This window comes from Semicossyphus pulcher, unplaced genomic scaffold (assembly GCF_022749685.1).
Source record: "Semicossyphus pulcher isolate SPU_LCO1_2020_fin unplaced genomic scaffold, fSemPul1.0.p SCAF_14, whole genome shotgun sequence".
NCBI lineage: Eukaryota > Metazoa > Chordata > Actinopteri > Labriformes > Labridae > Semicossyphus > Semicossyphus pulcher.
The window spans coordinates 19,919,577-20,063,755 of NW_027211648.1; the positions used below are offsets into that span (position 1 = coordinate 19,919,577).

The 144,179-nt window shown below is 42.3% G+C and overlaps 5 protein-coding genes across 5 annotated transcripts; 3 read left to right on the plus strand and 2 right to left on the minus strand.

The window, feature by feature from the left end:
* Nucleotides 1-2,154: 2,154 nt before the first annotated feature.
* On the minus strand, nucleotides 2,155-34,030 carry LOC138591046 (connector enhancer of kinase suppressor of ras 3-like). The gene is made up of 13 exons (XM_069661544.1): nucleotides 33,835-34,030; nucleotides 18,305-18,468; nucleotides 14,089-14,291; nucleotides 12,127-12,214; nucleotides 8,478-8,519; nucleotides 7,441-7,560; nucleotides 7,199-7,258; nucleotides 6,245-6,313; nucleotides 6,010-6,156; nucleotides 4,531-4,655; nucleotides 3,846-4,033; nucleotides 3,673-3,759; nucleotides 2,155-3,431 (listed from the first exon to the last, which is right to left on the minus strand). Exons 1-13 carry the CDS (start codon nucleotides 33,884-33,886, stop codon nucleotides 3,142-3,144), a joined length of 1,635 nt encoding a protein of 544 aa, XP_069517645.1. The 5' UTR covers nucleotides 33,887-34,030; the 3' UTR covers nucleotides 2,155-3,141.
* Nucleotides 34,031-36,404: 2,374 nt separating this feature from the next.
* qpct (glutaminyl-peptide cyclotransferase) lies at nucleotides 36,405-44,661 on the minus strand. Its single transcript, XM_069662500.1, has 7 exons — nucleotides 44,530-44,661; nucleotides 42,198-42,344; nucleotides 41,294-41,575; nucleotides 39,391-39,558; nucleotides 38,757-38,856; nucleotides 37,664-37,780; nucleotides 36,405-37,570 (listed from the first exon to the last, which is right to left on the minus strand). The coding sequence occupies exons 1-7, from the start codon at nucleotides 44,659-44,661 to the stop codon at nucleotides 37,389-37,391; spliced, it is 1,128 nt and encodes a 375-aa protein (XP_069518601.1). The 3' UTR covers nucleotides 36,405-37,388.
* A 779-nt stretch (nucleotides 44,662-45,440) lies between these two features.
* mocs3 (molybdenum cofactor synthesis 3) lies at nucleotides 45,441-51,739 on the plus strand. The gene is made up of 13 exons (XM_069662008.1): nucleotides 45,441-45,633; nucleotides 46,459-46,591; nucleotides 46,698-46,790; nucleotides 47,368-47,488; nucleotides 48,206-48,280; nucleotides 48,481-48,598; nucleotides 48,702-48,810; nucleotides 48,911-48,973; nucleotides 49,496-49,659; nucleotides 49,734-49,781; nucleotides 50,355-50,451; nucleotides 50,552-50,659; nucleotides 51,223-51,739. The coding sequence occupies exons 1-13, from the start codon at nucleotides 45,541-45,543 to the stop codon at nucleotides 51,378-51,380; spliced, it is 1,380 nt and encodes a 459-aa protein (XP_069518109.1). The 5' UTR covers nucleotides 45,441-45,540; the 3' UTR covers nucleotides 51,381-51,739.
* An 823-nt stretch (nucleotides 51,740-52,562) lies between these two features.
* On the plus strand, nucleotides 52,563-96,234 carry prkd3 (protein kinase D3). The gene is made up of 19 exons (XM_069661438.1): nucleotides 52,563-52,830; nucleotides 53,678-54,314; nucleotides 76,086-76,224; nucleotides 81,447-81,578; nucleotides 82,087-82,244; nucleotides 83,141-83,333; nucleotides 83,430-83,507; nucleotides 83,580-83,766; nucleotides 84,373-84,496; nucleotides 84,723-84,800; nucleotides 89,847-90,123; nucleotides 91,294-91,346; nucleotides 91,759-91,831; nucleotides 91,959-92,065; nucleotides 92,160-92,321; nucleotides 93,164-93,262; nucleotides 93,353-93,620; nucleotides 93,925-94,010; nucleotides 94,644-96,234. The coding sequence occupies exons 2-19, from the start codon at nucleotides 54,045-54,047 to the stop codon at nucleotides 94,815-94,817; spliced, it is 2,658 nt and encodes an 885-aa protein (XP_069517539.1). The 5' UTR covers nucleotides 52,563-52,830; nucleotides 53,678-54,044; the 3' UTR covers nucleotides 94,818-96,234.
* A 10,580-nt stretch (nucleotides 96,235-106,814) lies between these two features.
* On the plus strand, nucleotides 106,815-108,770 carry foxa2 (forkhead box A2). The gene is made up of 2 exons (XM_069662242.1): nucleotides 106,815-106,903; nucleotides 107,598-108,770. Exons 1-2 carry the CDS (start codon nucleotides 106,832-106,834, stop codon nucleotides 108,768-108,770), a joined length of 1,245 nt encoding a protein of 414 aa, XP_069518343.1. The 5' UTR covers nucleotides 106,815-106,831.
* The last annotated feature ends 35,409 nt before the right edge of the window (nucleotides 108,771-144,179 follow it).

Consider the following 144,179-nt stretch of genomic DNA (forward strand, 5'->3'; position numbering starts at 1 on the left):
CAACGGATGGACACATTGTGGTGTGGGACATGTTGGCAGCTCTTGGATGGTGGAGGTCCTGGCAGACAACAGTGTCTCGAAATATAGAAACTTATTTGCCATTTTAATAATATTCTCTGAATAGATCTGGCACTTATAGGAGGGAATAGGTTTGTACGGCTTCAACTAAAATGACGATATATAATTTGAAGGGAGAAGTGAGATTTTCGGTTTTAAATCTTCAAGCCGGGCATACAAGCCAATAATCAATAAAGTTTTAAGAATATTTAAACTCTGCCCCAGACAGACATAATAAAGGATTCTTTGTTGTAATTAGATAGGAAAATATTTATATACTGTATATATGAAAATACTATATAATCTTTTATTGTCAGACCAAAGCAGAGCTGTGATACGTTTGCATAATCTGTGTAGGAGGAGATCACTTCTTTTTCTTCGTGATAGCCACACACAGATCAAATAATATTACTTCCTACGCTACTATCAAACGATTAATACACAATCATGCTTGGAAAGTAAATAGATTTTTTATGCCTCAGCTGTCACCATGTGTTTGTCTGCCTCTCTCCGTATCTCAACCTGGATATCTATGGCATATTTTCCCTGATCATAAAAACAGCCCACCCACTAACCCACTGTTTTTAAAAGATTCCACAGCCGGCTCACTGTCACTCCCTTTAGGAAAACTAGACCCACCCTGGTCTTATGTTTCTCAGCTGACCTTTAGACTATTTTATACTTTGTTTGTGTCCATAAATGTGTATATACTGGTATGTGTGTGTGTGAGAGAGAGAGAGAGAGAGAGAGAGAGAGAGAGAGGAAAAGGCACTCACCGGTTGAGGAAGTCACTGCTAGAGTGCCAGTCAGGTCCCTGTGATACATAAAGATTCATGTGTTAACACATGTTGGAGATGGAGTCCACTATTCTGATATAGTCGCTCTGAAAGCTGGACAGTTGTATTGAGATATGCTAACATACCTTCAATGCTGCTGTTGACTGGTGTTTGTTAAGGATCTTTTTTTTGCTTATAGTAAACACCAATTGTATGACTTTACGTGGTAAATGTAAAATGTAAAACTGCAGCATCTTCTCTTACAGAAAACTAAATAGTAGACACGTCCTGTGGCCTTGAGTCATTGTACTAAAACCGTGTTATGGCTAACTGGATCTCTTCTCCAGAGTAAGAAAAAAAGAAATAGAGACCAAAACATTTATCACATTCATTTGTTTCTTTCTGTGATTTCTGCAATCTGTTAAAAATTATTCCACATGCGTAGTTTACCAATAATTCAGCTTATTGTTCCCACATAACCTTTTGTGAATATCAGGCATAACAAGTTAGTGGTAAACAAACCTTACAGTGGGTTAAACAGAGAGCAGGTAGTATTTAGGCAGACCACAAGTTTTCAGAAAGTGCAAATTAGTGAAGACCGCAGGCGACTACAGTTTGGCAAGCTGGGGCAGAGCAAGACACAGAAAAGAAGTGGAGGAAAGATAAGAAAAGAGGTCCATCTCCATGATTAAATGCATGCATAAAGAAGCACAGGTTAAGAGGAAAGGGGTGACAGTAGAGGGTTGTTCTTGTTAGATCTTCAGTCCCGTGATGAAAGGTGCTGATCCTCCCAGGCAAACACTTCTTAAAATCAATAAAACTGGCAAAAGCTGTCAGGCAAAGTAATCCTAGCCTGGCGTTTAAATGTTTAAAAGGCAACATATGTGCAGGAATAAGAGCCCCTGATGGAAAACCTGCTCCGACCATATGGTCTCCCAGCTGGAATTTAAAAATCATCAAAGAGGGAAGTAGTTACATAAGCATCGCCATCTGAGACGTAGAGAAAAGGTAAGTTGACATTAGCTATCCTGTTTCACCACATGCTTAAAAAATAGAAGCAGTGTTCACCTCAAAGGTCAAAGCAGGTTAGAAAGCCAGCCGGCTCAACAGTGGAAGTAAATAAGGACTAAAGCTGCCCTTCACAGACAGATTGTTATCATAAATATGTCATTTTTTAAGGGTGTAAACTGATCCTAGAACAACATAGTTCAGCAATGAGGTTTTCAGAAAAACAACATCCCACATGCTTCATTATAGCTACACATTAAACAGTAATTCAACATCTTATAGTAAAATGAAGACAATACAAAAGATCACTGAAATAAACTGCAATTTTTAATAAAACACTATTCAAAACTTACAAAAGGCAGGTAAAGCAACAGTAGACACGTCTTCCCTGTATTTTATAAATAATACTGTCATTCTGTCTCCTGTGATCTGTGGTCTCGCCACAGCATCAGCTAACAGAAGGCCGTTTGACCTGTGTGCTCTATAAGATTCAAATGGTTCAAAACACTGGCTTCAAAAGACATTTTTAACTGTCAGCCAGCGGTATGTTTAGGCCCTTAAGGTGGGTAATTGCAGAGTAAACTGAAACACAGGTTATAAGTTTACTGAATTGAGTGCATAGCTTTAAAACCAGCACAAATATTTGCTAGTGATAAGATATAAACATCCTTTTGCAAACCAATGCAGCATTGACAACTTAAGTGACTATAAAAATCTTTTTGCAGTGTATGCATAGCTTACAAGAGGCAACCTTTGGCAGAGGGAAATGTAACTAGCTGATTACAGAAAGGAACATGAATAGTAAAAGCACAATTCACTGATAAAAGTCTGCTCTTTGTTTCACTTAGTTGTATTTTTATAACTTATAAATGCAAATAAAATCAAAATAAGCAAATAGCTGAAGTTAAAAGAGGCAAGTTTTCTTAAGTTTAAATAATGGTACCAGAGAGCATTTCAACTGACACATGACATAACTTATTATGTACAGAGGAGTCCATAGACAGCACACAAGGCCAGAGTGCTTCCTCCTGAGGCAGAGATGGTTCTTGTAGTCAGAGATGAGCAGGGTTGTGGGCAGTGTTAAAGGGGTGATGACGTAATGTAGTGAGTACTACAAAAGCAAGTTTGGTTGAGGAGTAGTAGTTGGTAGTAGTAGTAACACCAGGGAAATATGGAGGTTGGGGAGAAAGTAGTGTAAGAAAGCCCAAAGCTGCTAAAAAAGCAGCTGGACGTTAAAAATCAAAGGCACTGAGGAAGGACACAAGACAGGAACAGGAAGCCCCGGACAGGAAGCGCATCATCAGTGAGTCAATAGCTTAAGCCGCGTGATCCAACTGACCAGTAGTGAGCGTTCTGCCGTTGTGCGCTTGGAGACGGGGGCCACGGGGGCCTTTCTCGTGTCCTCCTGGTAGGGGATGGTGGCGCTGTTGTGGAGGTCTGAGTTGGAGTAGTAGCGGCTGCCCCTGATGTGGTCCACTCTGACCAGTTGGCGTTCCCCCGCTGGCCGGTAGGGCGGAGACACTGAGGGGACCTCTTCTGCAATGGTGGGGATCCTCTCATTGCTGAGGTATCTGTACAGGAGGTCTTCACCTGAGGCAGAGAGACAATGATAAGACATCTTAACAGCATTACGGGAGAGGCACTGGGTGTTTAAGTTATCTCTCACTATCCTGTTGTTTTACTGTATGGTATACAGTCTCTTGACCACTGAAAATGTCCTACCAATGGCGCTTGAGCACATTGAAGTGCTTCTCTGTTTTGTAGCTTTAAACAAAACTAGACTTGCACTAACAGGGCTTCCACCCGAAAGTGAACGCATGCTTGTACATACCTTTCCTTCCCTGTGCCCAGGGCTTTGCGTATGGATCTACGATTCCAACGCAGGTGTCCACAGGCATGGAGAGTGGCCGTGGCTTTCCTACATGAAAAGTGAACATTTATCAATTGTTCAATTTCCTTTCTGGTAAAATGTTTTTTAAGATTCCCTGAATGAGAAATACTAACCACGTGATGACTTGTGCTCCCTCATTCTGGGCTGAATCACGTTGGCCTCGATAGGACAGCCAACGCTCAGCTTGTCATATTCTGCGATGGTGCAGCGCCTTCTGCTCTCCTGGTCCAGGAAGGAGTTGGGTGACTCAGAGCCCTTTGGTCTTTTACTAATGCTGGAGAAGGAGTCTGTTCTCCCCTCTCTGCGTGGAGAAACAAATGCTCATTACTCATTAAAACACAACATGCCACTCCACAGTTTACAGAATGAAGCAGTATAACAAGCAAGTCATGAATTTGACACTTCATTTCCAGTAAATAGGACACAGCTACAAACTCTATATAAAAAAATCAGTCACTAGCTTTCTAAGTAAATTTGAACATGTTCTTTCATTTCCTGGAGGTGGAAGACGAAACAGCTGTTGCATAAGGTCTATGGTGGGACTAGTGGGAGCTCAGTGGGCTGGAGAAAAGCAGAACAGAATGTGCAGTAGAAGGGGATGAAGGTCAGGTGACCACGGTTGCAGGACTCGCTCATTATGGATGAGGAACTGTGGCAAAGGAGTTACAGTCTCTTTCTCTCTCTCTGTCTTCCTAACTCTTCTTTGATTTGTTTCATGGCTTGTGTTTTATGATCAACCTGTTAGAACGCACAAAGCTCATAATATAACAGTATGGCGGATAAAATGGGACAGCTCACCGTGGGGTGTATGGCATTGGAGGAGGAGGGGGGATGTACAAGTCCAGGATGGCAGGCTTCTCCTTTTTAGTTGATCCGTTTGCTGATCCGCAGGGAGACTGGGTTCTGATCAAGGAGGAATTGTTCTGAAAAATACATTCATAAATCATTTAATTAATACTTCTGTTGACTCATTATGCTTCCCATGCATATATGCATACATTATAACAGTTTACTGTAACAAACAAGTTAAGTCATTGCCTGCTGTTCCAGTTTTTCTCCCAAAATAAGACTCAACATGACTTGCTGGCAACTGGGAGGAGTGTACCACATGTGGTGAGACAGTTAAGTTCTTGTGTGTCTCCCCGAGTACAAACCTTCTTGTTTGAGGTACGGAAAGATTGTAAGTGAAGTCCAAAATAGCCTGAGACATGTACTTAAAACTGTACTCATTTACCACAGTTATGTTTCCCGACACTCAACAACATGTTGCCCTTGACTAACTGTATGCCGCCACGATATGTCTGATGATACAGTGTAGGACATGTGATATATTAATGACAAACTACATCCGATTTGGGGTCTCATGAATCATCCCCTTCCTTCCCTTCTCTAAATGACTCCCATGTGCACAAATTATACAGTATTACAAAGCCAGTGTCAATCATTCCTGCATAAGGGTGTGTGATTTGTCTCTGTTTTGCCTTCTGGAGCCTTATTATCACAGATAAACTGAGATGTCTAACTCTGATACCCCTGACTACTTGTTAAGACAAGATGCTGGTGGACATGTTGACGTTGGCCACCTTTGTGTTGAGAGCTGCTTTGTTGTTTTAAAAAACCCACTCTTATCTGATATGGTCTCATCTTGCCTTCTCAGGCTATAAAACAGGCTACGCATGATGAGACGATGCCAGAGCCTGAAATTTGGTAGTCTTAGCTTACACAGGGCTTATTGTCTCGCTGTCTGTTAAAGGGGACTCAGGTGGGGAGATGTGCTTAAAAGCTAAGTTCAGCCTAATGTGTTCACATAAGGGAGAGTACCTAATTGGATTACAGTCACATAACCTTATTAGGACAAGATTATCAGCTACCCCTGACCTCTCTTTGAATAATAGACATTTAGGGTGTTTTCTCTTGAAAAAAAACGAATGCAATTAATCATTTTAAGTCCTATTGTCTTCTTTCGAGTGCAACATCTGAGCACTTTGCTTCTAATATACCTGATACAATCTAACCAGACTCCAACAATATAGGCTGGCAGCTCTATGTCCCAGACTGTTTGACATCATGAGACTTTGATGTCAGAAGAATATATTGTATTCAGTTCAGCCAGCAGCACTTTCAGGGTGGCTTTTGACACTTGTCTCAACTTGCCGTTTTGGAACCAACTCCCTAAAAAGCTGATAATTGGTTGACAATGACAAGACACACAGGCTTTTGTTGATCTTTCATAATGAAGGAGGATGTGTGGGAGCTTGTGTGCATGTTTTTATGTACCTGTGGTACTGGGGGCTTCCAGCGCATGTTCTTGAGTGGGGCGGGGGTGAAACCTGTTGTGCCTGTGGGCCTCTTCTTGAGGAGTAGAACCACACCTTTAGGGTCCTCCCTCAATTTGACAACCAGGTTTTTCAGCTGCCAGCCCACCTGGTTCAAAGGTTCACAAAAAACCTATTAATATTCCAGGAATATGTAGACTGGTACTTATATTGGCATCAAATGTGTTTATTCTTACCACTGTCTGCTGGTTAACCTGGATCACCTCATCACCAGCATGGATCTTCCTGGTCAGGTCTGCGGGTGACTAAAGAACAAACAAAGAAAAAGCACAAAGCCTGATTAACCACTTTTATGCAAGTGCTCCACTACAGCCTGATTCCTGCCTTTGAATTTCAGATGAACAAACAGTCCAAGTTCAATTTGTGAGAAAACACAAACACTCTCAGCGTCTATGAATATCAGTTGAATTGTTTTTTATGTCACACGGATGTCGAACAGGATTAACTCGTCATTACAGGCAATGATTCACAGTTACGGGCCGGAGGCGTAAGGACACGAACGTAGCAGTGATGCTGGTGTATTAGTCACCAGCTGATTATCTCAGTGTCGGGAAAGGTAGGACTTCTTCTTGTGGAGGCTGTTTGTGATATTTACTGGTTACAGAAGTTCAGAAACTAAATGATTCCCTTTACAAATGAGTAATTCTGAACTCCTTCAGATTGCTTGTTGTGCCCCCGGCAGAGGAGGAGGAGATGAAGAGGTAGATGAGGAGGAGGATAAAAGTAAGTTGTTTTACAAACTAATATCATATGCTTGTTCTTAGGAGTAAGGTGCAAAACTGCTAGCAATGCAAATGACCAACTACTTCAATCTGCTTCAAACCTTTTTACACTGCGGTTCCGGAACAGCGCCGTAACAAAGCTCCGCCGTCATGCTGCCTTTGCCATTTTACATTGAACCAAGCAACACCAGCGTAAAGCCGCCCCAGTGTGTGTTTTCACACAGCATTCCGGCGTCACCTCTACTACGCCTCTGTTACTACCTCCAAAGCCTGCCTCCGTGCATTTTACATAGAAGACGAAACGTAACAGAGGTGTAATAATCCCGCCTTGAACTGGCAGTGTAAAAGGGGCTTCTCTCCCGTATCCAGCATGGTGTATTCTTGTGGTCAGTATATTGTCACACTTACATGTTCTGTGGTTCCTGTGATGACATGTAACCCATCGTAGGTAGACTTGATGTACATCCCCTTGGGAGGAAAAAAAGCGTAATTTATGGTCACAGAACATACAATATTCCCAGAGGGAGAGGGATGTACAACAGAGATGAAAGGATCACAATTTGACACACATTGCATGAATTCCTGGCCCTGGAAAACCATAAGGCAGGCATCAGGTTTATGACAAAAATATTCATCCCAGCATTCCTTACCAGACCCTCTCCTGGTTTGATATTGGTCAGCTGGACTTCATCCAAGCAGGCCGACTGGCTCATCAGGGGGTCGGAGGTGGTTCTCACGGTCTGATCACAGATGCTGTTCAAAATCTTAGACTGTAGAGGAAAAGGATACAGATTCAGAATACAACAATAATTAATAAAGGAAGCACAACAAACTTCTCACAGTGTAAGGGTTGTGTTAAATCCTCTAATAACCATTTGCGCTATTGTGTGTTTTATAGTTTAGAAAAGGTCAGATTACACTGCTACTCGTGAACCACTAAATCAGTTTGCTGTCTGCTCCCTGTGTGCCTCTCAGTGTCTATGTATGTGTTTACTGTAAAGCTTAACGGGCTACAAGGGACCATTAGTGTGTCATTAAGCAGACATACCAGCGGACAAACAACACTGAAATCAGTCTTGTACACACTACTCTTCTTTCTGCTTCCTTACATTGCTAGTTTCAGGATAAAAGAATGCATGTTCTAGGACATGCATTTAGTTAAACACATTATTAGTTTACGCTTCATGTAGAGTCAAGCTTATGTTGACAGATGACATACAGAAGCGAGGGTGATAAAAACAGACAGTGGAGGACAATGAAATGTAGAAAGGAGGTGACAATGCTGGGAATAAAAAAATTAAATAAAGACAAGAGGAGGACAATGCACAATAGTATAAATAAAAACATGGACAAAGAGAATTCAGCTCTAATGTGGACTCTACTTAATAATGTCTGCAAGAGAGACAGAGTGCAAGAGGAAGCGCTGTGTTAGCCCACAGGGTCTGGAGAGTGTCAGCAACAGGAAACACTGATTGATGGTGGGGGCGTATTAGAGCCGCCTCTTCTGCTGGCAATCCTATAGACCCAACTGACCTATTCACTCTGAGAACTGACCTCGCTGCCGAGAGCATGTCACACAATCGCATTCACCTAAACGATCAACCAGACCTTTCTCCCATAAAGGAACCTTAGGGGCTCATTGAGTTTACATTATGGCTAACAGAGAGAAGAGATGCAGAATACTTACAACTTCCAGGATCTTCTCTTCCATCTCATAAACACTGCAGTCCTGTTAGAGAGAAGAGTGATGACAGATTAGGCTCGAGAGCAGTAAACAACAGGGAAGAGGAAGAGGCAGAAAAAGTATAGGGGTTGGGTAAATTCAATATAATCAGCATTCCAGATATAGGACTGAGAAAAATGGAGAACAGCCACAAATATACAGCTTTAAGATTCAAATTGCCTCCCTGCCTAAATTCTGGGGAAGCTGTAATTGCATAATGTTCTGCTGTGTGGTTCAGTAAACTGTACTGGGACGTACATACCATATGAACGCTCATATAGTAACAATGTGCAGATGACATGGTGCGGACCAATTGGGAAAAAGATGCAATGATGTTCAGAAAGCTCTCATCCAAATAATGCATCGCTGCATCACTGCTTCCCACAGCTGAAGGTGGGTGGGCTCGCGGGAAGACACAGTAGCTGTGACCTTGGTTGTTTTAGGGAAGGAACCAACGATAGAATCTGCAAAGTCAGCTCGGAGGCTGACCACCGTCCCCTTCCAAGTGTCCCAACACAGCATTCATAGACTGCAGCTGGACTGGACACAGCTGAGGCAACAGCCTCCCTGACAACTGTGTTGTTGGTGGTGAAAGGGCCCCTGGTTAAGCGGGGGATGAGGGGTGGGGGTTCACTGTGCATGTAAGGGGGCCCTGCTTGTTTATAGGATTGGCTCTATGCTGGTAATGCCCTAAGGGAAGCCATTCATCAAAACACAGGTGAAACTCTTCTGTCAAAACTAAAGAGCACAGAAAATCAACATGTCTCTTATTTCCTGAGAGATCTCACTAGCCACCAACCTTTGTCTGCACTAAATAAAGGGGAAATAGTGTTTGGGTCCTCACAGTATTAGAGACAAGCAGAGGCATGTGCCGTGTACAAAGCCTGCTCTGTTACTCTTTGTAAATCCATTGTGCAGACAGCCAATGGGGGTCGAGCAAGTTTTTCCATATTTCCATAGCTTGCACATTCCGCTGGGCTAAAGGGGAATGTCTGTTTTCAAATACACTTGGCCTGACATACTGTTGGTTTGTTTGCACCGACGAGATTTGCATGACTGTCTATAGCTGTGAGCGATGGCTGCACATCAAAGCAGAATACATCCTATGCTCCCTAAATATTATTTTTCATCCATGCGTTAGTGCCTGTCTGACTGAGCTTGCTTGCTAGAGTAAGACAAATGTGACTTTGCCACGTTTCCCTTTCTTGGGGGAAAAATGAAAAGCCAATAAAAACATTAAGTAGGGAAAAAAATAAGTCTCATTTGACATTTATTGGTCCCAAATCCATGTTTCCCTACAATATACTTTCTAAACTCAGCTGAGAATATACGGAGGTTACAGAAAGAATGTGGCTATGCTTGCATAAACATGCAACTGCATATTTCTTTTAGAGACTGGCCCGTGTTTGGATGACTTCACTGTTGACTGAGCCAAGAAGGATGAGCTAAAAATACATACTTCAATGTTTAGAGGTCGTGGAACAAAACAGTATCATTATGTTCTGCAGACATGGCTTGGCACATCTCACATCAAGCTTCAAAATTTATGGAACGTTTCTCTTGCTTCACTGTGCCATCAAGTCATGTGCATACCACAGAAAGTCCCACAGAAAGATCTGTACGTGCTATCTAAATAAATCCTATATCTTTGTCACAGCTTAAGTCCTTCTAGTAGGCAGGAGCCAGATGATAAAAGCTGAGGGAGGCTGAGGGACAGTTCCCTGGGTGTACTGATCCCTCACGTTATGGACTTGATCCCACAGCCGGTGTGGATCAGATGACTCTCTGTGTGCTGCTCTCTGGGCCTTTGATCTGCCACCAGAGCGGATTTGCATGGACGAGCAGTGAAGTGGCCAAAAGAGAGAAGTGCCTGCACGGTGCAGAAACCTGGAAGGTAGCTGCCTTTACACTGGAGTGAAATAAAGTCTGTGGAACGCAAAGTTTTAGTCCTTTTCTCCTTACATGCTGTAATGCATAAGGCATTAACATGTGATGTATACTGTTGTTAAGTTCAGTGGTTGCCTAACATAATAGAATCTGGGTTTTTTTGTTGCTAAAATGAATAGAAATAAAGTTCATATCTCTTCCAACAATGCAGGAGCGTGAAGCAGGGAGAAAAGACACGGGGGATCAGTAAAAAAATGCGTTCTTTGAAAAAGAATGACCTCCAAACGGACAGGTCAGCCAGGATGGGTGATGCGTTCACAGTTTTATGGCCGTGTCCCATTGTGTGTGTACACACAGGCTTCATTCAGGCAGAACACATAAATTGTGTGATCTGAAAAGCCCTAATTCTTGGCTGAAGTTCATGAACGAGCTGGGCAAACCTCCGGCCATCCTCCCCCATCATAAACCTAATCACTATGGCAGACTGCTGTGCAGCCTATTTTATTAACCAGCGGCTCATACTCTGGCCTGCATGTTATGCAAAAAAAAGACACAAGAAAGAAAGACAGGAGTCTTGCAAAATCGTGTGCAAGTTTAGATACTTAAATGATGGAATGAGTTGGGAATAAGCAGTTGGATCCATTGCTATCAGTGGTTCCAAAACAGTTCTCTGCTCAAGCCATTAGAGCAAACTAATCGCTCCCGTCTTAAAAGACTCTTTCAGCACCTTTCAGGAGTTTATACTACACCATAACGTCCCCACTTCACATGGCAGTGTGGGAAATGTATGCCCCCCCTTCTCCTAGATGACCATGACCGAGACACCCACAGTAAATCACCAGAGGCGCTGAAATCCCAGACTCTGGTGAGGAAATAGGCACTCTGGGAAAGGAATTTATTTTGATGCAATAACCCTCAAAAATGACACCTAGCAGTCTGAGTGGCCACTTTCACTGGCAGGGTAAAATGAGTTGCTTACTGGGCTCTGTTTAAGTCAAACCCTTTAGGGAGATTATAATGTACATAGAAGCTAATGGCTTTGATTCTGAAGGCAACTCACCAGCTGCCTTTGTTTAAAGCTATTACTAACCAATACTGGTTGTATGGAAATGGCAGATGCAGACACTCCATTGTATCATGATGCAATGCCAGAGCAATCCTCTGCAAAAGGTAGTGAAATATAGTGGATGGATGCTGAAGCTCTGTTATAACTGTTAGCAACCTATCTGGCAGTCTCATGGACCTCCTCCTCATCTCTGCGTTAAATTTTAGTGCTTTCACACAGTTTGGCCTCCTGCTGCGAGCATCTTGGAGAAGCAAAAACAGGAACCACATGGCTGAGGGAGAGCGGCGGCATGCGGAATGTTGGCAGCCACCTTTAAAAGAGTGCCGGTGGGTTTTATGAAACTGGAAACACAAAAGCAGTGTTTACTATTAAACGTCCCCCTGCACTAAAGGGGGTCTCCTCATTAGGCGGCAGGAGGGGGAAAAAAAGACCCCAAGAAAAACATCAGTATTTGCAATAATGTGCCCAGACTGTTGGCTTCAGGGTTATGTCATGGCTGCCAGACCACATTTCCCATAACTCTCTTCTCCTGCGCTTTATTCTGAATGTCTGTGCCCCTGGGCTGGTATGCACTCAGTGGAAAAAGCTATAGTGTGTGTGTGCGTAGGTTTTTCTAGGGGCTAGCTACACGTGTGCTGTTGAGCTAACTAGCGTGCAGACCTGCTGAACTGTGGTGGTGAGCTCCAGGCACAGCTGAATGATCTTGTTCTTGGTGGCTGTGAAGTCACTGATCCCTGTAAGCGGCGTCCTGCAAGCAGACAAAGAAGGAAAGGGAGAAGATTAGGAACGAGCAAGGGGCTACAGAGCTGCAGAGTCACCCTAACTGCATGACTGCATAACTTCTGAATTAAAGCATATGATAACACTTTATGGTACTCAAACATTTAATATCCACTCCTCCGCTTTATTAAGTACACCAGTTTAAGTGGTAATCTCGAAGATCTCAGTTGCGTTCTCTTTGGCGACACCTATGGCGATAAAAGGTTGTAACAGGTGTTGAATTTGTGTTCTTTGGATTTGGCTTTTTCTGTGAAAACTCGCACCAGACACCCAGTCCATAATACCCCTTTCCTACCAGAATTTGCACGTTGACTCAGGTTTTTCAGACCCGGGAAGACCCGCTAATAAATGCTGATTGTCTCTTCTCCCATTGCCAGTGGAGTATACTCCTGTCTCTTTTCTGCTCTGACGTCACAAACGCGGTGGAAACAGGGTTAGTAAACAATAGTACGCACAAAGGACTTACATTAGACTCTTTGGTAAGCAGCATGGAGGCCAGTGAAGATGTTACGGTGGTTAGGTCTTTATTGTATCTATTACTCATTCAGTGTATTTATCAAACTCTGCACTGACGAATTTGGAACGATGTTTGAGTGCTGCTTGGACGGAGACGGGCAGAATTTGTAGCTGACATGACAAGGAGTCGCGTCAATGCGCGTCATAGCATCACGGCAGAAAGGAAACGGAGACCCAGGTTTTGTGTTCCCATCGGAGCCAAGGCGATGATTAGCCAGGTCAACTACAGATTCATTTGACCCGGGTCTTAATGCTGATTGTAACCTTTTCCAGAAAGCAAAAAAGCTGCGTGTTAGCGGGTGTTTTGATCAGTGGGAAAGCGGCTTAATACTGCACATGCGATGCACTTTTACAACAATAACTCTGTTTACAGTCAAGTATAAATTTAACGATATGTTTATTATTGAGGATGTAGTTTGCAGAGGTGTTGAATTAATAACTTTAATAACTTTATTTATACAGCACTTTCCTAAACAAGTTACAAAGTGCTGATTGGTATGGAATTTATTGAAAGGTCTTTCTAATTTTAAGAAACATGAGGGAGGAAGAATATTAGAAACACATTTGCATAACGCAGTCCTGTACACTACCACCACTAACTATGACTTCAGTAATAAGCATGCAGTTGAATTAACACCTTGTGTAGAGCTATAAAAACCTTCCATTATATGCTTCATAAAGAATAAATATTTGGCAGAGCTGTTGTACTGGATGGCATATATTGAGCATAGACAGAGAGAACCTTGCTCTGTGTTTGTACTTGGTTGACATTCAAGAATGTCACCGCTCTGGTGCCATTTCATCTTCTTTTCTGTCTCTTTTTCTCCCTGACTCAATCTAAAACACATGTTTATGAAGGAAAAAGCAGCTAACCAGAGATGAGCCCCCAACCCTCCAGGCAGTCCTTCAAAAATGTCAATGTGTCAAAGTATGTCTCAGGTTATAAAACTAAGCACAGCACTTGTTTTATTGCTCTCATCTTAACATCACAACTACAATTTATACCATGATGTCATATTACCCACTTATGCCAAGCCTACTAAAAAACTGGAGCTTAATTTCGGCCAGATAACACTCAATCCTGGCAACCTGCTTAACATGCTCTGCTTTTATGGTGTGATGAGTTTTGGAGCAGGTCACCGGGAGAGCAGAGGGGACTCTGCCAGCTCCCATTTAAAGGCTTGCAGGGGCCTGCATTTCTGCGTTATATTGTGAATAGATCTTTCTCGGCCAAGGGATTCAAAATGTACAAACAAGTAAAATAACATTTCCATTCTGTCCATGATCTGATTCAGAGTGTACAGTTAAATGGTCAAATCTTATTACCTGTCCAGCCAAGCCAGGAGGCTCTTTGCAGCACCGATCAGCTCCACCACAGAGGTAAGGAAGTCGTTGGGTGGCTTGCGTGAAGTGCTGCCATCGTAAGCCGGGCTTTTCCTACGGTCAGATGTGGCCATGTGCAGACTGTTGGTGGCAGCTCTCATCCTCACAACCAGATTCTTCAAGTTGTCTGTCTCTACCCCATAGTTCTGAAACGACAAATTAATACACCACTTAAAATAGGTCAAACAGTCATGATTGAATTAGAAATTTCAAAGCAAACAACCCTTCTGCACAGTCTAGACATCGGAGGTACTTTTGACACAACAGTGGTGTTTTATTCCTTGGAAAACATGTTGATTCCTGCACAATAAGAGGCTGCATTCATTTCTTTGTCAAGTATAATTGAAGTGCACCTGTCTGTGAGGACAGCTTGGGTGTGAAATTTCCCCTACATTCTCCAGGATTGTCCAAGTGCATGCAGGGAGGGTGTGCACGTGCCTTCACCTGATTCCGCTCAAGCGGAGCAAAGTCTGCATTCTTCAGCCTGGGTAGTTTCCTGCTTTTGCATTCCTCTGATTTATAGGTTATTGACATGCACAAAGCAGTCAAGTATTGTATCTTCAAAGGTCATTGAGTACAGTTCAGACGAGCTATGATCTTAACTACTGCAGGGTACTGTGCAGCAACACCATGTGCAGTTTTTTTTTTCTTTGGATGGAAAGTGCCTGTCTGAGACCGAGCATGACCACTTGACCAAGGGCTGCTTTTAAAGTCTGTGCAATGTTTTGATTGAATAATGTGTTGGTTAAAGGTAAACAGAAAGAGTAGCCTGGCTCCTGTTCTGGTAAATATCAGCTTACACGGTGTTGCATCGCTGCCAGCAATGTTGCTGCATGTGTCACTTGCCAGTAGCTAAATATGCTTTGCAAGGAGTAAGACAGCACGTGTTTGGGACACAACGAAGAAGATCTGCAAGTGGTTAGTGTCTGCTTTTATTCCACTGCCTCTCCAACATGAGTATAATCAACACACACTTTTTCCTCTTGTCAGTCCCAAAGGAATCACTGAAAGATTTTAACTAGTCAAACAGTAGCCTCACTCATGGTACACTTGACATTAAATGGATTGTTCAAATATCATAAAAGATAAGCAAACACTCAGGAAAGGTTTATCGAAAAGGGGAAATAAACCATTTAATGGTTGTGACACAGTGAAAGTGGAACTTGAAGGCAGTCTGAGCACTTTCAAGATCAAAAGTCTCTCCTGGCTTTTTCATTAGCAGGCTAATCACACAGTCACAGCAGTTCTCACTGGCTCACAGATGTCCAGAGAGGCTCGGTCCCACACTGCCAGCTGAGCTGAAAAACCACGTCTGAGGCCAAAACCTGTGGTTCCAGTCAAATGCAATTTTTCATTCTCATAACAGCCTTTCAAGCCAAGTTTACTTTCTTTTAGAGCCTTTTTATAGACATTCAGTTAATCTAGAATCAAGATGTGTAGGATGGAGTTGGGGCGCTTTGAGGGGACTATATTCTGGTATAAATGTCCTGGGGAGAAATGGAGAACGGCTATCACAACAGAGCGCTTCCTGTTCTCGCCACAGGCATTACATGGATCTGACTTGACTATAAAAGATACAAATGCCTGTAGGGTAGACAGGGTGGGTGTGTGCGTGTGCGTGTGTGTGTGTCGCTTTAATGTGCCATCCGAGGTTAAGTGTAACATTATATCTTGGGACAATTTCACCCCTGGGCAATGGTAAAATACATTTACAGCAGCTCTGCAACTCATGAAGACCTGATGATCTGTCATATACTCTATGTTCTATGGCAGCTGCATGCAGCTTGTGTGCATGAATAATGTGGCGCTGGTCTTTGAGTGGGTCACTGGGGTCTGAGAACAACTAGAGAAGTGTTGGGTTTCAACGTAGACTCTGCAGAAGAAATCAAGGTTCAGAGAAGTCCAGTAAAATTAATTGAAATGTTCCCTTTCGTCCCTAGACAGCAATTTAATCTTGACAGCTTTTGGGTGGAAGAGAGAATGAGTATGTTTCCTGCAGGGCTGTGGGGCTGTATGTTAGGATATCATTCATTATGATTTAGCTTTGAAACTGCAAATTCAGCTTAGATCTCTAATGTATAAAAGGTATGATTATAAGGCAAAATTCTTCAGTGTGTAAAAGTTCAAGAGCACCGTCTAGTAGCAAAGTGTCACAAAGATGAATGTGAGTGCATGAACAGGAAGTGTCTGACCTAACAATAAACAAAAAGAGAGAAAGCGGGGGGAGAGTGTGAGAGCGTGTGGGGGTTTTGGGTGCTGGTGGCCTGTGTTCCTGTCGGTAGCAGTGACCTTGCCACATTTAAAGCTAATTGAATTGGGGGCCACACTTCCTCCCATGGGGACTGCGGAAGGCCACAGTCTCATTCTTAATTAGGGAGCCCCTAACGAACAAAAAACATTTAGCTGGACTGCCTCAGTCAGAGAGGAACTGTTGCTGAGAGTCCAGCGCTCCTGTCCTAAAGTTACAAGGAACAGAGAGGGAGGGTAAAAGTACAATGTGCAAAATACTTCTTCACTAAATGCTTGCAAAGGCACAGTATTTTTAAACTGCAGCCCATTTCGAAAAGGAGAACAAAGTTCTCATGCAGGGAAAAGGGTTCACTTAAAATAACAGAACCATGCTGAGGAAGCACTTTGGAGGCCAAATTTATAAAGCTGCTCAACAGGAAAACGACTTGAGATTTCACTGCCTTGATGTCAGGGGTTCTAGGGGTGAACGGAAATCTGGGGCTGATTACTGTGATGGTAAAAGAGGTTATGGAGCACAGCATGTCCCATATGGTACATATTCTGTGATGAGTAAATCTATCAAAACAAAAAATGCTCCCAGGTGTCAACGTCCATTGGTTACAGGTAGAGGAGATGCTGTTAGAAGGTACAGGACAGGTTGCTTTAGCTTAATCACATTCCCTATCAGTGGTTGGATAATCAAACACTTTAGGAGGGGAGAGGAAGAAGAATCAAATACTAATGTCAATGTCCCAGTTAAACCTTGCAAAGATATCCAAGCATAAGTTTCAATGTTGCAGCTCCACCTGCTATTTAGACATTGCATCATACTTGTTAATAAAAGTGAACCACAACACACAAAATGACACGTCTGCTTCACAGAGGATGCTAGAAAACCAACATCTCTTCAGTGTGCTGAGGTGGCAGATCACTGACAAAGAAATCACTTATTTCTTATTTGAGCCATATAAAGTGTTTATTCAAACCGATTTGACCTCAATGCAAGATGCAACCTCATGTAGAAGAGGATTGAACTTCTAAGTTACTTAAGGGTAAAAATAGCTGTGCCCCGGACGATTAATGTAAAGCATTTTAAGAGAGCATAAACAGAGAAATGCTGACACTGATCAAAATGCAGGGACCACAATCTGGGCCTTTTAAGGCACAGGAAGTGATAAAACTCTAAATTGATCCCATCTGCTGGAAAACCTGGTTCTCTTTCAGTCGCAGTGTGGAAGGTTTTCATCTCTCTACTCATGCTTACTAGTTGAAGTTCTGCTGAGAGATGTGATGACGGACAGAGGATCAGCTGCTCCCAGAGTGACTAACAAGAGCCAAACAGGGAATCTATGATTGAACCCAGACGAGATGGCTCAGGTGAGCAGACAGATTCAGCATTAAGAATGACCTGACATTTATAGTTTGTTTTTAATGAATAGGGACCCAAAAGACAAATATAGCTTGAGTTTTATGTGTTTTGTATTTGAAGAAAACCTTGCATGTAAGAGCTCTCATCTTATCTATCAAATAGATCAACTGCCCTTCGTTGCTACGTGATAACCATCAACTGCCCCTCGTAATCTCAAACAGCTTTAAACTGTCAAATTGAGCCTAAAGGCCCTCTGACTTGATCTCTTCTCATCCCTGAGTTACACCGCTGCTGCCTAATGTCCTCGGGCCTGCTTGCGTGTTGTGGTGCCTCCACACCCCGCTGAGCTTTGTGGGAAATGATGAGCCTTTCTGCATCGCTCGGTCCTTTAGCTGCCGAACCAGAAACTACAGGCTGAAGTTTTTATGAATGTGTACAACGAGAGGGAGGGAGAATGCCCAAAAGGTAACCCCAGCTTTGTTGTAAATCCTTTCTGAAGATAGTCTGTTTATGTATACCCATCACATTAGCCACACACACTCCCAGCAGAAATCTACTGACCAGAGCACAAAGAAGATCGACAGCCTCTAGCACCAGTTCCTGATGTCCAATCCTGGCGACACCGAGCTCCTCCAGGTCTTGGTGTGTGATCTTTAGTAGCTGCTCCCCACTGATCTTCTCCCTCTCGAAGTTGGTCACATACTGCTGCAGGCTGTCGTCCAAACCTGGATCACAAGACAAAAAAAAAGGCAAAATGAGGGATTTTTTAGAAAAATATTAGAAATCTACAACTTCTTTTTTATTTGGTAGAGCTTATTGCCTGAATGCAAACCCAGAAATATTGCCAAATTCAGAACTTCTTTATCATATTTGTTATATTTATTAGAATTTATCCTGTGTGTGTGTGTGTGTGTGTGTGTGCACATAAGATAAGGAACAGGTGTGACTGCTATCTTTGCTAGACAAACACAGCATAAACAGAGAAACGGTTGAGACCTCTAAGTCTGTTAGGCTGGTTAAACAATGGATGGCTATATTTGTGAGTGTGTGCATGTGTGTGTAGGTGGGTGTGGGTGTTTCAATAAACGTGCCAGTGACAGAGGCCTCCCTTTGCTATTATTTGGAACACCAAAAACAAATGATATGACCGTTACACTACCAACTGCTCTGGTCAACAAGCACACGAAAAACGTAACTTATGAGCACACAGCGCACACAGGCTCTTCTGTTACTGTAGAATGACTTAAATACAGCATCTCTTCCCTCCTTATACACGCAATGTGTCCCTCAGTGGTGCTTCGAGTAGTGTTGATATACAACATAGCATAGAACAAGCCTTTGTATGAGTTTGTGTGTGTGTATGTCTCGCTGTGAGAGTAGAAGTAAACGCCATCTTTCTCCCCATCAAAGAGCGCACAGAGAGGGGGCAGCTGCAGATACATGGCCCTGTGCCCTGTCAGCTGAAAGACACACTCGCTCACTCAAGCTGTATCAGTACCACACACACACACACAAATAAGATTCTTCAGTTTTAATGATCCGTTAACAATCAAAGAGAGCTTCCCCCTTTTTTATAGGTACAAGTAACCTAAGAGCAGATAACTGCATCCATTTAAAATGTTGGGCATGTAGTTATGAGTGTGTGCTGTGGTCACTGAGCCCTTTTTGTGAATGGCACCTCGTATCTTAATGGCTCTGTGACACTCAGTCTGTGCATGTGTTGCAGAGTATGCAGGACAGAAGTTGATACTGTGTGAGAGAGCGTGTATTATGGTAGTGAACTCCTGACTCAACACCATTAGATACTGAGTATCAGAGCATCAGACTACACAAAGAGTACACATTTTGCTGTTCATCAAATTCAACTAATATTTTTCAGCTAACATGTAATCTCTATTAACATATTCTACATAGAAATGTAAAACCTGTAGGCAGGGACGTGGATTTTAGGGATGGCAAGTGTTCTGATTTCTGTTTGTACTACGCTTGTAGTCCGAGTAATATTGACCAATCAGCTGGCTGCGGACGTATGCAGAAAAAACAATCTGTATTTATAAACCACATGCATGACATTCCGGCTCCCATCAGCGGTCATCTGACAACAATTTAGCTTCTTATTAATCTCTATCTGCAGCCAGTTCAGCTAACAATCTGTTCTAGATCTAAAATTAACTTTGAGATAAATTTCCTTGACACTGTGTCACGAAAGCCCTCCAGCATTCAGATTTCCCGACTTCCTTAAATGCATCAGAAATGATCTAGTCGACCTCCGTTCTCCGTTTTCTTCTCCTCTTGAGGACAGACCTGACAAAGCTTGCAATTTTACTTTTTACAAATCTGCATCATGATGTTGAAATTTCGGCAATGGTAAGACCTATTCATTAAAGTGAATCAAAAGAAAAACTGGTTCTGTAAACAATGCAGCATGCGGAAAAGGAAGTCTTGAAGTTGTTTATCACTAACAGCCCGCTACATGCCCTAGCATGTTCACCATTGTCCCCAGAAGCTACATCATCGTCAGACTAAAGCCGATTGGATCCAAGATTGGCTAACTTGTAATTCCAAGTCGTCATTTGATTAGCTAGTGTTCAGTGTAAGTACATTTTGTTGGTGGATCAAATATGGCACTGTACAGATTTCAATGTAATGCTAACAAAGCTAAACTGTTTACTCTACACATCAAAATATGCAGTATGTGTTGCTCCTTGGCTCATGCTACCTTCAGAGTACTTCCTTAAAAAGGCCATTAAAATTCCATAATGCCAGCACAAGTTCACTTTTTAATCCATGAGAAAATATCTGTGAGAGCTCAGGTCATCTCCGCTGAATGAAAGGGAAATTCCATCAGAACTTGTTAACCATTAGCCTTCACACAAGTCACGTCCAGTTAGGCTCATTAGATTTTTCTCATTCCTCAGCATGCTAATTCCCAGACGAGGCTTCGGAGAATGTTCAGCTTAACCCCTGACTGGCTGGCAGTCTGCAAGAGAACCCACTTCGCATTGTAAGACTTAAGGCGACTGGCCTGTATCCACAACAGCACAAACACAAACATTGTGCCAGTCAGTAAATACAATCAGATGAAAACAAAGATCTAGAGGGGGCAAAGTTTCCCCTTCCTGCTGCGTTAAAAAGGCATTTCCTGTGGAACGGTGCCACTCTCCTCACCAGCCAGAAGAAGAAAGGGCACAAGGGAAACTTGTGGTTCCGTTTACAACTTACTGAGGCTTACATTACATTTTTTTTTAACTTGGTTGTTCTTAAATCACACATCATCATCCATCCAAGAAATGCTAGGAGGAATGAATCTGTATCCGCTAACTGATGAATGAAGGTCCTTTCCTCTCCTATAGGCTTTCCCTTTCATCCATTCATTGGCAAGTGTTTTCTCCCCACACTTCCTAACCCAGATCCGAGAAGTCACACTCACTATGATCTGCATTCCCTTTGAACTGGAACAATTGTAACTGTGTTTTCATGCATCAGAGAAAGAGATCTACTGCTTTAATGGTCCCAGTGATGGCGAACCAGGGTAAGTGTGCGCAACTTAGACGATATATTACTCCCCCATTGAATTCAGAGGCCCTAAGAGGAAGGTTGGTACTACAGCAATCTCTCCCTCTGGCCTCAACACTTGTCACCTTCTGCATTGAAGAGGGCTGTCCTTACAGTGGGGCTTATAAAACATTTATTAGGCCTCAATCAATTGCTGCTGGGGTGTGAGGGACTATCAATTTTCATTAAAGCTAGAGTAACCAGTAAAGGAGATGGAGTGTCACGTTACTGTGAATTGAGCGAAGGGGGAGGCACTAGGGAGGACTGTGTGAATGCTTTTCAAAAGCCGTGCAGGATGAAACGCTTTGGAGTTTTATGGCCTCTGTGAACCACTTGGCAAATGTCCTCAAACCAAAGCAAGTGGGTGTTACTGTGTAGCAGAGGCACAGACACCAGGACCAATGTCACGTGCAAACGCAAGGCCGAAAACCTTCTAATTGCATTGTGACTACAAGTTGACTGAATTGATGTGGTCATTTATCAAGCAGAAATATCAACTTTTATCTTATTGAAGCTCCTCCAATGGGACGATTTGATATTTATTCTTTAGTTTTAATCATTGTAAATTGAACATCTTTGAATTAGGACCTGTTAGTTTAACACTTAAGTACAAATGAAGACATCACCTAGGGATCAGGAAAATATTTGTACTATGCTCTGAAATTTCATGGCCCTACTTTCTATCTAACTTCATCCAAGTAATCCAATCAAATTGATACATTACTGATTATTTCATATTGTTTAAAGGGGACCCTAACTGCAATAGGAAGCAGAGGGTCACTAAATGCAATCTGTCAAAGTATCTGACTAATAAACAAACAGAAAACTAGGCACATAGCAAATGCAAGTCTGTGTGTCCCAGTATGTCACCTGCTGTTCACTGTGGGGTCCTGCCTACCACCCACCATCTCCCATTAAGTACACACTGATTATGTGTAGAACAGGTTATCAACACAATGGCGTCTGTGTATAGATGCATACTCGTACACACACACAGGCATATTTTTGGACAGCTGGGAAAGCAAGAACCCCTGATACTCCAGTCTGGATGCAACACGTGGAACCAGACCCTGTTGGAGGCCTGAGAGCTCTGCAGCCTACTTAAAGGCTGTGTAAGCACACATTTTTGGCAACGTAAACAACAGAACCCTTCCGCTTGCAAATGGCTGAGCTATTCTTGTCATAATCTCAGCCCATCCCCACAGTAGCACAAAAAACAGCAGATTGTGTTGGATGTCGCCAAGCACATGAGAGCTCAGCACCCATGTTGAGTTTGTGTGACGAAAAGGTCATCTGAACAGTGAACAGGGTTTTACATGACATCTTATAAAAGTTCAGTGCTGTCAGAAAACTGATGATCAATTGTAATCAACGATACTTTGAATGCAGCTTCTGGCTGCCAACTTTTTGTTCTCAGGGGTTTGATTACAGCAGAAAATGGTGAACAGTCTTTCACCTCCTACAGAAAGAACGAAACAAGCTCCCTCCTTTTCACCTCCCCCATCTTTCAACCCCTCCCTGTGCTCCCAGTGGGAGCTTAGCCACCCTGTAACACACACACACACACACACACACACACACACACTCACATAAACAAGGACACACACAAACATGCAGACACCACACAAACCAATATCCCCACTGGGGTGGCCACTGGGAAAGCTACCGGGTGTAGAATAGCAAAGCCACTGTAACTCTGCTGTCTTTATTTGTCAGGCCGGCCTCTGAACCTGCGGGGAACGGTCAGGAATTTGACTCATTGTTCTCCGCTGAGCAGCTCCATTGTGGGAATGCACAGCACTTGGGCACAATGGTCTCTGCCTGGACCAGGCCGTGCTGTAATTAGAAAGAAAGAAAAAGCTCCTCTCCGCGACTGCTAAGCTATCTTCTAATGCATGACTTCACAGGACATCAACAAAGCCTGTACACACACACACACACACACACACACACACACACACACACACACACACACACACACACTGGGCTGGCCCTTCCAATGGGGACTGGGGATTGGAGTTACACAATGGTTCTCTACATCTCTTCATCTAGCATGTTGTGTCCTCATCTGAGAACAGCATACAATGTTACAGCTTTGTATGACACTCTGTCTCAAGAGTTTGTCTCAACTGGCACGATATTCCTACATCTGAAAGTGGACATTTTTGTATAGTATATCCCTAGAAAAGCATTTATTTTAGATCCATCGCTTTCTGACATCTGAACTGGCTCTGACCCTGGACGATCCATGTTTTAATCTTATCACCACTTCCTCCAGCTAACAAAGAGTGCTTTGCTTCATGTACCCTAATCTTAAACACAGACGACTACAAAATAGCACTGACATCTCCCAAGTGGGCTTCCTAAGTGAGAAAAAGCAGCTGAGGCTAGTCTGTCCACACAGAGACAAAAGCAGCTCTGTCTCTAACGGGGTGATGGACGATGACTGATGATGGAAGAGGGGTCAAAGTTCGTGGGGCTGTCGTTGGTTGAAGCACATCGGCAACTATGAGTGCCAGCCCCTGGGCTCAGTTAATCCTCACCTCATGAGCATTCAGTACAGGTCACCTCGTCAGATTTCAGAGTTTGAGCTTGGGCTGGTAGGCTCAGTTAATATTGACCGGAGAAAGGTGAGAGGTTGCTTCTGGAGGCGTTGCAGGTCAAAGCACAGGAGGTTAAGAGAGGTATTTTGGCTGCTGCATGGCCTGATGCATGATGACTTCTGGCTACATGCAGATCAGAGGATAGAAGAAAAACAAGATGGAGCGAGAGAGACACAGATAGAGCAGACTGCTGCAGGCACATTAGTAAGTGACTTTGCAAACCTGCAGAAACCAAAGCAGTTCCTTAAGCTGAGGGCGTGGAGAGAGAAACACTGAAAAACTGGTTGTCTGGGTCATTGAGTTTGCATCTGAAACATCATTTAGTTTTCTCTTGTCAGAATTCCTTGACATTAAACTGCTTAAAACTTTACATGTGGCCAATGCTCTGTTAAGCCACAGTCCTCCCACAGGGCCGTGCACTTCTACATAGCCTTAACATTGAGGCTTTTCAGGTAGCTTGAGTATGCTGCACATTTATGCATAAATGCCCAAGAGCATATATTCTGTTAGCTCAATACTAATCCATGTAGATGCAGGTTTAAACATGTTCACCTGTAAGATATATTAACATTTTCAGTGCTTAAAATAAGACATTTTCATGGCAAAAATGATTAATCATATTATCCATAATGTCAAAGTGGCTTTGCTCCATTTGAGTGATTTATTCTTCTGCATTATGTGACTCAACAGTGCTTTAAGCGGTAGTAATGGCTATTCTAAGCCTTTCCTCCAATGTATTCATACCTTGTGGCAAACACAGATGCATGTTAACAGCCTCTCACTCCTGCATAAGACCTGAGCTAGTGTCAACCTGTGTATGCACAGGTGAGTACAGTTGGTGTGTGTGTGTTTGTCAGTGACAGGAGCAGGGGTTGGAGCAATATCCTCTCAGGCCAACATAAACACCTATCACTCTCAGGCCAGTGGGACGCACGGCCACGCTGCAGCCCGTTACCACTAGGATAAACACCCACTAAAGAAACCAACAAGGACCTCAAAAATGTCTACCCCCCCTCCTCTTTCTCTCCTTAGCTCTGTTCCTGCTTCTCCACCCACCGCAATCTTTCGTCTTTCCTGGCCCCTCCAATGTCATATTGTTGTGGTTCCGTCTGTTGACAAGTATCCCAAGATAGTCACAGTCTCCGTGTGGTGAAAGTGCACAATGGAGAATGTCACCTCTGGAATTTGGGAATGTCCTGGGGTTCCAGTTTGAAGCACAATACGTGTAAGAGAGCAATAAGGAAACTAAAGCCGCTTTCCCACTGGTCAAAACAACCACTAACACCCGGCTTTTTTGCTTAGTGGGAAAGGTTACAAACGGCATTCAGACCTGCCTCGACTCTGTTCAGCATTGATGGGAAACACAAAACCCGTGTCGACACACTAATCTCCTATCTCTTTCCGGCGCGATTCTATGCTCTGTCTGTAACTTCTGCGACTTACCCCGTTTCGGGCGCATTTGTGACATCAGACGAGGACGCAGCAGAGAAGAGACTGGAGTATTCTCCACTGGCAATGGGAAAAGAGACAATCGGCATCTATAAGTGGGTCTTCCAGGGTCTGAAAAACCCCCGTCAACGCGCTAATTTTGGTGGGAAAGGGGTATGACTCTGTGTGGCCACTTGTGAAGATGGGATGTTGCGTAACTGACTGCACTGTTTTGTGTGTCAGCAGGACTTCTAAAACACTCACTTTGCTACAGCGTATACATCATTTCCCCAGGAGAAGCATAATTAAAGACTGCCCTTCTTTGCAAAAGCACAGAGATGGAGGGAAAGAGGCAACAAGTGGAGGAACAAAAGGCCGTGACAGAAAAAGACAAGGACAGACAAAACAGAAAAAGACCACTTTTAAGAAGTGAAGCCCCCCCTCAGACCTAACCCTGGGTTCAAAGTCAGAGCCACTGGTCATAGAAGGCACAGGGAACTCTGTTTACTGAGCTTATCCCATTATTTGTGCGCTGTATGAACAGGGTGGCCCTGCGTACTGATTACAGAGCAATTTACCAGCAGCGTAATAGCTGCCTATGGAAACCACAATAAAGATGAACAAGGTCTGGGGGAGGAAACGTTCCCCATTGGCGTGGGAAAAGTGTGCTAGCATTCAGATAACGCTGCATGTGGGGCAACCTTCTTGCAGAGACAAACATATATTTGCATCCGTTGTGCTGTTATGTAGTATGATGCTGCTGTTGCCGCCACAGAGGCTCTTTTGGTTTAGTCCATTCCTAATCCCCAAGAGCATCTCTGGATAAGAACCTGCTAATTGATTTAAATCTCCAAGAGGGCAACCCCTCCCTTTACATCAAGAAAAGATTTCACTGCCCAGCCCAGCAGAGGATTTACTCGATCAAAACCGACAGCGGGTCCATCTCTGATCCTGGCACAGAGTACACCGTTCCTCAGCCTGGTGTCCACACGCAAATCTGAGCTCATTTCCTGCTTTGTACCCAGGCGAAACCCAGCAAGAGCACTTTGCTGTGGCAGCGCAAAGTGCTCCTGGTGGTTTCCCACTCTGTCACAATGGAGAGCTAAAGCACTGGCTGACTCTGTAAATAAAAGGGAGGTTACTATAGTGACAGGGGAAGCGGGGAGAAGTTGGGGGGAAGGGAGGTTTAAGGAAGTTGGAGGAGGGTGAAGTCGGTAGAAGAAGAGGAAGAGGAGAGTGTGACGCGATCCAGTGATTTACAGCTAGCTTGTGTCCAGGTCAGGAGAGGAGGAGAGAGGGGTCAAAAAGATTGAGAACATCATTTGTCAATCCATCTTCTTTGTAGAGGACCAATAAATCACAAACATAAACCCCTCACAATAAACACACTCCATTCAAAACACATCATTAGCTTTTCCCGAAAATCTCAATGACTCATTTCTGTTAATATGACAGTAAATATGAAAAACAAATTAATCATGTAGTGTAAGACATCACTATGCAGCCTACAGGCTGTGGGCAGCTGATCCAATTCTTCCTGCGGCTATGGGTGCGGGAGGAGAAGGTGAGTCATCTTCAATGAAAGGTAGCAGTTAGTGACAGTGTGTCACCTGCAGGCCGTGACACGGCACCTATGACGCAGTCATTTAGACATATATTTACACGCTGCACATTGTGGTATGCTTTCTCTGTCTTTGGGGTTTTAAAAGATGCCTCCCCTCATTTTGTCTTCATGCTCTAAACTGATGATGGATTCCTATTGAACACGCGCAATCCTGACACACGACACAAACTCACTCCACCCATCAGCAGGTGGGGTTTGTTTGTACTCTTGCTGCCACCTGTCTCTCCCTCAGCCGTGACAGATAAATAAAGAGACAGTCATGTTCCTATAAATGATATATGCGCTGTTGACTGGAGAGAGAGCCACATACACACAGAGATGAAGGCTTTTCCCAGGTGGCTGCACCAATGAGAACAAAAGGATGGATCAACAAAATCTCCCATGATTGTTTCTCTAGGTCCGGAATATCCTCAAAGAGCAGTCACCACTCCCTGCTTGAACGAATTCAAAACCCATATTTTGCTCTAATATCCTTTGTGGAAAGTTTCTGAATTGAGATAAAGGGAACAAAATTGTTTAGGCCGCTTTCCCACTGGTCAAAAAGCCCACTAACACCCGGTAACCACTGTTTACTAACCCTGTTTCTGTTTCCGCAGCAGAAAAGAGACCAACAGGAGTAGACTCAACTGGCAATGGGAAAAGAGAAAATCGGCATCTATAAGCAGGCCTTCCCGGGTCTGAAAAACCCGTGTCAACGCTAATTTCGGTGGGAAAGGGGTATTATAGTCTGCCTTCAGCTCTGTGTCAAAACTCAAAATTTGCTGAGAAATGATGCGAGATCGAGCTTTTGGCACAAAGTTTAACAATTTTTAGTTCAGTAGGTTTTGTTTTCACAACAGATTCCAAAATGACAAAGCCTGTCAGGCTGGATCTTTCATGCTTGACCTGTATTCTGAAATGTTACCTGAATGTTTTCACCGTTGGGAGAAACAGGAAATGTAAGCAGGGACCTGTGACGGGGAACTTCAAAAAGGCACAATATGAATGACTTCACTGCTCAGAACATGTGGAATTTTCTGTAGACTCCCGGTCTGGTGACGTTTAATCGTAACCAAATAAAAAAAGATGCTTGGCACAATGGTGCTTTATGACCTCTCCACAACAGCAATATGCACCTTTGTGTGCTGTAGAGCTGCATGGAAAATCACAGATAAAAATAACCACAGAGAAAGGATGGGGCTTCCCTTTAGCCATCCAGGTGTTTTTCAGTTTCCTGGTTAAAACAAACACTTTCACCCATCAATCTATTCAGGGTACATGGAGCCCTGCTGAAAGTGGATCTCAGGGCTTATCAATGCACCATCAATGCTGTGAAAACACAGACCAACCCTATACAGCTGCCTTATCTATCAGCACTCTTTAATGTCACAAGACAACAAGAGAGTTGACAGACTTCGAGACGTGTCGCAGCAAGTCAAAACAAGATCAGACCTACAAACAATAACATGACATACTGATGTGTCACCTTCACAGTGCTAACGTGTAAATCTAAATGGAATGGACAGAAAAAAAAAGAAGTCAGGATATTCTCTTGAAGTTTAACTTGAGACCACATTTCCTACAGGGACAGCAATATTAAAGTGTGTGAATAGCTCGACAGGAATTCAGTTAGTCTGTGCAGAGGACTGGGAAAATCTGGACTAGTCTGAACATGTTCTAAACAAGCTCTGATCTGGCAACCGCCCAAGTGCCTGGCTAAACGCAAAAGTGGGTAACAGTTTGTAAAACTCCAGATCACTTCATAATCATTCTGACATTACAGTACATTACAGTGTAAGCTGGTGGCAGGATAAAAGAGCTTTGTGTGTTTATGGTCAAAGAGCAGGACCATCAACTCGACTGAGTTCAGCGTTTTAGATCCGTTAAAAGAGACTGGTGGCCCCAAATTCAACAAAGGACATGTGTGACCTGTTTTGACTGCCCGTCCGCAGAGCTGCTGGTTTGGTTAGTTAGGGAAAAAAACAGCAGTTCACTGCATTCCTGTCATGTTCTGTGTTTATCTGAGCATAAATGCATTAGCAGTGCTTAGATAGCAATGCCAACACAGGCATTGACTTCCCTTTCCTTCTCTGCACGAGTTTGAATCATCCTACAGGCACAGATGTGGTATGGTGATGATATGAGACTTTAATATATTGGAAAAACTTCAATCGCATGACTGTTAGAGCGAGCCTTCAGGCCAAAAAAGCAATGAGAGTAGCCAGGGACACGCACTTGACATCCCTGCATGAGAGGTCAGTCAGCATGTGATCCATGTTTGCCACTGCATCCGCTGTGCTACCTCAGGTTGGAGCTTTTATTCCCATGGCTTAAGCATGGCACCTCACAAGCCAAGGCTCTTAGGGAACAGGGCCAAATAGCTTTCTGGTCCTACTAAGCTGAGATCATCTGGGAGATTTGCAATGCACATTTTAGATTTGAATGAAAAGCAAACTGGTCTAGCGCAGGTCAGCAAGTATACGAGGTGACACTGGGTCTGCTCTCCTGGCACTGAGAAAAAAAACATTGGATATCATGCAAATGCAAACTGCTTTTGGATTAAAGATAAAAATCCTCTCCCCTGTAAAGCACTGAACACATAACAGACCATTAATGTGAACTATCCAAACACGATATCAAGCTGGATGCAGTGTCTTCAAGCTCAAGTGAGTGGCAACTTTCAAACACAATGTGAAGACCTTTAAATTGATTAAAACACAGACTCTTGTTTTTGTCTTTCGCTCTTCATCACTGTATTAGAACGATGACATTAACTATTGATGATTCCTCAAGAAGCCCCCATATGGTAGAGCTCCTGAGGCAATGAGGCTGAGACACCAGGCCGTGTGAGAAACAGGCCATGGAGAGGCCGACAGGAACCGAGCCACGCCAATTTCTTTCAGTCCTCTCTCCCCGGGGGGAATCCTCTTACAGCACTTCCCCTGAACTCTAAAGGCCAGTTTCTATGAAAAGGTAACAACGTTATCTGCTTAATCAATTGAACACAAAAGGCTGATTTGAAAGCTAAATCACTGGGAAGTGGTAAATGACAGGAGTTTTAACAAAGAAGAATGACTTTCAACTGAATAAATGTTTCCACTTTTTTCATTCCCTGTATACATCAGGCCACGATCTCATACAGATTCCTGCTGTTGCTTAATTTAAGACCTGTCCTCTCTGATGCATATGCACAGCCTACAGTGTGAGGGCTGCTAAAATGGATTAATGAGGCCCGTGGTGTCTATCCAAACATAGAACTCCACTTGTTCCAATAAAGTCGACACTACAGCAGAGACAGTGGATGCCTTAATAAGGGTGAGGTGTCTGCACAACGTCTGTTCCCACTACAGTTTAGGAAGTCTCTGTTTTAGCCTGATAAGGATCATGGGCCGTCATTGCCCACACCTCACTATCAGCTCTAAAGATAAGGCAGCTGAAGGTGCCCATCAGTGGAGTCATTCAGCATGTGCCGACTCAGGCACAAGGCTGTTATTTTTCCAAGCACACACTTGGTCAGAGACAAAAGTGCATTCAGCACATGCGTGCCACCTCTCTGGCAAGCTAATTGCCTTCTTGACACTTTGATGCTATTTGAGAACCAGGATAAAGCCACACACACACCTTTGGTGAAACTCCACATGACATCAAAAAACCTTGCTGTAGGAACAAGTGTTTAACCTACAACTGGCCGTTGATACCAGACATGTGGGAATGGGAAATGTTCACACACAAGACACACGTGCAACTGTACCAGCATGCCATCACTGATAAGCTAACAGAGCAAGTCCACGAATAGATGTGTGCTTTTTGGTCGGAAAGGGGTGTGAGATTGATGCAGGCCACAGTAGATCAGCATGACTCTTGCTCAGAATAAACCAATCATCAAAATACACATGCCAAATCTATGTCCAGATTCAGGGCTTTGAAATATGATGATCCAGTACTGAAGTACAGCAAAAGCTGGAGGAAAGCCAGTGTGTGCTGCTCACCAGAGGCTGGACTTGTTTAAGAACTGGATAAAAGCCACTCAGTCAGACAGTAGCAGTGCAGGTCTGCATGCCGTGTTCAAACCTGGCAGTCTTCCTACCAATAACTTCAAGGTGGACAAAAGAAAAAATAAAGTATGTTTGGTAAATGAGAAACTAATCTGCTGAGTTAGAGAGCAAAACATTCTTGAACAGTGCCAGCCCTTCTCAGTGAAGCATTGCCCGTGTGGATTCAGGACTATATTTGGCAAATGACTTGCAGCATATGACTTAAACTTTTGACTTTACTAACAGGGGTATGTGAGTCACTGTATTTTTGTCGGTATATATAGTGACATTAATACAGAAACTGGAGGCGCGTTCACATTAATACAAATTTAACCATAACAGACCCAAAAGCTGATTACAAACTGATTTTAAACATTGTACTGTGATGTCCGTAGAAATGTGGAGCCTATATTTCCCCCAGGGTGAGTTGTCCCACACATGACATATGGAAAGCCAATCACATGAAACCACAGGTCCAGCTGGAAGATCAGAGCTTGTTGTGAAGGAAATGTGCTTCGGGGCATCTCTCGTCTCCAAACAAAAAACAACAGTGTTTAAATTGAAAGAACCAAATGCCCTTTCACTGGCAATAAACAACCACCAACCACCGCTTGATCTCCTTGAACAATGGCGGTCATTAACAACTGCCTCAATACACAAAACAGTCCCTGTCCTTCTAAGGACAACAACCTGAGGCAAAGGAGAGCAAAGGCCTGCTTAAAGTGCTTTCTGGGACTTTAATTCAACTTTTGCCTCACATGCTCAACAACTTTGGAAACACCCGTGTTTGCCACTGGTGTGAACAGGTCAACATGATGCCATGACCTAGCTCTTGTCATGGGTTGTACTTTGCTTTGATGTTGCTTGTCTTTGGTATTAAGAATGACACATCATCTGTGTGTTTGTTTACGTCAAATTCAACAACCCAATGTATTTGCTGTCAACACTGTTGACAACTAGGCTACATGCCCTTTGTTAGCCAATCACTGGTACTTTGCTGACCTTGTATGCTAAGATGTTAAAGATGTAAAGATTGTGGAGCACATGTTGAAATAAAAAACAACAACTCTATTTTAAGGACAAAAAAAAAGATATTAGACTTAAATACGTTCATCAAGGCTTGACTGACCGTAGTTAGAAGTCAGACCAATCAGGGATCTTTGGAGTGGTTTGCAATGACAACAAACAGTGCTGTATTTTGCATTTCATAGTTAAGAGCACTATTTGCTTTGTGGCTCTGACTGCTTAAAGGCAGATCACATTTCTTGCAAAGTAATGATAGTCTACACTCACTGAGAACGCCTCTGACCAAAGCAAACAGCTTTTAGCCTTGCGAAACCACAATGAGGAAAGTTACATTTTGGGGATGACTTTCAAAGCTGCATCATCTGATTTCGGAGTCTCCACTGTAAAGACCACTTTTGTTTAAAATAAACACATTACAACAATGTTGAACAATGAGAAGATGACTCTGCCGTTTCCTTTTCATGCCCCATGCCTGTATGTGAAAGGGATAAATAAAATATACCATGTTGTCATTTCAGTAAGTTAGGTCACTTCTACTATGTTCGTAGGGAGCTCTGCAAATCCACTGGTTAAGACCTACAGAGACAACCGCTGAGTCAGATTTGCACGAGACTGACAGCAAAGGGGGCCAGTGTAGACAACTAATCCTCCATCCATGCGTGCCCTGGCTGGGCCCTTTTCACTGGACACACTGAAACTAACCCCACCACAATCCCCTTTAGCTCCCAACTATGAATGAGCATGGGCAGGCATGCCAAAATCAGCAGTTACTGCGCTACAACACTGTTAAAGACCCAAGACATTTCTAAAACAGCTTGTCCTGCAGGTACTAATTGTAGGATTAAAAAAGGAAGTCACTTTGCTTTGGAAAGTTACCAAATATAAACAACTTCGCCCCATCGCTGACCATATAAACAGCCCATAAGTCTTTTTGCTGTACAGTTTACACACTTTTTTTTAAGTGTTTGGAATGATAGCACTCTAAATACTTCCGTCCATACTTCACATACCATTTGGTGTCCCTCACTAGGAATACCAATGCTGTGACTGGTTCTAAGCCAATGATGGCATTACCATAGCGAGCGTTCCTCTGTGTCTGAAACAGGTATGTTTTTTATGGGAGTCAAATACTACAAAGCACAAAAACATCTGATGATGTTTTGATTGATGGGATTCTGACAGTACTGACTTCCTCAGCAATGCAACTAGGCAGTGATTTGAAAACTGCGGTCAACATCAGAATGAGTACTACTGGTATCTCATCAGTATTACTTAATCAAAAACAAGTCAGTACAATGTGTCAGTGTACAGATAGAGAAGTGTTCAATTCCTCACTTGTTCAGTTACACAACAAAACTGGTCTGAGTTAAAAACCCTGGGGAAAGACTATAGGAAAGTCTAACTTCATGATTTCTGACATATAAACGCTTGGAAACCAATGTTTTGGTGACAGAAAAAAACATTTATCTACCTATATTTCAGTGTTTAAGTCTGCTAATGACTGACATCAAGAGAAAAAAAGTGTGACAAATCAAACGTTGCTCTTAGCTGCAGTAAAGCAGGCGTATCAAAGGGCGGATTATAACACTAGCGTTAGTTAAATAGCTTAACTTGCTGACATCTGTTAAGTGAGAGTAAAAGAAAATGCGGTCCCATTGTTGAGCGCTTCGGTGCTGGTATGTTGACACACACAAGCAGTTTCTACGAAACTACCTAGAGGTACTTGAGGAGCGCCTCAGAGTTCAGACACAGACTTTTAAATAGTAGTAATGTTCTTAATAACCTATTGTTTCTGTCAAAAAAAAGTAAATACACTTAGCAGACAAAGTGCTCCAGACTTACCTTTCATCCAGTCAAAAACTTGCTTTGGCGTCCACTTCGTTATCGGCTCCATGGCTTCTTAAACAAAAATAAGGACACAAAAATGTGCCAAAGTTTGGCGACGAGGTTTTACAAATTAAACTTCAACGAATTGCTGTCACATTCTTCGCAACAGGTCGGTGCTGTTCGTCTATTTGTGTTCACCCACTACACGACTCTGTACACGCGTGACTGGAGGCTGGACTGAAATCCCCCACAGGTCCTCACCGCCCGGTCTGGGATCAATGCTGCATTCAAGTGCTACCGGTATTGCTGGGGAAAATTAAGATTCGGAAAACAACAAAAACAAAACAACTATCTAGAAAGCCCCTAAACAACTTGCTATTCTCAAACACAGATTTTTTTGGTCTATTTTGCCATACATTGATATATTCCATAATTTAGGTTAAGTAATTAAAATGTCTTCAGATTTTATTTGAATAGTAATGTCTCGACATTTTGAAAATTGTAAATACTTGTCGAATCGAATTAATGATGCGCATTTCCATATCCTTCTAATTCCTGTTGATATGTAAGCGAAATTTTACATTTATTTATGAAAGAAATAACCCCAACCCTAAACTGTCTAGGCAACTTCGGGGCAGTATAATGGTATTTTACGGATGGTCCGTGAATGTATCGTATAATGTTGGTAGTTTCTGTGTTTTAACCGCCCACTTTTGAAACTGGAGGCGTGTTTAAATACTACAACAGTGTGCTTCCCACAGTTTGAATTAAAAAAAGATATGCAAGTTGTTTTAATGGTGATTACAGGAAAGTATCATGGTATTCATAGGGCAACTTTTGTACAATGTGTACAAAACATGTTATTTGCCCATTTCAATTGGTCGTAGCACACTTATAAAACCTTACTGACATAAATTAAATAAATAGTGTGATAAGGTAAATGTACTCAATCATAATTGCACTCACCAAGATATAATATTTACCAAAAACATCACAAGCAGCAGGTACCTTTCCTTCTTTTGAACTGAATGTGACTCACCACTGCTCTCTGTTGGTAGCTTGCCTATTTACAATTAATGGAGTAGGCCAAGCAGTCTGCCCTACAAACACATCTACACTGGTACAGCTAGGCTCACAACAATGCATCACATTGTATCAGTATAATTTAGAAAACATTGCCAATCTAATAACACAGGGAAATTAAATTGTAAGCTACAAGGGAGTCAGACGACTGCCCCAGCCACAGAGGATAATCAGTTCACATCCATGTGAGAGACCCAGTTCAAAACATACAGTATACCTAGGTCTGCAAAGTAAGTTGACACTGTAAATATTTGTAAATAGTTGGTGTTTTAACATCAAAGAAAGCCATTTAAAACCTTGTGGGTAGTGATTTCCAACTAACAATGACAATATGAGATGAATGGCCATAAATAAATCATACATTTGAACAAAACTCATGTCATGTCTCTGCTCCTGGCCGTTGAAATTATATGTTACATGTTGGATCAGTGAGAACTGCACAGTTTTATTGTGTGACAACAGCTGGTTACTACACAATACACAAGTTTCAATCTGTATGCCTTCAAGTGTTTAAGTAGTTTCATGGTCTCTGACATTACATGGCCTCCCTTATCTTATTGGTTTATTACAATCTGAAACACACCTTACGAGGGAGAGTCCCTGCCTAACTCATTACTCCATTACTCCATTACTGTACAGCTGGAAGCTATTGTGCCCTACACTGTAATCAGCTGCAGATTAAAGCTTGGCTGTTATTAAACCTGGGCACGCATCAATTTTCTGTCAGGCAAAAACATACTGGAAGCCCCCAATAGAGCTTACAACAATTTGTTCTGCTTCTCTTCTTTACCTTGTCCCAACATGCTTGTTTTTCTGCTGGTTGGATTGAACCAAGATGTAGTCTTTTTCCGATTAAAGCCAATTACAGATATTTTCTTTACCCTATCTCATTCGAGTAATTTTGGTGATGATGACAGGTAAAACACCTGAGGTAAGCTTTATAGAAAATCCAGAATAGTTTACAGAAACAAGTACAAAAGAAGTGAGAATCAGCCTGATTAGCAAAAAACAAGACAAAAAAATGTATACACTGCAGTCTCAGGTTACTTAAGGCCCTCTTGCTCATATACTTTTAATCTCCTTCAAGATCAGAGACACGGTATGTTGGTCAACATTGTTGCCAGGCGTCACAAACAACTCTGATTTCAGCAAACAGGAGAGTCAGAGCCACGCTCAGTTCTCATGGGAGCGGGCTGGATTGAAAGGGATTTTGGGTGGTGAGGAATTCAGGGGAGGTCCTCCCTGATAGGATTAAATGAATCATGGGATTGTTGTCGAGGTGAAGCGCAGGGATGAAAGGGGTGTTCGGTCTGCTGAGGAAGAGAGGGCCCGAGCTTTTAGGGTGAGAGAGGGAGCAGCACATTCAAAAGTGTGAAAACGGTGTTAGCTATTCTTAGGTTACAGTTACAACATTTCCTCATACAAAAGGTCAGCTTAAATGATAACAAAGGCAAAGCATTAGAGCGAGACCAACCTCTATATCCACAATAAAACAAAGAGTGGTAAAGATCAACAAACTCTGCATGATTGTTTATTTCAGCCTCAAAATACAGGAAGTCCAGTTTTGGCAGTGTGTATTATTCTGGGATCTACATGAAATATCAGGCTTATAATGTCATATAAACAAAGGCAGGTACGTGAAACAGCAGCACAGGAAGTTATCCACTTCACAATCTAAGATGACAGGATATGAAGGGCTAAAGATGGAGTTAGTATTCAAATAAACTCACTTCCTGCCTGCCAAGTTTGCTCTATAAACACTGAACAGATTTACTGCAGGAGGGGAGATATCACACAGCCTGTGGCCAGGACACACAGCGTGACATCGTCTCAGGTGAGTCACAGTATGTGTTGCCTAATGTGCTTCCGTAGCATCGTTTGGATGTCTATATTGTTTATATATATCACACAGCATAACAGATCATGGATTCTGGATGCTACTATATGACTATAAGCAAGTGTTTTAAGGCTACAGCTCTCCCTCAGTGTTGCCTGGAATATTTGTAAAATAAAGATTTCTTAAATGCTCACAGACAGTTTTCCCCATGCACTGCTTTCTGTCCCTTCTCTGTGAGGTTTTAATCCCAGACATTTGCATTGACACTGAGATGCCTCCTCACAGTGTAAACGAGGGGTTCAGGCTGATATAAAGAGAGCAGTGTTGTAAAAAGAAACACAGAAGATCCTCTGTGCTGATGCTGTTGCTGGGGACTTTGGACTTAAAGGGATAACGGAGCTTCCAAGTATACAAGTCGAATTTTACATACAATTATGCTAGTAATATGTCTCAATAAAGCATCAACCATGTGTAAACATATTCCCTGTTTTCTACCGTTGGTACCTTGTAACCTCACATCTCAATAATAAGGTAAATGCCTACTCATTATATGTGTACACGAAGGATCAAATATCCTGTATTCTCTCAGTCTATAAAATAACAACTGAAGATGTTTACAGCAACACATGAAAAGTCAAACAGTTTCTTTTTATGGGGCATTCTGTGGGCTTGAAGTGACGTTGGGCCTGGCATTGAGGTACTCCAGAACAAAAACCTGCACAATCTTGTTGAGGTTCTGAATGGTGGCGCGATCCAGGTTCTGCTCGTTGTCTTCAAACGTGTGCCACACGGACGGGAACGGGGACGGGATGAGGTGGAGGACGCGTACACCTAACAGAAAAGCACATAATGAGGATCACTAAACAGCAGCACAATATATATAAATATCATATGTGTTGTAGTTGTGTTTCCTGGTGTGCAAACCTTTGTTCAGGAATGGTACATGATCATCTTGTATGTGACCGATCGTTTGATCAGGCCAGAAATATTCCACGCTGTCTGGATGATCTACAAGCTGGTTCATGGAGTGTAAACGTGTTTCTGAGGGTATAAGAGGAAGGACAAAGATTAAAAAAGTACATTCGTTAACTCATATATAAAAGCTGCTGTGAAGAGCTTTCGGTTTGTGTTGATTTTGGCGCCCCCTGTGGACAAAGCCATAGCTCTTATCACTGATTTTGTCCTGTAAATGCTTAAGTGGCGGTTGTTAACAAAAAAATATTATCCTGCTTTCTAGAACAGTCATGTATCACTCACTTTAAATTTTTGCTCTGTAAAATGTAAACAAAGGCAGCGTGCAGTTAATCGTTTCATCTGACACCTCCCCCCCTGCCAGCGGTTTCAGGCATTAAAAATAACTATATAGAAATAATCAATCTTGTCGCTGACGGTCTGGTTTGCTTTTGTAGGTCACATAGAGACATCAGAATTAATTTCAGTCTGTTTCATAACCAGCGAAAAACTCCTCACAAGAGCTTTAAGTATTATTTATTAATAGTTTAATAAACCCAGAATACGCTGATTTTCCTCATCAGAAGTATGTGTAGTGTGATCAGTTGTAATTGACTGCATGCTTATGTTGAGTGCTGGAAACTTAAGCAAACAAACCTACAACTGTCATCACATGTTGATTCAAATTATGGTGAATCCTGATTGGTGCACAGAAGCTTTTTCAGCCCCACCCAATTCAAAATGTGAGAAAGGCAATGATTAAAACACAGTTTAAAGGCTAAATCTGTCATTCTAAATAACCAGAACTGTTCATAGACAGGAAATAAAATGTTATGGTAGCACATTATCATAAACACAATGTTCAATACAATCCTGTTTAAGGTTTAAAAATATAACATTCACAGTTCATTCACAGTAGGCACATTGGCCTCCACAAGATGATACACGTATGACGACTAATAAAATGACTAGTTATCAAACTAACTTGTGTTGCTCATGCCAAACTTTCCTTAAAGTAAACAGATCAAAGTGCTTACAATGATAGTAAAAAAAATTGATTATTTACCAATGTTCCGCAGTCTGGTGAGCCAGTGCACGGTGCTGGGGAACTGGTTCCCGAAGCGCGGGCTCGGAGCCCCGATCAGGTCCAACAATACAAACAGATCCTAGAGGAGGTGAAACAGAGACGGGAAGGAGAGTGATGCTGTACTCAGAGATACTCAGAACCCCTCATTTGAGGTGTGATGGTGCAACACACTGACTCTATCTCTGCAAGACACACAAAACTCATTTGTCTGTCTACATGAAGGCACACACACTAGTCTTTTTAAGATAGAGACTGCCTTATCTTTGAATGTCCACACAGGAATGCCTTAAAAAAGTTGATAAACAGTTGCACTATCTCTCCAAAGCTAGGATTCACAAACATGCACCAATTACCCTGACATCTTATCAGAGAATGTTTTATAAATGATGTTTGATATCGAGACACCTAAGCCTCCCAGATGATAAAATGCTTAGTTAGACTTCTACCTCCCTGCTGTGGTTTCTGTGTGGTCTGTGTGTGTAAGAGAGATCAGGGCTGAAGAGAGTGTACTGAAGATGATGTGGGCTAACAATGGGATGATCTTGACTGTGATTATGAGATAATGTTAATCTCAGTGGTTTGGGCAGATATGAGTGAGTAAACTGTGATGTACTATGCCGTGTAGTTGGTTGGTGTCTGTGGCTCCGGCGGGATGAGGGGTGCTCTCCATCTTCTGAGCCAGGTGGCGGGAGCCGTACAGAGAGTCTGTGGAGGTCCACTGGAACAGAGCCTCCTCTCCATCGAAGAAGAGCAACTGCAGGGTCAGGTCTGGACTGGAGCTCTACATGGGAGGTATAAGAAGTCATCCATGTGCTACATAATATTTAATTTGTTGAGTTTTGCTGCCCCCTAGTGGTTTTGAGATTATATTGACATAAAATCTGCTTCTTGACTCGGGTCTTCTTATAAGAAATATATATTAGATGATTTAGTTTTGTAACCCTTTCCTAAAAATATGCCTCCTTAATGGTAAATGTACGATTTCTTCAATGTCATTTATCAACTAGGATATTGGTAATGTGTCAGCCTCCAATGCAGCTAATGTATTTGTATTCAGAGGGATTCCTACTTCCACGGTGACCTCTGTGACAGACAGCTGAGTCTGATGAACATGTCCCTCAGCTGATCTCTCTCTCTGTCGCAGGCCCGATCGCTGTCTACCCGACGGACAGCAGTCTGAGATCAACCGTGACGCAGGAAAAGGCCAGAGGAGCAAGCTACATGAATACTAAGAGATTTCCTTATGGATCAATTGTTTGTGATGCACTTACACATTTTTTGTGAAATATTTGTGTTAATCCCTACAAAACTGTAGTAGCCTGTATACTTAGGTTTTTAATTTAGAGATCTGTGCCTAAAAATTGATGTACACATTTGTCTCCTTTGAAGCAAAACTATTAACTGAAGTCTTTAATGCAGAGCTGAAGTCGGATTATGAATATTAATTTGTGCCATCCCCCAACCCTCTCCTTCCCACATGTCCTGTCTATCTCCAACTATCCTATCCATCCATCCATTTTCTATACCACTTATCCTGTTCAGGGTCACAGGGGGGCTGGAGCCTATCCCAGCTGTCATTGGGCGAGAGGTGGGGTACACACTAGACAGGTCGCACAACCTTTCACACTCCCACCCACACCTACGGGCAATTTTAGAGTCACCAATGAACCAAACGAGAATGTCTTTAGACAGTGGGAGGAAGCCGGAGTACCCACGCATGCACAGGGAGAGCATGCAAACTCCACACAGAAAGGCCCACTTTGTTCTAAACAGGGTTCAAACTAGGAACCTTCTAGCTGTGGGGCAACAGCGCTTACCCTTCACCACTGTGAAACCCTCAATATAAATCTATTCAGAGCAAATGAAACAATCTGATGGCTTACCTGTCTGTTCCTTCCTCTCTGTACACGCTCTGTCCATCAATTCATGGAGCATCAATCCTCAAGCAAAAGCTGGCAGCTAGTTGCAAGTAGTAAGGAGGCAGTGCACGAACTAGGAACCTTCTAGCTGTGAGGTGACAGCGCTAATTACTGCATCACCGTGCAGCCCAATCTTATCGAATAAAGGCAAAAAGCCAAAGAAATAATCGTAAAAAAAACAAATAACCATTTAAATCCTTCACTACTTTAACATGGGCACAGTTTATTAATCCCACAAGTTTGTGTTTTAATCCACAGCTGAAAATAGTCCCTAACAATACACCCCTTAATGTGGTTTGATTAACAATTGCATAAAATGTTAATATATTTTTGTCTTTAGAGTACCAAAGACAGGTAAAACAAGATGGAAGGTCCGAAGAGACAGACTAGTGTTTGTTCTTGTTTGTCCTAGAGCTTACTACCATTGATGTTGTTGCTGTATGACTTGTCTGTGACTCCTGGCCACAACTTGTCAGGACTAGCCACAACCACAAACAGTAATTCATAGTTGCAAAAGGCTGGAGTATCATTGAAAAGCCAACTAAAACCAGTAATAGCCTGTATGTTGTAGATATAAGTCACATGTTAGGTCACCACCTTCTGAGCTTTCAGTTCTTCATCCAGGGCTCGTGCCAGCTCCAGCATCATGGCACAGGGTACAGCAGAGTCAGTGGCGCCTTGGAACTCCATCCCGTGCCACTGAGGTCGGTAGTACTTAGAGTCGTAGTGACAGGCCAGGACCAGGCGGCGCTTCGCTGATGGGTTGAGGGTGGCAATAAGGTTAGTGAAAGGCAGGGGGCCGTACGGTGTTTGTGACATAAACCTATCCTCTGTCACTTCCCAGCCTGCTCTGAGGGAACCCAGGGTCGTTTTGATATGCTGTGAACACAAACACACAAAGATTACCTGTTAAAAAAGAGTCCGTACCTCACCATAACCTTCCCTAACTTATAAGTTAAGCTAGGTCAGAGGCATTTAAAACCAATGAATTAAACCTGTTGCTTGACAATTTCTCAGGAATCAAACAACTTCCTGAATTTGTTGTATTACTCAACATATGGTGGCACTAGTGTAGTCTGCCTTTGGTTGCAATTTTGTTGCCTACATAGTACTGACGTTTTCCATTTTCAGGTAGCAGTAACAGAATATTGACATTTTCTTGTCATTATATGTCAAATAGTTTTGTTGTGTGTGGTAGTAGGGAAGTTACAAGTTTGCATGTATAAGTGTGTATGTCTTTGAAAGTTGTCCAGCCATTAAATAATGTATCTGTCCAAATCTAGCTAGTGACTTGCCCTGCTCACCCTCCCTGTCAAAAATGCCATTTTTCTTTTATTATGTTGTATATAATAAGAAGCACTGCACTGAGAACCTCTGTCTATGATCCACAACATATATTGTTTGTTATTGGATACTGTGGATGTTACTTTTTGCTGTTGTTTGGTCAAAAAAAAGTCTTAAAAAGTCTAGTTGTGACATGTAACCCTGCAAATAAACTCACCTCCTGCACCGCCTGACTGCCTGGAGAGCCTGGATACCTGGTGACAAGCAGCGGCCTCAGGTCCCTCTCCCACATCTGATCCAGGTCAGTGTGAGACAGGGCGGTTTGGACCTCATCTTGTGTTAGAGTGAGCGCTCTGTGATGGAGCTGAACAGAACAAGAGGAAGCAAACCTTGGTTATACAAACTGGATGGAATACAGCATTGGGTTTAGTTCATATTAAGGTAGGAATTAAGTGTACTTAGAAAGACTGTTGCAAGGTTAATGTATCACTAGCATGTGTATGTAATGTATCAGTTCCTGACAAATAAACATAAGTAAACAAAGGCACTGGGATCAGATCAATGTGGTCTAATGTTAATCACTGCAGTGTTGCAAACAAAGAATAGAACATAGATTATCATGTAACATTTGCTCCTATTTTTCAGTCACTGTCTACTGTGACAGAGTTTCAGATCAACATCTTAAGTATTAGAGCAGTGTAAGTCTTCCTATGATACATTTTAATTGAGCAACAAAGTAGATGACACACCGCTGACTGGAAACCTACTAGATCGGACAACAATGTTGCTGGGGACTTCCAAGGAGAGAATCCATCATATCACCTACCTATTAATGTGTAAAAACCTGATTCAGTATGCCAACATAAAAAGTAACATTTGTTTGCCTGGTAAGGTTGTATCAAACCTTGTGTTTTAGATGAGCTGTTCACTCTAACACCTCCTCAGAGAGATACAAGAGCCAATTAGATGGGTATGAATAGACACTGATTGAACGGTGTCAAACACACATAAGAGCTACTTTAGAAAAGCAGGGATCTACTGAAAAGATAAGTGTGCTTGTTAACACGCATTTACTCACATTCCTTCATGGAAACAAATGCTGTAAAATAGCAGCTCAACCAGTTGCAATCTAAGACACAGTATACAGATTTGGATTCAGGTTTTAAGCTACAAGGGGTGATTCAGTGCTTGCTAGATTACAGTCAGGGGTTAAAAAAACATATTGATCCCCCGGTCCCATGGCTCTTTTTCATTTGGTCTCAAAGTTCACCTGCAGAGAACCATAGTTGTCCTGGTTACAAACTGAACTGAGAGGAAGGACAGAGATCAGGAGGGAAAGAGCTGGTAGTGAATATCAGAGCATTGTCCATGTTTGACAATGCTCAGGCCTCTCCAATCACAGGCCCTCAATTTGAAGGAAAGTACAAGCATACTGGATTTATCAAATTAATGGGGACTATGACCTTAATTCAGATTAATTTTTTTTTTTAAATATCAATGAATCGTTTGGTCTTTAAAAGGTTAGAAAGTATTAGTAAAACACAAAGCGACATTGTGACATAGCTAGTTCTGTTTGACAAACGGTCTGAAACTCAAGGATCTTTAATCAACTGTGACAAAACACAGCAAATCATCTCATTAGAGACGCTGGATCCAACACATTTATGTATGCTTTAATTGATATATAAGTTGAATTTTTCACAGCGCACATGTAATTGTTCTTCTGACTTGGGTACACTTTCAAATTCCTTAAAACTCTTCATTGCAATCCAAGTTAAAGATAAACTTGCAAAACCTGCTCATGGTATGAGTTGGGACCTCATACTGACTAACCGGTATCAGCCCTGTGATTACAGAGGGGCAGTCTACAGCGCTAAAGGTATAATTATGTGGCAACACAGACTGAGTATAGTCATCCAAAGAGCCGGGGGGCACGAGGCTCACAGAGGGTTAAAAGGGGGTCCATATAAGATCTATAAATACCAAGACCTGCAATTGGAGGATCAATGACGATGACTGTGCTGCCATAGCAACTAGGCAAAGAGGAGAGGGGAAGAAGAACCTAGATGAGGGACATGAACGGCCAGGCATACTCAGGTGCATCTCAGGAGAATTACACAATGGTGCCAGGGAACAGTGCAGAGGCTAGCTGGAATATCATTAATGAATCAAAACTGAATATGACAAGTTTTCCAATTATGAATAATCTAAGGTCTAGAAATCTACATTAAAAGGAAACAGAGGCACAACATAAACAGAATTCAATTTGATTATTTTTCCTACAGTTGGAATTATTTTATAATAAAACAATTTAGATACTGAAGGCAGATTATTAAAAAATGCACAAGATATCTGGAGTTATTCAGTAAATGCAAGCATTCATTTTAGCCTCATGTATGCTACATTAGAACGCAATTACAAACAAACTGCCTGTGGCAAGTTTTTTAAATGGTTTCACTTCTAGTGACGGTCTCCTGGAATTTACAAGCAAGCTGTGAAGCAATATGTTTATAAAATAAAATCTGGGGAGATTCTCTTAGTTGACTTACCTTTTCTTGTGTCCAGGGAATTCCACTGGTGCAGTGGACGAAAGTCAACCAGATAGCCACAGTATAAAATAAACGCATTCTGGAGAGACCGGGGCTTCGCTCAGCAATCGTTGTTGACGCTTCTCTCCACATTCCTGTCTCTCCTCTGTGAAAGCTCACAGATCATGTGAAAAGCAAGAGGGAGGAACCGCGGCTGTCTAACCACAGCGCGTCACACTGCTGGTGGTGTTTGTGTGTGCGTGTGTATGTATGTGTGCCTCTCCCAATCTCATTAGCCATGAGTGTTTGTTAACAATAGGGTAATGAGTGACCCCTTATCTTCCTTTGATAATTGCTCAATAACAACAGCAGGCCAACATATTTGCTGCACACCAATTGGATGGAAGTCACAACTATATAGCTATATAGCCTAGTCATTATGTCAGGGAATTATCGATCAACAAGGGCTTTTTACTTTACTTAATACAAATAATTAAAATTATTAAAAACATTTACGAATATCTGTTTGGATATTATTCTTTTAGGCACTGGTTCTGCTCGATTGAATTTAGCTTTTTTAGTAGTAAAGCTGTATTTATTACGGAAACGTATTGCTGCCACACGTGAAATGTTTATTGTAAAAAATATATTCTAACCTTAACGTGAAACGCATAACCCTATGGTTATAACGGTATACTGATCCTTTAGATACTATTATTCAATACGCTTCCGAAATGTATTAACCTTCCTTTTTGGTTTCTAAGACTAATTACTAATATATATATATATATACATATATATATTTATGTATGTCAGCTTGTTTATTTTCTTTATTTTTATGAAACAAACACCAGAGGTTTAAAGGCGACGTCACGTACCATGTGGTCGCATTATCACGTGTTCAACCCGGAAGTTGTAGCTGTGCGCTCATGGATAAGTAAACACGTTACATCGTAGCTAAACCAGAGTGGCAAAATGTTTTAAATATATATATGTTAAGTCAGTTAACGTGCTCTCTTCCTGGCAGCAGCGATGGATCAAGAGGTTTGCAGCTTGAAGGCTCAGCTAAAGGAGAAAGAGATAGAGATTTCTGCTATGAAGAATAAACTGGCACAACTGGAAAAGGTAAGAAACTTCACTGAATCCTAACCTCAAGTTTAGTAGAATAGAAATTCTAAAACGTGTATTGTGCATGCTGTGTTCATAGAAATGTGTTTTTATTATCCTCCTGCCTCATTTTCTATCTAGCAGTTAGGCTTTGTGGAACAGATAGCTATAATCTTACAATAGCACGTTTACTATCCAAATAGAAGGATTATAACGTTAGCTAACATAGTCTACCATACACAGTATAGCAGCACTTTTGACGCCAGTTACAGTTACTCCTATCTTAAGATTAATATGGGCACAAGATAGACAGTTTATAGGTTATCCAGCTAGTGAAGACAGCAGACACACTACACTTAAATAAGTCATATAGAGACATACATTACATACAAACATTATTGTAGCTGCTTAGGTCAGTTATCAGAGTAGGCACAAATTAATCAGCACGTAAAGAGTACATGGTTAATTGATAATATACATCTGAGGACAATTTGCTAAATTGTTCAGTTACTGTGAATTATAATTCCAAAGTGAATATCACATCAATATTGCATTTAAAGAACAGCATCAAATGTATATGCTTATAATGTGTACATTTAATCTGAGAGGAAAGTGCTATAGTCTATTCATAGGTTCATATGCTAATAAAAACTAAGATTTGCAACATGCCCTCTTATCTCAAAATGGTTAAGCAAAGTTGCAATAATTCTTAAATACTAACCTAGATAGAAAGACGCCCACTACAACCACTTAAAAAGGATGTGATGCCACATGGTTCATAGCTCTTGTCTAAACTTGATCCGTACACCTTCCTGCAATATTTTTTCTCTGGTGTGATTTCAGAACCATACCTCAGTATTGAAGCTGCATGACAAAGTGACCCCCCTGACCCCCCTGACCGCCAAAGCAGCCCTCAGCAATGAGGACATCATGCGGTACAGCAGACAGCTCCTGCTGCCTGAGCTGGGTGTACAAGGTTTAGACAGTGTTATTGAAAAATACAATGCATATTGTATAGTGTAGTGTATAGTGAGATTCATGACATGAATGAACACAACATTGTGAATCTTGATTGTTCACAGGACAGCTAAACTTATCCAAGACTTCAGTGCTGATTGTAGGCTGTGGAGGACTGGGCTGCCCACTGGCACAGTATCTTGCGGCAGCAGGCATCGGTAGGTAATCTAGGGATTAATGCTCACTCTGATTTTGTGTCAGACAAATGTAATCAATAACCCTTTTATTGTCTTTGAAATTAATTTGTTGCATTGGTGTGTTTTTATTGAGCTGTCAATGGTTTGTATATTTCCTTAAGATGGGTCTAAAATCAGAAATCTGGCCCCATTCCCTGTGGCATGTAAAATGAATAAATACACATACAAACCATAATTATTCATTCACTTTTCCAGAAGAAATACATGCGATATTTACTGCTGTATAATGAATAAAGTTTGGGAACACCTTTGGAAAAAAAAAAGAGACAAAAGTATATTCACAGCATCTGATTTTCGATCTTATTTTGATAATATCTTTCCGTAAAGCAGTCAAAATGGGCCTTAGGCTAAGTTCACTTTGGCTGTGTAACTGAAGGAAAGGTGAATGGAAGTTTGTGTATTTGTAAGCAGAAACAAATACATAATAAACGTGTACCCTGGTAATCGTGCTTAATCCTTAAGTTTCAGCATCATTATCAGATTTTTTCATTCATTAAAAGTCTTCAGACTGACCTATGTTGTTGTTTTGTCCCCGCAGGACGACTGGGCCTACTGGACTATGACGAGGTGGAGCTCAGTAACCTGCACAGACAGGTGCTTCATGGGGAGGAGAACCAGGGCCAGGCAAAGGCTCTGTCTGCTGCCAATGCAGTTAAAAGGTACTGAATGGCTGACGGACATATTGGCTAAAACATTCTCCAGTACAGTGCATCAATATCAAAAGCACTTTTGTACCAATATCATCCAGTGGAACTAAAGTGCTTGAGAGCATTTAAAAAATGTATGTCGGCATAAACAGACCTGGAACATATTAGTATTTTGATAATATTACCTAATGTTCTGTAACTATGATAATTGGTGTATTTCTGTTTTTTTTTTACCCTACGGCTGCTATGTAATGCATACTGGCGCTTTCCAGTCTCACCACAGGTTATATTTGGTTGTGTATTTCTCCCCAGTCTGCAAATATTGTGTAAACATGTTATTTTAGAGACGGCTGTTTTTGGTGCCTTTCCCCTCACAGTGGGCCTACTGTGGTTAACATACATTAACAGCCATGACCACATGAGGGCGGCATTTCTCTGACTGGCAAATAATTCCTACAGCGTCTTGATGCTGTGTCACTCATACACAACCCGCTGTTACATTAATTAATGGTTTATTAATGATATTATGCAAGTTATGTTTTTGCACCTTTTTTGATAGTTGGTAGAGTAGATGTTGTATTATTGGAGTTTGTTCACTGCGCAACTGAACCACCACAAACTTGACGAGGTTTTTTTTTTTTTTGAAACAGTTATTCGTTTGTGTTAATTGTGTTTTTATGGGTGACCAAACCAAACTTCTAAGGAATATTAATATTTTTTTGTCCCCAGGTTGAACTCAACAGTTGAGTGTATTCCCTACCATCTACAGCTCTCACCGGAGAACGCCTTGCAACTCATTCAACAGTATCCTGCAGCAAATCCCTCAGTCTACATCTGTTCCACAGACCTGACACTGATTCATTCTTTGTTATTAATCTATCTCACAGCTGCAGTCTGCCATATCTCATTCATGCTCATAGTGCATAAAGAAGAAACAATTAGGAAATGTGTCATGAACAATACAAATTCAGTTTGTGATGACACCTTGACTTTGCCAACCCCATATATGACATTGTTGCTGATTGTTCAGACAATGTCCCCACTCGTTATCTGGTGAACGATGCCTGTGTGCTCAGTGGCAAGCCTCTGGTGTCGGCAAGCGCCCTGAGAATGGAGGGGCAGGTAAGTTTGTAAGGTCTCTTTGTTTCATCAATATGGCAACAGTCCATCAGTTCTCTACATGTTGTATTACTATTTTATCTTGTTGCTCTGTGTGTGTGTGTAGCTGACAGTATATAACTACTGTGGAGGCCCCTGCTACAGATGTCTCTATCCAGTACCACCACCGCCAGAGACGGTGACCAACTGTTCTGATGGAGGGGTGTTAGGAGTGGGTGAGTCTTGTCCTAATACCTGCCTCAAAACCATTAACTTAGTACAGAGTAGAGTCTGTGCCAATAATAGTTGTTTGAAAAAATGTGCAATTTTCTTAAGTTCCAGGGATAATGGGCTGCTTCCAAGCTTTGGAGGTCCTCAAGATAGCCTCTGGACAAGGCTGTATCCTTTGGTTTTTCATCTTTAACTCCCTAAGTACATAGAGTACCTCCTTTTGGCTATATTGTTGCTTTCTATTAGACTCTTCTGCCACGTAATCGGAATGAATCAGCAGACAACTCCTGAAAGGATTTTTTTAGTAGCAAACTCAACGATGGTACGGAGACCGTCTGATAAAATAAAGCAAATACAGACACATTTTTCTGTGCTTTCTCTGGACTCTGCTGACTCTGCATTTTCCTTTCCTATGATAATTATTTTGAAGTCTAGATTAAAGCGTCCTCATGCTAACATTTAGACTCACGTCTGGCCCTATCCTGCCATCTGTCTTACATTGTAATACCCATGCTAACACCTGGCTCTTGTGCGTCAGCCAGGGAAGTGCTGCATTGTTTTCCTACCAAAAAGCCTGAATGTTGCTGTGATGTTTATGCACAAAAGGGAGATGTGCCAGCCAATTCTCTGAATCAAGTGACATGGTGATACTTTTCACAAAGCAGCCTTTTCCTTGACCTGGTGTACCAGCATCCTGTGGCCAGCAGCTGATGATGTTTGACGCTCAAGATGCCAGATTCAGGTCCATCAGGTTGCGGCCCAAGCAGGCCGGCTGTGCAGTTTGTGGAGAGAACCCCAGTGTAACCCAGCTGATGGACTATGAGGCTTTTTGTGGGTCCGCTGCCACAGATAAGGTTGGTAAAAACACTGATGGTACCTCATTTCCAAAGTAATAATCTCTTATTACCTGATTTTCCGTGTGTTTCAGTGCCGCAGACTAAACCTCCTCTCCCGAGATCAGCGGATCACTGTACAGGTAGGGAGCATAAACTCCAACATTTGGCCATTGCGTGACTCCCTGTATTTAGTACTGTTTATTGTATGATTATTCACAATTTTCTCCATTTTCATGTGCATTCATAAACTGATTACATCTCAGCGCTGACCCAGCCCCAAATGGGAAATGAGTTAAAATGCGCCTGTAGATTTTCTATGGGAAAGAATAATATGTTCTATTTGGCACTCAAAGCAGAGGCAGTGGATTGCATCTGTTTATGTTTCTGCAGAATTGGCGCTTTCAAACCCGCTGAGTCATTAAGCGCAGAGATGGGGATCATGATTGATTGGGCTGTTATGGAGATTGTGCAAGGGGCTCCAGTTAGAAACAGTTTTGCTTCCTGTGATTTAAGGAAAAGCAGTTAAAATCTTCATATTACTCCCCAAATACAAATCCAAGAAACATTTCAACATTTGCTGAGAGTAACTTTTGTTTCCCTGTTTAACTAAAGATTAAAATCAATGTTTTTTCTTCCAAAAGATACAGCAACACCTATCTAATTATTAACTTCTCAGTATTTGTAAATTAAAGACTGTTATAATTTAATTCCAGGATTATAAAACGATATTGGACAAAGCTGAGCCTCATCTCTTGTTGGATGTGCGCCCTCCTGTGGAGGTGGATATATGCCACTTACCTCTCTCTCTCAGTATCCTTTTAGTGATGAATATCATTTTGTTCAATACTGTTTGTTTATGTTCATCCTGTATCCCAGTTATTTGTGATTATTCTCCTTAAATTGTCACCAGACATTCCCCTCTCAAGTCTAGAAGAGAGGAAGAGTGACCATATCCGATTACTGCAGGAGAGAATCAGCCAATTGAAACAGCAGATGGCAGGTGACTGCCGGCCTCCAGGTAACATGTCAAAACACCATTTAGGGTCCGTTTGAAATGAACAGGCACATAGAGCCACTATTGCATATTCACAGTCCGCCGTGTACACTCATACTGCTGGACTGGAGGCTTGTTTTGGACAGCTAGGAGCAGGTTGTAATGGGGTTGCTTAGTGACTCCTTTTCCAAAACAAGTCTGGTCAACCTGAGCAGCTCGCCAGGTTTAGAAAAATTAATATTCAAAACGTTATTTTGGTGATGTCCTGGATATTCACTGTGTTGTGCTGTCTTTGTCAATGAACTAAATTTAGCCTCATGGAGCTTTAGCTTAGCATTTCACAAAGTCTTGGTTATTTATTATTGTTTCTATGGTCTGTTTTAGAAGAACAAACTGTAAGGTTTCAAACATTTTCACTTATTGTAATATCCTTGGCATGAATTGTTCTCTTCTTATGTAATGTTGTCAGTGTTAAGTGTCTTTAAGTTATTTTGTCATTTTAATTTGATGCCTGTAAAGTCTTTAAGATCCATTGGTGTCACCGTACTTATCTCTCAGTGTTCTCTCTTTGCTGTTTTTCCCTACAGTGTATGTGATCTGTAAGCTGGGTAACGACTCTCAGACGGCGGTGCAGGTTATGGGGAAGATGATTGGATTTGAAGAGGAGACTGTCACGGTGAAAGACATCAGTGGAGGCCTCATGGCCTGGGCAAAGAAAATAGACCCAACGTTTCCACAGTATTAATGCATTTTAATTATTTTTTATTAATAAACTTTTTTGTCATTCTCACTGATTTGTTCATACTGAAATGTGTTCTCAAGATTCTTCTTTGGGATTAATGGTGTTATGAATGGGTTTCAAAATCTCACTTACCAAGTGTAACAATGGATCAGTTCCTAAAATGTATTGTGTAATATATTGTGTATCAGTTCATGAAGAACATGAGCTGGCAGTTGTAACACCCAAGCGCCCTGGCAAAATCAAGTCCCTCTTCCTGTTTTTCTTCCTGTCAATCCTAGAAGCTCAGTAAATATTGCAGTTAGCTTCCCCATCTTTAATAAATTAATTCACATTTACAATGTCATGCTTTTTTAACAGCTGCAATGCAATTAAATCTTACAATCTCTGGCTTTCTATGGTTCAGACTGTGAGAGCTGTGATCAGAAAACTATTTACTTTGTGTCTTTTAAACCTCTTGTGAGGAACTTTCGGTTTGTGCTGATTTTGGTGCCCCCTGTGGACAAAGCCGTACCTCTTATCTCTTTGCTGATTTGTCCTGTACACATTTAATTGGTGTTTTTTTAACAAAAATTCTCATCCTGCTTTCTTTAACAGTCAGATATATCACTCACTTTAAATGTTTTCCCTGGAAAATGTAAACAAAGGAAGTGTGCAATTAATAGTTTCATCTGACACCTACCCCCTGCCAGCGGTTTCGGGCATTAAAAATAACTATATAGAAATAATTAATCTTGTCGCTGATGGTCTGGTTTGCTTTTGTAGGTCATCTAGAGTAATCAGATTTAATTTCAGTCTGTTTCATAACAAGTGCAAAAACTCCACACAGGAGCTTTAAAGTAAAGTAGAATAAATCAATTCTTCATTTTGTTGAGGACATATTAGAACCCCTTCAAGAGCCCCTCGGGGCTACGGGAGCCCACGTTGGAAACCAGTGTAGTTCAAATCAATCCGGGTCGTGTAGAATAAAGTTTTTTTTTCTTGGCATGGCAAAGTTGAAATAACGGAAAAGAAAGGCACATGCGCATTAGTTTGAGCTCCATCGGAGGCGCCATTGTTTTACAGGGACTGTAGTTCAACTTTTGCTCTCCACACATGGAAACTCAGTTATGCGGAGATAATAAAAAGACTCCAAGCCCCAGCGACGGTCTCTGCTCTTTTTCTCGTCGAGCAGGGGGAGTAGTCACAGCTGGAAGGATAATAAGATGCGCATGAATTTACAATCTGGAATATAAGATAAGAGAAAATAAATGGACGGTTCGGTAAGTCTCAGCGTGCCTGTATGTAAAAGTTAAGTTATTGTTAGATAAGGGCTACGACACGACGCTTTAGTGTGTGACTGCCAGAAAGTGCAGAATAATAAACTTCAGAGTCCGCTTTCTTCAGTTGATGGAGTTACAAAGTTTCTTCAGACTGCTCACAATGGAAAGAAAAGCACCCTTCGCTCACTGTGAAGGTAAAGTATCCTATCAGACGAATTTATTGCGACGTTTGGTTTTAAACAGGCATAATGTGAAGGTACAGTCGAACTGCAACAAAGTGTCCACTGAATGTGTAAATTCGGGTCTTGTATAACTTGTTTTGCTGGCATTAATCTCGACTCGGTTTGTGTTCTGCCAGCGAGCCAATCCAAAGTGGGAGGGGTGCAGATGTTCAGAAGCCTTCGGTCCAGATGTTTGTGGAGGTTGAATTCTTGTAAACACAGAAATGATACGCTTGACTAACTTTTACGTGGCGTTTAGGCTATTATTTATTGTCTTCCGCACGACCGTACAGGCCTGGAGTGGTAATAATTGTTGTTAAAGTTAAAGAAAAATCAAAAATGTCCATAGTGAAGTTAGAAAAAGGCTAATGACACAAAGGTTTAAGTTGTGGCTTCAGTAGCACGCCCATCTGTATTGCTATATGAGTTAGCTTAAAGCTAGCCCTGGGAAGCACTTAGATGCACAACAACCCAAGGCAACAGCAAACCACAACAATAATCTAAATTTCATGTTTTAGGAAACAATTTTTGAAACTTTATATATAGATAAATATACAATATATATTGTGGTCTTAACTTGAAAAATGATGCAGTGTTGATATAATTGGTTGATGAAATCCATTTTCTGGGTGCATTAATTAAAAAAGCCAATTGGGTGAAACTTGTTTTTGTAAATGTAACTTTAAAAGTGTTCACAATGGGAAGAAAAAAGTAGTTGTTTCACTCATACAGCTGTGCTACTTTCTGCTTTATTTACATAGGTGAATACTTTTCACAGCTCTATGTGTATTTGTCTCTGTGTGTTTGTCTGTGGTGACAGGCTTCCTGTGGCCGGAGTGGATTACTAACCTCAGTAAGGAGACGGAGCACCACTCCAGGATATGAAGTGTGTTGCAGTGATTTTACTGCAGAAGTCTGCGGATTGTCCAGAGACTTTTTCTCCATCACCAGTGAAGAAGTGTTTGTGTTTTGAGCTCAGGTGGGCGGATCGACTATAACCCTCTTAATTTATGAAAAACAATGTTGATTTGATGAACACATGCAGTGCTGAGTCACAGGGACTGATGTGGACCAAAGATTCCCCCTGTCAGGAGTCTATTCACAGAGAGACCACTCTGCTTTTTTCAGACAGCCTTAACTAAAACCTCCACTATTCAGCATTTCAAGTTGCCATTGGAAGAAACCCAATGTCTGCCTCCTCTCCCCCATCCTTACCTCGAGCCTTCCTCCACTCTCTCCATCCGCATCACCCATCCTCGAGCCCACCTGGACCGCTCTACACGCGGCTGTCCAACGGAAGTCACAGTGTCCCAAGCCCCACAAACTCCCGCAGCTCCTTCAATGGGGTGTCCTTCCTGCTGCAGATAGGACTGACCAGGGAGACGGTGAACCTGGAGGCCAGCGACCTGTCGCTGTCCTCTGTGAAGGACCTGGTGTGCTCCATAGTGGACCAGAAGGTAAGGCTCTCGTCTCATTTAAGTGCCTCCCATCTGATTTAGACTCTGTTAGAAATTACAACTCTAATCAAAAAAGTTTCTCTAATGTCCTCTGAAGTTAAAGGTTTCCCACAAACATATGCAAAGCTACTGCAATTAGCTTGTTTTTAGACTGCAGCAGCTATACCAAAGGCCAACATGATGCACCAACATGTGTTTTGCCATCTTCCACCATATTCATCTGTTTTGGTTTTGTTTTCCAAAGCGGACATCTGGGCCTCGTGCCCCAAAATGAGTCAAACACCGCAGAAGCATGCACACAACAGCACTGATGCTCCTCCGGTTACAAGACACCGTCTAGTAGCGCCAGTTATTTACATTGTGGTATAATGCTGCTGGACTCTGGCAGAGCATGTGCATGAATATACGCTCATGTGCACACAAAGAAGTACTCGGTGGTTTCGCTCTGCCTGTGTGAAGTTGGACCTACTTTACTTTCCATGACATTGTTAATGTGTTGTAATGACTCTGGTGTGTAGCCTCAGCAAAAGAAGTGGCTTTACAGACAAGTATAGGCTGCATCATTCTCTGTCATTTGCCTTCTCATATTTAGTTGTGTGAGAATATTCTTAGTGCAAATCAACGGCGCCAGCTTTAATTTGCTGGTTTTTGTTCGTTTGTGATGAAAGTTGTCGGGCAGTCCTGATATGTATGTGTGCCTGTTTTTAACGTGCAAAGTGCAATACAATACGTACAATAATGGCCTTTGTAAAACTACAACACCACCAAACTTTTTCTGTCCCAAAAAATACATACTTTGCACTACATCAAAAACCACAAACATCGTAATGTTTCACATGAACTAGGGCATTAAACTAGAAGTATATTTGAACAGTAAGTGACACAATCAGCATTGCAAATCACATTCAAAGTTTATCACTTTTATTATCATTCATTTGCTAAAGATTCAGTATTTGTCAACATATGTAGGTGCTTACTCATTATCTTCTTTGAGCCCATGGATGTGAACCTCATAGCTGTGTGGAATTAATGGTGTGCAAAGCCGGCTGTGATAATGAAATGGCTCCTGTGTGCATCCACACGTTGCTGTTTTTTTTTTTTAAACCTCTTGTGTTTAATGATGATTACTCTATTTGTGTCTGTAATTAACTTTGACTAAATCAAAGAGAGAGTGATTAAACAAAACACTTTCATCAGCCCCCAGGATCTGAACATTTAGGTCAGTCAGAGCTTTGTTTGTGTTTTAGATGAAGAAAAAGGGAAATAAGGAAAATAAATGAGGAACAAACACGTTCAAGATAGCGAAGGAGCTTTCTGTATTGCGCCTGTGTCCTTTGGTTTCATGTTGTCCAAGTTGACATTCCAGAGGAGCAGGGTAATGTTGTTGTTCTTTACGAGGTCTGCTGATTCTCACTAGCTAGTTATGAACAGTTCTGGTCCGCAGAGCAGAAAATCTCATCACTGCGCATATTTACATGGATCCTGTAACATATTGGCATAGCTGCAAGAATCTGTAATGGGAAAAGAGTGGGAAATACGATGCTTTGAAGACAACCTTTTAAAGAAAATCAGTGCATGTGCAATTTTGTCATCGGTATGACTTCATATCACATGCATTTATCTTAAGATGCCATGCATTCTATAAGACAAAGCAGGAAACTGTTTGATTTATGGCCAACAATCATGGGAACATTGAAAAGGCTATGTATACAATAAAGATTTCAACATACTGTACATCCATTTCATCATAATATACTTTACATCACCACAACCAAACAAATCCAGCTCGTTCACCCACTTTATTGTGTATTTCTTCTATTGAACACTGCCAAACACAGTGTAGTGCCTCAACTATTTCATGAAATCCAGCCATATGGCTTTAATATCAATGGAAAATATGACTGTGGGCCTTCTGCGCTCTCCAGTCCATCCCTGCCTCAATTCTTGTTCTAAAATATGCATGACAATGGTGAGCCTTTTACAAAGTCGGCTCATCCTGGCCAACTTTTCCAGCTGAGGATCTCTGACCCTGGCTTAGCCGTTGACAGTCGTCCCAGGATGTCTCCAGTCAGCAGAACCTCAGGTGTCTGTCAGCGTAGGGGAGACAGGAAAACGCTTCAGACTTCATGGGGTAATATCTGCGTGAAGATAGATTTTGGATGGAAATGTATTCCCCCCTTCGTGCTGCTGCTTCCTCCGCTGAGAGCTGGCCTGCTTCACAAAGTGACTCACCACTCAGCCATGCAACAAACAGGGATGCTTATCCCGACTTAAATCTGTCCATTCATTGTCCAGTTTTTCTGCTGTGTCAGCTGTTGTGGACTTTCAGAGTGGGATTTAGTTGTATGTAAACCATGATATTAACCATGTGGATATCTTTGTAGCCTTATGTATTGTAGATGATCTAAGTCTGGGTCACTCTGCCAGCAGGGTGAGAACCCAGATGCAATTTGTCAGTACCTAATTTCATGGCATCTCAGTGTGCTCTCAGGCATGCTGGCAGTTGTAGTTTCCCCACTGTGTCCTGTCACTGCTGTGAGTTATTCCCTGTAAGCAGCCAAACTACTTCAACTCCTACCCCTCTGTAAATCAAGCTTTACTATTGGAATTGGAAAGACTTGATTTATGACACAAAGGCTTAATAAGACATTTGCTGTAGACAACAAAAGTAGGTTCATAGTTGAATGTCAGATTTCAGACTTTTGATATCACCAAGACATGCCTAGACGACTGCGTTAGGCTTCAACTGGCCTGTATTTTCGAAAGTAAGTGTGTTATTCTTACCTGTTGATACTGATCACTGCTAAGCCAAATACATATTTGTAGAAGTTGCGTCAAATCAAGGTTACTTCTAGTGGTATTTTGCCTTTCTTTCTCATTGCTGATTAAGAGTCTACCTCCTCACAACTGCTTCGTTCTTTCATTAATTCCTACAGAACTGCAATCGCAGTGATCTGAAGGCCTGCAGTGTACAGTGGCTTTGAAAGATGATGATGTTTTTCACCCAAGACGGTCTCAAACAACTTCAGAAACACAAGTGGACCATGCTCACCAATCATAGGTCTTTCTGTCCCCACATGGTGTCTTCAGCATAACCTTAGAGACTACGGAGGCATAGGTTTAGCTCAGTTGGTAGTGCAGGCGCCCCATGTACAGAGGCTACAGTCCTAGATGCACTGATTGCAGGTTTGACTCCCGGTCTGGCGATCATTTTATGCATGTCATGCCCCACTCACTACTCCTAACATTTCCTATCTCTCTTCAGCTATCTAATAAAGGCAAAAAAAAAAAAAAAAGACCTCAGAGCCTTGATACACAATACCCCTTAATAGGGATGCAAGATATTATCGGCACGTTATCGGTATCGGCCGATATTGGCTTAAAAATGAACTATCGGATATCGGCGTGTTGGCCGATATCCGATAGCGGCTTACCAAACTCAAGTCTCAACTCACAGAGAAATCATCCACACTAAAGCTTGTATGCTGTAGCCGATGCACTCTGAAAACAGCTGAAAAATTTCACGATGCATATGGTCTCTTTCACTGTATATAATGTTACGGTTCAAGATTGACATTTCACGTCATTCTTGAATCCTTGAGTTTTGAATCACACTCATTGTCTGACAGGGAGTCATGCACTCTGTTGTAATAGCTGTATATTGTATAGATTTCGTACGGCTCATTCCTCTTCCTGCTAAAGACTCCACCACATGACTTGGCCAGCGTCCAAAGAATAGATTTGCTTTCTCTCTGCTCTCTGTGCTGATCTGAGGTTAGTTTTGATAGTAGTGGTTTGGACCACATTCATCAACTTTTGTGGTTAAGGTCAACCTTAGTCCTGGGCAACCTGATCTTGATATGTTCAGTCTCTTAGCAGTTATTGTGGTTACTGGTCTTGCAATCTACTGAATACTTTATGACTGTTTTAGTGTCACCACTTGGCACCAGGGTTTCAACTCTAAGCCAGGCTCCTTGAAGACTGTGAGAAAGGATGAATGGAGCCAGCCAGTGGGTGGTTGAGACCCTCCCAGTCGGGTACAATCCAGCCCAGATCTAACCCATGATGGCCCATCAACAGACCCCCAATGGCTTCATGCGACTCCAAATCAGGCCAGTCTTGTTTCACTGGTCGGGTCCTGACTTTTCAGTCTGGTTTTTGGGCTTGATGAATGGCGCGAGATAAACATCCATAGCTTCCACTTGTTGAGCGCTTCCTGTTTGGTGTCGCCCAAGTCCTCCCGTGCAGCCAGCAAGGGAGCAGTGGCGGGACAAAAGTTCACGACTCCCTGAGAATGACTCCCAGTTAGCCAGCTGGTCAGCCCGGACAGCCAGCCAGCAAGCCTGCTACAGAACATTCCTCTTCAGCCAGGCATTTTTGGAGGATGATGTGATGTTGCTTGGGATGGGTGGGATTAGACTGCTAGGAAACTGAAATATTTCAAACACTTGCTTTGGTTGTACTGAACATCTGACAAATTTTCATGGATGCTGTAATGGGAATTGCACAATTAACATAGTGAGGTTTTCAGGATTTATGGGACGGTATTAAATACTACAAAGGCTATTTTTACTGGAGATGCTTTCTGGGAAATGTTTGCAGAAAACATGTTTAATATAAACAAAGAATTTACAGTGTGCCTTGGCATCAATTAAACGTTTCAAGGAGATGCTGCAGCTTAGCAGGAGGACGTACATGTGAAGTTCTTTTGGCATGGCTAATGGAAAAAGACATTAAACTTTGCCTCAAATGTTACTTTTATGAATACTTTAATTTAAGCGCCTTAGGATGTAGCTGCATTTTCACTCCAGCTGGAAAGTCTGTGAAAGGCAGCTGCCCGAGCCACAGGTTTCCCCACTGGTTTTGTCAGTGCTGTTACTCCCCTGCTCTGGTTGAGGTCTGTACATCTGCCTCTGTAATTAGTGAGACAAAGGCCTTTTTGAGTCAGAAACAGGCTACGCTGGACACCATACAGTAAAATAGCAGTGCATTATAAAAGCAGAAGGATTTGGAGTGTTCTGAACCTTTGAGTAATATCTCTTGCATGATGCAAAGTAGTGTAACACTTGGCAGAGAAAACAAGACCAGGTCAACATTCCTTTATCAAGATTAATTAGATTGAGTTGCAACAGCGGAGACACTTTTTTTGGTTTGCATTACTTTTATGATGGTGTTGTATCTGCCTTTATGTGATGTTTAATGGACGTTATTGGCTTCTAATTGTGATCAGAAGATGTAGCTTTGGACTATAGAATCAATGTATGTCTTTAATCTATCCAGCCCCCCTCACCTCATAGACCTGAGGTCTATAATAAAGAAGGGTTCGGTCTGAGAAAAAGTATCTATAGAATTGAGTAATGGAAAATAAAGCAGAGAGTAAATAGAAAGAAGTAAGGGTGCAGATGGAAAATGGAGAGACTGCAGTTCACATCGACCAAAACTAACTGAAACACACAGGAAATAAATCACCACCATCTCCCTCACTCCCTCCCCTCGACCGTATAAGCTCACATCTGCATGTTCCTATGGAGCTGGCAGACATATTTCACCCCAGAGGACGTCCCAACAGCGAAGGGCTTTATGTGTGATATACATGAGGCCAGACATTTCCTGGAAAGCACATTCAGCTCCTTTCTCAAGAAAAAAAAGGTCACACTTGAGTCAGGATATTCAGTGCTAGTAAAGGTTCTGAATACACACAGTTATGGCTTTAGGCTTTTTCCAACTTAGATGGTTTTAAGCCATACTGGTGTGATTCAAAGCCACGGAGTTTACTAAACAGATACAGTATCACAATTAGCATTGCTAAAAAAGAAAGCCAGAGTCTTCTATGTACAACTCAAAAGCCTGCTTGCACAAGGAATCTATCAATTTCCCCAGTCTTGGAGTAATTTGTGGAAAAGGGAGAGAGAGAAGAAAAAGAGAAAAAAATATCTCTGAAGTTAAGTGAGCTAAGTAATTTCTACCATCTGTAGTGCACATTTCTGCCGCCTTGCTCTCCTCTAAATGTAAAGTGGCAAGGCAGAACACAGGGCCCGGCCACAAGAGTCAGAGAATGACAGGGAGTGGAGAAGAGTGTGGTCCTCTCCAGGGACGGGGGGCAGGGGAGGCAGGGACGGCCCCGCTGGCAGGCCCAACATGGAGCACAGCGGAGGTTGTGGTCACTCTACTATAAAGTCCTGCCGCTCAGTCGGTGCCAGAACCATCAATAGCAGGCCACTCATGCCACCAAGTGTCCCTCTGCTTTGGATTTTCTGCGCCTCTAGGTTTCCTAAATGCCCTTCACCTTGACTCTGCCAGCGACGGGAGATAATCTTGCATCACTCCAATCTCAGTTATTGCTGGCTGAACGGGTTTTGAGTGTGATTATGTTAAAGTGGTAGACAGCAGCAATGTGGAACCATTTAATACTCAGGAATCCTGGTGACTTTGTCCTTGTGAAGCAAGCCACGTGTGGTGATTTCGGAGCACTTCCTGAGAGACTCCACCAGTTTCCATTCATAAATTTATAACTTCAGCATAACACAGTTCACTGAAAGAGGACATCTTATTTCCTTTATTAATTTACTCATTAACGGCTGGAGTTTCTCCTCTCCTTACTTGAGTTCCATTGCGCTGCACTTGCTGACAACCTCAGCACACTGACAGGACCTCAACCATGACAAATGCTGAGGCGGCAGGGTCCAATGACAGTGACATTGCCCTCTTAAAGATATTAACCCCTGTTGATTTGCCCTGGTTAATCACTGATGTCACTTTTCTAAACGGAACAAATTAAGAGTTTAGTACAAACAGATGTTATTATCATGACCTTAGCAGATGTGTTAATATGCCGAAACTGTTTGCAGTGTCCTGCAATGAAGACCACATGCTCTCTGTTGTAGCTACACAGTTATATCAGCATGCTATTATTGATCCCTGCAGCAGGAGCAGGTTGCAGAACGTCTTATTCTGTGTTGTTTTCTCAGCTCTGTTTGCCTTTCCTGCCTTTCAGCGTCACGAGTGATCAGTCAAACTGATACGAAGGTGGCAGGGGAAGTGCAATTACATGTCGATACAAACAGAATACAAAAAGACACACAGTGCGTTAAAGGGGAAAGGGTCAAAGAAGTGCTTGAATGCGGCTCATTTTATAAGCAGAATTTCCCCTAAAGACGGCACTAACGGACCAAAGGGAAAGATAAGAAGTTTTATTACAATTCCACTTTTGTTTGATGGGTTTGTTTGAGCTTTTTTTAAACCCAAGGGAAACAGTCAGCCACTCAGCATGACTCCTTTTGTCGCTGTGTGTCTTTCTCCAGGCATTTTCGCTGTTCTGTGAGTTCCCCTCAGAGCCGCTCCCTGTTTCCATATTCTCCCTGCTCCCGCTCTCCAATCTGCTGTGGTCGGCGGAGCAGCACAGCCTGTTCACTTTGTGCGCCTGCGTTCAAATGGCTTCTCTCTACACTGCACTTGCTATTATTCCCATCTGTGTGTTTCAAATTTTGGATTAAATGCTTTTTGGTGTCTATGTTTTGAAGAAAATGACAGATTGGGTGTTGAAATATGGCCCTTTGGCTTTGGTTTAAAGTTTCAATCTTTCACACAGGTACTATTATATTTCTGTGAAACTGCTAATTCAACAAAAGTAAGTCTGTAGAAGTAAGTACTTCTTATTTATCAAATAGAAAGAGAAAAACCACAAGCAGCTAGTGCCTGCCCACTTTCTGAAACGCAGAACCCACAGCAATTATTAATGTTTCTGTTGAGCAACAGCAGCGTGTTCCTACATCCTGCTATTACCGCGCACCTTCTGACCTCCTGCTTTGACAGAACAAGAGAAAGTGCAGTCACCATCAATCTCACATGAATTCCCCCCTGGTTCACCTGTTTATTTGCCCCGTGTGGAGGTGAAGGGAGGGGAGATGGAGTGTGTACTGCAGTATATCTCTAAGGCGGAGGTGCTGGCGGAGGATCGCAGCGGGGCTATAACTCATCAGCAGTGTGCGGGGGCCGAGCCAAGCATGTCTTAGATCACACTGCTCTCTTCCTGAGAGGCCTAAGATCCTGTGACTCAGCCTTCCTCTTCTCTGATCGGCCTCTGGACGCTGTTAATACATGCAATACTCATGCACACACAGATGCATGCGAGCAAACACCCACACATGTGCAGGAGATCGTCATAGGTGGATGAGACTTTCTGTCATGTATGTAAAAAATTGGTGCGATTAGGCTAAGCGCCACCTGGCTCTCATTGGGGATACAGTGGCTAGCAACCAAACAGTGACCTCATCACCATTATCTCCCCTCCTCTTCAGGGCTTTTGTACTGCAGGCCAAATTATAACAGAAGAGTACTGTTTCACTGGATTCAAATAATCCAAAGCCTGGTGAAATTGTTGAGGGATTTTCTTTGGAGAGTTTTGTAAAACCAGCAAGAGATTTGGCTGCGCAGCAACAGCGATTGTGGTTGATGTAAATCGGGTAAGTGGTATAGCTTTGTCAGAGTCCCCTGATGATTGAAAGAGGTCTAGGATGACAGGTGTACAGTCTCATAATATGCTGTGGTCTGGTAAGCCTCTGGACCTGAGCTTAGTGGTCAGAGTTGTGATTCCACCTTGTCTGCAGCAGAAATGTAGACACACACGCATACGGTTACATATGCTGCAATCACACACATGCACCCCTCTTAGCTTACAGAATGAAGGAAAGCAGGGGTGAATTAATTGCATGTTAACACTTTGTACTTTTTCAAACCCCTGCAAGTGAGCAACTTATGCCTCAGCCTGGCTGCAGAGTTCCCACGTCTCTGAAACATGCAGTAAAAAAAACAGAAGTGAGAAGAAGTCGAGGGCTCTGAAATGCTGAGCAAACAGTAACTTGCTTTGTCATTATGCCACCTCGTCTGCACACAACAGCTTCAGAAAGCTGGTAAGAGTTACAGCTGAGTGAGGCTGAAGATTATCAGCTCGTGTGGTGTGTTTAAGTTCTGAAAGTGCAATGCTACGCTGTGATGCACATTGAAATTGACTACAGCGCCAGATGTATTTCAAGTAAAGCTTTATTCCACGCTTGGCTGAAACTTTGAGACGCATCAGGTGTCACTCAGAGTGGATCTGTTATTTGGAATAACATTCCACTTTCCACACTGATACAATCTCGTACGGTAAAACCAATGAATGAAGCGTGAGCCATATTCTGCCACATGGAAGGAAACAGGTTAGTCAGCCAGTAGAGTGAGAAAGTCACAGCTACTCTCGCCGCACTCCCACCAAATGAGTTTCCTTTCCGCTGCATGTGGCGGCTTCAGTCGGTTACTCTGAGTGGAGTCTTCCTTTTGCAGCGGAAAAGAAGCTCACTTGACTTCAGCAGGAGCACATGTTATGAAATAGTGTGTGTTGTGTAGGATGGGATGAGTTTGCATGATCCTGCTAGTGTACAAAGATGCCTGCTTTGATATAAACCATATGGAGGTAGAGCTCTGTCAGTCAGTTAACCCCCCTTTTTGCTCTTTGCCTTCAGCTGTAGTGTGTTTTTCTTGGCCTGCAAACGGAGGAGCAAAAGTTTTATGTAATGTACCGTTAAAATGAAGCATCTCGGCCTTTCTTTTTCATGCACTGGCTGCAAAGCGGAAGCGAAGCACATTCTATACACACACTGTGTTTATGGTAAATTACCTGCAAAACCACTGAAAGTGTGTTGCTGAATGAAAATAAGAGTTCAGTGTTGTGGTAGATGCTGTCAGGTTCACTTTTCAATAGTTAAATACCCCATCATAAGCTTGTAATAACCCAATTTAAGGAATCCTTGTCAAGAAATATTTGTAATATTTTTGTTTTAAAAAATTGGATTGGTTATTGAAAAGAAAAGAATATTTAATTTTGTCATCAAGTTTCCTTGCTTCAAAGAAATATCAGTATCACTATCATTTTGGCTCTTACTAATAGGTTTTTGTCTGGGACAGCTATTAGGAATATTCCAACATTTTGGCAAACTAGCTCATTCATTCTCTTTCCAAGTTACTTATTTTTTTTCTTTGCCAGCCACAGTGACTTCCTGGAGTCTTGTCATCACCGTGAAATTGCCAGAAAACCAGCAGAGACTCCAGGAAGTTTCTGCTCCCAGCCAAGAAATACTCAGGCATTTAACCATGATAAAAAAGCCACTGTTCATTGTTACACTTTTTTTGGTTTTGGTTCAAGATCAACAAAGGAATAAGTATTAATTAGTGTAGTGCTGTAGAAGTTATGGTAGGTGGATTTTACTTTTTCCATGGAGGCTAGCGGTCTACTCCTGTTTCCAGTTTTAATGTTAACTTCTGCACATAACATTGTCTGAGGCAAATTGGACTGTTAAAAAAAGTATTACAGCTAATGCAACAGAAGGGATGTTGTCTTTTCTATCCTACAAACGTATTCTAATCATGGTGCCTATTTGCCTGAAATGCAACCAGACAGCTGACACTTCAGTTGGAGATGCGAGTTATGCTAGTAGTGGCTAATGTAGTCTGGAGCTTCTTACGCCTGAAGCACAGCAGGAGCAGGCGACAGAGGTCTGGTAAGATCCACACCTCAATATTTCCTTCAATTTTAATCCTGTAGTCTTCAGCCCAAACAAATGCTGACTGAAGTGACATCATGTGAGGCAATAAATTAGACTTCACGCTGCTCCAACCATAGTCTTTATCTGACCTTTTTTCACATAGAAGTAATACTACCCAACACCTGTAAACAGACTTTGATGTATAAAAAAAATGCTTTCATACAGTTAGGCTAACTGTCTCCTGGCTCAGGCTGCATATTGAATCGACAGATATTGGAGTGGTATCAATTAAATGAGATGCTATTTAAAGACCCCCTCCAGTGAAAAGTGTAAACATCTCCATGTGGTGTTTTTCATGTGCTACAAGACATATCAGGGACAACATAAGCAGTCATCTACATGTCTGGGCCTGTCTGCTTTTAAACTGCAGTGTACCAAGGACAGGCTGAACAACACGTTTTCAGATTGGCAGGTTTGAGACGTCACAAACCTAAGGAGCCAATCCCGTTAATGGACGGTGTGACACAATGCATATCATTATGTGCAACCTATGGCAACCATTTTGGCGATGCGCAAGCCAGCTGTAACTGTCATTGTAATTTTTGCAAACTCATTGCTGACTACTGAAATTAATTAGTGGGCTGTGCAGCACAGCCCACAATGGCCCCCTCTATAGCGTAGCTATAGGGGTCCATTGTGGGCTGTGCGAAGCACAGCCCACTATTGTTCTTCACTGCGCCTCTTTTTATTATTATTCTTCCTACCTAATTTTCGGTTTCTTTCTTGCCCCGCAGCTTTGAGCGCACACCAACAAAAAATACATCAAAACGTGCGGCTCGGTCTAACTCGCTATGCTATTATTTTTATCTCCAGAATATTAATTTTTCGCGTCGTAAGACGCGAAAAACTGGGAAAAAATTCCCATCTGGAATGAATGGGACGAGGAAAAAAAACCTCGAAAATCTACGACGTTTTTCAAACATCTCCTGCTCTGGCCTACGTTCACCTAGAAACACCATTCAAACTTTAAAATGTAGGCACGGGTCTTGTCTATTTAAGTTGTATTTGAACTTTTTTCCTACCATGTTTCGTTTTTGAACGGTGACCCTTTAAAGATGGTGAGTTATTTTGGAAAAATTCAGGATTTATAATGGGTGTGTATTGCGGAATGTTCGTGCAGAGCTAACTGACAGAGTGCGGAGACTCAAAAAAAACTCTCAGAAATTCTGTCTCTCTCTCGCGACCCCAGCCACAAATTACACAGTAGAACTGTGATTTTTTCACAGAGTTGTAGCCACACTTGTCTTCTTTCTCCCAATGTGTCTACTTTATCAGTAGGATGTACGGTTTTTGATTTATCTGCCCCTAACCGACAAGAGTAGCTCTCAACTGCTCCATTTACTCCAATGTTAATCGGGAGGAGGATTTTCCAGGATTTTCGAAAGTGCACCTGTTTTTAACTCGCTCCTATTACCACATTTTAGAAGCTAGGACCACAAAAACTTATGTCTGTGTTCTTTAAGGCCTTTCTGGCTTGATGGTGAAGAAATTTTGCCGATATCATGTTTGGTTTGGAAGAAATGGCAGTAGTTTGACGTCCTAAATGTGAGCCAGAAATCACGCTCAAATCAGCTGCCACAGACACCAGCTTTGGTCGTTGCTAGGGAGTAACGACAACCATCTCCGCGGCAACCGAGCTCAGCTGGGCCAATTAATTCTTCAGACTCCAAAAAACTCTCAGAAATTCTCTCTTTCCGTGACTCACCCCAGCCACAAATTACACAGTAGAACAGTGATTTTTCACAAAGTTGTAGCCACACTTGTCTTCTTTCTCCCAATCTGTCTACTTTATCAGTAGGACTTATGGTTTTTGATTGATCTGCCTGTAACCGACAAGAGTAGCGCTCAACTGCTCCATTCACTCCAATGTAAATCACACAGACAGAGAGACTGCAGCAGAGTATGATCGTCCGGCGTCTGTGTCAAGTGCACAGATATCAGCCATCTCATTGGACAAATCACCTCGGATACAGATGACAGACAACACAGGAGGACTCTGATTGGACAGTTGTGTGTGTGTGGTTTTTTCTGCCATGATATAACCTTCTGCTCCGTGCTGATCGATCTCATTTGACAAATCACCTCGGATACAGATGACAGACAACACAGGAGGACTCTGATTGGACAGTTGTGTGTGTGTGTGGTCTTTCATATTTCACGTGTATGACAAGAGTCCCAGCCTGAACACAATTACATGAAAATATTTCCCATCAGGCCTAGCGCCCGCTACTGGAAACAGGAAGTGACATATAAGCCCCTCCTCCAAGGTGGTAAAACATGTTAACCTCAAATTCATGTCAGGAAACTCGTAAGACCTTGATTAAGGTCTGTGACAAAACTTGTTCAGGTTACAACAGAGGGCGTGACCCTGGCGGCGCGGCGCATATAACCTTCGCCATGATGCCTCGCCATGACATTTAGGCTGCGATAACTCGCCTGAACTTCATCCTGTCTGCACCAAATTTCACATGCTTGATCAGAGTCCCGCCCTGAACAGATCTACACACTCCTTTCCTTACCAATACTATAGCGCCACCCACTGGTGACAGCCTGTATCAACTCTCATATACATTGTCTGATTTGCTCCAAATTTCACAAGTTTGATGAGGGTACCGCCCTGAACACATCTACATATACATTTCTCACTCATAGTCATAGCGCCACCTACTGGGCAGAGCCTGTATAAACTGTCATATACATTGTCCAATCTCCACCAAATTTCACAGGTTTGATGAGGGTACTGTCCTGAACACATCTACATAGACATTTTTCACTCATACTGATGGCGCCACCTACTGGGCAGAGCCTGTATCAACTCTCATATACATTGTCTGATTTGCTCCAAATGTCACAGGTTTCATGAGGGTACTGCCCTGAACACATCTGCATATTCATTTTTCACTCATAGTCACAGCGCCACCTACTGGTAAGAGCCAGTAGTAACTCTCATATACAATGTTCAATCAGCTTGAAATTTCCCATGTATGATTACAGTGTCGGACTGAACAGTTCTACAGAATCATTTTTCGCTCATACTCTTAGCGCCACCTACTGGCAAGAGCCAGTACTACCTGTTACATACAATGTTATATCAGCTTCAAATTTCACATGCATGATTATAGTCTCGGCCTGAACAGATCTCCATAGGAAATTTCCCAACAGGGGTTAGCAAAGCTATAGGCTATCCATAAGTACAGAATGTGTCTGTCTAGACTGTTAGCTAAATGTTATCATATTATCAATGTACGCACACAGACATGCAGCGCAGCACAGCCCACTCTCGCGATTTCCCAACGGGGAATTGTCTAGTGTTACTATTACTAATTACTAAGTTTCAAGCGAGCTAAGTTTCAACAAATTGCCACTAAATGATGGCAGAGACGTGTTTTGTTTTCGTGAAGGAGGGGGCAGTTGGAAATGTGCTTAGTGGGCAGGGTCTTTACAGATTCATTAATTTTTAATAAGGGAAAAGGAGGAGATGCCTTGGGAGGATATTTAGCATAGCATTTTATATGTCTTAAAACATAACTGGAGCTCATCTTGACCAACTAACTCTTCACCAGAAAGCAAATAACAATATTTCCTCAAAAGTCAAACTGAATGTGTGTTGCCTCCTTCCTTGTAGTTACGATGTGTGTTGCGCTCCAATAAGGGTCTCTTGTATCTTGGGTTAGTGTTTAACAGCACAGTTATTTTGTGCTTCACCTGTGTAATTGAAGCTTTGATTTGCTTATTTGCAATAATGTTTTATCCCCAAACAACCAGACAGGTTATATAGTAACGTGTTAGGTTGTTTGTGTTCCTCTGGTTGTGTGGTAGAACTTTAACCGACCCAGTAAGACTTTCTGCTCACTGCTGATTCCAGTCAGCTCATTAAACTTGGAACATTCCATCTCTGAAATAGAAAAAAATAATAACAATGTTATTTATTTAATTTGCTTCATACCTACAGTAAAGCAAGTGAAAGATTTAAAAATCAAGCAGCCAAATTATACAGAAACTGTTGCTGGAGGACCAGAAACACTTAAAGTTGAAGAAAACATTGGAAAACCAAAGTGTTTCCAGTTTGCCCTCTTTTGATGCCACACTCCAAGAGACATAAGAATTATGTTTATGCCCACATCTTAGTAATTGTAACATTCATTTGGCATGTCTTTCTCTTGCCACGCTGTCGGGAAACTTTTGCTTGTTATGACTTAAATAATATGTAATGAAAGCAAATACAATTCCACTGTTGACTCTTATAAATTAACAGCGCGTTTGATGTGACTTGAACAAAGTCATTACACAGTTTAAAGGTTCACATGAGCACATAATTGGATTTTCCAGTGCATTCGTTTGACAAGTTACTGAAGTATATTTTCCTCTGTTGTGGCCTTTAACGTACACCTCAAAGAAAAACAATGGTTTCCCCATTGTTTGACATAAAAAACAGTTTTCCTATTTGCGAAGCCTTCGAGAGGGCTCAGTGGAACTTTTGGTTTCATGACTTTCTGTGCAGTGCGTCATTTTGGCACATTTTGTCTTTTAAGCCGGCTGTGCATCAAGTCATTTTTGAGTAATTTAACAAGATTGTAATAATCAAAATCAGCCTCTTGTGTCATCTCTTTGGAAGTGTGGTCTGCGTCCTGGCACTGTTAGGTAATAGCAGGGTAATCGGTCAATAGACTTATTTATCTGGTAGGAAAAAGAAACTTGTATCACACCGATCTTGTGACTTGTCTTAATCTTGCCACCTCCAGCTAAATGAACAAAGGCCTTCAACCTCCTGACTGTGGTTCCACGTTTCATAAGGAGCCAGTACCTTGATAAAAACAATCCCTGCAGAGTATTTGCACTGTTCCTCCGACATCGTCTTTCAATTCTTTAGCAAGTTCATTCAATCACCAGAACAACAACAGTTTTCAGCTTAGGACTATAAGTGCCTCCTCAACCTTCTCAGGTTTATGTCTTCAGGTGCAATGTCCGATTTTATTGACATAACATATTGTAAGAAATAAAAAATGCTGAAGATCTTCTAATCAAAGGCAAAGACAGGAAGACAACTATAACACATAGATCACAAAGGCAAAGATAAGTGGTATAGATAATGGATGGATGGAAGAGCTATTTTATTGGCTAAAAAAAAACACGGTTAGCATGGTTTGTATGGAGTCACATTAAGGTCAAAAAGATTTTGGGCTTGCAAAATAATGTTCACAAATAATTTCACACTCAAGCTACGAGTTGTGTGTCACAAGCACAAATGCTGACCCTTTCTTTACGTCTCAGCTAACCATCCAATCAGCTCGCCTCCACGTGGTCCACTGATCATCCAATCAGAGGAAGCTAAGTTGTCTAATCAGGGTGCAACTGATTCTAGCATGCGCGTTCTACAGATCCAGTCAACACAACAGAAGTGCACAGGGCCTGTGAGGTCGCTAAGTGTAACAGCTAAGAGCAAGAACTTAGTTAGCCTCGCAGCTAGCGGTGTTACTCTCTGCCTCCGCCTGGTGTCGAGGCTCTGAGCATGGGGGTTTGTTAGTGTTCACTCCTCAGACCAGCACAGGAGCTCCATACATTTTTCTTTTTTACAATTATTTTAATTTGACCAACTTTGTTCGTCTTCTTCTTCCGACCTGAAGTCTGCCTTTCAATGCATGAAAAATAAATCAAACATCCAGTCCAATTTCAAGATTCCTTCACTGTAATTGCACGAATAGTCATGATGGTGTCGCTACAACAACTGCCCAAAGTTTAAACTTAAAATCAGTTTTTGACTAATGGGGCAACAGATCTTCAGAGAAATACATAACAGATATCTCTGTGTTGTCTAGTTGAGGTATCAAAATTCCCTTGTATTTTGTCTTGATAATTTACTATTCGACTCTAGTTTAAAATCTGCATTTCATGTTCAGCTGCTATTACCACCACGCAGTTGCCTAAGTGTGAAACCACCTCTTTGTTTCTCATTTCTCTGGATATCTCAACGCGATCATGATGTTCCGTTAAGGTTGTAAGTTCAAGACCTCACTGATGCAGGCTCAGCATCTTATACCTACTCAGGCTTTTGTTTGTGTGATTCTAGACACATAACTGCAGGGTTTCACGACTGTGGGACTCTTCTGCCCCCTTCTTCTGCTGCTGAAATGCAGCTATGATGCGTGTGCTTTAATTTCCAGGTTGATACAATGGGAGCTGTGTCAGATTAGATATTTACAAAATGAAAAATGCATAGGCCAGCGTTATCAAAACAAATCACATGACAGCGTGCCGCCTGCGATCACATGACTATCATACAGAATTACAAAACTGGCATTCCAGTTTGAAAAGTGCGTGTGTAAAAAGAGCCATTGTTTGGAGTGTGCAGCACTTTGATAGTGTGGATAAAAGGCTGAGGGTGCATTTTAAACTGCATCTGATCATGATCTACTTAAAGTGGTTTGATGATTTATTAATCATTTATGTTATTTTTAAACAAAACAATGCAACATTTCTTATTTCTCGCTTTTTAAATGTGAGAATTTGCTGTTTTTTCTCCAAATTATAAAGGGGGGCGGGGGCATGTTGCAGCCATTTTGCTAGCCTAATACGTCTTCAAAGAGCATCTTGCAGCTGGCCATTTTCATACATTGCATTGTGTACTTAGCTACACATGCACGTACAACCTTTACCTCATGCAGGCTGATCTCCAGCAGGACGTTTTACTGTAACTGTCCTCAACATCTGTCTGGCCTTCTGCCAGACTAATAAAGGTGTGAGGCAGTCTGAGGTCAAGCAGCATACTTTTCCTTACTGTAATCACATGGCCATCTGTCAGAGCCTGTGCACCGCTCGCAACACTGCTTCCCTTTTGCCACCCACCTCTGCCACACATCACACACGCACACAAACACAAATGTCTAACCACATAATAATGTGAACATGTTCTATTTCAACAAAAACAGTTATTGTCTGCTGTGACTGAGTGCTCGAGCGCATTGGTTTTGTGTAATTTTCCAGCGATGGTAAAAAAATCAGCAGAGCACTCATCACAAGCCGCAGCTTTGTTTCAGTCACAGTGATCATTAGAAGAACATGGATGAGTTATGGCTTCTGACTCATCACTCTAATTTATCTTTCTGAGCTTTTCAATGCAGCTGATAGTGATAGCTGTGCAAGAGAGAGCATTAATATTGCTCAATGCCAAATGGCAAACTGGGTTATTCAAACCAGATCTTTTCTCATAGCTGTCTTGAGGCAATTTGTTTTTGGCTCCCAATGAAATGCAACCATATTTCAGCCCTCTCCCCCGTCATCTCCCCTCTTCCCTCTCCTCTCCTGCCTCTAACTTTCTTTCCTTATAACAGGATTTAGCATATCAATGGCAGATTAGTTCGTTTAACAAAAGCTTACTACTGCAAAGCCCCTTTCCACTCGTCTTTCCAGCCTGACTTGTGGACCTCACACACTGCTCCTCCGCGCCGGGGTCTTTGGTGTGCGTGTGTGGTCGCCGCTGCTCGGCTGAATGGATTTGCGTTTGAAGATGACAAAAGACATGCTTAGTCACTATGGGCTTCGGAGATGTATGCAGTAGCATGTGTGGGAGATGGTGTGTGAGGGTGCATAAGTGTACAGGAGTGAGGTGGAGGTTTATTTTGACATGCTATATGCTGGGAGCTTAAAATGTGTGTGAATACAGGGATTTCTGTTTTAAGCCTGCATGCTAGCACAGGTTAGCCATCAATTATCACTTTATCTGTATGATTGGGAAAACATATTGTTAAATGTGGCCCAAACCTGCCAATCTATTGTTCTGGTACCTCTGGCTTCCTCTTGCTTTAATGGAGCATGGAAAAAACTAGTCCCCTCTGCCCTTGTAGCTGTTGCGTGCTGGCTTGCAGATGCTCCTGCTCTGGAATGGGACCCATTCCGTACAGTGGAAAGGGTTGCGCAGGTTGCCAAGAGGAGGTGACTCCAGCTGGCTAGATTTGGGCATGGACCGTAATTTCTATGTGTGCGCGTTTGGGTTCGAGAGCAGACGGGTGGAGGAAAACCCCACTGTGACACTGCACACTGTTCAGGAAGGATGCCCCCGCTGCCTGTGGTGGTGTCGGTTTGATCCACATAGCATTAATCACTAAAGAGGTGACAGGGTTAGGATGTAGGTATGTCAGAGAGAGGGGGCGAGCTGGAAATGTTCCATAATACATGCACATGTGTTGGATTCCGAAAACCTTCTACTCGCAAACAGTTTCTCGTTTGAAGAAAGTGAAATCTTCATACAGTGAAAATCTTCCTACAGCAATTGGTAGATGCTTTCCTCTTATGGAAGGATGAAGATGTCTCTACATGATGAGTAAATGCCACAAAATTAGTTCATTTAGCAAAAAAAAAAGAAAAACACAAACAAAACTTGCCGACAGTGTTTTTTAAGGCTTACTTCTTATTTGCAGCAATCGATTAAAAGCGATTATCAACTCATCATTGAAAGGGTCACAAGGTGTCAAGGTGAAGTCACATCCTTGTGTTGCTATTTGTAACTTTAATACAATTTAATCACTACCTTACACATACATAAAAATGTAGAATCTGTAGGCATGCGACTGGAGGGAAGTGTTCTGGTTCCCTTTCGTGGCACGTTTGTAGTCCAAGTAGTATTGACCAATCATGTATCAGCAGGTTGCGGAGTATGCAGGAAAAACAGTCTGTGTCACCTGACAATGATTTAGCTTTTTACACTTCTACATGCAAGTTTTGCTAACAATCCGTTGTAGTTTAAAAACTCAGCTACGACAAATTCGCTTGATGCAGTGTCAAGAAAGCCTTCAGTGTTTAGATTTCCCGACCTCCTTGAAAGCACCAGAAATTTTCGATTTGACCTCCGTTCAACAAAGAAGCATTTTAAAAGTAGTTTTCTTCTCCTCTTGAGGACAGACCTGACAAAGCTTGCATTTTATTTTTATAAATCTGCATCATGATGTTGAAATTTCAGCAAACTTAAGATACTTTAATTGGAAGTAAATCACACTGTTTCTTTTTCGGGTTCATACTGCTGAAGTAAGCCAAAGTGAAGCCTCTAACTAGTTACAGTAAAACTGAGACTCACCAGAAACAGATGAGCGGGCGCTCCTCCGGGGGGTTTAATGGACTAAGAACTGACGCCGTTTATTTTGCCGACATATCTGGAGGGCTGAAATTCGCTTCACTTTTGATCTGAACACACGGTCGCTTCTCAAGTTGCTAACTGGGCGGAAAACAATGCAGCACACTGAATAGGAAGCCTTGGCTGGAAGTCCTTATCGCTAAACGCTAGCTAAACCGGAATGCCTGACATGTTTACCATTGCTCCCAGAAGCTATATCATTACCCGACTATAGCCAATGGGTTCTGAGATTGGATATGGTGCAACCTGGACAGGTCCTAGTCTATCAGAGGAATGACACATCCAGAGACCTGCATGCATTTCTTGTAACTGGGAGCAAAAAACCTGCATAAAACTCCCAGGAATAAGATCATCCAGGCGGTCACTCAGCATGAGAGGCCTCCGATGCATTTTAATCCGGTACCCTTTGCTGTTACATATACATATCAGCTTTAACCTCATACAACCTCAGTTCCCCAATTTGAACTGCTACTTTAGTGAATTGGGGTAAATTTGAGATGGAAATGATGCAGTAATTCAACACTCTCATTCACTTCAAATTACCATTTAAGGATCACTTCACCCAAATTACATTTAAAATATTTCTCCCCAATTACACAAGTAGTATCTAGCAATGCTGACAATTTTGGTTTTGAAATATCTGCCAAGGAATTATCTACCCCCAGCTTGATACATTGAATATGTATTTAGATCGCAGTCAATCTTACAAAAACAATATCTTGGTAACTCACTGATTGGTCTTCTTCTAGATCCTCTGCTGTGCAATTATTCCCTAATATGGTCACAGAGGAATACTGATGCGTTGTTTGTTCATAGAGTGAACCTATAGACAGTTCATGAAGGCTATTCTAAGCACACAGAGCCTGGCAGGTCTTTCATGGAAAACATACTCATTGCTGTACAATATGTGATGTTTGGTGTTATGATGTACTTTGCTCATCCCTGAAGGCAAATTGCTCTCTTCCACTGGGAGATCAGCATGTGGGTCGGGGGCAGTGAAACCAGGTCCTTTGTTGGATTGTCTCTGTCCATCCACGAGTCCTCTCTGCTCCCTGAAAGACCAGAGCAGGCCTCAGAAGTCATCAGTTTCTGTGCCGAATGACATTTTCGCCTTCTGACACTTCTACTGGCTTTGTCGACACGAGTCATCTGATACACCCATGTTTTCCTGAGCCATCAATCTGTCTCACTGACTGTGGATCTGTGGTTCTTGGCAGTAGAAAGACTCCAGGTGTCTTGTGTGTCCCGTGCCCAGATGCTTTGCCAACTCCGGTGCTCCTGGGCCATAACGACATTGTTCAATGTTGCCCATTGTGTGTGACCCTAGTTCAGGGGGAAACAGCTGGTGGATCCTCCAGTACCAGCCTGCCTGGCACTGAGACTGAGCTCAAGCTTGAGTGTAAAATTGCTGTACCCCTATTCCCACTTTGATACATACCATGCAGGACAGTTCAGGACATACATCTAGCATTGTCAGTTTTGCATAGTGACTTTATGCTGTGCAATAGAAGAGAGCAATCTCTCCCTGGTACCAAAACAGGTGTGCAAGCTTGAAGCATGTGTTAGATTACCATCTATCTATCTTCAAAGTAGATGTTGGCAAATGTATATATTTTGTATGCCTTGCTTTGTGTCAAAAACATCACCCTTTAAGAGGCTATGTGCTGCCCTCAGAACAGGAAGTGACTCAGTATTAACTGGTGCGGCACTTCCTGTGAGCTGACTCTCCTCTACTCCTCTCAGGATGTTTACCTCCTCCTTCACCCTCCTCACCTCCCCCTTTCTTGATCATGTGACTTTACGTCGGTGCATTAAGCTCCACTAATTTAACTGGCAGAAATGGGAAAACCTAATAATGTTGATTGTGCTTGGGTAATGGCGTTTATCCGCATCTTTGTCTCCTTCTCTGACTCGTTTCTGTATCAGATGTGGACCCACCACAGTGCAGTAACCTTTAATGTCTGACATACTACTTACAGATTACCTCTATCATTATTCATCAGGCTAAGGACTTCAGCTTTACTTACTTTAGTCATATCTTCACTTTATATCTCCACCTCTCTCCAGTTTCCAGAGTGCGGCTTCTTCGGCATGTACGACAAGATCCTGCTGTTCCGCCACAACCTAAATGACGACAACATCCTGCAGAGGCTGACCTCGGCAGAAGACATCCATGAAGGAGACCTCATTGAGGTGGTGCTCTCTGGTAAGTAGCTATGCATCAAATCGATTTGTCCTATGGTGAATGTGTAGAATGGTTTTTGCACACTGTTTTTTTCCAGCTTAGATAAATTAAAAAAATGTCGTCCTTAAATAAACTGCTACTTAACATCTTTATGAAGGAAAAGAAAACATTGACTGAACAGACCTTTGTAAACTGTTGCTCTTGGCAAATAAAAAAGTACAGAATTAAAGAGGGGGTATTATGCTGTTTCACATTTTAAGACATATATATAATTTTACAATGTTGGATGTCCGTACTAAATGTGGGTGAAGTCTAAAATCTGTAGGTAAAAGTATGTTGGAGTAATCCCCAGGCTTCTCAGTTCAGTCTGCAGGCTGCTGTGAACGCCCGGTTACTGACAGTTTTTTCACACGCTGCACTTTATGACATCACAAAGTGCTGCCTCAGCAGGATTCGGAGAGCTGGCCAATCAGAAGAAAGTGGGCTTTTAGGGGCAGGGTTTCTAATACCCCTTTCCCACCGAATTGAGCACCTTGATGCAGGTTTTTCAGACCTGGAAGGACCCGCTAATAAATCCGATTGTTTCTTTTCCCATTGCCATCCTTTTCGTTTTGTTTTCTGCTGCGTCACTATCTGACATCATAAACGCGCCTGAAACAGGGTTAGTAAACAGTGAAGATGTAAGGGTGGTTAGGTTTTTATTATATCTATTACTCATTCAGTCTATTTATCAAAATGGACGCCAACAAATTTGAAACGATGTTGGAGTGCTGCTCTGACTGAGATAGGCAGAATTCATAGCTGAGATGACATGAGTCAGAAGTTACTGACAGAGCATAGCATCGCGTCGGAGAGGGGGCGGAGATTAGCGTGTCGACACGTGTTTTGTGTTCCCATCAATGCCAATCGGACCCGAGGTGATAAATATCCGGGTCTACTGCAGAGTCATTTGACCTGTTTCTGAATGTTGATTGACCTTTCCCTCTAAGCAAAAAAGCCGGGTGTTAGTGGGTTTTTTGACCAGTGGGAAAACAGCTTTATAGGGACAGAGCTGACAGTTTTTTCAGGCAGAGAATGTATGAGGGCCTGCACAGAGGACCAGTGTAAGAAAAATTAGTTTTTTGAACTCTAAATTATGCTTATCTACTCCACAGCTATCACAGAGTTAAATATGAAGCTTGAAATTTGCTCAATACCCCCCCTTTAAGGTCAAGTTTTAACCATGTCAGAATGTATCTAACTATCTTAAATGTTTTTAAATTAGGGCTGTCAATCGATTAAAATATTTAATCGCGATTAATCGCATTGATGTCCATAGTTAACTCGTGATTAATCACAAATTAATCGCAAATTTTGTACCTGTTGTAAATGTAAGAGATATTTTTTAAACTTTTTAATACTCTAAAACAAGGGAATGGACAAATATGCTTCCTTTATGCCTTATTATTATTGCAACATTCCAAAACAATGACAAAGACTGTCCAGAATATTCTACAGAATAACCTCAAAGGTACTGCATGCTCAAAAAATATGCTGAAAGCATAACATGGCAATCATCGCATATATCAATGATTTTTGTGAGAACTTGTAGACTTACTCAGTCTGGATTACCCTCTTTCTAGATGGTTATTTCTTCCTTCCACAGTTTCATTGTACTCTCTTCTTCACCTGAATTCACGTTTTAATTCACAAACTACTTGTAATACCACTAATCTGATCACTTTGCTTTGCTTCAGTCCCTCCAACACACCTGCACCCCTGCTCTCTCCACAGCTGCTGGCCCCGCCCCTCTTTCTGTCTGTCCCTCTGTCTGCTTTGTTGACTGTCTTCATCAGCAGTCTGTTTAAAAGAATTAGTGGCGTTAAAGGGAATGTGCGTTTGACAGCCCTATTTTAAATTAAAATAAGACATCATGTAGTGTTTTGCTCTTTGTGGAAACTGAAGGGTTATAAGTAGATCTAATGTTAAGAGCAGTAGCTTGAAGGCTAACATATGAAGAGTGTTCATTTTAAATTATGGTTTAGAAACCCAGCAGGAGTCTTTTAATTGAGATAATAAGTGGTCACACCTGCAGTTTTTATTGATCTTCAAATGCTTTTGACAGTTAAAATTTCTACAAGGATTTCACACAAACTGACCAAAGCAACAGACTTAAGGTCTTGGCTTCTCTGGAGGGAAAAATATTCCACCAAACAGTATAAACCAAGTGTTTAAAGTCCAAACAATGGTCTTAAACTAATAAACTTGAGGAACTACACGTGTTTTTATGCCTCGTCATACTTGGCACAATCCAGTAAACAGAGCCTGTAGCGTCTTGTTCCTCTGTACTCGTAAACGTATATGAAATATTGTGCAATTTAAAGATGTCAGTTGCATGACAGCAAGTGAATCACGTCAAGAGGCACTCACAAGCTAATCTGCTTTTTATGTTGTGATAAATTTATGTTTTCTTTTTTTTTTACCATCAAAGTTTCCATCAGCACCCTGAGCTACACAGGTGTTTGGGTTTTCTTTGTCACTTCCTGCGTTGAATGAATCAGCTTCCTGTGCGGCACTGAGACCAACAAATGGCTTAGAGTATCTGTTCTGCTCTAATCCGTTCTCCTGCTCCATCTGTCTCCACTGGGAAGCACCTGACACCACCTGTGCTCAATATCCCCCCTCTCTCCTGGGCTGGGAGCATTGTTTGCAGGGATTTATGCAGGGGATGATTGTATAGGTTGAGGATCTGAGGATTCTTCAGGCAGCGGGGCTGAGGAATGTAGACTAAAGACTGGAGAACTTCCTTCTTTTTGTTTCTGACTGTCTGTGTTTGTCTTGTGCTCTCCTTTGTGTCAGTCTTTGTTGCTCTCTTTAACTCCTCGCTTTCTCTCACTCTAATCCCTCCTACCTCAACAAATCCGTCTGCAGGTGTAAGCTTCAGCAGCGGAGCCGTACAATTTACAGCCTGAGATATACTCTCATGAAAGTCGAAGAGAAGGATCCCAGCTTTGCTACATATGCAACACGCGCTGTTTTTTTATTTCATCTAACACTCAATAAACTTGGCCTTCTTCTCGAGAGGAGCTTTGGATGTCAGACATTTGATAACTGTTTGAGAAACATGAGCTGAGAGATCCAGGTTCCCAAGCCTTTCACTTGAAGCAGAAGAAAATCTAAAGCTTTTCTGCCTTGCAATTTGTCTCTTGTCATCTTTCGCTCAGTTTCCCCTCACACAACCTGTTGTTGGATTCTGCGGCTGTGGGAGAGAGACGGTCAGAATATCTCTCTCGCTGCGTGAGGGAGGCAGAAGTGGCTTTTTCTTGGCTGCTGGCTCAAAGAAGAGGGATTTGTTTTTCCTGCAGTAAGTGATTGTAGTAGACCCGCGGAGTGTAAACACGCTCTGATGTGCGGGGCGCAGCGGACACATCGCAGGCCATCTCTGCCCAGGAGGCTTGATGTTTTGACCTGACCGATCGTCCTCTTGTTCTGTTTTTCACTCCCTCAAATTCCCACCCACTTTCACAGGCTCCTTATTCACCTCAGGGAAATTGATATTCTACCTTCTGTTTGTCATAACTTGTTTTTGTCAGATGGAAACTTGTGGCCTTCAGATGGGAACTCAGAGCCTCAAAGCAAACAGATAGCACATTCATCTAAGCCTCTCAGCTTGTGTGAAGTGCTGCAGAAAAACAACGTGCCGAGCTTATGTTTGGTGTTGTTTGAAGCTAATAAGCACGACAAGCATTACATAAGTCTGCGACTGCTAAGAAGCGGCCAGTTGTTTTGCAGACGTGTGTGGAAAAGCTCATGAATGCTGCCTTTCATGTGTGGCTGCCAGGGAGTGATTTTTGCGCCGTGACATGTGACCTGTTTGGGTTCTTTCTTCTCTTTCAAATCAAACCCAAACTGTGATCAACCCAGCCATCATGTTTCTCTGCAGTCGAGATAAATGTGGTGTACATTAATGTTATGCAGTATTATGAATACCTCCGTGTTCGCAGGAAGTGACTTTAATATAAGAATAAAGGATTTCTGTTCCCTAATTTAAAGATCAGATAGCTTCAGGCTTGAAGGCTTTTTATTGCCTGTAAATATTTCTGTGACATCTAAGGTTTTTTAATAAATCCAATTATTGATGTTCTCATGCTTGATGTTTTCAGCTTTTTTATAATGAGCATGTCCTCAGTCTTCCAAGAGGGAATGTGTTTGGTCGATTCACCTCATAGGAAATGACACATGCATACATTAACACCCACACTCTATGACATCACCATCACCACCACCACACAGTTTTCTGCTGCTTAACCCGAGTGTAAAGATTAACCGCTCCCTTGTTGATCTCCGCGGCCGCATAAATGATTGCACAGGAACAGAGAGGAGCGCTCTTCTAATGCTTCGGTTTTAGCAGTCACCTCTGTATCTTACTCATCTTCACATTTTTTGATGATTCACAGCCATGAATAATCAACTCTTTGCTTCCAACAATGAGCTCACTGTGTCCGTTTGATTCAAAACAACAGAGACATGAAGGAAAAATAAGAGAAAAACAGGGATGAGAGCATTCACACAGCTTTGATGTTTTGATCATGATAACAAAGATGAACTCATATAACAGGATCGTTTTGAATGCATGTGATGTCTTATGGGTGTGCCCTGTCTATTTGATGCATTGATCATAAAATTGCTGCTGGTTTGGCGCCCTCTACTGAATAAATGTAGATATGGCACTTAGGTAAAGTCCTACTTTTAATTGTTTGGAAGAGAGAATCTCGGCTCTTTTTTCTCAGCTACATACACACTTATAATGCAATTATATCCTGCTTTTAAAGCTAGTGGTAACACTTTCTTTGAGGGGGTGTGCATAAGACTGACTTCAACAAAGTTGTTCTCAAATTGATCTCAAACAATGCCAACTATGCATTTAAAATGACATAATTGACTGAATGACACTTGATGACAACAGGCATAAACATTCATAAAGACTCATTCATGGTCATGTCGAGTGTCATGTCATGGTTATGAAGGTGTCATGTCAGTCTTTTGAACACCCCTTCAAAGAAAGTGTTACCGCTAGTTTCATATGAAAAATGTGTTGAAAAGATAACAAAAAAGTGTGATAAATGGCTCTCTTCTTGTCTTTTTGATTCTTTCCCCATCACACTTTTTCTTCCCATTCTCCAATTTTTTTTCACACAAACCCTCCTCCAGATTTGTTTTGCTTTTGCCAAGTTTAAGTTATACCACTTGTGTGTTATTTCTAGCTCAAGCCACAGTTGAAGACTTTCAGATCCGACCCCATGCCCTTTATGTCCACTCATACAAAGCCCCCACCTTCTGCGACTACTGCGGGGAGATGCTGTGGGGTCTCGTCCGGCAGGGGCTCAAATGTGAAGGTCAGTTGCACACATACAAACACCTTGCTGCTGAATAGTACAGACCTACCTTACTGTGTTATTCTAAACCTTTGAGCTAACTTACTTTAAGACCTTTTACAGTATCTCAGGGATGAAATCCAGCCTTTTTCCTGCTGTTCCCATACACACTCCAAAGATAGATATCTAGGGGACTGTAGCCAGTGAAATACTTGACAATCAGATCCTAGTGGAATTATGGCCTTTCATTTTCCATTCTAGCAGGACCAGATTTGAATTATACTCACCTCATTTTCATGTCATTAGGCTGCATGGGAAGTCCTCTCTAACTTTGAATTCAATTCAAGTGCTTGATTTATTTACCAGTTATAAATTCTCCTTTTCAAGCCTGCTCATTGTGTGGCCGATCTGTGGAATACAAATACGTTAAACCCTTTTTAACCTCACAGGCTGATGCTCAGTGGACTGTAGCATTTAGACTACCTACGCTTTTAAGACTCAGATGTCATTTGTGTTTTCTTATTCTCAGGATGTGGGCTAAACTACCACAAGCGCTGCGCCTTTAAGATCCCAAATAACTGTACTGGTGTGAGGAAGAGGCGGTTGTCCAATGTCTCCCTGCCTGGACCCTCCCTCTCTGTCCCCCGGCCTGCACCTGCAGAGAATGCCGTTGTCGTCCTGGATGAGGTGAGTTCTGATTGGTGGAGGCGCTGGCGCATACGCTTGGATAGAAATTAAGAAGAATCCCAAAGCATGCAAGAGAGCAGCGCAAAGTAGGAAAGGCATCAGTATCAGCTTATCCTCTGAACACAGGGAGATAAAGTGAGCCGCCCAGAGTTTAGACGTCATCAGAAATCCGAGTGGGAGCCAGGTGAGATGGCCAAGAATGAGAGGCAGTTAATCCGAATGCTGCTCACAAGCTTCGTCTCAACTGCTAAACGTGTCTAAACTTATCATATTTGGCTCTTTTCCATGGGTGAATCTCCCGGGCCCTTTTGTAGAATAGCACTGATGCAGAAAATTGAATTGAGCGGCACATTGCTCTGTGGAGAGATCCTCTGCGAGGCCTTATGAAACAGTTTTTGCATAAGCTCGTGCTGGAATATTCCTCTCTCGTCTGTGTCCCCACAAAAGGTCATAGGGAAATGTAATTATGCTAATGACATTGAAAGTCCAAGTTTATGTATCTACTCTCATGTTGGCAAAAATGAAGAACTCTTCCTTCCCATTTCTGTCAGGAGCTTCCAGACTGCCTGATTTATTCAAATAAACCCAGAGCTTAAAGCTCGTATGTGGTTAAATATGACAAATCTAATAACAGTTTTTTGACCACTTGGATTGTGTTAACTATACAAAGTCATGCTAACTGTCTATGACAGATTCCTTATTCTCTTTTCCACTGATTTCTTTCTCTTCTTCTTTTGCCATGTCATTATTTAATCTGTCTTTCCCTATCAATCAAAACACTCCTTTGAGGCTGTTTTCTCTCTGTTATTTCCTTCACTTCCTTCCTGCATATGGTTTTTAATTCTTCCCATTGTCCCCCTTGTCTTCTCTTTTTCCACCCCTTCCAACCCCTGCAGCAGAGGTCCCATCAGGAGGCAGGGAAGAGGATCCTGTCCTGGAGCGGCAGGCCTATCTGGATGGAGAAGATGGTGCTGGGACGGGTCAAGGTTCCACACACCTTCGCCATTCACACCTACACTCGTCCCACAATCTGCCAGTACTGCAAGCGTCTGCTCAAGGGGCTCTTTCGCCAGGGCATGCAGTGTAAAGGTAGGATATGAAAAGTCTGTTTGTGGAAACTTTTTGTATGTGCTTTATTAGAATAATCTTTTAATTTTAACATCATTTTTTAATTAAATCCGCCAGATTGCAGATTCAACTGCCATAAGCGATGTGCTTCAAAGGTACCTAGAGACTGTTTAGGGGAGGTGGACTTCAATGGAGGTAAGTCCTGCATCCAGATGTATATCTGTATATGATATCAAAGGTTGTAATATATTTAATGTACATTTTCAGAGCCAGCCAGCCCTGGCCCAGACTCGGACACTACAATGGACACCATGGAGGTGGACAGTAGCGACATGGATGGGAGCAGAGGACTGGACGACCCAGAGGAACCCTCAACCCCGGATGAGAGGATGTTCGACATGGATTCCCCCTTTTTGGACAGAGAGAAGGATGAAGAGCCCATCAAGACTATTAGGTGTGAAGATGTGATTTAATTTGTGGGTGTCAAGTTCCCACCATTTCATTCCTGGTTCCTCTTTCAGGGACAAAGATGGCTGGTAATGTACCGTTGTACATTTTCTGTTTTGAAGTGTAGGTGGCACTGTTTACTTTGTTGTCTCAGCCAAGATGGTGACCCATGCACATCTTCACAATTCAGTTTATGCTCATGTATTTTCTGCATTTGGCTTTAATTGAACAGTTGAGTATGAAGTGAAAGGAAACAAGGGAGTGAAGGGTTTAGAAATGCAACAATTTTCACCAGCGTGATTCAAACAGAAGACTCTGCAATTATGCTTCAAACATCAGGTCTAACTGTCTGGTTCGTAACATTATTCTACAGCAGCAGAGTAAGTTTATGTTTCCAGTAGTTTCCTCCGCCTCAAACATAAAAAGCATCACTTCCTGTTCAAGATTTCTGTCAAGACAGACCTACCAGACTCTGGGTGGTTAGAAAAGCAAATATAAGACCTTCATGAGCTGGCTACTTGACTACCTAAATCCGACCTGTTTTGTTATAATTAAATCAAAAGAAGGAGCTTTGTCAAACAAATCAATATTTTTTTCTTTCTTGTGTGTTTAGCCCTTCCACTAGCAGCAACATCCCTCTGATGCGGGTGGTCCAGTCCATCAAACATACCAAGAGGCGGAGCTCCACTGTGGTGAAGGAGGGCTGGATGGTTCATTATACAAGCAGGGACAACCTGGTAAGACTGATAACCCCAAAAGCCCAACAGAGGAGCCCAGTCAGAAATGGGCTGTGCTTAGCCTGTATGCAGGGGAAAACTCCTTCTACAAAGCTGTTCACATGTGTTGAATTCAGCACAGAAGGTATTTTCCTCATGAAACTAAACTTTGAAGTACGGTTATATTGCTTGGTCATGCATGCTCTGCCATTTGGACTAACTCTGTGTTCATTTTCCCTTTTAACAGCGGAAGAGACATTACTGGAGGCTGGACAGCAAGAGTCTGAGTCTCTTCCAGAACGACACCGGGGCAAAGTTCTACAAAGTAAGCATAACCTCTCTTCCTATACACGGAAAAATAATGTCTTCTCCTCAACATCAGCTCATATTAGAACTTAATAAAGGGATAGTTTGGATTTCTTTGAAGTGGGGTTACATGAGGTTATTATAAGTAGACAGTGCATTACTCAGAGTAAATGTTGTCAGAAGGCCTTTGTTTGGAGAAGACAGCCACAGGATCAGCAAAGAAGCTAAGCTATGTACCCAATGACTGTGTATAAAGATGGACGACGCATCTCCTTCTGCTATCATTGTACGAAATTAATGCCACTGCATTGCGATGGTGACCTCATTTGGAGCCAGAGCTGCGCGGTAGAGGTTGGCGAGTGGAGCCGCCATAGCCACTTCTGCTAACTAAAACAAATTACCGAAAAAAACAGCAAAGATCCTGCACGGCGGTGTGTTTAACAGCAGTACAGCTTCTTGTCTGAAGCAGACGCTCACAGATATGTAAACTTCAATGACTGTAGTGATTGTTTTAGTTACGTCTCCTCTCGCTGTCCCTCCTCTACTCTGCTAATCCAAAACAGATCGGCTGCAGGAGCCGTATTGTTAACAGAGCTGTCAATCGTCCTTTTTATAGCATCAAATAACTAATGCTTGGATGTAAATCAGCACGATAACAACTAACTATAATGACAGAAACCATGTTTGAGAAAAATGTATTTGCTGTGTATTTAGATTTTATAGTCCCATGTCCCATCTGATAACGTGGAGGAGGGGGCTTTATGACCTATACTGCAGCCAGTCAGCAGGGGGCACTCGAAATGTTTGGGCTTCACTTTTAGGGAGCTGTCATGTTGTCCATCTTCTTATACAGTCTATGTATGTACCACATTGATGGGGTTACAGCTTTACATAACCAAGCGACTCAAGAAAAACTGAAGTCAGTAAGATTTTCGCAGATTTTCTCAGCCTCACCTTGTCGGCAGTAAGCCCTGTCCTTTGGCACTTAGCTTTCTCAACTGTAAAACATCTGTACTCCTACGCATGCACCCGTGAAAAAAGCCAGATAGACACTTGCTGAAGAGTTCTGCTGTTACAGACTATCAGGAAAGATCCACTTAGCACATCTGCACTGAATAATATAGTTAATCGATTCACCAAACAACTTTAGAAACGTTCCCTCTCTCTGTCCCCTCTAATCCATCTGCAACAGTTATTCCTCTGTGTACATTTCGTTGTTTCCATAATAATCATAATCTTTTATTTTATTCGTCTTTAGGAATTGGGTCATTGTATGGCTGAGCAAAATATAATGCCAGAGGGGCTGTCTGACAGCACATTTAAACTGATTTAGATTTTTTTAGGTGAGCGTTTTTAAAGGGGTTATGATATGTTTTGCTGCAGACACTGTCAGCAATGTTACATAGCAAAGCTTCTTATGAAAAGCCAACAACAATCCTGACTCCAAACACTGAACAGGCTAACAAGCCAGGTATGGCGAGCACAGTATACCTGCTATTTAGTGCAAATATATCAATACATTAATACTAGCATTTAACTCACCAAAAATCCGGAGCACAGACTTTTTACACGTCCAGAAAGTTCCATAAATCACACAGCAAGCCAGGTGATGTCTGATTTCTGCATGAAAAAAAATCCCAAAAAAGCTCCAACAACACAAACACTGCGAAGTAAATTTCTGTGTCTGTGTGTCTGCCAGCAGTATCCACCTGTCACTCAAGTGACTCTTGCCCTGGCTGTGGCTCAGTGGTAGAGTCGGTCCTCTCTCGATCGAAAGGTTTGGGGTTTGATCCCTGACTGCTAGAGTGACATGGCGTGTCCTTCAGCACGATACTGAACCCCAAATTGCTCCCGAAGGCATAGCCATTGGGTATGAATGTGTATATAGATAGAGATTGGAGATTGGCACTTAGGCCTTTGCCATCAGTGTGTGAAAGTGTGAATGTGACATGTAGTGTAAAAGCAGCTTTGAGTGGTCGCAAGACTAGAAAAGCGCTATTAAAGTACAGTCCATTTACCATTTACCTATCATTTTGCATTTGCTGTAAATAGTATTATTATGGACTGGGTGTCTGTGGCGACATTAGAAAAAATCACAAGCGGCGCCCAGTTAGTGACGTGTTTTCCATCACCCGGCAGTGGTTGGACTGCCAGAGATGGTAGGCGGAGCTAAGTGGCTGCTTTTCCAACAAAGAAAAGATTGACGACTACAGATACGACTTCAAAAATAAGTGAAGGCCAACAGTCTAAAAAGGAAAGCGACCGTCAGCAAGGAAAATCAAGAGTTACAACCGGAGCCAACCGGAGACGTCTGGTTATGTAGGAGGTTTACTCACCACAAATACCATTTATCGCCAGTAGGTGGCGCCAAAGAGAACAAAACTGAAATCTTCGAGATTATACCTTTAACATTTAAAAAAAAGAATGATGCTGAAGTAATTTTTTAATCCATATTGTCTGTCACCTTTATGAGAGGTGTGTAATTCATCAACTAGTGATAGCTGTGTGACTCAGCTGCGGGCTGTCGTGTCTCAACTGTAAACTACGCTGAGGTCAGTTCTGTCCACTGAAATTCCCCCTGTGGTTTTTCACCCTGCAGCCTCGTCTCTTCCTTGTGTGAAGTGAAAGGATTGTGTCACTTACAGTCGCTATCTTAAACTACTGTCTGTCAGATCGGATTGGACATTTGAGGGGGTTTTTGAGGGGAATCTCAGGGATCCACCGGAGCATTTGGGACTTTAGACGCTGAATCCAGAGATTTAAATGGAAGTTTTAATTATTTTTTATCCAAAATTCCCTTTGAAGTAGGTTGTTTCTTCTTCTTTGAGTAAAATGCTACATGCTTGATATGTAAAATCACGCTCTGCAGTTGTGGAGAGCGTGTGACACTTCGCGCTCGGTGCCAGCACCGTACTCAGTCATTACACTGCCGCAGGGGCTTAATAGCACAGTAATTACACAGTAAGGACTAAGGGAGGGAACTACAGCCTGCAAGGTAAAGACTTCCACATGTGTGTTAGTGGTTGTGTGTGTGTGTATGTGTAGGGTGGGGGATGTAATCATTTTTATTGTTCATGTTGCTGTGTGTGTTTTGAGACTTTGACACCTCCTCGAGCTGTGGTCAGAGCTGTGTTGCAGTGAGATGGTGTGTAGGACGCTGGAGAGTTTCCAGTGTAAGAGTCAGCACGTTCACTCTGAGTGTGTGTGTGTCTGTGTCAAACAGGTGCTTTCTCACACAGCTTTATCTATAGTTCTTACTCTCTCTCTTCAGTGCTGGTTGTTACAAAAGAATCCACTCAACCTTCTCTCCCAATTATTCTGTCACACCCTGCATCCCCTGCCACTAAAGTCTTGCAAAAGAAACCTCAGCAGGGACCGACTCCTCAGGGTGTGTTTACTGGCAGCTTTATGTGGTTCTTTATTATCAACTTGGCACTGAGCTACGTTTAAGACCTTCAGGAGGCTAATTGAAGGCTAGCTGTAAATGCCTTCTTTTCCTGCTTCAGTTTGTGTCTCATGCCTTGTGCTGCAGAGCTGCTGATTTTTATCCATGATAGATAACCGTAGATGTTTCCTGCACGTATAATAGAAAAGGTTCTTTCAGAGGGGTTTCTTCACCAAAACCACAGATTCTCCATATGCTCAATCTGTATCCGGGAAACCGTCTGTCTTGGGCATTTTCCTTTAATTTCTAGCCTGCTGCTCATCAGTGTGTGGCCACTGTCGTCCCTTCTCCTCTTTTCTTTATACCTCCAATCTGATTAGTGGCGGTTGCGTGGTGGCCCGCTTGCCAGGCATGGCAGCCATTTTCACCATTTGGAAGCCATAACAGCTCCTCGTTTGAAGACAAGACCCCTGTACTTGTGGCTTTCTCTGAAGACCCTTTTATGGGGTGAGGGGGCTTCTCTCTGTCTCTGCCAGATTGAGTCCTGTCACACTTAAATGTTACACCCACCCACACACACACCCACCCACTCACACTCCTACCCCACGAGGAACGGTAGTTGCCGTGTGTCTTTCGTCTCCGTGGCTGGCGGTAGCGCCAGCGACTCGTGCTCAGATGGGGCCTCTGGCTGGCCCTGCCTTGTAATCAGGGAACCAGAGCACTTCAGCCGCCGCAGGGCCCGCTCACGTGACCCGGCCCCGCTAACCACAAGCACTTCATCTGATACTCTGTGGTGAGCCACGCGGAGGGGACAGCGTGTGCCTCTGCGAGCCCCCATTGGCTGGAGCTTCTCTGTGTTTTTGAATTGTTCGACCCTCCCTCCTCTCTTTGATTTGACAGCGAGCTTAAAGGGGAAGAGGGTTTTAAAGTGCGCTCCAACTGAACTCTTCTGTATGGGCTCATGAGAGAGAGAAGAATAATAGAGGAAGTTAGAGAACAGACTATTTAATCATCACTGTGATTACACACGAGGAGCTTGGAGACTTTTGGAGTGAGTGTTACTTCTTGTATGCTTGTTGCTGTCATGTTATTTTTTATGTAGTAAAAAATAGGTTAAGTAAATTCTGCTTTCTGTTCCAATTTCTTTAATTAAAATATTCTGCTTTAAATATTGTTGCTAATACAGAACTACTACTTATTAAATTCTAAAGTAGCGTCTTGATTTTTTAGGATGGTTATAAAGTAAACTTGTTAATTTGGACTTTTGTTAATTTTTTATGTTTACGTAATTTGTTATCTGCTTTTGTTAAGTCAGAGTTTTATTCTTTGATCACTTTTTTTACTGTGTTTATATAATCATCCAATGAAATATTAATCTATCTTTGTCTTGTTTTCCTGTGTTTCTTACATCTTCTCCAAAGATAAATTATGTTTATAATACACAGCGGCACTTATGTCCACATGTGGTGGGCATTTGTGTTATTTAATCCCATCTGCTGTTGAACTCCTTCACACTGCTGTGCTTTGTTCAGAAGTGTTATGTTTGTGCCTCGGGAATAAAAAGATACTGATAAAGAAAGACAAAAAAACTTAACCTATGACTCATTTTATTAATGTGTCAGAATAATATTAATTTGAGAAGCACAGAATGTAATAATTTGTGTTTGCTCCCTTCCACAGGAGATCCCTCTGTCTGAGATCCTGCAGGTGGAACAGTCCAGAGACTACAGTAGTCTGGCCCAGGGCAGCAACCCGCACTGCTTTGAGATCATCACAGCCACCATGGTCTACTACGTAGGGGAGAACAACTGCAGTCACTACCACAGCCCGGCTCTGGCCGCCTCGGGAGTGGGCATGGAGGTGGCTCAGGGCTGGGAGAAGGCCATCAGACAGGCCCTGATGCCCGTCACGCCGCAGCCCAGCCTGGCCAGTGCTGCAGGCCAGGGCAAAGATCATAGTGAGTAGAAGATTACAGCTTGGTTGTTTTAGTGATGATGATGACAGAGTTTGTAGTTATACACATCAGTTAAGAAATTTGTCTGTCTTGTATTGGACAAGAGTTTGGGTTTCCCCTGACGGTAATGACTTTAATATTACAGGGTTTTTCCTAAATCAACACAGGACTAAGTTGGTAACAACTTAGGTCACACAAACAACAACTATTTGGTTGTGTATAAAAATTTGTAGAAATAAAGGCTCCTTTTGTACCACCTTGACTCAAGTGGTCAGAGAAAACAACTTTGTAAGCCAGCCAGAGCTTTCGACCAGCAGGGAAACCCCTTCATCAGTTTCTACAGGCTAAAGGAAGTGAAGCTGTGAAGCAAGTCTCTGTCTGGAGATGACAAATAAAGGACATGACTGTGCAGAAACTGAGACTAACTCAGAGTATCAGCACAGAAGTGATATTCTCTCAGATCAACAATCCTGAATAACAAATACACAAATTATTTAGGAGTCTGTGAGCTTTAATTCAGGTCAAATTGGTGACAACTGTTGACATGAGAGTCATGCTTATTTGCAGTACAGCATTTTAAGTGCTGGTATGATATTAGAAAAATGAGGAAGTCACAAGAAACTTCACAGCTCCTACATCAGTGACAATAAGATGTTCACAACTGTCCTTGCCCAAAGATCTGGACTTATTTGTTCATTAAGTATGGGTAGATGAACTACAAGTAAATTAATTATCTTGATATTAAATCCACAAATATTGGTGTCACTAATGTGGTCATTTCTCATTAAATAGGCATTGTTGTGTGCAGCGTTAGTGAAATGATCACAGCATCATTTCTACTTCCTTTTATCTTTGGTTTTCATATTCATTGGCTTGTATGCAGCATTAGCCCCTGTGGCTGTTAAATTCCCAGTTATGAGATGCATTGAATACTTGCACCATTCAGTCACACATAATTTCCCAGATCAAATTTACAGCCAATTTATTGTGTAATAAAATGCTTCATTTGTGCGGCTTTGACTTATTGCAAGCAGCTGGAACAAGCTTGAAGGTTGTGAAAAAACAAATATTAGTATCTGAGCAATGTGACTCACTCACTGGCTATGTAATGCATTGGTAAAGTGACGTTTTGCAGTCGCTAAATGTTGAAACAACATGTGTTTTTCTCTCCAGAAGAGCTGTCCATCAGCATATCTGTGTCCAACAGCCAGATCCAGGAGAATGTGGTGAGTGGAGCTTCTTTTTTCTCAGAGGCGCTCTTGCATCTTTTCCCAGAACAGTCTGCACATGCATGCATTCATGAGCTATTAAAGTAGCTGGTAAAAATGAGAAATGGTATCCTACTGTTTTTTTACCAAAATCGTCAGTGGAAGCCTTCATGCTGCACAAATGGGGAAGCTGCAGAAACATTTTCTGGTTAAAGGATGTTTGTCTCAGTTTCATTTCTGCATCGAGTGAAAGTTAAATATAAAGAAATATTTGGCAATACCAGAAAACCTTTTGGAAGAGCAGTATTCCTTCTGGGGTTTTGATGATGTAAATATCAACCCGTTGCCAATGTCAGCATGGAAAATTACACAAACGTTACTGTAGTAAAAGTTAAACACAACAGTAAGAGTGCGTATTATCTCTGTGCAGGATATTGCCTCAGTTTACCAAATATTCTCTGATGAGGTTCTGGGCTCAGGCCAGTTTGGCATCGTGTATGGAGGTACGTTTTCCTTTTTCATATGGAAGCAATTATACATTTCATATAATAACGCTCTTCTGTGAATTGTATTCAGTTTCTTACAGTTAACCCAAAGTTATTAATTCAACCATGTCCTGTAACGTTTTAGGCAAACACAGAAAGAGTGGCAGAGATGTGGCCATCAAGGTTATTGACAAGATGAGGTTTCCAACCAAGCAGGAGAGCCAGTTGAGGAATGAGGTGGCCATACTACAGGTAATGACCACAATCCCTGCATAAGTTTCAGCGCCATCTCTCAATAATCCTGAATCAGTGTAGACTTGATGTCTTTTGTGCTTTTTCCTTCCAGAATCTGCATCACCCCGGTATCGTTAACCTGGAGTGTATGTTTGAGACGCCAGAGCGGGTGTTTGTTGTCATGGAGAAGCTGCATGGCGACATGCTGGAGATGATTCTGTCCAGCGAGAAGAGCAAACTGCCTGAACGGATCACAAAGTTCCTAGTCACACAGGTCTGACACTTCTTACAGCTTTGCGCCCTCTCGTCTGTCTTTTTTTCTCAAGTCTTTAAGATTTAGATTCTGGTACTCACAGGCCGACTTTAACTTGACAGTCCATAGCCTGATACAACTTTTAGATGCTTAAAAATGGCGTCTTCTTTCACTTTCCGCTGGCACTTTTTGTGTTTTTATGTATAGCTTTCATTCGCTCTCTCGTCTTCTCTTTTTTGTGGGGTGTGTTGGCCCACTCTGAACGAGCCTCTTTTCCAGCTCCAGGGCCTGTTTATTCTTGTGGTGAGCTGATTGGGGGGAATTGTTTACGGGATCTGTCTGCATGGCATCATGGCCTCCTCCCTGGCCGTGGATTACAGCCTGCAGTGTGCTGGTGGCTTTGTGGCTTGATTAGAAGAGCAGCAGGCCCCCGGGCCTCCGTGGATCCCCGGTCCCAAACAGGAGCGGGGCCATTAACGACAGCCCCATTAGCCGCGGCGGGCCCGGCTCTGATGTGGCAGGGAGGACTTCTGTCAAAGTCAGGGTCAGGATAGGGGAGCCAGGCGCTCAGTGGTTTTGGTTCAGGGCCATAGGCAGACATGCATGCGGTGCTAGCTTATGCCAGGCCTCTTGAATATAGATGGGATGATGAGATGAGATCATATGTCTTTATGTGAAGGTACTTGTTAGGATAAAAGTATTTAAGGGCATTTGTATGAGCACACTGCTTATTTTTCCATATGAAAGCACCATCAATTGTACTGCTTGGAATATGCAAACATTACCCTGTTTATACTGAATGCTATATACAATAAAACATTCAGGCGCTGGGGTTTAGAGTGTTTTTTCTGTGCTTTCAACAGATCCTGGTGGCCTTGAGACATCTGCACTTCAAAAACATTGTTCACTGTGACCTGAAGCCTGAGAACGTTCTGCTGGCTTCTGCAGAGCCCTTTCCTCAGGTAAACAACACATATCTGTGCATATATGTATTTTGAGCATTGGTGTCTATAAACGTATAAACGTTGACCATGTTTTCTGTCTGCTCACAGGTAAAGCTGTGTGACTTTGGCTTTGCCCGCATCATTGGCGAGAAGTCGTTCCGTCGCTCTGTGGTGGGCACCCCAGCTTACCTGGCTCCAGAGGTGCTGCGCAGCAAAGGCTACAACCGCTCCTTAGACATGTGGTCAGTGGGAGTCATTGTGTATGTCAGCTTGAGCGGGACATTCCCTTTTAATGAGGACGAGGACATCAACGATCAGATCCAGAATGCTGCCTTCATGTACCCCCCTACGCCCTGGAAGGATATCTCTGCAGAGGGTAAGAAAGGCAGTTAGTTTCTTTGATATTCACTGATGCTTGATTTTATCTAGCTGGTGTTGATGCTAGTTAATGTCAGACTAATACTCAGACATGCAGCCTCTAACCGTCCTCCCCACCTACTCGTCTGGGTCGCCTGAACTTTGCTCTGACTTTTCTTTATCTGCGGTTGATATGAATCACTTTCGAAGCTGCCCAAGCTACAGCTCTGCTGATCTGACCTTTTGAACAAAGGTCACAGAAGACATAGTTTAGGATAACATATCTTTTAAGTCCAGTTGATTGATATATTATCTTTTTGCAGCCACAGATCTGATCAACAACCTTCTTCAAGTCAAGATGAGGAAGAGGTACAGCGTGGACAAGTGTCTCAGCCATCCCTGGTTACAGGTGACATATGCACTTATTTTCTTTGTCCCCTCAAAAAACACACTCAGTCAAATCTAAACACACAGACCTCATAGCAGGGACATTGCACCATAACCAGCTGAAGTTTTCTTCAGTATTGACAGTAATCCCTACACAGAGTGCTAATAGCTGTGGTGCAAAGTAGCCAAAATGTAAAGAAATATAGGCATTAAACATCAAACAAACACAAGAAAAAAAGGGAACTGGCTAAACATGTAGCCTGCTCACTGACTCCACAGCAAATTCCTCCTTTAATCCCAGAATTCAGAATTATTAACAGAATCAGAAAAAAAAATTCATGTCATATAAGCTGTTTGGGATTTGCTCCATCAAACATTTTTTGACATTAACCATTCTCTGAATATCCAAAAAAATTCTGACGCCCACACACTATCCATTCATATTCAGATGCTGCTGAAAATCTGTAGTTGTTTAGACTTAATCCATTCAGAATGAGTAAAAAATATGACTAACCCGTGCTAAAAACCTACAAATAAATTAACTACAAAAAAACAAGGTAAAGACTATGGTTCGAAAGAATTCAACTGCAGGAACACCTTCAGCTTGTAGACAAAGTAATGAATGAATTTAAAAGTCCACGTCTCTTTCCTGCAGGACTATCAGACGTGGTTGGACCTCAGGGAGTTTGAGACTCGGCGAGGCGAACGCTACATCACACACGAGAGCGACGACGCACGCTGGGAGGAGTTTGCAGACGAGCACAGTCTTGTTTACCCCAAACACTTTATCATGGCTCCCAACCTGGATGACATGGAAGAGGACCCCTAGTGGCACAACAGGCTTACTACACCACATGTGTTAAAGACGCTGTCACAGGGATGTTTTTCATGAAGCTTTGGGAGGGGCAGATGTTCCCCACCCGAACAGTTTGTTGTGAAAACAGAGAGAGAAGCCAGTCGAGTGGAGAATGACTCTCCGAGGCTTTAAAGGTGGGGAAACCAGACAGAAATTGTAGCGTGAGCCACTGCTACAAGCAGCATGCAGGTGGAGATGCAGGTGGAGATGCATCCCACAGAGATGCATTAAGAAACTGTCAGTGGAGAAGAAAATCCTCTTTTTGCACAATATCAAAACATTCCATGGATTTGCTTCAGTTTGGTTCATTTGTAAGAACAGTCACAAACCAAAATATGCAAAGCAAACTTGTTAGAATAGATATTGTACAAACAATTTTGTAATAATATGTCTCTGTTCTTTCCATGAGAGAGGAGATTTAAGAGCGAGAGAGAGAGCTTACCCCAGGAGTAAAGGGCACTTTTCACAAGGGATTTGCAGCCTGAGAATTAAAACACAAGTTTTGTTCTCATTTCCGAACGTTTTGTGAGACTGTCCTTTGGCATGAAACTGGAACTATCACATATATTTGTATGTTTTTTAATGTATTTTGTAATTGTGGTAGATCTTTGCACTATATTACCCTTGAGCATAGCGATTGAATAGAAACACTATTCGCTGCTACAGAGAAAAAACACTTTTTAAAAAAAGTTTCCAGTGAAAGTGCAAAGTTTAAACCAATGAAAATCAAAAGAAACGTAGGCAGTATTGGCTGCTTTGTAATGGTTTATACAAACCTGAACTGCGTGTAAGTTAATCAGATGTTTCAAGGAGAAAGTGACCAACAGACCCTGACCATATTTGTTCACAAAAAAATATTAATTTCAATGTTTTCAAATATTTTTCTAAATGATCATTGTGAAACCAAACCCCTGAACTTTTACTAAATGCAATAATGGAGCCAATTTTCTCTGTCCAGCATGAAGCTGAGTCAGCTCGGACTCTTTGTTGGAGCATCATGTTTCTGTGTATCTGTCTTTCTTGCAGTATTCTTGAATGTGACTCTCTAAGCACTCCGGTTCTGTAATATGTGTCCTTGAAGCTTCAAGTTATCATCGCCCACAGCCGCCAACTTTGATTACAGTGAACAAATGTTTTTTGTCTTGTTTATTAGGTTGTCCGGACCAATTCCACAGCCCTTCTGTCCAGACAGTGGACTTAAAAACTTGGTATAATGACATTTACATGGGAGGTTATTTTTGCTACACTTCTGTAGTTTGCTCTGCTGGTGTGTTTTGGGAGTCGATCCTGTTTCCTGTTGTCCTTTTCCTGTCTTTGTTGCCGCTGGATTGGCAGGTGTCAGTGTTTTGTATATTTCAGTACATACCAATGGAATAAAAACCCAACTTCTTACCTGAGAATGAAACTTTTCCCTTTCTTTTCCTGACTCTAACAATAAATGCCTCAGCATGCATGCAGCACAGAGACAGTATATAAAGCATGCATAAGCAGCCCTAGCTAACTGACTGTGTGTTGCATCACGATATGTGAGTGAGTGAGCGTGTGTGTGTGTAGTGGTTTCACATGTCAGATCCCATTCTTCAGCAGCTGGATGTGATTGTTGCACCACACCGAGCAGTTAGCCGAGCCAGTCGCTCACCACAACAGAGTAATGACATAGTTAAAGAGGGTGGTGGTGATGTGGGGGTTTGTGGAAGACTTTGAAATTGTTTAAGATAAATGCTATCATGGCAGCCCTTCAAGTATCCAGCGTGTGTTCAGCCTTGACCATATGAATAAAATATCTTATTCCTGTACTTTGGAATGTTTGAAGGTACAGTTCAGCATAAAGCACACAGCTGTTATTAATTTACTGAAGCCTTTGAAGTGTGCTCTCCTTGATTCCTCCATCACTGCAAATGACTGTAGATAGTGGCTGACCACTGCTAGCAATCATGGCTAGCATTATTCCAATGCTATCATCTAATAGCCACAGATTTGAAGTTGAAGTTACTCTTTTTTCCCTCTAAATGATACTCAATACTGCTCTCTGTATCTGCTCGTTTGAATGATTTCAAGATGTGGATCCTCTCTGCAGGCCAGATGACCCCATTAACCTCTGAGGGGGAGACATTTATAGACTAAACATGGAATTACAACAGCATGGTTAGAGTTCACCGAGTTGGTCCTCACACGTTTAGCAGCGAACAAAGATGACACAAACTATTTTATTTTAAATATTTCAGTGAAGCTTTTCTAAGTCAAATTCACTGAGTCAGTGTGGAAAGAGGTGTAGCTACAGTATTTAGAAGAAAGGAGAGAAGAAAAAAGCTGCTGGGGGAAAATAAGTGCAATGTCTCCCTCCTCTGGCTGCAGGGAGGTGCAAAAGTTTCTATACTGCATGCCTGCTTAAAACATTGACCTCAATAGGCTTGTGATATTAAGATGAACCCAAATGCACTGATGAATATAACTAAATCAAAACATTTCCAAAAGATGATTATGAGCTCCGTAAAGATTGAGTCTTAAAGCAAGACTTTCATAATGGATTGCAATAGATTGAAGGTGTGCTTTAAAATAAGGGCCTAATTAGTGTTTTTCAATTAAAATTAAAACAATAACACAATTTGATGGAGAGACAATTTTAAAGTCCTCCCCAATTTAAAATGTATTTTTTCCCCCCTCATGGTGTCGCACTTGGATGTTTGATGTTAAGTCAGAATTATGTTTTATGAAGTTTTTTTCACAGTTATCCACTACCAGGTCACCTTAAATCTGAGTTTAAGACTTGATACTACAAGCATGCGATTGTGACATGGCAATGAACAACAACATAGCCAATCATGGCTCCAATCATCCAGTGCAACACTAAGGACGGACCATTGACTGAAGTTAGAGACAGTTTGTGTCAAATTTTTAACTATATATAGATTATGTATTTTTTATTTAGGAGAAGTTGTAGATTTATTTCAACAGTAGTGAAGATTCATTTTGAGATATATATATATAAATATTTTACGACACTGAACATAATTGGACACAAATTCTTATGCCAAGACAACAAGACTATTTTTTATATCTCTAAAAAACATACCTGGAGGACATCTTTGAAATATTGTGAATGTTATGACTCCACAATACAGGAAATGTATAGTGTTGTTAGTATTTGATATTATGAGTCTATATTTATTATAAAGGAAATGAGTGATAGAGGGGTCCCTGTTCTTTCATGTGATGTCAAATGGGGACAATGCATCTACATATTTTTTTTCCACTGAAAAATTCTCTTCGCTGCCAGAAGGTGTCACTCTTTGAAGGTTTTTTCTAGTAAATTTGTAATGGAATAATACGACTCTGGGTTAGAAATGTCTGAAACAGGATGTGTGGTGAATAATTTGTAAGATGGATATAGATTAATTTTGTTCATATAGAGTGTCAGGCATGTATACTTTTGTCCCCTATATTTAGAAGTTACCTATGCAAAGACCTTTACACACACACGAGCATGTAACACATTACAAGTGGATGCAGCCGCACACATCTCCTTTAGAGTGAACTATAAAATGTCTTTAGAGAATTGACTTGAATCAGGCCTGTGCTGTCAGATGTGTGTCAGAAATAACATCTGGTGACGGATCAGAGACAGCGATCCGTCTTTGTTGCCCTGATCCTGCGGTCTGTGTGTATTTGTCGAGCAGCTTTGCCCGGTAGCTTCTCTGCAGGTCTCTCGTCACCTCAAGGGGAGGTCTGTGTGTCACACATCCTCACCCCCCACCCCCACCTTCTCCACAACGTCCCCACCTCTCCTCTCCTCCACGTCCTCCATTCCTCTGCTTCTCCTCTCTTCTTCATGCTGGGTATCCATGGGCTCCAGACCAAACAAGCAAACAAACAGAACAACAGAAAAACCCATCACCCAGACAAGCTCGGTCTGGGCTTCGGGGGGAGAGATGGGGAGAGATCTTGTTTGCTTTCTGGGCCAGTTCCATTTCAGTGTGATGGCAGAGAAGGCCTCCCAGGACACGGCGACCCACACTTCTATTTGACTTCCAGGGGGGGATCAAGGTGGTCCTCTGCGCTGACACAACACCTTCCGACCTAAAACACAGCTGGCTGCAGCCGCCGGCCTGTAGCCTTTACCTAAGCTGAACCTGGATTCTTTACCTGAGGAGGATGTTGGTGTGGCATTCAGCTGCTGGCCTTTAATCCTCACAATGCTGCCTTTCAATCATGACCAGCAAACAGAGTGATTCGTTTGATGACTTTAACCTGCCCACCCACATGTACAGCACGATATTACATCACATTGACAATAAAAAAAGACTGTAAACAACTGTTAGATTTCAGGACAGTTTTCAGGAAGTGTGCAATACTAAAGTAATTAAAACCAGCACATTTACAGCTTGTATAAAGCACACTTAGGCTCTGTTCATTCTCTGCCTGTAGATGACAATATCCCACGCAAGTAGCCAGACTGTTTTATTTTGACTGTGTGATTGATAAAGGACACAAAATCCAACTATCTACCTCACAGCGCAAAAAGTAGTTCCCTGTCTGTTCTTTCCACATTAGGACCCATAAGACAAATGTTTGCAACTGCAGAGCAATCATAAATTCATTTTCACATCCCCTGCATAATTAACTGTTAACATGTAGCCAGAATTATAGCAGTTATCTGTGTCTATTTGCAGAAAAAATTGCCTGTGCAGGAAAATATAGGATACAATGGCTGTGTAAGTTTGAGTGTATTGCAGAGTAAAAGGTCAGAGCTGTGTGTGTGGTGACTTGCAGGCACACACAGCCGTTCTTTTGTTGTGAAAGCCGGGGAAAGAGGAAATGAAAGCTGGAAATGGTTTCCCTGTCTGGGAAAATGCAGATGAGCTATATAGGTATGTTTGATTTGCTGACTCCAGCTGTGCCTGGAGAATTCCCCTAACCCATCCTGTGCACCGGTTGCTGTGTGAGGCCACATGTAACCCTGTTGCAAAGCAGGCAGGCGCAATACGCAACCCCCCCAACCCTCCTCCTGAAAGGGCTGGCCATTGAACTCTCAGGCAAGTGGCAATATTTGCTCACCTGAAATACACACATCTTGCCAATTGGGGTCGGGGTGGGCTCGGGGACTGGGGACGGACCCCTTGATGCAGCTGTGGCCCCAGAGAAAGACCAGGCCAGGAAGTTTTGCGGCTGGAGGAGGGTTGGGGCTCTCTTGGCGGGGGGCTGTTTAGCGGTGGCGGCCCTTTTGTGTCTTTAAGGAGGCAGGGACCGTATTTGTTCGTAGCTGCAGGAGGCTGATGAGGTGCTAATCTGTTGAGTGGCTGTGTCATTGGGCCCCTGTTCCCAATAGCCTGTTAGCTGTCAGGGCCTGTAAAAAAAGGCACAATTTACGGGCCCCGGGCCAGGACTCAGCCATCGGTTTCCACGGGTAAGCAAACACAGATTGGACACTTATGTTGTAGCTCTGGTAGGGCCAGCTTTACCACCGGGCTCCTGGGGTGACACGTAGGCAGCCTCTTTTCAGCCCTCTTCATGAGCTGTCGGCCCCCTCTTTGCTCCTCTGTAAACACTACAAATTAGCCATCTGCATATGGATGGGCCCTCAGCTCATACAGGAAGGAGACAACCGCCCGGTGGAAGGGAGAAGATAGAGGCTCCCCTCCACTGTCGACCAGATATACATTCTCCACTATCAGCTTTTTTTAATTTCTACCCTCATGCATACGAAACAAGGATAGCACATTCAGCCACAGGGATTTCAGATACGCCGTCGACGTGTGCCTGCTCAAGAGAGTGTGAGATTTTGTTGTATGGCGCTTTGAAGCATGAGGATAATGAAAGCGCAGGGCCGGCCAGTTGTGTGAGATGGGCTCGGGTCAGCAGTCAGAGGTAATCCCAAACTTGAATTTCCCCATCAGCCTGGAATACAGATAAGACCGCAGCAGATATGAGCCGCACTCACTGACTGACTGAGGGACTGATGGAAAAAGGAAATGGAGCAAAAGCCTCTCTCAGATGTAGAGCAGAGATGTGTGCATGTGTGTGTGTTTGTTTTCTCAAAAGGCCTGATAGAGATGTTAGTGGTGATCAAGGAAGATTTGTATTAAAGTTTGCCGTAATATTCGGCATTATATAATTATTTCACAACATCAAATGAATTTAAAACTACATTAAATAATAGATCTGTTAATTTAAGTGTCATGGACAGGATGCTTGTAGGTTGTGCCCACGTCCCTGGAGTCATTTAGGATTATAAGACCATCACTGATACACAACTTTTTAATCAGCAGGCCAGGTTTGCCCTCTTGTCCAGCCTGACGCGCATCTTGACAGCATGACGGCCGAGTGTGAACGGCAATAGCTCATGGTGGATTATGGCGTGGGCCTGATCGTAGTGATATTTAGACACAGAGCTTCCCATGGGAGCCCGGCACTTTAATTAACATAGCACTAGTGGCCCCCCTCCTGTTTTAATTGCCTTCAGTCTGTGATTAAATGTGTATTGACTCTGCAGTTGGTCCACTAATGAATAACAATGTGCTGATTTGGTGATATTAAATCTTTCAGCTCGAATACACATCCCAGCCAGGTTGCTTGGAAAGTTCAGACATTACAAGGAGCTGCGGCATCTGAGCACTTATATGGCACAAAAGGGAATATATCAATGTGTTAAATTAATCACACAATCTAAGTGAATCATTTTATCTTCATTTATTCAATAAATTGCCTCTATTAGTTTTTTTATTCAAGCAGTACATATGATTAATTATCCTTCAAAATTCATGTTTTTATGTTTTTAATAAGGCATAACATTGTGTACCATTTTCTTATGAGGTTTCCTGTATAATATGCATATAAGGTGTACATAAATTAGTTGATATCTCTGTACTTCATTCTTAGCCATTAAAAAAACAACACATTTTGGGTTGCCAGATTGTGAAAACCCCCATTTGGCAGGTTTTTTTTAACCTTTCTTTCTGCTTTTCATGAAAGCCATATACATTCAGGGGTTTCTCAATTTCAAATGAGTAATAATACATCAAGTTGGCAATTATGCATGTCAATAAGTTGTTAATAAAGATGTTATAATAAGTCAAAGGTAGGTTTCAAAACCTTGTAACCCATAATGCTAGTCTAATTAATCCTTATAAATGCTCTATAAAGATATGATAATTAATTTATTTGTCATTAAAAAGGCCATTTGTTACGACATAGACCCTTTATAGAAACATCTTATCAGAAAGTGGAGACTAACTGTGATCTAAATTAAAACAATCCGAGCTCTTTGAGACCCTTAAATTGCTGCCCATGCTTTAGTGTCATCTGATCTGTGCATCTCTCAGGATCCCCGTCCTCTCTCTCTCCTCCTGTGGTCCGATAGATAAACTGTCACCTTGTTTGATAAATGAAGGGCAGCGGTCAACACAAGCTCCTTTACCATGACAAGAGACAAGTATTGAATCTGCCATGGATACAGTCAACATAAAACATATCGAATGGCATCCCCCCTGCCACATTCCTGTCAGTATCAAAAGGTGCGTATTTGAGGATATCCTTAGTGCGTTTACGCCTGTGTTTGCGCCCTGACCTACTCAGGCCAGTGCAATAACTTTGGACTCCCTCCCACCCTGTATCTCGTTGCAATGACCACTCTCAGTTTTTATTTAGCTGGCTTGTGTGCCTTCCCAGTCCAGCCGCTTTTCAGATTCATTTCCAGGTAAACACAGTGTGGCCAGCCACAAACCTGCGGCCAACAGGCGTTGTCACAGCTGTGGCAGATAATGGCAAGTCCAAACTCCAGCCCGGCTCTGGAATGTTTACTGTCACCACAGGCAAGTTGGCAGCAAACATTTTTTTTTCCAGCACTTTCTAAGAGGAAGACTTGCTCGTTATTAATTTTATTTTGATGAATTACATGCTTAACCTTTGCCCTGTGCTGTGTTGTGTGACTTCGTGCACTCAGACGGATACAAAGGCACAAAAAAGAAGCATTCTTAAGTGAATCCTTAAATTTCTCCTGGAAAAAAAAACTCACTTTGAAAGCTGAAACTTAAAGTTAACACATTCCTGCCAACAACTCCTGGGTGTTTGAAGGAATGTCCGAGAGTTCCGCCTTCCTCTCACAGAGCAGAGAGCACCAGTTCTCACCCCCCCCCCCCCCCCCCCCGAGCCCTGCACCCAAGAAGACCCCCCGACACCCTGCAGCATCTGGCCCAGAGAACCAGGCTTATTGGTGTCACTTTAGGGCCTCGCTCATGCAGGTGTTGTGCTTTCACTTCTCTAACTGACTCTTTAAACTTTCATCACTTAGTGTTGGCCCTTGTCATAACCAGTGAAGGAGCGACACCTGAATGTGTGAAATGTAACACTGATCATCATGGAGGCTAATTGATCAACAAAAGGGACAAAACTAGCTCTGAAAGAGGTGAGATGGGGAACGTCACAGCTCTGTGGAGAGGATATACACAACGGGGAAAATATCAACTTTAGAACAGGGTGTACTATTTCATGTTTTTTTTTACCAATCTGTGTGAGAGAAAGTAAATGCAACTCTGCTCTCCTTTCAAATGTAGATGCACAGGGTGTTTAAAGCACGAGTCGGGGCATCGCTTACGCAGGATGATCAACAATAAATGCAGCAGCTGTTTATTGTCTGTGCAGCATTAAGAGCATTTAGAATATTCAAAACAATTCAGACATCTGATTTTAAGCTTACACACATTATTGCATCATATGTAATGTTAATGAAATTAACAGTGAACGTCTGTATTTGACCAGACGTCAGCGCAGCATATTGTTAGCCTGTTGCTAACTTTCCGTAGACAGAGCAGAAAGGGTTCCACAGGACATGACAACAATGTAAACATTGATTTTACTTTGCAAAAGAGTCAAAATGTTATAAAATAATCCATGAATGTTGCTGTTCTTTTTCAGTGTGTCTTGCTTTCCATCCAGCATGCCTACATGCAGTGTGTGTGTGAGGTCAGATTTGTGATATTTCACACATTATGTATCATCCAACCACAAAGGGGAGGTGACTTAAAGCTGCTCCAACAGCAAGTTTAAGATATTGGTGAAAAATACTTCCCTGTTTTTGAAGTGACTTAATTATATGTTTTATTGACGTGTTTTAAATGTGATCACAGGTGAAGAACAATTTGGAATTAAAACTCCTGATGGTCTGCCGAATCTTTGTCCTCCCATATTTATGCTTGAAGACAGAAACAGAAAGAGATAAATAACAGTGCGTAATGTTGTGACTAATATTTCTGTTTTGTGTATTTGCTCATGTTGTACTTTGATGCTTTGGCAGAACTTTCATGTCAATAGAGCCTTTGAATTGACTTGAATTAATAAAAGAGCCGGATTACAGTTCCAGGAGAGACGTGACAGGTGTTGCACAACTTTGTAATTCCCCGTTTGAAAAAGTAATGAGGCCGGTTTTTGTCTTGTGGTGACTCCACTTTAAATCTATGGTACATAGACACTCACATTTGACCAGGATGAAAAATGCAGATGGAAAATATGGGTGACAGAGCAGCCGACAAACACCCAGTTGAAGTTCTTGTTTTTGACTAAACCCAAAAAATGACCTTCACCCATGTCAGAGACTCTGGCAGGTTGATGATTAACTGTGGAATTAGCAACATGTCTCATTCAGGAACATAATGTCACACAGGTCAAGGACCAGACTGAGGATTTAGAGTCTGCAATTTTGGAATAACTCCATGAAATGTTCTTTTTGAGCCACATACATCACTGGTTTAGAGAGAAACAACTAAGGCTGGCTTAAGTAAATATCCATCAGTAGACACTTTTACACACTGGAGTAAAAAGTGTCATTGCAAACAGCACACACGCTTGTGTAACACAGAAAACACAAACTAATAGTGTCTTTCTGTTACAGATGAACGTGCAGAGGCAACATTTTGTCAAACAATTTTGTGCTCATCAGTGTAACAGAAATATGTGTGAATTTAGATTTATTTTTTATATTGATAAATATTTGCATTATTCCTAAATGTATGTTTTAATTATATATTACATGAAGACCTACATGCCACACTGTTGAAATATCTCCCCATAAATTATAAGACAACAAAATGTCATTTCATATTACGCTCTTATTTGTTTTGCAATTTTAAGGAATTGTCGTTTTTCATTAAAAAATAAAAGCCTCAGAATCTCGTGTTGACTGAGAGAAGCCGGGAAAGCGCAGATCTGACCACCTCCAGCTCTCTGCGCTGAAATCCCCAATCCTCAAACACACACAGCTTTTTCTCATGATCTCATTTCCAAGTTAAGCAGACTCTGTTAGTCCCTCGTCAACACCACAGGTTTACTCGCCTTTACTAATGGCTCTCTATGCTGATAGTTATGCTCTTGCGTAAATATGGAGTCAAATAGATGTACCACTACTGACACGTGGCTGGCACCGGACTGCAGCCTCACCTTGATGTTTGTGTCATACAAATACTGTACAGGCTGCGGGGATTAAAGGCCCTCAGCAGCGCGCGGCCTGTCCGTCTGATACTGAGACGCTGGAGAATTACACAGGTTCACTTCCGTTATGTAAAGATTGTCACGAAAAACAACAGGAACAAAAATAAATACAGCATGACGCTCACTCCGAAGGAGCTAAATTAAGCTTCATGGAAAATACAACTTTACTAAGCATATAAAAATGTGTGTAATTAAAATAGGATTTGGTAACCTCCCCTTCATCTCTTGTTTTAATTATTTTGCGTGTATTAACAGTCAAAAACTAAAATTAAAATGTGCACAAATTCCATCGACTATAAAATATTCCACAGCCGTTTGATTTGAAAGAATCTTGGTGCTTTATGTGCAGCAAACAGTGAAGCCAGTTGGGGACAATAACCGAGAGAGGGCGCTCTGAAGCTATGCGAGGCATATTCAACACTAATTAAAACATTTAGAAACAGTCATACAGCCATCTATGTAAGAAAAGCAGGATACAATCTTTTTGCAAATATTTTAAAAATTCATTCAGAAAAAAATGGCGCACTGTAATAATAAGAAAGTTATTCTCAGTAGTATAAGAACATTAATATTAAACAGCTCTGGCAAAGTGAAGCAATGTCTTTTAATTTCATTATACTAAAAGCTTAAATCATTTCCATAGACTATACTTCCACTAATGTGCTCCGCTCACATGCAGATACGCAGGCCCACAACAGCCATAAAATCAATATCCTCAGCAGGTTAAAACTGGCGTTTAAAAGTATAATCATGTTACAGAGTTAAACATTACCATTTTAATATTCAACATAACACTCTCTTTATAGTGTGATCTAAACGTATTAATCAGTGATTACATTTGCATGAAAAAGTTCCTCCGAGCGCATGGATCAGGCTTTACTCAAACTCAGAAACGTTTCATGTTCTTCCCTGTTGTTGGCGTAAAAAAATTAACTGTTTTATTTAAAGTTAGACTATAAAATCCTTGAAAGCATCGCAATAAAAATAGATTATGATTTCAGCTCAGTTGAAGTGGAATAAGCACGCTGGAGGATGTGCGTAATGAAAAGCACACCAAGGAAGCGCGCCAAACATTCCTTTTATGGCTCTTTTTTTTCTTCAGCCAAAATACAATAAGATTAGTTTATAATGAAGCTTTTCATACGAAACTGTTCTTTTCACTCAGCGCAGGTGTACAATTGGGGCTGGGGGGGAGGGGGGAGTCTGAGGAGTCTCACGCCTAGGTGCGAGGAGATTATTCAAATAGGGCCCAAGGCGTAGAAGTAGGGATTGGAGGCTTGCCTGGCGCACAGAGCTATATCACAGCGTTAACAGGCAGCACGGAGCGTCATTTCAACTCCAGTCACTGACAGACGCATCTCACGGCTGCCTCCATAAGACACACATGCGCCAGTCCTTGACGAAGGGACACACCGACGACCCGCATACACTCAGTGGTCCCCAGTCACCTGCTATTAGAGACACTTTCGGCTTTTCCTCTGCTGGGAGACGCTTTGTAAAAGTCCTCCATGATGCTCGGAGCAGTTAAAATGGAAGGACACGAACACACCGACTGGAGCACCTACTACGGAGAGCCCGAGGTGGGTACCTTAAATATATATTTTTTTCCGTCTAAAGCCGATCCCATTTTATACAACTCAATATTAGCCCTGAGATAATATTAACTTTGTGATCAAATATTGACTTGAGGCGCCTCCAAATCCTCCCCCATCTCCGCGCAGCGCACTATCCTAACAAAGTTGCTTGACATGTAGGGGGGGAAACTTTTCACTCGGATTATAATTTCATACATCTATACGTATCTTTACTTAATCAGATTATTTTTTGTCGTGTTTCCTCTCAACAAACACCTGAGCTGTTTGATTTCGGGGAGATGGATTCAAATATTTGGGCTGCAGTCGCTGTTTGGTGTGCGAGCACAGTCACATTAGGTGTCAGCGTTCTCAGCGACATTGTACATTTTTAGCGGATTGTTTAACTTAATTCCTCGCCATCCCTGTGGCACTGGATACTCTGTAAAACTTTTGCAACTGTGTTTTTAATTGTAGAACTCATTCACTTAGGATCAGGAGGGTTTATGTGCATTTTAACTTTAACGATCTCGTGCGTAATGAAATGAAAAGTGATCTTAATCTTATTTTGAATTTATGCTGTCATTCTGATTTTATCTAACTTCAAGAAAAACTGACATTATGTTCAGTAATTAGAGCTGCTTTCATTCCTCACTGTGATATTTGTGCCATGAAACTGATGATCGCCTCTCCCTCCCTGCAGTGTTACACCTCCGTTGGCAACATGAACACGGGCCTGGGAATGAACTCTATGAACACCTACATGAGCATGTCCGGCATGAACACCACCGCCAACATGACGGCCAACTCCATGAACATGTCATACGTCAACACGGGCATGAGCCCCTCCATGACCGGCATGTCACCAGGCGCCGGAGCCATGAACGGCATGGGCGCGGGCATGACGGCCATGAGCGCAGCGCTGAGCCCCAGTATGAGCCCCATGACGGCGCAGCCCGCGTCTATGAACGCGCTGACATCCTACACCAACATGAACGCCATGAGCCCTATCTACGGACAGTCCAACATCAACAGGTCCAGAGACCCCAAGACCTACCGCCGGAGCTACACGCACGCCAAACCGCCATACTCCTACATCTCCCTCATCACCATGGCGATCCAGCAGTCCCCCAGTAAGATGCTGACTCTGGCCGAGATCTACCAGTGGATAATGGACCTCTTCCCTTTTTACCGGCAGAACCAGCAGCGCTGGCAGAACTCCATCCGCCACTCTCTGTCCTTCAATGACTGTTTCCTCAAAGTGCCCAGGTCTCCGGATAAACCCGGGAAAGGCTCCTTTTGGACTCTGCACCCGGACTCCGGGAACATGTTTGAGAACGGCTGCTACCTGCGGAGGCAGAAGCGCTTCAAGTGCGACAAGAAGACCATGAAGGAAGGCGGCCGCAAGGGGGGAGACGGCGGCTCATCCAACAGCAGCTCTGAGAGCTGCAACGGAAACGAGTCCCCGCACTCCAACTCGTCCTCCAGCGAGCACAAAAGGTCCCTGTCGGACATGAAGGCGGGCCAGGCCCTGAGCCCGGAGCATGCCGCCGCCTCCCCGGTGTCGCAGGGGCAGCACCTCATGTCCCAGCATCACTCGGTCCTTGCGCACGAGGCGCATCTGAAGCCGGAGCACCACTACTCCTTCAACCACCCGTTCTCCATAAATAACCTCATGTCCTCGGAGCAGCAGCATCACAAAATGGACCTAAAGACTTACGAGCAGGTGATGCATTACTCGGGCTACGGCTCCCCCATGGCCGGGGCTCTCTCCATGGGCTCAATGGCGGGGAAAGCCGGCCTGGATTCTTCCTCCATACCTGACACAACTTATTACCAAGGCGTGTATTCCCGGCCAATCATGAACTCATCATAAACTCTTTCCCCTCCATCCGGTGCGGACTTTCTCCCCTGCAATTTGTACATTTGTAAAAAAAAAATATAGAGTTTGTGTACAATATGTATTTCAGATATTTTTGACGTTTCCCACCGTTTTAGTTGTCGAGTTTGTTAGTAGGCTAATTATTTTGAGAGGATGTTGATAATAATAATTAAAAGTAACGATAATGTGACGAGATCTGTTCGGAAGTCGGCTTCAGGAATGGACCCAAAGACCAACAACAACTTGCTGTAAAATATTCCACATCTGCATCTCTGGATTCCTAAACGCATTTAAATGCCTCGCAGGATTTCTTCAATCATTTGTGTAATTCCTATTTATGGCTTGTATATGTGTATTCTTGTAGTGACAAGAACAGAATCTATATTAAAGTGTTATTGGTTTTGTTTTCTGAATATTATGGTGTTTGACCATTATTATTATTATTATCATTATTATTATTATTATTATGTTAATCTAATGAAGGAACAGGCGCCTCCATCTTTAAATCGTAACAGCAGCTGTTCCGTCTGAGGGTGGATTTAGATCAAATTAAATAAATGAGTAAAACAAAATAGCACAACATCGCACCAAAAATACTTCAAATGAAAGAAAAACATTAATTGTCATTATTTTACACTAAATCCACAATAAATGTATGAAAGTAAAATTGTAAAATGTAAATAGAAAGATATGCCAACAATAAGGACTATTTTTTTTAAAACTTCAGTTCAGTTTTGGCTCTTTTTGAAATGCCTTCATAATGAAGAAATTAACTCTCAATGCATAAAAATAATTTCTGAAATAATTATTGCATTTTCAAATTCTACAAAGATCCTTATCCTCGCGTGCTGTTTATAATGAGGCGCATGTTTTCAGCAGGGATTAATAGCTTTGCTGGACAATATTGCGCACAATGCTCTCAATTTGTCAGCGGGAACATGCAAACAAAACACACACAAGCTTATTAATCCCAAACACAAATTGGGATATTTATGTGGAAAAAAACAACTTTTCCCCCTCAAAAAAATCTGACATACTTTCAGTAATGATTTGGAGTGAGGAGATAAGGAAGACAACACTGCAGAGAGGCGCGGAAGCATTTAAGACAGAAAGTAGGACTAACTAATAATAAACAACTTAAAAGAGGCAACAAATAAACGTGTCGTTTCTGTTAGCAATTTAAGTCATGCACTATATCCAAAGAATCGCTATTTTGCACACATTTTATAAATGAATGCCACTAACATTCAGTGTGCAGGAAGAGTTGGTCAGATAATAATGAATGCATTAAATCAGCCATTTAAATTCCCCCACACACAGTGAGACACATTATGATTCAACCCTATCTGCACTGTCACTCAAACACCGAGCCTGCCTGCCACTCACCCAGGTTGATCCCCCCTTTACAGACACACACACACACACACACACACACACACACACACACACACACACACACACACACACAGCAAAGTTTAGATGAGTGAATAAGATTAAGTGTCATTGTCACATAAAACAGCCTCCCGCGGCGCAGGAGAATAGTTGGTGGAAAAAGGGGCTGATTCGGGAACAGAGCCGCCTGAATGTGATGCTCTAACTTCTCTCCCCTCAATCTGGGGGTCCATTGTCTACCCCCTATTTTTAAAGTAGTCGGACCCTCCCCTCTTGTTAGATAAGATAGGCTAGTTGTCGTCCAAATGAATCCCTCCAAACCTCCTCCTTCCCTGCTGAGCTCAAATCCAAGGCCATGCAAGGGGAGTTTTTTTGGGACGTTTGTGCTCCCCTCAGAACCAAACGACACCCCTTCGCCTTCTGAACACGTAGGGCCTAAAGAGTGCGTTTATTCTCCAGACCCTCTTTACAGATCGTACTTTAAACAGCGTGATCTGCGAATAAACAAAGGCAGTAAACAATGGAGTGGAGGCTATGCCCACATATAGGGAAGAGTACACACACAAACCAAATTGCACAAGTGTAAACTTTGAATAGGACGCCGCAGCTCTGTAAATTTACACAGACATTAAATTTCGTTCTATTCATTTTAGACATATAATGCTAAGCTGATTTTTTTTATAGCACACTGATCGATATCTCTGTAAAATAATCATTTTTTTTAACTAGCGGGGCAGTGAAATCTTTGCTTTGTGCTAAAGTCAACAGTGACAGAGTTTGAGCTCAAATAAATGCCGTGATGTCTGGAGCCCTTTGCAGAAGGCAGAAGGCGAGCTTCTACAATGGGCTCCTGTGCGGCTTGCCAACAACATGCACCGGCTATTTTGCACAGGTATGAAGCTTTTAATTTCTATAACGCACTACTTTTTTTTTTATAAATCTTAATCTTTATAGGAGGGAGAGGTGGTTTGACAGCTATTACTGTGCATGCATGAGAGGGGGGGCTGTGGTGGTGTTGGTGTCAGAGGCTGATTTTCTAAATTCATGAGAAAGGAGACGTATTGGATTTCAGGACAGGGTGGTGCAAAGCTGAGGGGATCTGCAGGAAGTGTGATGGAGGTTGCTGCAAGTTTTTTGTGTCTTTGAGTTGTGTGATGGAGAGAAATCCTGCAGCACTGCAAAAAAAAGAAGTAAAAGTCACAAACTGGATTTATTGTCATTGCTGGTACATTTTTTTTAATGTGCAGAGGATGAGATGAGTTTTGAATGTTGGTGATCTTTTAAAGGAAAATCAGCCAACAGCGCACGAGCTCTTAATAATAACAATAAAAATAAATCAGCTCCAAAAGCTCGGTGTTAATTTTAAACGGGAAGTAAATGAAAATATGTGAGAAATATGAGATTATGATGGATGGTAGTGTTGGATATTTTTTGCAGTGTGCGGATGATTGATATCATTGCGTTTATGGCGTGACAGCGAGCTCCGCTGCAGCACGGACGCTGCTAATATACAGTAGTATGTCAAATCAATTGATTTCTACATGTAAAAATTATATTTTTTATCTGGAATTATGAAATAAAAATAGGTAAAATAAATATTCGTATTCATGAGGACAAGCTTGTAATAAATGAAGGTAAAATCGAGAGGCATTTTTGGGAAACGTATTCAACATGCTCCTCGCATAATTATAATTATAATTATAATAATAATAATAATAATAATAATAATAATAATAATAATAATAAGGTCGTATTTGTAGAGCTTTTTCTAAATCGTAAGCAGATGGAGAGCTCTCCAAAATGTCCATTCGCCATTATTAAACACTTGCTCCCCGACGCGGCTCTGATCCGCTCCTTTGAAGCGGGATAACCCGAGTCAAGCCCCCTCCAGGGCGCGCTGAGATGAGGGAATGGCCTTTTGGAGCTCGGCCAGTTCAAAGGTAACAAACCTCAATCTGTTCTGGCGGACAAAAGTGCGCAGAGGCCACATCTCTGCACCTTCCACGTCTCCTCCTGACTTCCTGCAGCTTTCCATGAGGGAGGAAGACTCTGCTGCAGCCTGCACCATCACGGACCGACACATCTGTTGTTATAGCAACTGCATAAAGGATGGTCCAGCCTGTTGATCCTTTTTTACTCCGCTAACCTGATTTCTCTGCATGTTTTCTTGCGGTTGTATTTGCATATTTCTTGATTAAGGCCTGAAATCAGACCTCCTCTCTGAGAATGTCACAGAGCTTCTGACGCGCCTCAGCAGCCAGTCTGACTCTGATGCCGTTTATATTCTGCAGTTATTTTTAAGTGGAAATTAATTTATGATAAAGTCATATAAAAATAGAGCATGCACAAAAACAAAAAAAAATAATGTAGCACAGAAAAAAGTCTGCTTTTATTAGTTCAGCTTCTTTTGTTTAAAAAAATCTCTGTATTGTAACTTCACAACAGGCGATTTACTGTCATTAAATAGTGTGTAATTGTACCAAACCTCCAAAGTGAGCCATTTCCCCTACAGCGGTGCATTTAATGCTCTGGCGAGTTTGGGCCTTTATTATCATGGCATGACTCAGTAGGCTATATAAGCCATATGCGCAACAACCCATGGGCGTCAGCTGGATATAGTAGGATAAGGGCACAACAATTTTTCAACAGCAGTTTTACGCATGGAAAGATAATTGATAAATACCTAAAAAAAAAAAGTGAGAAATCTTATGTTTAAATTCCAATGAGGGGATGCGCAGCTGGACCTGTCAGATCTGCGTCTTTTCATGATGGATCCTCCATTCGGCCTGTGAGAGCTCTTCATTAATCAGCCCATCGGGCTTTATATCTGCGCATTAATCGGCTGCACATATTTCATGGAGCGAGATGGTGTTCGCGCGCCTGCCGCACCTATGGGCTCCGCGCGGCAGCCCGCGGACTGGAACACCCAAGTAGATCTGTCTCCATGGTGATGGCGGGACACCGGTCCAACAAGCTGTAATTCTGTCTCAGCCTTTGCAGGGGAGGGAGCGTCCGCACCAGCCCGACTTAACTCCTCTTTCACCAGGAACACTCCTAATCCCATATCTTAGCAGGGCTAACTGCCGTCCCTCAGTATATTAAAGGACCACAAAGTCAAAACTCAAAGCCACCCATGGGTTCTCAGCGGGCGGCCCTGCCCGGCCCGGTAGCGCTCGGCCCGGTGTGACGCTCCGTCCTCCCTGCGTCCTGCTCCACCGTACCGTGTCTCTGATTCTGTCTGTTTATCCACAGCGGATGAATTAGTTCTTCATTATTAGGCTTTCATTATTTTTTTATATTTAAAAAACGGTGAAAATGAGACAGAGGATTATATTAATTTATCGTTAATTAAAAGCTGATATTCTCTTAATGCAACTTGATGCATGGGTGATTACATTCAAACTTTGTCTGTTGATATGACTCTAAAGATAAATATCAGTCTTTAATGCACATTTAATATTACTCTTTTACTATCCCTGTGTCATTATTGTCTATTAATTAATATTTGCCTTTTAATGAGTGTGCCTTTAAATAAAGTTGGTACGTTTTGAAAGCAGCCGAGAATAAGTCAAATGAAAACTTCAAAAATAAAATTGTGAATGGATCTTCATTGCTGATAATTTGAAGTAGCAAAATGCATTAAAACGCCTGCTGTCATATTATAGCTTTTTGTTAAGAAGGTTATAAAATTAATGCTTTTCATACATTTGTGCTATAATGTAAATGATTTTCAGTGTTTACAGAGAAAACATAAATTGATAACACAGTTTAACTGAATTAAAATTGCACATTTAAAGAAAACAAACATGCATATATAGTAAGGGAATTGAAATGGACACTTACTCTGTCTTGGAGTTTTTGCCCACATAGTTTTATTTTGTATAAAGGCTTCAAACAGGCCTGGAAGAGAGAGCCTTTGTAGTTATTTATCTGAATCTTAATGAGTGATACTCAATATTTAGGAGGGAAATTAAAACATTTTAAATTAAGGAGTCTCATTAAATAAATAACACAGGGTACCTTGCACTTTTAAAGCCTCAAAATTAACCGTAATAGCATTTTCTTCAGGAATAAAGATGTTTGGATTCATTTTTAAATTCAAGTAAAAATTTTCAGCATTTGCAAATGAATCACATTGAAAACCTTTATCACCACATAATCAATACATACTGTATACTCCAGTATACACATGCTGGATATACTGGATAAAAAGTCTTTCTAGAGGGAGCAGGTCTTAAAATATGCATAAAAGCCACACTTACTCTTTCCCTGTCTAAAAATGTGATTAAAGTGTACTGTCTCTGCATATCTCCATTCTCTTAAACAAAATGCTTGTTACAGTTCATTTCTAATTACTTTAAAAGTGCAAAATTGTTCTTAAATGTAAGAAAGTATCACAGTAAACGTAACAGACTGATGTGGCTGTTATAAAAGAATCTAGCTGCGTGGAGGTCAGTCTGAGGTTCTGTTATGATGGAAAGAAAAGGTGTGAGGTGTGTGTGTGTGTGTGTGTGTGTGTGTGTGTGTGTTTAAGAGAGAGAGGGGCAGATATGGCGGGATGGACAGGGTGAGAATGCGGCCGCAGACTGTGATGTGTCCGCACTCTTCTGACACGACTGTGTGACATTCCAGTGTAAGACTCCTTCATGTCCTGAAAGACAGAGAGAGAGAGAGAGAGAGAGAGAGAGGTCCACCAACAATGCCCATTGAGTACTGTGAGGCAGCAGCTGGTGGGACGCGCAGTGACCTAAAGGCGATCTATTCAGGCCAGGACGGGGTGCCTCTCACCGCCCTGCTGCTTTTATACGCCTGGAAGTGGATGGATGGTCAGAGCTCTTCCTCGGAAAGTATTGCAACACAGGTCTGTCATCATGCACACGGAGGAGGCGAGAGTCTCCACCTTAAGAAACCAATCAACGCTCTCTAAAGGGGAACAACTGGAAATCAAAGTGATGGAGATACTGTAGATATCTTCAGTGTCAGTGTGATGAAGATGACAGGCGGAGGCCTTTGTTTCTCAGAGAGCTGAAGTGAGGCTCAGCCGCACACTGGAGGAGGGGATTAGCTTCTCAAGGAGAAACGTAAAGTGTACAGAAAACCCCTCCATGCAAGCTGATAGATGTGTGATCAATCAGGCAGAAAGATACTGTATTGGATGGAGATTGAAAAATGCTCTGAATATGAGTTAGGTGTTGCTTGAGTTGACTCACTTACACTCATGCTTGAAGCCTCTCTTTGGTGATTCTGCAGGGTTTTCCCCCGCGGGTCTCATGCCTGTCTTTGAGATCAAACCTTGTCGGCAAAGCAACCATAAAACGATATGTCAGTCAGCTGTGGTAAAGGGATGCATGGCTGCGATTGATCTGCCAAGGTTTCTTTATTCCCCTTGAGAGTCGACACCTCCAGGTTTGAGATGCAGCAGTTGCCAGTGCTGATGGATATCTGTGGCGTCTTTCCTGACCCATTTCCACCCAGTGTGGCACATTCAGCAGCACATGGTCATAACATGGAAGCCAACATGCTGCAATCATCTCCTCACTTCCCCCTCAGCCCCAGTTCCAGGAAGTGAAAGCAGAGCCTTGCCAGCCAATCACAGCGAAGGACACCCAACTCATTAAAAGTTAATGAAACCTATAAACGTGGTGCGCCAGCGATTCATTTAAACCCCCAATCCAATCTCCTCTCCCGGCAAAGGCAAACAAGCCCGTGTGCCCCCAGTGCCGTCCTCGGAATAACAAACTACGGAATATTTTGTCCTGCATATGTTCTCCCATGCAGACATGTGCACAGTGATAGGCTCTTACAATGGGACTTGTCCAATTTAGAGGATGGCAGGATGGTGTTCTGCAGGGGTGAATTCGGTAATCTGCGTCTGAGTTGAATTTAATACCTTTACTTTACACCGCTCAGCTTGTCGGGAGAGGCCGAGATAGATGCCATTTCAACATTCATGAGAATCACTGACATTCAAATAATGTGCTCATTTTAATACGGTATGAGTGGGAGACAAATCTGTGTGAAAAACCTGTATTTACTTCTTCTCGGTCACGCCAGTGTCGAGATCTTCTCTTGATCCGTTCAGATAGACGAGGCCTGATCTGAGGGTTAACTCTTCTCTCCTCTCCCAGCATGGCCTGTCTATTTCAGGACACTCTCACCTAATAGCATTGCAGCTCTCAATTTGATAACAGCCCATCAACAGCAATAAAGCCCCACCTTACAAGTGTCTGAACCTAAAGTGTGGAACAATATCCCCCCTTGTCTTTAAGACCGTTTTAAACACAGCCTCAGTGCCCCTTAGTGTTTCCCTTGGGGGAATTCAAATTAAATTCCCCCCATGTATAGTGCCACTGTCAGCCCGCTAATGAATTCCCATACCCTGACTTGAATCAAATTAATCCCCGATTTAATCCCATATAAATGGCCGTGTTATTTATCGCGGTAAGGCGGATGCTCGGCTGAAGGATTGAGGAAAGCTGGGAGGTGTCTTCAGGGCTGTTGAGCAGATTACGATGAAGGATGAGGCCTGTATGTTCCCCCCTCTGCAGAGGAGTCCCCTGATACACACTATTTAACCCTCGCCTGCTTGACGCTGACAGGAACATCACCGGGTTTGTCACTTAATATCCTTTCAGATTAAGGAGTCAACTGGCAGATTTATTGGTCGGAGCTGGGATACTCTTATCTTGAAGTGTGGAACAGGAAGTGTAGCGTTGGGTTAAAGGGGGCGTCTGATATATATCATGATTCATTTGTGACTGTTTTGGTTACAGTTAAATCAGCTGTGAGTTCAGACTTGTTCCAACCAAACTCCCCGTGAGGTCAAAGTGTTAGAGACAGTTGCGTATATGTAGTAATGCAAATTCCCTTCATATGCAAAACTTTGCTGTGAAAAGTGGCTGCACATTTCTGGGAACGTCTCCCTGTCATTATGTAGATCCAAGGACCACCACCTTGATTTATTGTTATAAGCACTGCGTGACTGACAGGTAGTTTGTTAAAGGGCTTATTTATACAAATAGCACAGTATCATGCGGCATGGAGAAATATTGCTAATGCTTTTAAGATGCAAATATGATGGTCCACTCTGCTGTCAGATGCATTTGTGTGAAGAAAAGCAAAGTCCAGATGGTGGCTCCAGGTTCAGTTATTGATGTGTGGCTCTGAAGACTGGAGCGGTTGGATCGCCCTTTCCTGTGTTGTTTTTGGCTCTTTCATGCAGGAGCCAACAGAGACTGAAAACACAACATCCGGATATGCCAACATAATTATGTTTGCAGCCATTTTCTTACTGAAAAACGTGTCCCAGCGTAGGATAAATGGGATATTTGGGATTGATACACTGGATTGGAACGTGTGTGAAGAGCCAAAAAAGTTAACTGTATCAACTGTGTGGTGTTAAAGATCAAAATTAAGATATTTGCACACAAAGACAAAGGTCATAAGATGATTAAGTTATTGCTATATGGAGCTAGGTTATATACATATATATATGGTGTGCATGCATATAAAGGAGTTTTGCACATCCAAATGTATGATTTACTGTGTTTAGTTCTTAAGTAAGCAGAAGTATGGGCCGGATGTGAGGATGACAGACGGTTCTGAAGTCACTTTGGCAGTTCAGAGGACAGTTTGGAGCCTTTAAAGCTCGGTCCACCAAATGTCTGAACAGCTATGGTTTATTGAGGCATCTGTAAGCTTACTCGTTTTATTGCCAAGCTTGGCTCGTGTGCCCACCGTCATGGAGAGAGAAAAAACATCCACACAAAAGTTTGCTGTTTGCCTTCATTCCACCAAATCCTTGACAGCCGTGCTATAGCCCATCACTATTCACACCATTGTGCTGTCACAACTACTAAACACATCATTTGTGTTGCAGAAACTCATCCTGTATGTATCCAATACCAAATGTTTGGCGAGTGAGAGAGGCGATGGTTGGGGCGGGGGCTGCATAATTTGCTAGGAAACATTTTACCGAACATTTGGTGATAAAAACGCCGGCGTCGGCCCCGAGGCTTAAAGCAATTAATTCAGGATCCTGACATAAACTCTCCAATCCTTTGACAGCTTGGAGCTGAAATAAAAATGCTAGTTCTCCTGGGAACGGCAGGAGATAGCTGGCTCTTTTCTGGACTGTTTGCTCACTGGCCCTGAGAGCAATCTTCCCCAGTCAGAATGAAATGCAAGGACACAAACAATGTACCGGCGAGAGAATGGGAGATGGGGAATGAACAGTTTGGACTATTTGCTCAGCAGAAGGGCAGCCACAATGGCCGGCCGATGGCTTTCCCATGCATCAAGCCTCTTAGTCTTAGGCCTCCCTTTGTTGCCTGGTTTCTTCTTCCCCGGCCAGATAAGAGCCCAGCTGCCCTATACTTTTAATTCCCATTGTATGGCATACTGTATGGTCATTTATCTGTGCACATTCTGCCTGCCATGACGCTGTTTTCTAATTGAGCGGGTTATCGCGTGTGTATCGCTGTTCACCTTTGCATGTGTACTCGTTTAGGGGTTGAATCCCTCTCACTTTGTCATAAAAGGCCGAGCGGCAGTCGGGGAGGGGGGGAAAACGGCTGACCCCTCTTCTCCTCTTTGAGGAGGCAGCACAAGTCAAGCACAGAGCGCGATAACGATATCCAAGTGGTTTGACTGAATTATCATTTCGGAGCAGTTTGAATCATTTTTACTCACAAATTAAAACAGACTAAAGAGTTAGATTTGGGTTGCAGGAAAAATCAAAGTGAGGGGCCTTTTTTCTAGCGCCTGACAAAGATGTACTTTTCCAGCCAAAGGCAGAAAGCCTCCGAGGGCTCTTGAGGGAGAAATGAGATGCGGTCATTATATGACCTAATGGCAACTCCAGCCAGAGGAGAGGGCAAACACAGCGAGTGTAGTGGCTCTGGCTGAGAGAAGGATCCATATTGTGCTCTTTTGTTTTGGTTTGTTGGTTTGTGTTTGCATTTACATTGACCAGTTCCCTGTCGAATGTGTATTCACACTCAATACATGTTATGTTGTCTGTGTGGCAGGAAATGGAAGCGGCGTGCTTCCCTGCCGAAGTCTGCCGGGAATAAAATAACAATAGTAAATGCATCTGAAACCAACAAACAAATAAGTGGAAAGAGAAGAGGAGCGGGATATCACAGGACGAAGGGGCATATTCATGCATGTGCGCAGACACTCGCCTAAACACAAACACACACACACGCCCATCCCCCTCTGTAAAGGTTGTGGTGTCAGGGACCCCCTGGGTGGTCAGACTGAGGATGATTTCGACACAATATGATGTTGTGAAGGAAAACCTTTGAGAGAAAAGATTCACTCTCTCTGTTTTTTCCACTGTCACATTTATAAAACATATAAAATATATGTTAAGACACAGTTTTCTTTAAAGTTGGGATGTGTTTAAAAAAGTAACATCCTGGTTTCCAGCAGCTCTTTGTAACTCGCTCACAGATACACTGACGGAAAACTGTTTTTTTCCACCGCAGTGAAAACACAGCCCGTGATGATTCCACAATGGTTTATTCTAATGGCTAAGCTCTTAATCTATCAGATCACATTTCAAAGTGCTGCTTGCTGTGCCAAGACAGGTCCCAGGAAGGAAAACCCTTTTGTTTGGGGCAGAAAATTTTAAATTTAAGACCAGACTTTATTCACAAGGGCCTTAATCACAAAAAAGCTACGGCCCTTTACGGAAGCAATAACTCAAAGAGCGACATCAAGAAACAGTAAGTGCTTGTTTTCACATCCACCTTTGGTGCACCACTAGTGTTTTGCCAGCAAGTGAGACCTCAGGTATGGCAAGATAAATAGCTGTCTTATTTGTGCCTGTGTGAGCCAAGCTCCTTGTGGGGTGGTGCTCTCAGCTTCACGCTCCGCCAACGCTGAAATAAAGCTCTGTTCCAGGCATTTCAACACCGCTTAAGGTTGTCCGTGGCCGTGTAATTTATGAGTTGAGAGGACTTCGTTTTTAAGTTCACTATGACCTACAATCTTCAAGCATTCATGGGTGGAGAAAAGAGCCGTGTGAGTCATAGGAAACTTACAACACCCCTCCAATTACCTTAAACAATGGCGGTCTGACAGATACCTGCAGTGTTCTGCTGTGTGGTTCAGGCGCTAAATGCGATGTGACCCTAAAGTAATAGTAGGATGTAGGCACTTTAACCGGTCAGGTGTTCTGTCACCTGCAGGTCAGTGTAAAGCTGGCAGGAGGTGGTTAGAGCTGCTCACTTCACAGCTCTCAGTGGGTGGCCATGTGAGAAGGCAGACAGACAGACACACAGACAGACAGACAGACAGACAGACAGACAGACAGATGACATGCTGACTTGTGCTTGCTGGCACTGGTTGCCTCTTTGGCAACCCCCGGCAGAAGAAAGGAGAAGATCGCCTCCTCAAACGTGACTGTGATTACTTTCCTGGCATTTGGATTTGAGATGTGGAGTGGAAGATTAAGTCCACATTCTGAGAGAAATCGATTTTTATAAAGTTGAGATACTTTAGAGAAACGTACTGCGGGGTTTATTTACATTTTCAAAATTAAAAAATTATTCAAATATAGTTTTTTTTCTTGTTTAAAAGAACAATATTCCAATATTACTTTCAAAAGACCATCTATGATTGCATCACTTCAGTTTTAAAGTCTTTATTTATATGCTAAAAAATAAAATACTTACTGATTGTTTATGATCATAAATCATATTAACTATATCAAAATAAACACAGTGTTTAAGAATAAAAAGTGATTTATAGTGGCACTGTTCATTTAAACATTTATATGTACATATCTTGTGTTTGCACTGTGTTACAATGAGCGGAGCTACGGCTGGATAATTATGTTTTATAGCTTTGCCTTTCGTGAAGGGAAATTAAACTGCACATTATCAGGTTAGTTTTATTAGTGGTTCCACGTGTTAGTTCACCATGAAACTTACAATCACAGCTATTAGACTTTGTTTATATTAAAACCACAAAAAACTAAACATCTGGATGGAATATAAAAAGAAAACGACTAGAAGAAGGTTAATTTTAGGAAATACAAAATAATTTATACAACAGAAAATACATTTTAATGTAGTTTATTTAGTAAGAAGGTAAAACACAATATGGAGTTCCTTTAAAAAATGCTGTATGATTAAGTTATTCTATAGATGCAGCTAATAATTGATTATAATTATTTACATTTATTGATTCTATTAATTAACCAGCAATATATATATATATATATATATATATATATATATAAAGTATCTTAGGCTGCATTATCTTCATATTTCAAAGAATTAAAAGTTTAATGTGCAAAATAATAAGAATAATAATTCATTTAATATTACCATTGAGCAATAAATGTATCAAAATATGTAAATACATGCATGGTTCATTTCACATTTCACTCTCATGAAATATTGACTAAATTATTATTATTATTATTACAAAAAAAACAAAGTAAGTAAATGAACAAAATTATTAAGAAATGAAAATATTCTTTTTGAAATGAACATTTTATCATTTACAATTAAATATATTTTACTTGCGAAAAAAACAAACAGTTTTCAGCTGAAAATGCTTCTGCAAGAAATCTACTGTTTTGTTGCATAAATAATAAATTCATTAAAAATAACAGAAGTCATTTACAGAAGTGTTTTCAACTTCTTCATTTGAATGCCACCGCTGACGCTGGAACATGTTTAATGTCGTCGCACGCTTCATGTTTAAAACGCTCTCAGGGCCCTGCACAGCCAGACCTGGTTACAGCAGTCACAGTACCTCTCTGCCAATGTGTGAATGTCAACACCCTTTAAACACCTTTGACACACATGCTTGAATGCGACGGACGAGTTAACTAAACATTCCTGGGTGTTCCCCCATAAAGGTCTACCACTCATCCAGCAGACTGCACTGACCCGTCTCCCACGCTCCAAACTGAGCTCATGGACAAGAATTTTCCCCTTCATGCATTTTTTAAATTCATCTTTTTACTACCTCTACACAAAATTAAAATATTAAACAATATAAATATAAATTGCATTGATTCACCAGTCCGTATCTTGCAGTTCTTCCTGTGTGTGTGTCTTAAAACGCTCTGGAACAACGCTCTGGAAGGATTTGGGAATTTGGGAGTATAATTCCAGCCCCGTGCTTATCGCCACACCCAGACTATTTGAGTGTTTTGAGATGCGGGCTCCCTGAGGACGGATCGAAGGCGTCCTAGTAGAACTGCACATCAAATAAATAGGAGGATGGGATTTATATGGAGGCTGTGTCTCTGTCAAATAGGGCTCTGCTGACTGAAGTGATCCCCACGGCCCGAGAGGAAGAGAGGAGGGAGAGGAAGCCTCAGAGGCTGCGGAAGAGCTACACTGACGCACAAACACACACACACACACACTCAGTCAAACACTCACACAATGTCCCTCTCAGTCCTGGGTTGTGACCGGCCCATGGCATTGGCCAGGTATGTCAGCTATGTTTGCCAAGCCATCCATCACCCATGCACCTTCCCTCCTGGAACAGGAACTTTTGTTTGAAGCACACACTTGTTAAGCCCATCCTTTGACTCCGCTCAACCTAATTTATTTCCTTATAGCTGAGACACAGGATTTATTAGCACCTATGTTTTGTTCTTTCTTTTGCTCTCATTGTGGGCCACACAGTGCAAACGTGTTGGTAGAAACATGGGCGTGTTGTCACTGAAGAGAGATTGCAAGCTACAGTTTGGGGACGCCAGCGGGCCTTATCATATGTGACCAGGGTTAGCAAATAAACACGCTGCAGTGAAGTCAAGCTGCATGTAAGGAAGGAAAGATTTATGGCTGCGTGACGCATTCACATGATGACAAGGATATGAAATGTTTTTATGTATGTTGAAACTGCAAAATGCAACAGAAAAAATGAAAGAAATAATTTTTTTTTCTATATTTGTTGTAAAACTTTTCTAATTTAGTTTAAGGTAATTTTGTTGGCAGGTTATGTCCAAAAAAACCCCACTCATTAATCATATGTCGACAAATAAAAGAAAAAGGAAGTATTAAACAAAAATCGAGAAACTATTTGACGTTGGAAAGGTTTAAAGGTTAAAAGAGGTTTCGACAGGTTTCAGGAAGTGCCGAACTGTGCTGTTAAAACGAAAATAAACCTGAGTCATTACACTATTCTTGTCCGGCATGAGAACATATTGTCTCTAACGAGAACCGGCCTTAAGAAACCTTCGTGTGGGCTGGTATGTTTGCTGAAGCACCTTAGTCGGAGCCTTACTCCACTCTCCCAAACACGACCTTCATTTATCTCTTGACTTCTCCTCTGAGCCGGAGAGCAGATATCACTAAAAGTGCCACGTTAATGATTGACTCTCAGCGCTCTGAGCATCCTGCGCTGAGTGGCCACTTTGCCTGCTCTTGTGCTGCATTTCCAGCCGTAAAAATGTTTGTGATCCCACTATCCTCTCCAGCTCCCATACAGTATTATTAGCACTGAGGGGGTGAGGGTGGGGTCACGGCTAACTTTCAATAAAGAAGCATTGGCACGCTGAGGTAAATGGCAGATAAGAGTTTGTCTCCAACCTTTTAGTGCTTTATAAGAATGTGGCTGTGTAAACCTAATCTCCCCGCAAGATAAATTCGGGCCTGCTTTGTTGAAGGCAAGTTCATGCATTGCCTTTTTCTGGGCTCTAAAGCCCACTTTGACAGGCGTGAAATGAGTCCCGGACTTTTCATTGACAGTTCAAGATGGAGAGCAAACTGAGATTAGGGCGTGTTAATTAATTGTGGGGTCGGTAAAGTGGCCTCGAAAACCAATGAGAGACTTGTTCCGTTTATTGCCGTCCTGCCAATCAGGAGCAATAGTTTAATCATGAATTTCAATGAACTTTTTTTGTTTGGTAGTGAAGGATTTCTAGAGTAATTAATCACTCATTTAGATTTTTTGCACCCCTCATATGTTTTAATACTACTTAGCGACCTACCTCTACCAGTTTGTAGCACTGTGACAATTATTAAACCATAAAATAACCTAAAATTGAAATGTTTTGTTAGACTGACCCGTGTTTTCTCCCTGTTCTCCACAGATGACTGCCACTTGAAGGAGGCATCTTCCCATCTCTGCTTACCTTCATCCCAACCTGAAAACTCTTCCCTGTCGATGTACTTGGCTATATCTGCGTCTGACCTGTCTACCATATGTAATATCAAAGCCTCTGTCAGCGTGGAGCTGAATGGGAACAAAAGAGAGGCCTCCATTAATGATTAACTGTTCTAAAAGCCCCGGCTTTTGTATTCCCATGGTGCCCGGGCTATCTGGCCACCATGTGACATGCTCACAGCGTTTTTCGAGCAGATTGGGGGAAAGCTAGTGAGCAAACACAGGTGCTTTGGAGCAGCGTTGCCGACGCTGTCAGGGACAACCACAAACAAGAGCAGCTATGCCTGGCTAAATGAATCCCCACCCCTCCCAACACCATCACCACCTCCACCCCCCCCTCCCTCTTCTCTCCGTCGCTAGCTAACTTGTTTGCTAGCGCCATATAGCTTTCTCCTCGCAAAGCCTTCCTTCTGGAGAGTCCCCACGTCCCCCCTTCCACAAGTCCAACGTCCGCTACGGCCGCGCTCCACGACTTCTCACACCCTCCACAGAAACAAACAAATAAAAGTGAGGACGGCCGAGCACTTCTTTGAGGTGATGGCATTTGCTGCGGTCATGACTAGTGGGAGAGCAAACAAATTAATGGTGTTCCAGTTTTCACTTTCCAAACCAAACTAAATGTCTTTTAGCTCAAGTGGGGCAATTGCACTGACCCTGGTGTCAAACACTGTGTAAGGGTTGCACACTCTTGCACTTGAAATGCTGAGAGGAGGCTGTAAGAAATTAAACAGGGCTCAAGCATCGAACCTGGGCTGTTAAAAACAACTCCAAATGGCATGTGATAAATAAATCCTGCATGTATTGTGTGTGTGATAAAATAACTCTTTATTTCTGCAGTTTTTTTGAGCACAAACTTTAACGTCTGGAGCACTTAACCTTTTCCTCCAGGCCGACTGATTGTTCACAGCGACTGAAGCTGCTGTGTCGCTCAACTTCGATAAGGCAATCAGATGATAGGATGGCGTTATCTTAACATGGCTTTCCGGCTGGGGGACAAATGAACAGCGTGTGATAACAGCAACAAAAGCTCAGCCTCTTATTGGCTGCCTCCTCCAAAGAAAGGAGAAATTATCAGGATGGAAAAATCACAATAGGCGCAGTTTATTTCATTTTCAATTTTCTACTTATCCCAGGTCACAGGAACACACAATTTCTAATCACACAAATATTTATATTGTCTCTTGTTGGCATTCTGGTTTCACAGTGTGCAATTACCCATGCCTATAAAGCGGTTATTATCACAGGACAGATGATAAAAATGTTTTAAACCAAACAATTTAAATGAGCAGGAGAGGAAATGAAGTTGTAAAAGTGAGAGCGAGTGATGCAGAAAACAAGACGCTGACAGGGAGGGAGTGAAAATATAAACTTATAGAAAAATCAAAGGATAGAAAACTGGTGCGTGAGTGTGAGTGAGGAGGAGAAGGAAAGATTGAGGAAGAAAAAGGTCAAAGTTGCTTCTTCAGAGACAAAAAAAAAAAAAGCGTCACTTGTGTCTGGGTCTTCTGACTTTTGCAGCCCAATTCTCCGAGTCAGAGAGGAGTGTGTATGCTCAAGGATTCACTCAGAGCTTTTGTTTGCTCTTTTGCCAAAAAATGATTGGAAAAACCGAATCGGTGCCCTGGCAGTAAATGTTAGAACTTTCTTAGAGCTAAATCATTACAACTGTGCAGAAATTACATCAATTAAAGATGTTTTTAAAGAGATGGTGTCATTTGTCTTGTTTGAAGTGTCATTTTCTTTAATTGTAAGACTTTTTTAAATGTACGCAACTTAACTTTTCTTAAAGTGGACATATTTCAAAGTAGAATTAAAGAGCCTTCTTCTGTCAGGCAGGGTTTCATCTCCTCCCCTGTTCTGCCGCTGCTTCTCTGCAGGGATTTAGCCTCCGCAGGCCGTGAGCTGAGTCTGATCAGAGGAGTTACAAATCCTCACTTTTAGGGGTCTTACTGTAATTCACAGGCCTGTTGGCCGCAGCAAAGCACAGGGGCCCAACATCTCGAGAGGGATTGGAGACAACATCTTTGTTGCCTACTCATTGTGTTCCGCTGAAAGTCGTCCAGCCCCATTGTCTGACCAAACTGAGCTCAGACCTCGGCTCAATCAAAGAAAAGTTTTCCAGTAATGAGGTAAGACATGAAAGCTCATTGAACACAGCGACATGTTGAAAGGGCCCTTTTGATGTCGCCGGGCACAATGGTCAAATTTGAAAAGAGCAAAGTGTGCTTTAAGCAGCAATGCACTGCATTAACCTTGTCTTTTGACAGGCCTACACCTAGAAAGGAGTAATATTCTGCTCGATGGAAAAAGGTAGTTCATGAGTAATGGCCTCCTTGAAGGCTGCTAAACCTACCTGCTCTCTTTAGCTGATCAAGAAACCGATAGAGCTGTATACAAAGCCTCACCATAGCGTCATTTTCTCTTATTTCCTAACATCTGAAGGTATTTCTACAAGAAAATAGTGCCTCAGAAGTGATCTAATTAATGTGGCGTGCTTCAGAAAAGCACAATGAGTCAGGTAAGATTTGTCCCATCAAGTGATCCAAGATTGCAGATTCAAGAGAACGGTTCTTCAAAGTCTTCTTTTATGAAGAGTGATAAAAAGTTAATGGCAGTGCGCCAGAGCTGATAGATTACCCAGCAGCCACCTCTGTCTGTCACGGGTCAGCGCAGGGACGACTCCGTCCCCAGACTCTGTTAACTAAGTGGGCCGGCACTATCTCTGCCCATCAGCCAGCCAGTCTGTCGGCTCCAAGGATGACGCTAATAAAATATACCTGTCTCCTATATTGAGAGGCTGGTTTATTGTCGAGGGTGGGCGTCTATTAACTTCTGTGGGTTAGCTGAATGAAACACGAAAGGCTTTAAAAGAAATGTCGAAGTTTTAAGACTTTAAGCTGGCTTGTAGTGATTTTACACAAAAGTTTGTTCAGCAGCTCTTAAATATGGTGACATATTTGACATGAGACAAAGAGCAGGTGTTTCTGGCCTGTAAAGGATCTATATGTTCAGAAACCTTCTGCAATGTTCCCTCCCCACACACACACAAGAACACACTCCCTCTGTTGCTTGCGTGCGTGTATTCATTTTCCACATGGAGCTATAAGACAAAGGTGGTCCACTCAGGTAATGGAGCGCCTCGGAACACAATCTGCTCAGGTGGAAGACCTCTGCGCTGCCGTCTTCACGCCTGAACTGCAGTCAATGACAGACACGGAGCCTTTCTAAAACCTGCGTCGACCAAACATCCACAAGCTTCTCGCCGCTGTTCCAATAACGCTCCATTCACTGAATTGTCTCCCTGCCTCTTTTATGAATACAGCCCGTGTCCCTGGTGTTCAATTACCTGAGTCAATATGGATGTATTGAACCCCAACATATGAGTCAAATCATAAAGTGTATATACAAGAGCAAGGATGTTATGGCCGTCGGAGAGGGGCAGTGAAAATTACACTGGTGATTTGCTGCCCAGGAAGTAAACAAAGTGGTAATATACGAGAGTAATAACACTCAAATATGGTGCTAGTGCGGAGAGCATCTGGACAGGGCTGCTGTTTTACACCAGTTTAACAGGAAGACGATCAGAGCATCTTTAAACACACAATTTTAATTATGCGATAAAATAAAAGTGTTTATGCCACAATGATGCCTGTGTGATGCCTGTGTGCGAACAGGTTCATATGAGACCATGTGTGCATTGCGTGTATGAGACAGCTGCTGCTTTTTGGCACACACGCACACACACATAGCACGCACACACACATACGGGGACGCACTCAGGTAGCAGCTGGGCAGGCTCACCTGTCATATTAATAAAACCAGACAATCCCTTCCATCAGCAGCAGCACAGCAGCAGCAGCAGCAGAGGCTGAGGCAGACACAGAGACGGAACAAAAGAGCGCAGAGGCGGAGAGAGGAGTTGGTAACACTTTCTATGACGACCATATACATAATATGTTTTACATGCAAGCTTTACCAGTGCTGAAACACTTCTCATGCACATCATGCAAGATAACAATACACCTTTCATTTACAATAATTCTACTGTCATGATGATTATTATAAGAAATAGTGCTTTTATTATTATGAATATTACATAGTATTAATTCAGGAGGGAACGTGCAGTTATTACAATGTATTTGTATATTAAACAGTGCATTATGTAGATAAACAAAATACACAGGCTGCACATATGTTCCATAATTGATGAATTGATTGAATGGCTTATATCAAATATGGTCCACAGCCCATACTGGCTTATAAGACATAAGTTTAAATTATAATTTTAGTTATAATCATAAGTTCCACAATTCAAAAAGAGGCATTTCAAAAGTTTTAATTTCCACAACAGAAGTAACATAACTTGATGGATACAGTATTGAGTCTGAGGCTGTTGTAATTTATCTTCTTTTTCTCTATTATTTTTGCCAAAACAAAAATGGACTTATTAAAAGAGCCAACTTAACGTATCATTTTCAGACCACCCAACCCCCCACCCCACCTAAAAAACATAGAACTAATCATAATTTTTTATCCAAACAACGGACCCTTTATTTCACTTAACAGGCAGCTATTAACATTAAAATCCATCCACCACACACACACCACAAGCAACTTAAAAATGAACACAAAACCTTTTTGGGAGTCACTGGACAATCAGACAAGAGGATTGACTGTGGAAAGAGTGATGACACTTCTGATAAGATAAGAGAGCTCTTTAGAGACTTTCTGATTGTGTGTGTGTGTGTGTGCCTATTCTGCGTCTTGCTCTGTCTCTGTGTCTGCCTTTGTGAGCGTGTGTCGAAGTGAGGGGTGCATGTTGCTGCTTGCTTGTGTGTGTTCTCTTGGCATCAGAAAAGGCCTTGGACGGAGTGAAGAGAGGGCCCAGGGGAGAAGGAAGGAGAGAGAGGGAGAGAAAGAGAAGCAGAGAGAGAGAGAGAGGCGTTGGAACAATAAGGGCTGGTGGAAAATGACAAGCCTGGTAAAGGAGGGCTTCCTGAAAGCACCACATCTAACAGGGGAGGCTGTGCCGTACAGCGGAGACCGGCCTCCTCTTCCATTAACCCCTGGAGTGCTTGCTTGCCCAGGTAGAGCTGACGGCTCTGACAGCTGCTCCATGGGTGGGATCCCGTGTGTTTACTTTTACCTGTAGACTTAGAGGACTCATTCTAAAGCCAATGAAAGCTCTAATGTGTCATAAGTGACAGCAGAATGAAAACACTGTCATGGAGCCGCAAGATCGTCGGAGTACCTGGTGAGATTAAATGAAATCTGTCACCGTAAACACAAATAAAAATACAGATTTTCTTTCCTGTAATTCACAAAACTTAAATTATTTGAGCGCTCGTGCTGCATTGTGGCTCAACTGTTGGTATCCTGGCAGCCTGGAAATCAGCCGAGTGCGATTAGGCTGATTACCTACATGGGTGAATTGACAAAACGTGTCCGAGGGACGAAGTAGGAAATGCTCCATAAAGAATCTTTTCAGACAGACTGACAGGGCCCAGTGAGTGAGCACCAATTTATGGATGAAGGCACAAAAAAGAAAGTTCCCAGTGTTCATCGGAGGCCAGTGAATCCAAAATGAACTCTTTTTATGAGGCTGACTTTGCCTCCGTGATGGCGCTTGCACAAAGCAGCCAACAAAGGGCGGCAGTAAAGGGGGAGTTGTGACAAGATAGCGGCACAAAGAGAGAATCAACTTTCACGTGGCTGAATGCAGGCAGGAGCCCGGCCCAGCTGTTTTTAATGGCGATGCATTGACAGGAGGGCAGGCTATTTTTAATCGCGTGCACTGCTTTCAGGCGCACACACAAAACCCCCCTTTCACCGAGCTTTGTCAGTAACCTGCGGTGACCTGCATTCAAGGCTGCGTCAGGGTCCCCCTGCACAAAAGATACTAGAGGAGTGAGTTTCAGAGATGTCCAGTCCAGAAGACCACCACAGACCTCCAGGATGGACCAAAAAAATAGTGTATAAACTATTGGATAGTTGACACAAGAATGTGTGCAGAGACATGTTAAGCCATACTTACTTTGTTACATCTCAAACTAAATAAATGTCTGTAATGTCTCTGCAAACACACACTCACACACACCCTTACACACACACAAAGAATGTACAAACAAGTCGGAAAACAAAGGGCTCTTGTAACAGGGCTTTGGATCTTGATGAAAAATTCAAACAATATTAAATGGGGAGTGTCAACAGCAGACACACTTCTGCTGAGGGCCCTTCAAACAGACAGAGTAACTCGGTACACACATTACGCCGCCACAGTTCAACCCCTTAGTGTAATGATGATGGTGGCTTTAACTGGGGCACAGCTTTTAAAACCCCTCTCCTGCAAACACTCCTCCAGTGCGGGGCGAAAGCTGAAGTTCCTGGTTTGAGCAAGGAGGCGTTTTGTTCAGGCATGTTTTTTTTACCTGCCTGTGAATGTCACAGGTCACCTGGATTCCCTGCGACCCCCCCCTCCTCCCATTCTAGTGACCACTTCATCGGGAGTCACACTCCTGAAAGATGCAGATTAAGATATCGGTGGTGAAGGATTCCAACTGTCCGCCTGCACAGCGCGGAGGAGTAATGCCTCCTGACAGGAGAGCTTTAGAGCCAGGCCTCAGATTCTCACATCCATCAGTGATCCCTCATCTCAGCGAGTCGGAAAAAGAAACAAGTCACATAAATATGCGGACGTCACTGCACACGGGAGGAAGAAGGATAAAGGAGCAGTCTCCTGAAATGTAACGCATATGTGTCTGTTGGAAAAGATGGGAGAAGTGTCTGACTGGCTGAAGAGGAATATTTTAGTGTAGCCCTGTTGCTTTTTTCCTATAATTTTGGAATCTATTATACTTTTATTTCAATAATGCAATATATCATTTCATATTCTCCCTTTAAGAATAAAAACAGCACTGAACACACAGTGTGCATTTTATTGTGTAAATATAATTACATTTTTGCATTGAATTTCGTTTTCTACATATTTGCTTACACACTTAGGATTTCTACTTGCAGCTGTTTTGTGCACAATAAATGCGGAAATAAGCTTCAGTCTGGGCCTAAATACCTTGCCTGGATTTGAGTATAAATACTGCTAATGTAAGCAGTCAGTCAGAATATTAAAGATGATTTAATAGCAATAATCTTCTGGCTTTCAATCATGCATTAAGCTATACATACAAACAAACAAATACATTGTGTATGAGACCAAACAGGAATAGTCTGTCCCTTTGGCAAGACTATCTGTGGCTCACAATGACTCACTCGAGTGCAGTAATATAAACATGATCATATATATTATTGATATAAGCAGGGGAAAGCTTCATTGAGATTAAAATCTCCTTTTTCAATCAATAAAAAAGTCAATCTTGATTTATAAAGCGCCAAATCATTTCCAAAGTTATCTCGAGACACATGACTAAAAGAGCAGGTCTAGACTGCACTCTTTGTTATATTATTTAAAGAGAGAGACCCAACATGAATCCACCATGAGCAGTTCTTTTCAAGTGTGACCTGGCGAAGAGAGCATGTAGCAAATACAATATATTCTGGAAATAAAATTTGAAAATAACCCAGCTGAAAGATTCACCACTTAATTTTCTTAAGAAGTTTGCATCACAAGTTTCAAGGCAGTTGAAGGTGAGTACAAACAGTCGGAATCAAAGCAACAGAGGCAAAAATATCAACACTTTCAGTTCCTGGTTTAGGTCATGCTGCAAAAAAGTTAGGTGCCAACATTTCCCACAATGCAAATAAAAAACATTTCATGTGACATAATTATAATCATGACATGGGTATGAAGTTCATTTGTACTCCTTATGTAAGTCAATTGAACTTGGGGGAGTGTCCCTCTATGGCAGTATTTGGGATAGTGTCCTTATTGTTATTATATAGAAAGAGAACTGTGTGCATCTGGCACTGCCGCAGGGCTGGTAGCTCCATCACCACCTGTAGGCAGACAACAGCGCTGACTGGGCGGAGCTGGACTCGCTGTGGTCAGACACAGGAAGCAGAGACAGCAGGTGCACTGTTATCACCTCCATAGAAAGGTAATGAAGCCACATCACAATCAGCAGGAAATGAAGCAGCACAGCTGAGCCTGAGTGCTGACTACAACATGCAACAACATTTACGTGACTTTGTATGATCCAGTAAGTGATAGTAGCTTATTCTCACTTCGTACTCTTTGTTGGATCACAGAGGATTTATGATAAGGAAAATTTCCCAACTTCTCTGCCTTTTGTTTATGAGCGCTCCATGTAGACTCAAAGTGGTGTGACATTTACGGGCCCCCGCTTTGAAGAGGAGCCAACTGCTCTCCGAGCAGTAAAAGAGCCACCTGCCTCGCCTCACCTGCCCTTCTGTGGGGGATTAGTGAATAAAAACGCACAAGTTCCAGTGTCAGCTACAGACCCTGCCCAGTAGCTACTGTACCGTACAGCTCACCTTCAAAATCCCCCCCCAATTTTGGCTCTTGCAACAGACAGAAAAGAGGATATAAAGACGGAGAGCTGTTTTCTTTTCAGTGTCTCCCCTCGGCTAAGTCTGGGGTAAGCCCGCTAATCCTGCCTGGTGTGATGACTCACAACGGGTGTGGCCAATGTGTTCCCAAAGATATCTTCTCTACAGTCTGAATATCAATAGGAATGTTTATGTTGGCTTTGGGAATCATGTTGTGTGGCATTTAATAGTTTCTAATGGTAGCTGAACACTCTTCTTATGTTTATATGTTTGATACAGAAAGAAGCTCAATCAGAACGCTGTGATAGTTTGTCCTGTTTCTGAGATGTATGTAGCGTTGTGTGAGTGTGTGTTTCTGCCATATGTGTGTGTTTGAGTATGTGTGAAAGGGAGAGAATTGGGCCGGTGTCCCACCTAATTGTTATTGCGTCTGTGTTTGGCCTGGAGACAGTCGATAGGAATCAGCAGTGAGCCTGCTGCTGGTGGTAGGGGGGCTATGGAGGGCTGTGTCTCCCACTTCCCAGTGTCTTAGTTGTAATGCATCCCTCCACTAACAGGGATCAAGGTATTAGGGATTCAGGTTATTTGTATTGATTTTATGTGCTGTCATGCCGGGCTCGAGGACGCCCTCATATTTGTGGAAATTGCAAATTCCACCTCTGAAATGTCACCAGCGTTTAATCTCTTCCTGAGTGGTCAATATGGGACCCTCACACCGGTCCGACCACGTTTATTAAACAGAGACCAAGCGTTCCCTTGGTTGCCATGACTCCACACAGCTTGGAATGGGATTGGTCCAGGGCCAGATAGTAACATGGGAGTGTGGACGTCGAACATTAATAAGTTTTGATGAGAAGTGTGTCGATGGTTATGAGATTGTTCTTGGATGAGGAGAGTTGACTGTGGATTAGGTTCAGCAAGGGAGGAGTATTCATACCTAGGTTTACACTGACAATAGACAGAGGTCATTACAAAGGGCTGCAATCTTACCTGCTCTTCTCTAAGTCTGTATGATTCACAACATTCCACATTTGACAGGTTTTGTGCCTGTAAGCTGTGTTTTAAAGAAGTACTAGTTTCTTCCCATCACTGCAGACGGACAGCAGCACCACTCGAGTGTACAAACTAAGGTCAGTGTCATTATTCTACGAGGAGTCTTCAAGGTCCGTCAAAGCAAACGGCTTTGTTGCATCTGCCAACATTTGCATGCTATTATCATCTTTGCTTTATCCGTGTCATAGCAAATGTTTCTCTTTCTCCAGTGTTTACAGGAATGGCCGAGCCACCCCTCCTCTCTCTATTCAACACAATCAAATTTACTCTGGCTTGAGTACACGTTTAGTGGGGACCATTTGTTTGAGGCAAACACTTAGGGCCCTCGTATGTCATTGACCAGTGTCCACAAATATAATCCTATCAAGTTCAATCTTAGGATGTCCTGCGCTGTTGTTTTCCTAATGCAATAAATGAAAATAATCACATCTGGCTTCTTTTAATACAGATCCATGGACTTCCTCGAGTCCTTCCATCTGTTATTTGTTGGACAAACTCATTGATGATATTGTGATGTTTCACTTAAATCCCGTTGTTGACACTTGAAGTATTTACAGTACAAGTAAAGGAGCGGCACGGCTAACAAACATGAACCTGCCGGGGAGGACGGCATGCGTGAACGCACCCTTCCTTGCTTGTTGATAAACCCCTGCTTCTTCCAAAAGCCCTCAGTTGACATGTACCTACAGAGAAAGCCTTAGTAAAACAAGCCGGACCCTTGTAAATATGCAGTGCCCAACAGTGGCACACGCACTGTTGGCTTACAAACTGCTAGTGGTGTTTTTCTTTTTACCTCCAAATTTGCTCGGAAAACTAATCATGGTCTGATAAAGCCCACGGTAAATATGGGAGAGATTGACACCCACATGTCAAAGTTTACATAGCCGGACCAAGTGTACATATAGGGCAGGGGAACCGTGGGGGCCGAGCGAGGCTGGTCTGGCCTGACCTCGCACAGTCTAGCCGGGGAAATAGACACTTTGTGAGAGAAGCCACAGAGGAGGAAGATTACTCAAAGACCTCTGCAAAGAAGGAAGATAAACTGTCTGTCTGCACATTGTGGAATAACAGAAAAACACTATTAGAGTAATGGGCTCACATATAAGAAAAATTAAATGTGTTTAATCTAATGTGGTTAAAATGCGTCTGCCTCTTCTTCTTTCACCTCTCCTCTGAAATACATTAAAATAAAGATTGCGCTCCGTCCTTCTTGCCAGCCGCTGTCAGCCTTCCAATTGCTTGATAATCCACAGCAAAGACAGTGCAGCTAACAGAAAAGGTTAACCCCTGACTGATGTGTCTGATGTTAATCTATAGATCAATTAGGGAGAGGCACACTGGGTCAAGCTACAGATATTGCAGTGGCTATTAGTTCCCCTATCTGCCATTATTACACAGTCACATGCTCAAACATTGGACTGGGTTGGTATGCTAGGCACAGATGCCTAGGGTAAACAGACAGGCCTACACGGCTTGCACAAAATATTGATCTGACAGCAGATGGGAACCTTGATATCAGCCATTCAGTTTTCCCGTGTCTGTGTATTCTTATGTGTGTGCATGTGTTGGAACATTTGTGGCAAATGTGTTTGGGAAAATATCTTAAAGCACATATTGCGTGTTTGTTTTGCTCGACGTTAAGCCGGAATATTTCACGTCCAAATTCCATTTTAGCATATGATGGTTTGCTTTGTTCTCCCATTATTAATGCAGACAAATGCACATGCCCTTTGTAGTATTTTATTATGAAAATTATTAGTTTACATGCAAAGTGCTTTAGCTAAAGAATCATTTTGTATTGTTTAAATTAGACAACTTCACAGCCTTCATTATATTCCCAGCCCTGTTCCTGAAATTATTTCACAGAAGCTGCAAAATCTTTGTTGCAGTCGGCCCTTTGTGCACGCTTATTTACAAGATAATAAATAATAGCGACACATTAGCTGCACACTGGGTTAGTAGTTCACATCTAGTTTTGAGATTTACCTTTTTACAAAACATTCTTTGACTCTCTTCCAGCCTTTCCTCCCCCTCATCATAATCCAAAAGTCGAGGCATTTTTTTCTCTCTCAAAACCAGCGGACAAAGCATGAAACGCATGCATCAGCTCCTTTTGTTGCATTAAGCTGCGTCTAAAAGAGGGAAGGGTTGTCAGTGAGAAAAGATGGATTGTAATTTTCCATTACTTCATTCAAAAGCTTCCCTTTCAGTTTCAGTGAATTACCCCGATGGTGAAATATCTAAAGGGGGGATGAAATGATACCTTGTCTATCAGCGGAATGAAAGAATGAGGTTCTTAAATCCCTCTTTCTTGGAGACTGAACGCAGAGATGTTTTGGGTGATCAAAACGGCTCATGCTGGGAAAAATGTCAACAGGAATGACCCATTTATTGGCAAGGAATGGTGCTTTCTTTCCTAAAGCTGGCAATAACATTGAAGCATCACACTATAATGAAGAAATGCAAGTGCTCTTAGCGGTTATGAATAGGCAACCTCTACATATGAATCTGGATTTATAGACAGGGTGAGGCTGGGTCACATATTTCTGCGGACTATTCCTGCGCACCACAAAGCAGCCATCTTGTCCAAATAGCGCTGATGGGTTATCCAACATTCCTCAATCCTAAAATCTCCGGATCATCACAGCAGGGGTACGCAGGCATATTCATGACTAATTATGTTTCTATATCTTCCTGCTCCGCCTTTCTGTGGTCAGAGCTCCATGGTGTGTTCAGGCCCTGGGGATCAATCACTGTGAGCTGCGTGGCCAAACACCATTGACAAGGCAGAGGCAATGCAAAGCTGGTCCATCGCCTCCATGGCATGCCACCATTCAATTAGTCTTGGTCAGCGGGAGGCGTGATTATTCCAAAATTAGTGATTATTTCCCTGGGTAAACAGGCCGGATTGGGGTGTGTCATCCCTTGTGAGCCTCGCTGGTCACTGAACCTCCACAAAAGGCGAAGAAGGCGAAGGTACAGAGGATTGCTTTCCCTGAAAGAGCAGCCTGCACCCCCTTCTCAGTGCCGGACCCTGCGGCTCGACACAGCCCTCCCTGATAAAGTGGTATTTCCCGCATACAAAGGCGGCATCGGGCTTAATCCTCAGCCAGCCCACACCCCCTTCATTCTTCCCCGCAAGAGAGCACAATGAGCGTGGGCCTTGTCTTAATCCAAAGGTGGGCTATCACAGTAATCTGATAATACACGCTGATCAAAGTCTATTCAATGCTAATCAGGACAACAGATCAGCATTATGATCTAATTAGGGACACCCTGTGAAGCTACTACTGAAGTGAAATGCCAGAGCATTGTAAACAGCAGAGCATGGCATTCAAACGCTGGAGGAGAACTAAAGGCTGAATGTAATGCTTTGGTATAATCCCGACTCAAAGCTGTACTGTCAGTGTGTTAAATGAGACAGAGCTGAATTGTTTTCAGGATCAGAATTAGATGTGAAACCTACAAGACTATCTGCTGTATATAACTATATATTCATAAATATATGCTCCTTTTCACTGACTTCATTGTGTTGTTTTTTTCCAGAATGATGCCTCTCCTGACATAAAGGAAGATGAGAAGGTCAGAGGTCACCATGTCATATTCTCCACCTCCAGCCACAGTTATAAAAAACAGCACGATCTGTATCAGTTATCAAAGGGATATTTCTGCAGCCCTCTTGGTGTTTTTGACTTTGCACTCTGTACTTTTGTTTACCTTGCCACTCCCCGAATGCCCAATTAGCCACAAGCTATTACCACAGCATCAGATCAATTACCCACTTGCCTTTCGGAAGTTGTTGTTCTCCTCCGGGAGGCGCATCAGTCACGCCTTGCCTGCACAGTCATCCCCTGCAACTCCAGAAATGTGGGTGGCCACGGCTCCTACATTTGGTTGCACTAAGTCTACAAGGCTCTAAGCAGTGGCTAATCCTATCAAAATGGACTCCTTTTAGAGAAACAATAAAAGCAAATGCCCATTAATGACAGTTATATGTTACGCATGGAATGCAGGAGGGCAGATTCAGCGTGCGATGAAAATTCCTCGTGCAGCGAGCGACATCCCCTCCACCTGGGCCTAAAAAAACAAAGCGGTTTATGGATTCAGCACTGTTTAGATACTTCTTAGCTACCAAAATAAAGGCCAGATGTGCAGGCAGGAGCCTCATGTGGCTACATGTAGGCTACTTGTGTGTGACGACGGAAGGCAGCCTTGTCGACAGCCATCGCTTTGCAAACTGACTTTCCCTTTCAGACGGTGTACAAAGAAAGGTTTAACCCTTTAGTGCTAACTAAATGTACAAACATTACTGACACTGTGAGATTGAACTTGGCAGAGCTTCAGTTAGATGCTGTGTTTACGTGAGTGAAAATATAAAATATTTACTGCTTTTTTTTTCATAAAGTAAAGTCTGAGGCTTGGTATTTTGAAGATGACATGCCTGGACAACAAAGTAGATTAGCTGGATTACTCATCGTACAAATCTGATGACTTCAAATGAGTCAAAAAGAAAAAAGTGTTGCATTAAAAGACAGCTCAACATTTCAGTTTAACCCCTAAGCAGCTTCTGAGTTGCTTGAAGTTTACGTGTTGTCCTGTGTGGGTCAGCTCAAGGCACTGCCCCCACCCCCATCCTTAGTCCCACGTCCCACACACAGGCAGGAACAAAAAGACCCACCTCAGTGTGGCCCTATCAATGTCACCGCTTTGTGTAGCGCTCTTTCAGGGTACATGAAGTGTCTTTAGCCTCAGTGAGATCAATAGCGCGGCCAACTGTGCAGCAGCTAGAGGCAGCAGCAGCAGCAGCAGCCGCGCAGAGCTGCGAGACGGAGGAGATAAAGCTGATCAGACTCCACACATTGTCAAATCTGTATCTTTGATCTACTTGTGTGCACTTTGCTTTTTTTGACACAACTTTTCTCTGTTGGCTGGAAACAGAAAGCTGCAGCTGAGGTGCAATATTGATGCGCCATATCTCCATTTAGTTGGAAATGTCCCCGGGGACCTTTCAAAGTTTTCTGTGTACTCTGCTGAGCCAGATCTTTCCTGACAGTGACCTCAGTCAGCCTATAGGTACACTGGATTTGACAGGTCAGTTCCATTGATTTCCCATTCCCTCTTGGCACAATAAAGACTGTCAACGAACCACTGAGATGTGTCCTTGACCAAAGTGTAACCCACGCTGTTTTAGCATGTCTCCTTTAAAGCTTTTAACTCGGTTAAAGGCTTGTTGATGGTGCAATGATCCACTGAATAAAATGCAGAATTAACAGTCCATTAATGTTACTTTGATCGTTGGCTTCTATAATCATATAAACTGCAGGTGAATATATCATTACGAATAAATGGAGACCACCAAGTTAGACTTTAGAGGTTTCTCTTCTTTTTCCCAACAGAAAAAGCCTGAGCCTAATTTGCCATCATCAGCTTCTTTTGTTCAAACAGGGGCTGGTATTTGAGAATAATCCTCCTTCCATAGATGAAATAGTGTCTCGACAGGCAGCGGCAAGACTCTGTCAAAACCTTTTCCAGAGGCGAATCTTTGGGAGATCTGCAATGTTCAAGGCTGAGAAACGACTTGTTAATGACAAAACAAGTGATGTAAACTTGCCACCTGGCTTTCAATGAAGGAAATGTGCAACTAAATGTTTGCTTCGATCGTTCCTCTACTGTGATGTATTTTATTTTGTTTTATAAAATAATTCTCTTTCATTTAGCAACACAAGTTGATCCAAACATGCAGCAGAAATAGATGCCATTACTTTATATTCAGCGTCTAGTTATCCTTTCAAAATGCCACGTGTAATGTCATGCAATATCTGACAAAATGACCTTAATTTAAAGGGCTGCCATTGATGTCAACAGCAGGTAAATACCAAGTTGCAAATGTGCATTGATTGTTTAGATGCTCCAGGTGACGCCACGCCACGCAGAGGGAACTTTTGTTTACCCCTCAAATTTCACAGAATGTTGAAGAGGCACTAAAACGCTATTGACATATTGCTAAAGTGTCTGTGCTCAAAGGCAGAGTGCAGCAGAGAGATTAAACGTCAAGTTATTTTTAAAACGTTTTGGTGACATCATTAATGAAGAATTTAAACTGTAAAAAATGCAGCAAATAAGCATATTTAGCCTACTTAAAAGGATCTTTTCCAAACATGTTGTCAGAGATTTATACGTCGTTGGTAAGCAGCAGGACATGTAATATAAACATGAAGATTTTCTAGTACCCAGGCATCCTCGCTATTCCTTTGGCCGCCTCACCAACAACCAAACTGGCCCGAGTGTACGGTGCAATTCAATAAGGAAATGAGATGCAAATGACTCCATACATCTCAACAAATTTTAGGAACGTTATTCAGTGTTTTGATCTGGACCACCCTTTTGTTAGATAAATATACAAACTATTCAAAAGATGTCTTTTGTTCCTAACCTTTGTAAGAAAGTGGAGAAAATATTTGGAATGCATTAAGTTCTGAAAACCGCCTGTCATGGCCGACAATAAAGGGGAGCCTAATAGATGTTAGCATTGATGGTAAAGAGGACAAAAAGAAGCAGCTCTCTGTTGTTCACTAACTGCCTGGCGCAACTAAAAATGAATCCATTTACTTCAGACTGTTTACTTTGTACTTTCGGCTGTAAAGGCAAAGAAGATAAAAAAAACATCCAATTCACGAGTCGCAGGAGCCAAGGCCTCAACTTCTCTTTCACGGGCCACGTTTTTTCTGCTTTTTAAAAACTCACACGCCAAGCGCCCTGGCAGCCAGCGCTGACAAGATGCAGGGGAGAGAGAAAAGACGGAGTGAGGAGACAAAACCAAACACAAAAACAGTAACATCTGCAGCCGCTTCCAGCCAGACAGTTTGATGTGAATAACTCAGCACTTTGTGCCCTGACCTTGGCGAACAAAGGGGGGGAGATGCCTCAGGAGCGGAGCGGGATGCCCCGGGAGGCGAGTGCCCAGAGAGCACCCCTGCTCGTTTCGCTGAGCTGGAGTTATTGTCCCCCAGCGGGGGCAGAGAGGTGCCACCAGGGCACCCGGCGCTGCATGCCACTTGGACTGTCATAGTTTCAGCACAAAGATGGCTGCTTGACAGATGAAGCAGAGCGCTGCAGGAATAAAATGTCATTTTCAGAGTGGTGCACTGTTGGGATCACCGTGCCATATGAATGCAGATCAGGGTCAGACAAATAACTATAGGAGTGTCTTTTAAAGGGATTGCTAAATGTAGAGATAAATCAGTGCAGAGCAGATGAATATTTATCAATCTAGCCGGAGGATGCTAATACATATACAGATTTATTTCACCTCAGTCCAAAGTTAGAAAAGGCAAATTCCTCCCCATCAAATCAAAGGGAGACACAACAAAGCAACTGTGTACTTCAAGACTTAAATCTTACAAGTTCCTAATCCTTCTGAAGTCCACACGGGACCTTTGGTCTCCATAGCAACGGCAGGGCATTCAACCAAGTGATTGCCTCCAATGAATTTCAGATAAGACAAAATGGAAGTGAATTGATGTGATTTTAATGCAGAAGTGAGCGGCGGAGGGGAGGTCCACTCGGTTCATATTTGAATAAAGCAAACAGAGCAGACAAAAGGCTGACAGCCGTAAATGACATTGTCAGTACAAAAATTATCAGCCAGTTTACAATCTGTTTGCTCATGTAGAACAAACAGAATGTGTGTGGCATCCCCGGGCTTTGTGAACGGCGGGGCCGGCAGCCGGCGGCGAGAGAAAAGCAGATATCAGCTCCCCCTGCAGCCCTGCAACAATTAGATAGCAATTTGACAGGCACACTCAAAATGTGAGTTTGTTGTTCCCTTCCAAGGGCACCATCTTTTTTTTTGTTTTGTTTTTTATCAAAAAAGGAAATACATAATTGAGGCGTTGGGAACAAAGACAAATTGTGTGACCTATGGCCGGAGGACTCGCAGGGTGGGATGTCACAGGCGTAGGGAGACACATTCCAAACATAAGACCCTCAGTTACCTAGCAAGGACTCAAATCAAGGTCCCCTTTTCTGCCTCCTTTGGTGGTAGGGGACCAACGGGGAGATCCTCCTTAAAGACAGCCCCGTTAGGCCCCGTTCTCTCCCTGCTGCCCTTTGTTGCATTTTGTCACTTGTTTTGTTTAGAGCTTGTTAACTTCTCTATAGCCGCATGGACAAGCAGCAGCTGGTGAGCTTGCGGTGGGCTGCGAGGCATCAATTTTATCCTGCGACAAGGAGGGAAAACAGGCCGGCCTTGCTGCTGACAGCACCTTGAACCTTCACACTGTACTACCGTCTGTCCAAGTTTCCAAGCAGCCATGAGTCCGCAGCAGATTAGTGACCAGAGAGTTGTGTAATGATGATAGAGGGCAGCAAGCAGTACCAAATCTCATTGGAAATATTACACGTTTACACACTGTCCAGTGTTCTGAAAAATGCTGTGTTCGACATGTTTTTGATTTAGTATGCACTAAATTAAAAGTAGTTTATTTAGTTTAATGTGTGCATGGGTTCACTGAAAGTTCTGGTGTGTTCAAGTAATGTTCGGAAAATGCAAAAGAAAGGCAAATGTATTTAAAAGACTTCAGCAGTAAAGATGTGAATTCAGCTGCAGCAAACAAAGCAGCTTCTGAAAACGTCCAGCTGAAAAGTCAGATCCAGCTAAAATGAGTGTTTTCTTGCTGGCAGCAGAACTGACATCAGGAGGCTGTGGCCCTTTGAACTGAAAGATCTAAAAGCAGCAAACAAACTCAGCGGAATCTTCTTGATACTGTGTCGAACTTCCCGTCGCAGAAAAACAGCGTGTCAGAGCGTTAATTGATATTCATCCCAAGATTCTGGTCCCTGTGCTGTGAAGCCCCGCTCTGTTCTCCGGCTGTGGAGATGCCGTTTAGTCTTATTAAAAAGTTGTTTGATTAGCCGGCCCTGGAATGGAGGCTGTGGTAAGGTCTGGCAGCAGCAGATAAAAGGGGAATGATAAATAGGCGAAAAGCCAGCCGATTGCCAGTCAGCCACTAGAGCATCAAAACACATCCATTTCTCTGCAAAGTTGATCCAATTATTGTCAGCCACTCACAGATAGCTACTATGCTTTACTCCTTTCATTCCGGCTAAATTGCTCTTCCCCTTTTTCGCCGATACGGCAATCGGTCATAAAGGGCCAGCCATCATTAGTGCTGTTTGAATTGGAGCCCTGTAGTGTTTGGTTAAGAGGGTAAATGCAAATTTGATGAAAGAATAAGGCTGCATTTACATATCAGCCTCAGCTCACATGGGGAGGGTAAACATTCTGTTTATCTCAAGTGTCATTTTATGATTTCAGTCGAATATAAAACCGACCTTGGCCCGGTCGGAGCAAAAGACCAAGGAAATTTACTGTTGTTTAAACACAATTCATTCAAGTAGAACTTGTCAACAAATCTTTGATAACACGTCAAATAAAAGAAGACAGTCTGGATGTTTTTACCACAAATACATCAGCGAGTCGTCATTTTGAAGTTCCTTTATCTCAGATTTTTCTCTATTTGATTTCCCGTCCAAAATATTTTTAAAAACTATGATCACTGTAAAGTAATATTCTTATGTGAATAAAAAGACGTCTTCAGGAGAATGTGATGGTGCCATGTTTAAAATAACCTTAAATTAATCACAGTGTTGACTTAATTCAAAAAAGCATAAAATAACAATTTTAATTTTTCAAATTTGTATTCAGCTACAAGGTCAGAGAAATGTGCCCCATTTAACACAGAGAATGGCATACATGTTATGCTTCAGGTAAAGTAAATGAACTGACTGAATCTGAAATTATAGAAGACAACACAGTAAATGGCAAAGTCCCCTCAATATACCACTGGAAAATCAGTCTTTTTATATTATATCAACTATTTTATTAACTTAATCATTTTAAAGAAGAGCAGACAAGACGGTCTTATAAAAAAATAAAATATACTCTCCAACCAGAAGCCATATCCACCACAGTCATTTCCTAATTTCTGCATTGCCTCAGAGCAGAGTGGGCTGTTAAAAATAAGGCAAAACACTGCCATCTATGGCTATGTTCCTAGGACTGCTGAGGTCCTGTGCACCCAGCACAAAGGCAGTCAACTATTCCTCAAAAAAAATTGCATGGCTTGTTATTTGTAAATAAGATTAATAAAATATAATTGTAATTATAAAATTGTTAACACATGCCTGACGATTCTCAATGTAGTAAAGTAAAAAAGTGTTTTGGAACAGTGTTCGCACCAAAGTTTCTTGCATCGCTCTCGGAGCTGACACGTTTTTGGCTTCCAAAATTGACAGATTAGACTGAAACCTAGATTTTCATCCAAATGGGCATCTGGTGGCCATATCCTTTAA

What these genes read in the sequence shown, in the direction of transcription:
- LOC138591046 (XM_069661544.1), bottom strand. Translation starts at nt 33,886, where the DNA reads ATGGAGCCGATAACGAAGTGGACGCCAAAGCAAGTTTTTGACTGGATG. An exon ending in AAGAGAAGATCCTGGAAGTT is followed by an intron (nt 7,561 to 8,477) that starts GTAAGTATTCTG and finishes TTTCCTCTACAG; the next exon opens with TCTAAGATTTTGAACAGCAT. An exon ending in TCACAGGAACCACAGAACAT is followed by an intron (nt 6,314 to 7,198) that starts GTAAGTGTGACA and finishes TTTGTTCTTTAG; the next exon opens with TCACCCGCAGACCTGACCAG.
- qpct (XM_069662500.1), bottom strand. Translation starts at nt 44,661, where the DNA reads ATGTGGAGAGAAGCGTCAACAACGATTGCTGAGCGAAGCCCCGGTCTC. An exon ending in CCAACCAACTACACGGCATA is followed by an intron (nt 38,857 to 39,390) that starts GTACATCACAGT and finishes CACCTCCTCTAG; the next exon opens with GATCTGTTTGTATTGTTGGA. An exon ending in TGTACCATTCCTGAACAAAG is followed by an intron (nt 37,571 to 37,663) that starts GTTTGCACACCA and finishes CTTTTCTGTTAG; the next exon opens with GTGTACGCGTCCTCCACCTC.
- mocs3 (XM_069662008.1), top strand. Translation starts at nt 45,541, where the DNA reads ATGGATCAAGAGGTTTGCAGCTTGAAGGCTCAGCTAAAGGAGAAAGAG. An exon ending in AACTGGCACAACTGGAAAAG is followed by an intron (nt 45,634 to 46,458) that starts GTAAGAAACTTC and finishes GTGTGATTTCAG; the next exon opens with AACCATACCTCAGTATTGAA. An exon ending in GCCTTGCAACTCATTCAACA is followed by an intron (nt 48,281 to 48,480) that starts GTATCCTGCAGC and finishes TGCCAACCCCAT; the next exon opens with ATATGACATTGTTGCTGATT.
- prkd3 (XM_069661438.1), top strand. Translation starts at nt 54,045, where the DNA reads ATGTCTGCCTCCTCTCCCCCATCCTTACCTCGAGCCTTCCTCCACTCT. An exon ending in ATGAGGTGGCCATACTACAG is followed by an intron (nt 92,066 to 92,159) that starts GTAATGACCACA and finishes TTTTCCTTCCAG; the next exon opens with AATCTGCATCACCCCGGTAT. An exon ending in CTGCAGAGCCCTTTCCTCAG is followed by an intron (nt 93,263 to 93,352) that starts GTAAACAACACA and finishes GTCTGCTCACAG; the next exon opens with GTAAAGCTGTGTGACTTTGG.
- foxa2 (XM_069662242.1), top strand. Translation starts at nt 106,832, where the DNA reads ATGATGCTCGGAGCAGTTAAAATGGAAGGACACGAACACACCGACTGG. An exon ending in CCTACTACGGAGAGCCCGAG is followed by an intron (nt 106,904 to 107,597) that starts GTGGGTACCTTA and finishes CCCTCCCTGCAG; the next exon opens with TGTTACACCTCCGTTGGCAA.